Raw genomic sequence first — 121,609 nt, 5'->3', positions numbered from 1 at the left:
TTTTCTTCGTCACACGACTGAACTAAACTAAGGTTTTGCGTGTACATGTTATTTTCAGGTACCGTAAGGATATCAGAATCTGAGTCACTGATAGAATGATAGAAATTTCAATTTCATTTTGAGAGATGCTAAGGTTCACTTTAGGACCTTTTGGTATATTGAAACGAACGGCGGAGAATTTTCTCACTCGAGATTCGTTGCTTTTCGACTTTTTTGTTGTTCTGTTTCCAAAACCTTGCTGATACTAAAATTTGAAACAATAATATCAAATTTGGCATGCTTGTACATTTTATGTGCCGTATAAGGTCACAGTAAAAGAAATTCGACTTTCAATATAAATTATGATTTTTTTTTTTTAAAGACGAAACGTAATGTCAAATGATCACTGCTTGGATTAATTAAAGATACATTATGGGAGATATTTGTAGAGAGTTGGCCATTCTTGCTATAACAGTTCAAAAGTAGATGATGAAAGAAGAATATATTGAAAAATTCAGTCAAATTACTTTATTCTGAACATAGTTATCATCGTTGTAATATTTGCCTAGAAATGTTAGCGAAATGTGTCTTCACCTTCGCCGAACGTTTGATTGACAGGCGTTAACTCCACCTACATATCTCGATTATCAAGTAAAGTTTTCAATGGCACACGGAAACGCTTTACAGCGGCCTCGCTAAGTACACTCTATCATTTAGCCTCGATCTAACTGACGTATTTTCATCAGGTTACCCCTTATCTGATTTAATCAATTAGTGAAATCCTATTTAAATCCGAGCTGTAGCCGAGCCATCCGTGGGTCTACAGAGTTGATTTTGGTCTTGTTGTTTAAATAAAGATCTAATTTATAATTTCTATAACATCTGAAGCCTAAATTAAGACTTGCAATAATCAGATTTAGCTCTTGCATAATGCATGTTTAATAGGGTTAAATAATGACTTGCAAAAGGTTTCATGTATATCACTGACAATTATCAATCAACAACTCATTAATCCATGAAAATTGATTAGTAATTTTCAATGACAAGTTTCGGGTTTAACCTAGTTGATTAATTTATGATAATTATGCAACATTGGACGTCTGAGTCAAACAGCGAATGAGTTACGCTGCGCTGACTTGAAATACGCTAAGGTTGTTTACGTTTTGAAACTCGTTTGTACTTGATGAAAATAATATCATCGGTAGTCGGTAGTACTTCGGTCATATTTATAAACTAGAGATGTAACGCTTCACAACGATGTCAAGTATCACACAAGGGGATTACCTGATCGTCCCACAGCAAGTGACGAAAAATAACTTATTTGCTGAGAAAAAAGAACAATTTATAAATGCGATACTCTCACAAAACATCCAAATAAAGGTGTTTCAAAATGTTTTATTACTATTTTGATCTTTTAGGTTGATAGATAGCATATTTATAGATTCATTTTTGTGAAAATCTAAATTTCGACCCAAAGCAATATTTTCACTTATTTAGCCAGCACGGGTCACATGTAAACACTGGCTATAAGTACAGAAAAGTTTCCTCACTGTTCTTTTGTGTTCTTTATGTTTTCTTTGGCTTGAGAAAAACAAAATTAAAATGATCAGTAATTTTCATTTGACTAAAGATTTAGATAATTTATGCATGATGTTTTATTTTTTTTACAGTCAAGAAGGAATTTGACAAACTCAATTTTAAAACTGTTAATTAAGTCTGAATTTTTAAAAGTAAACATTTAATTGAATCAAACAATTACCTTTATCTAGGAGTATAAATAAAGGCGGTAAATGTTTTTATTAAATTTTGAGTGTCTTTTTTTCTGCTTAGAATTTCTTTTCATGCCACTTGTTCAGTCTCCACTTCAAGGAAATGTGTATCGTCATAAAATTACATAAAAGACATTTTTAGAAAAATAAATAAATATTGAATTAAAGTTATACCAACATGTATTATTTGTACTTACTCATTAGTTCTTAAAATATTTGAAGTAAATGGAGAAAATTGTTGTGCACTTTTTAGCAAAATTGCAGGATTTAGGTGTTCTTAGAGTATAAATTGCTAGATGATAGAATTGTTGTAGTCAATTAATATTTATATCATGTTAATCTACAGTTTTTGCTGTTTTAAAAATACCAGATAATGTCATTTTATGGTGAAAAACATTTTCAGATAAGACAATAGAAGGATTATGAAGGAGCTTCTACGCCCTTTATTTTAAGTCTTTGCCTATATTTACCAAAGATAACCCCATCAGTCATATTGTTGTCATCATTTTAAATACACATAATTTTTAAATTCCATTTTTTATTCTTAATTTATTCAAAATCATGAAGCAATGATTTCTTATCTATATATTAGTTTATATTACCTATTTTAAATATATACAGTGTACATTCCTGAATAAATTGTTATTGAAATATTATTTGCTGATTGTTTTTTACATTATTAATTTTATGTAGGGAGTGGAGTTGGGGTTTCTTGAGATATACCATGTAATACATAATTATTAATTTAAAGTTAGATGGCCTACAAAATGTTTTCCCTATATAATTATTTACATGAATGATACAAAAGAAACATTGGTTTGGTACCATATCTTTCTGGTTTCCTCCCACTGCTAAACATCCCTACGCGCAAGCGAGTTATTGAAATAAAAAATTAAAACCATGTTAGTCCCGAAATGACCTGGTTTGTGTCGAGTGGACGTTAAACCCCATCCCCCTCTCTCTCTCTCTCTCTCTCTCTCTCTCTGGTACCATATCTTGGCCTTGACATTCGTGGATAGAATTGCATTATCATTCAGAGCTTGACAGACATTTACCAGGAACTAAACATTGCAGTGAGAAATAATGTGAACTTTAAGAAGGCCATAATGTAAAAACAAATATTGGTCTCAAAATGGTCTAGGTTTGCTAAGACATTGCACTGAAGCTAACCTTGCAAACTGCACCAGTATAAAATTCATTGAAGATAACCAGAGTAACCCTGCGCTAAATCCATTAAAGATAATCAGAGTAACCCCTGCACCGAATCTATTAAAGATAACCAGAGTTGCCGGCATCGAATCCATTGACGATAACCAGAGTAACCCGGCACCAAATCATATGAGGATAACCCTGCACTACACCAAATACACTAACAAGAGAAATAACATCAAATCTAATACACTGAGATCTAATCAAAAACACAACAAGAGGTACGTAGTTCACCAAAACTTGTTAAACCCAGAGCGACAACATCAGATCCACCAAATCCAAGGCTGATCAATATATCACTCAGATACTAAAGGCATTCGATATATCATATGTAGTCAATTGTATTATTTTAATCGCACCATATTACAAACGTAATAATTAATATTTCGTACAGGAAACCATCTGGTCATAACCATGGTGAGTGACATAGACTCTATCATCAACTCACCAATGATAAATAACGGACCATGGTTTTAACAAGATGCTTGTCAATAAAGGATTTGTTTTTGTTTGGTTGTTTTATTTACTTACACATACCCTTTGTGACGTCACCTTTTAGAAAACGTGTCTTTAATTGTGACGTCAAGATATTGTTAATTAACGCCATATTTCACCCCAGGGAAATCAGAATCGACCAGGACTGGCATCTTAAACGCCAGAACTGATCAACCTGCAGTTAATAGACCAACACTAATTTATTATATCTACCGGTATTTATAATTAATGGATAAAAATAAATACTTTAAAATCAATATCGATGTGAAGTGCACTGGTTAGCGGGTATTTTAATAGAAACGTATTACGTGGTTTGTAATAAGGCTATAATTTTTAAAGAAGAGTTTTGAGATGACGCGAGGTGGTAACTGTATATTGGGTGTACAAATGCTTCTTCATTTGGATTAAATTGTGATTTCCCACAGAACTACGTATGGAAATCTAGCTGCAAACACACTAGTTGTATCGTGACAAATCTTTAAAGAGTTCGCTCAAAATTGTTACTGTATTTATTGTGCATTTTTATTTGGTGAAATTTTATCTGCTTAGAAAATTAAGTTTGTGCAAACCGGGACAAAAGATATCAGTTTTTGAGAGACCTTACAGAATGCCTACACAACGAGAACGTCTTCCTGCAAGATTAGGTAAGGGGTACTACTTAGTTAAAATCACGACACCTGTGCTATAATTTGTTTATATTGAAGCATGATCTATATATCCTGAACATTTTGTGGGTTTCTTTTATTTTATTTACTTATTTCACAGAAAATGAAGAACGAAGAAGCGGAGGCTTTCTTGGATGTTTTGGTCGCAGTAGGAAAAAGAAAAATAGTAAGTTATCTTATCGCATATTGTTTAATAATAATTGTTAGGGGTCTATATATTTATTATTAATCTTTTATCACATCTACTTAATATGGATGCAAATAAAGATATAATACTTCTCTTATTTTTATTTTTAGAAACAGTATTATTGGAGATTCAAGAAGAACTACATTCATTACGTGAACTCCGTCAAATACAGGCAGGTTAGTGTGGAAAGTGTTAATGCTTTTAGGCTAGAGCGCATTAAGGATTGGCGATGAACCGTTTGCTCTATCTGTGTTTTGTTGTACAACACTACTATATACATGTTGCCTATGAATGCATCCGCATCTTACCAAAATTTTGACATCGCATAAAAATGTTTTTATCGTTTTTTTCGAAATTCAGACGAAGTTTCAAGAATGCAACAAGAATTAGAAAGAATGAACAGATCAAAGGTAGAATTAATGGAAACCAATTTAGTTATGAGACAAAATCTAGGTGAAACTCAGCTGGAAAATAAAACATACGCCATAACAATTGAGGGTATGCAACATGAGGGACATCAATTAGAAGAAGATATAGAATCCTTAACAGGTAATAAAATGCTCTTCCCTTTGTTAAAACACGGTTTTAGCGCTTCACATTAATCAATCTGTTTTATAAAAAAAAAATGGCAAGTCAGGGTTATTTATATCATTTTTATACGCACTCCGTCGGTTCTTTAATAACGCACGACGTTGCTACTGGTGAGTGTATTAAGGGACTTGACAAGACTGCGTCTATACTAAAATAGTGTCTATATTGTAATTTTGAAAATTAGAAACACAAAAGGTACTCACTCTCCTAACGTTGATGTAAGCTGATATATTAGTTAATACTTATTGCCTTTGCACATTTAAACTTAAACTCGCAAGACAAAACAATCTAGACAAACTGATGTTCATAGTTTTTCATATCGGGTCTACAAAACTATATTCTGCAGCTGCTGATTACCAATAATATACAGATTAAAAGATTATGGTCTATCATTCAATTTAACTTTACATGGTCATCATATTTTTGGGGTTGATTGAGTGACCGAATTCACCTCGAAGAAATTTTGTCTGTCTAGTTTTCCGATTTAATCTATGTTACAGAAAATGGAATAATTATGCATTGATTAATTTTTGTTCTTGATCATTTGTATGAATTTTTACCTTAGAATCATTTGTATTTTACTTTAGAATCATTAATTTGTATTTGTATTTTACTTTAGAACCATTTGTATTTTACTTTAGAATCATTGAAATTATGTAAAGTGGACAATGGACAGTTGAGGAAGGATAGGGATGTGTTCAATGGTCAAATACAAAATTTACAGAAACAAATGTTATTAACGCAAGAAAACTTGGAACTAATGACAATATCTTTCCAGAAGTCACAGAGTAAGTAACCTTTTTATCTTATGTTTTAACTCAGAGATTTTACTTAAAATAATTCACCATTATACGCGGCTCAGTGAGTAAGGCGCTTGCTCACTTACCAGGTCCGGAGTTCGATCTCGGCCAACGCCGCCAGAACAACGTCTAGTCGTTCGAATGGGACGAACAGCCGAGGTACTGTGTACATATTGGTGTGCACGTCAAAGAATCCTTGACAGTTGGAATTCAAAATAAAAGTAGTACTGTTGTTAGGTGTATGCCCGACTTCATTAGCCCAGTGCAGACAAGTAGGAAGTTAAACTCAGTTTCATTTCATTTGACCCTGGTCGACCCTGTCACTGCTTTGTCATCAAGCTTTACACCAGAAGACCCACATTCTATAAATATAATTTCATTTTTCATCTTCGCAAACAGTTTGATTCTACTCACAACTCACGGATTTTCTTACCCAGAAACAAAGATCGACACTATAGCTTCTAAGATTCCATAATCGTAACAAAGTTTTGAACGTTTCAGATAAGGTAGAGGCTTTAGAAGAACTTAAACAAGAAAATGAAAGAATAATTCAGCATCTTTACGAATTAAAATCTTATCTAGCTAAAAACTGTGCCGAAAAGGACATGGAGATTAAAAATTTGAAAGCTTTATTTGAAAGAGACAGACGAGCTTTTCAAAGTAAGTATAACGTGCACGTACACGAATATCCCCATGAAATTAATTTAGATGTCCCAAATTTCTCACTTTTAAGTGTAAGGCTGCTTTAAAAGTCAATAATTTTATACATCCGTCAGAAATTCTTCACTTTTATGTGATCGCTTTTAGTCGTACGCCTGCTGGGGTCTTTATTTGTAAGACATTTAGTGCAATTCGACTCGTTTTAATTCACGATTCTTATTTCGTTCGTTCGTTTCTGGAGTTTAACGTCCACTTCCAACGTAGACAAGAATAGGTATGTTCTTAGTGTTTAACGTCCGCTTCTACCGAAAGGGATGTCGCAGACAAGTCTTATTTTTCATTTTCATTATCTTAGCGCACGCACACAGGGGTCTTGTCTGTGGGAGGAAACTGGACTACCCGGAGTAAACCCACGAGATTGAGAAGGCGCCCCTATCTCCAAGCAACATACGCCCACACCATGGATCGAAACCACAACCGCAAGCCAGAGGTGACCGGCCAGCTAGAGGTCGAAGCGCGGCACTTTAGAACACTAGGCCACCCCCACCCGCACCCACGATTCTTATGGACCGTTGCCGCTTTTAACTGTTGGTAACTTGTTCTGGGTCAGGCATCGTGTCCACCGCTAAGTAACTATTCTAGTAGTTGACCAAAGAGAAGGTCCAATTGTAAGTTTTCCAATTTTCCGACGCTTTAATTAAGACTTTTAGCTTACCAACTCTATTTTCCACAAGTTTGTCAATGTTTTGTTCTTGTTTCGCAGCACTTCGGGAAGTTCAACACTTTTGTTTGTTGACGCTCATTGATGTTGTCCAATATTTTCAGTTGTACGATTTACTACTTTTACTTACACACTTTTATGTTAGATCTGACTACATGTGTTTATATCGTATCTATAGGTGTCAGAGAATATCAACTAGAGAGATTGGGTAGATTAAAACATAAATATCATAATGCATTAGTAAGTACGATTATATAACTCCATGGACATAAGTCTTCGAGGCCCGAATTTGTGAAGGAGAAATAAATGGGGCCATGAAACTAACACGTACGACAGGGTGAACCACGAACAAAGGTGGATCTATTTGATGTTCGATGAAAAAGAAGGGTACCAAAACATTTTCTTTATCCGCTCGGCACCAAAATCGGCCATTCCTGGATACCCCCCGTCTCACCACACCACACGACCAACCCCGGGGAACATAAATGTAGCTATAGTCAGTTGACCATATCTGAAAGTATTGAAGCTTACTGGAAAATGTTTCATGTTGAGTCGCATTTTAAATTGACTTTGATGAGGTTCGATAATCTAAGTATACTTTGTGGTCCCTTTAGCTATCGATACGGTTTTTTTTGTGGGCGAAAAAAATACACGTAATCCTAATATTTATCTTTTAGATGTACCTATGGGAGATGTCACGGAAATGTGACTGTGATTGTAAAGAGGCGTGGGTTAATCCCGGTAACACATTTAAACCAATACATTACCCAGAGGATGTTCCACTGTCATTAGATTTTAATAGCTTTTTAAAAGGTATGTACATGCAGTCCAATCCCGGTGAGTCAATCTGAAAGGGTTTGACATAACATGGTTGAAAGCTTCGGGCATTCATATATTAAATACGTTTGGTGGGATAGTCCATGTTAAAGGTATCAATGAATATGTCCGTAACTAACTAAAATGCTTAAATATGTTCCCTAATTATTCAGGGGGGGGGGCATATTTTTAAAGAATTTCGACACCCCTTGGGGGAGATTTGGTACATGAATGCCCTGTGCTTTGTATTACAGATGTGATGTTTACTTAAATATATGTATATATGTTACTTTCCATCTATTGAATTATACTAATAGCTCGTGATTTTTCATTTGACATCACCTGTACTGTACTAAAGAATGCTGGATGTGGTCAGTATAATGAAAATATATTCATATTTTTTTCCCCTGTGTAGGTTGTAACGGTTTAACTACGGAACCTAATCTAACCATATTAAATACAACGGTAACATCATATGAACATGAATTATATAGATATAGAAAGATGAATGAAATGTTAGAAGATCAAATTAAAGAATATGAATCTGATTATACAACATCTTCTAGTTCACTGAAAGGTTAGTTTTAATAATATCTCCTGTCTGGTCAATATAGGCATCCTGGCCTTTCCCTTTGGCGATTCCATATCATCACATGTTGATAGACGCGAAACATACAAATTTATCTTGGAATCATTATGTAGGGAATATCAACTTCGCTTCTACACCCTGTACTGGAGGACATAAGTGGTCACCTAGCACGGCTGAAAATCGGATTTCCTCACTTGAGAGGTAATCAAGCTGGGACACGAGTTGCGGTGATTGTTTTGTGAACGGCTCGTGGCCAAACAGTGCCCCAGACTCTACCATACAGCCTCGCTATAAATGCTGTCGAGTTGGCAATTTGGGTCTTGTCTGCGATATCACTTCGGTGGAAGCGGACATTAAATAAAGCTATTTCACACACAATTTGGGCCAGTCGGTGCCTATCTGCTTACCACCCTGTGGTCCTAAAAATAGGTTATAATGCATCTCATTAGTAGTTGTGTCTGGTATCGTTGTAGTAATAGTTATAGATGCAGTATGTAGTCAATCTCACCTTATTAAAACTTCAATAGCATATCTTTCCTACTAGTTCTGTAGCACAGTCCGACATGATATTTATAGAAGTGTGTTATGTTTAGTTTCAGAAGAATCCAGTGAAGATATATCTAGTTTACAAAGTTCCTTACAGGATGATCTTTCAAGTTTACATATTTGTGCCAGTAGTTCCCAAGAATTAGAATCACTAGAAATAAGTGATCTGTATGATCTCAATGATAATAATACGATTAAGAAGGTTAAATTCCTTGAATAAAATTGTAGGAATAAACATAATTCGTGGTCTTCATATTGTCTTATCGTTTTATTAATATCATGGTGCATAAATGCTTTAAGTTCAATCAAAGAACAAAATCTGAACAATTTTAAACGGTTTGTCTGAAAACTTATCACTTCATAATTATAACATACCCGTGCCAGGGTGTCATCAGATACATTCTTTACCAACCTTTGGATTAATCTTGTTAGTGGATTCGCGCTCTGGATTACGATATTGTTCCGACAGAAATTTTCGTTCATTGGTGTCAGTTGGTACTGTCGTGCCCCTTACTTTGATGGAAAGTTGAAACTGTCCTACAAACGCTCTATTCATTTGGGTATTTTCTAAATGAATTCAAAACCAGATTGAAAAACTAAAGAATCTGCTGGATTTTTCAGGTTATTAAAATAGTGAGTAACGGTTCTCTAACAACTACAACCTCAATCCTTTGTAGACTGATAAGATAAGGAAATTAATATACTGAGACGCAATGAAAACAGATTAACTGATCTGACTGGAAATGCTGGCGAAACATAATGCATCTGAAATGGACACAAGAAAACCAATTTACCAAGGCCACACCACCATTAATTTACAGAGAAACACGTGCACAAGGGGTACTCTAAGGACACACGTCCAAGTAACATAGCAGCATGGAGGAGATAAGCCTCTGTATGGCTGCTTGTCGGGCACTTGTTGCAATGCAGCTTCTAATTGACGGAAAGATTGCAGTTGAGGACATTGGTACGCCCGCCCACATATTCTCGGTTGTTGGAAAATCATGAAAGAAGGCTGAACATTCGAGCACTGGAGCTTTATTTTGGTTAAAGAATTCCACATTAATTTACAGAGAAACATGTGCACAAGGGGTACTCTAAGGACACACGTCCAAGTAACATAGCAGCATGGAGGAGATAAGCCTCTGTATGGCTGCTTGTCGGGCACTTGTTGCAATGCAGCTTCTAATTGACGGAAAGATTGCAGTTGAGGACAGTGGTACGCCCGCCCACATATTCTCGGTTGTTGGAAAATCATGAAAGAAGGCTGAACATTCGAGCACTGGGGCTTTATTTTGGTTAAAGAATTCCACAATGGAATGTGTGCAGATCTTAATGGTGTTGATCCAGAATTGGTCATGCCGTCTGGCATGCAGTCGGACAGAGTGTAGTCTGTGAGGCATAGTATCAAATGAAATGAAATGGGCTTTAAGGCACAGTATCAGCCCTGATGAACCCACATGGACCCTTCACGGATGTAGCAGCACGGAAAGCGTGCGATTCTGCAGATTTTACTGGTCTTCTCGAGGTGCTATCACGCGTTGCCGTCCAGGTCTTGGCTGATCTCTAGTGGACCCTGTCTCAGGATGGTAGTGTGGTTGCATCCAAACCTGGCACTCGGTGTTAAGACGTCTACCACATAACCGCAGTTGTACTGACCCTAGCTTTTTAAAAGCCAATTTATCTGTAGTGCGTTTCCGCGATCGTGAAAACATTATTCTTGAGTGTTATCGTCGTAATCTGCTGTTTTTACGTTCAGAATCAAACGAGATTTACAATCATCTATTATAATGGTGTTGTGTTTTCTCTGTACCTCAGTATATAAATTATAATGATAATATAATATTTATTGAATGAATTGCTACCATGCTAAGTAAACAAAAAAACAACTTATGAGTGATATAATATATCGTCTATTCATACACAGCAGAGAAAGCAACATTTCTTTACAGTAACATACAATGATAATGGCCCTGTCACATGGAATTACATGTAGATCCCTTAATTATTGGACTCTTTTGAATTGCAGTGTCATTGGCCATAAAGATTGTCTGGCTCATGCTACAGTTTGTCTAAAGCTACTAACAAACAAGACATAGCTTTCTTGGATGATAACTCTCTACAGAAAACTGCAAGTTGTACATCCAGCTTTATTTGCACTGCATCACTATATACAAACAACTGAAACTATAACTGCATTTAACAGAAACCCTTGTATTGCTATAGCATAATTACATTGGCAATAAATACATCATATGTTCAAATAATAGGTCCATATAGATTATGCAGATTAAAGTGTCATTCATAGTAAGTTTCAAATCATGTACAATATTTAATGTTAATCTAGTAACTAATAAAGGTGTAGAAACATAAAATGCAGTGACTAAAATATTAAAATAAAAGATTCAATACGAAAATTAGGTATGGATTAACTGGCTGTGGTAATACAGTTACCGAGGGTAAATTTTAGAAAATTAACAGGATTAACTTAAAATCAAAGCCAGCATTTGGTTATCTTAGTCAGGTAAAGAGGCATTATGGGAGATAAAGAGTTGACTATTCTCACTATAATAGTTAGAATATAGATAACATAAATAGAATATGTTGAACATTTCAGTCAAATTGCTCCACTCTGAACCGAGATATTAGCTTTTGAATTTTAAGCCTAGCCTCGATCATCATTACTAAAGTCGGAACATAAAAAACATAGTCTTGATTATCCATTTTTGGATTTAATCATCAATGAGCGTTGAGCAGAAGATCGGATTCAAATCCAGAGAAAATCTGACACATAAGATTGCATTGAGAGCTGATTATGGTTTAGATAAGTTAATTAATATCTCATTAATAGTTTATATAACATTTAAGACCTAAAGAAAGACCTGCAATAGACAGATTTAACTCTTGCATAATGTATATTTAATATTTGATTAGGTTTTAGAGAAATGGTCTTAGATTAAATAGTGTGCATATTAAGATATAAATATGCCAAGAGTTGAAAACTTTAATTTTATCCAGGACTCCCATGTACATGCACATATTGGTCAGTATTTTAACTGGCTAGATAATCTACGTGTGAGTCAATTTGCATGCAATTCAATTGGGAATTTTACCTAATCACAACAAATTCTGTTACTTTTTATATAAATTTTTATGTGTAAAACACTGATAAATTCATTTGGGATAATGCTAAAGAATGTCATCTTTGAACAAACTGTCTTGCCAGTCAATGGCCAACAACAAAAGTGCAAGCATTAATTGGATACAATCCATAAGAGTGCATTCTTCCACATAAAGACAGAAAGTAGGTGTATCCAATATAGAAATAAAGCATTTGACTAGAGAATGTAGACAAAATATGGCAATGAAATGGCTAAATAATATAAAAAATTAATCCCAAAACAAGAAAACATATAACTAAATACATAAATATAAAGGTTTAATTTTTGTTATTGGATTTAATATATATATTATGGCACTTTGTGCATATATTTTCTCTCTTCTAATTGAGAATGGCATTTAACCAACCATTTTCATACATTTAACCATCCTTCTTGGAACATTTCATTCACCTTTATTCTACGCACATTGGAAAGAAAGAGAACTAATGTGGAAGACAATAGAAAAATCATGCTCTCGAAATCTATATAGTAACTGGCCAACTAATTGTACTTCTCTATTATGTAAGGCAGTCATACTGTCACTGAAAACTCAAACCCTTGCCTTTCTTTTTTGTACACAGAAACCTCTCATTAACTGGAGAGTGATACATGAAAATAAGCACAAAAAAAAAAAATTAATTTTACTATCAATGACCCAAATAGATAAGTTGAATGAGTTGGTGAATGGACTCAAAACAGACACAAAGAGAAATATTATACAAAGTTTGGGATGACCATTATTCTGAAGAAAAAAAAAGTTGATCACCCATAATTAAAACTATATTATAGTGAATGAAAAAATATATATATATATATTTCAGATTGGAAACTACACATAATCAAACATGGATTATTATCACAATTAAAGCTTCTAGGTTTTTATACACTAACATTTTCTATGGTATTTTTTTACGAAAAGAAACTTATTTTTAACCATTGTATTTAATTAAAGATATGTCCCCTCGAGCATAATAAGATCATACATTTGATCTGCTAAACTTATTATAATTTAAAATTCCGATATTTGTAATTTACCAGGAGAAATCAAATTAGACCCAAATTGCTGTATATAAGTTAAACAATTATAGACCCAAATTGCAAGATGTAAGTTATACAACTTTTTTTTTTAGTATATGTATCACAGAGCCCGATCCTGCTGTCTCACTGCCATATAATATCCAAAAGCAGCACCAGTCTAATACATAATTGCGCCTCGATAAATTTGTACAAATTGTCAAAAATGTTAATGTTAAAGACATTGTAACAAATAAATTTTTCCTAGTAATTTGAATATGTTTTTGATTCAATAATCATATTTTTAGACCCATGACTTTCAAGGAAATATATCTTCAAGCCTCTTAAAACTTAGGTAAATTTTATTTCTCGTAATCTTTGTAGGATATACCTAAAACACTGCACATATTTTATCAAATTTCATGGCAATAAGAATGAGAAATTAATACAATACTAAATGAAATACACCTATTTTAAAGGGACAACAAGCCAGAGTTTAAGATGATACACAATCAACAGTACAATAACCTTGAAACAATATACTGATCCAATTTATATTCAAACAGGAGTTTGAAATTTTAATTAATTTCGCACCATCTTTATGCCCCTGAGATCTTCTTAAATATATTGATTTGAATTCAGTAACAATATTTAACCTGTATTATTTGCTTGTAATTGTCTTAATTACTATCTAAATAGTTTAATTTCAAAACAGAATTTTTTTATTGATTTTCTGCCATGTTGTCCTTTTAATAAATAAATCTCATTTTTAAGAAATAAACTGAATCAAAATGTTTGTTTTTATTTGAATGAATTATGCAGTTATAACTAATATCTCATTGAATCCTAATGTAATATGACATGACAACTTCTGATGAACATAGAACTATTAAGACAAAATATTTACATCTCTTTCAGTAATTGTTTCCCTTGAAATTTGAAAAATAAATGAAGCTAAAACGACAAACTTTGATAAAGTCATCAGAAATATAATACCCAAAACAACAGATTTCTAAAATAAATACTAAATTAAATAGCTATTATCCATATGGACCTATTTCTTTAAAGACAATATCTCTATTTGTAGATAATCTACAGGTATTAGACATTTTGAATATTTTTCCTTATATCAGATCTATGTTAGACATCTACCAGACTTCTATAAGAATTTACTCTAATTACTGTTATGTACAGTACACCCTTATTCCACAGGACATGTTCTGTACATGATCAACAGATATAATCAGTTGATTATCAAATTTATCAATAGCTCTTCTATTGATGTCTATATCTAAATTTTTGTCCCAGTTAGCTGAGTGTGATGCATACGACAGAGAATGTTTACTCGTATATAAACACTAGATACCACTTCTCATCAAATCAGGAAGTTTGATTAGATCATTTCTGGAGTAGTATTTACAAGATAAATCCAGTTATGTTTTTATCACCTATTGGAGGACCATCAACAGAGGATCAACTGATGAATTACAGAACTCAGGCATGTAGAATTTAAGGGGTTCTGTAAACTGTACAAGTATATGGGTCGCGGATTCATTTACAATATTCTTTATTAAAGTCATTCACACATTTTTCCACAAAATATACACATACACTTCCATAAAACATGAACAAAGTGTATCTCCTTTTAGCACTTTTAAAATAACAGAGCTATGTATATAATAAACACTTACAGTGTCTTTATTGGGCTGTTGTACAACTCTTTAATTTAACTAAAATTGGAAATTTTCAATTGCATTTAATTGCCAAGAATCCAAACAAAGAAAGCTCTATTACTGTTTTTCTTTCTAACTTGATGCTAACATTTCATTTTTATTATAAATAGTTTGACTTCTACTAAGAAAGAGTGGTACCAACAGCCCTTAGCGTAAATATTTACCAACCTACTCTAGTGCTTCTAGGAAAATGAATATTCCAAAGAACCTCTAGCTGATTGTCGCTAATTCGCTTACACCATAAGGTCTCTAATTTAAAACTGAAGCTGTACTGTAAACCCTGTTCTCTAAATGGTACAGCCCAAATAACACCCAGGGGGCACTATGTGGGTAATACCAAGTGGTGTAACTCTGATTAAAAACTTGAAGCTCTTTCGTTACTATTTACAGTAAGAGAATATTAGATAGCATAAATAGAGGTAATGAATATCAAACATTAAATAAATGCAATACTTTGTTGGCATATCACCCTCATATAGAATTGATCGTATCACTATTTATAACACTGGTTTAAATTCCTCTCATCACAAGAATGGATTTGACGTGTTACTCCTAGGTGCCATCTGTTGTGCATTTGCTGTGTTCTGAAACAAATAATAAAACATGTGGATAATAATATCCAACATCCACACCAGGTGATCAAATACATGTACATGTTAATCATGTAGCCCTGGAACAATTCAAATTGAAGTGAAATTGAGTTTAACGTCCTGCTTTTCTGCTATATCTGGGTTAATGAAGATGGCCATGTATGCCATGCAGTGTGCTATGAGGGAAATTTTGTCAGGACAGTGGCGTTACGGCCTACTCTAAGTTTGAATTATAACTGTCAACGGCTTTTTTATGGGCATGCCCCTGTGTACAAAGGACCTAAGTTATTCGCCCCATCTGATTGACTAGATGCTGTTCCTTGCCTGACAGTCTGTCCTGTACCATTGACAAGGGGAAACCACCAAGAGAAAATTCCAAGGAACTTTCTTGACCAACAACGGGATACAACCCGGGATCAACAGGTTATCTGCTGGATATATTTGTCTATTGATATGATGTCGAGATAATCAGGTCTCATTCAAAGATAGAGAGAGAGAGAGAAATGGGGTTTAACGTCCACTCGAAACCACGCCAGTCGACTCAATGACAGACTTTATGATACAGCGCGCACACGCTAACCATTCAGCCATCCAACCCCCTCATTCAAAGATAACCAATCAGAATAATTGTATCAAACAGCTCTTAATTAGATATAAAGAGTAATGGTGGCGTCTGCAAATCACAAGGCAAAATACCTTGTATTTGTATATATTTGTGTTTTGACAAATTCAACAATAATTGCAGCTTTGTAGACTGGAATTAATCAAGGACATAAGAATTTGACATCGAGCTGAAGTGAGGATCAAACGTGATAATGTGGTTTTGGTTACACATCCAGCTAAAAAAAACTGTGCAGTTTTGATTAAAGAGGTGATATACTTATTTTAAATTGATATTTACCATAAATGGATTAACCGTTGGTTGTTGATTCCAACCTCCATCAAAAGCTTGCTGTTGTCCCAATCCATTTGGTTGTGCTAATCCAAATCCAGAGGTGGGCTGTGCCATATTAAAACCCCCGGTTTGTGGAAATCCTCCATTTTGCGAAGGAAACTGTCCAAAATTACCAGCTACAGCAGGCTGTGCTGGCTGTGATCCGAAAGCAAAGAAATCTCCTGCACTTGATTGTGGAATTTGTGCTGGCTGACCGAACATAGCCTGTCCTCCACTAGCAAATGGATTAATGACTGGAGCCGCTGTAGGAGCTTGACTGTTTGCTAAACCTCCCCCACTAAATGGATTAGCTGAAAAAACATGAATTACATAGAATAGTTGCAAACCCTCCAAAAAAAGAATTCTTTGGTATATTCTATATTTAGAAAGCAAATTCAGCTATCAACATCAGGTATGTATATCGGTACATGTTAAGTTTCAATTACATCAGTACAAACAAAGAGAATGCTCAATCCAGAAGCATCCATATTGACAAACTTGGCATTAAAGTTACAAATAAATGGTCTGTCTGTTCCTTACATTTGTGATGAGATATTTTCTATTTAGTTGGTGCAAGCTTTGTCAGTTGATATTCCTGCTTACCAGATTGTCATTGTTCAATAATCAATTGTGTTTACAATACATGTACTAATCATAGAAAGAAGTTTCAAATTGTCTTACCAGATCCAGTACTTGCAGGATTACCCCAATTTTGTGTTCCACCAAATGTGTCTGCTGCACCTAAACCACTGCTAGGTGTTGTAACTGTGTTTGTACTATTCCAACCAGCTGTTGTAGTAGATTCTGTGCTCACATCGGCGAAAAGGTCAGCAAATGCTGCATATTTATCTGATGGATTAGCAGTATTAGATGTTGTAGGAGGAGGAACTGCATTAGGTATAGAAGTAAAAGCACCTAACCCTGTAGGAGTATTAGCACTAGATCCTGTTCCTACAGGAGCAAATGAAGCTGTAGAAAAAACCCCAGATAAACAGAGTATAAGATAGGTTTACATTTGATTTCAAGACTGAAATGTGACTTATTGTTACCAGCCCTGTAAGTATACTCTTCAAAAAAAGTAGGGGATATTGAAATGCAAATACCTATGCAGGTTGTGATATGATAAATAGTCATGGACATTTGACATGCTTTGAGAGTATGTTCACAGATGAAGAACTTATCGCCCCAACAGAAGCACTGAGCTGCACATGCGACACGCAAAAGTGTCATACATGTGGGAGGGGTTCATTGTCAAATTTGACACTTCAAGGAAGGGTTGATGAAAACTGCTGCGTGCTGGTTTATCTATCCATGTTTGCTTTCCTATCGGTTCTTGCATAAGATTTACTGTTTAGCGTATCTTTTCTTTAGTGTTTTACGTTTAATTTGATTGGGAGACGTGTTCGTCGACGTCAACGTCAACACTGCAAGAATTGGCCGTGGCACTGCAAGAGGAGTGGGTCAGATTGCCCCAAATCATGATTGGACGGTTGATTAGGAGCAAGCTACGATGAATTGCTGAATGTCTGAGGATAGGTGGAGCAATTACTCATTATTAAGACATAAATCCAAAACGTCCATTTTTCTTTTGACGGTGTATCTCTTTGCGAGTGAAATGGGGCCGTCAGATAAACCGCCCATATGTTAATGTTCCTGTGTATGCAATTGGTCTGTTATTAACATACACTGGTTACCTCTAATAAAAACAGCAGTGCATTTCCGCAGTTTTGTATTGTGTCTGAATAGCCCCTACTTTTTTTGAAGAGTATAAATGCTTGACTGGATTTGAATCGGAATAATGTAACATTGTTCTACAAACTTTCCTGTTAGATGATAATTTAATAAGTAATTTAAACATCTCAAATTTCAACCCTTTTGACATTTGAGAAGTAAGAAAGAAAATAGATAATAGCCAATTATGTATCAAGTCCTCAAAATTTAAACATACAAATTCTAGAAAAAATTATAATACTTGTACAGTACTCTAATATGTTTACAAATATTCGAGATAAGTGCAATCCTCTAGAATTTACAGATATTCACTGATTCATGTATTTTTTTTTACACTGATTAGAGTATCCCTGATGGTTTTAACAAAATGCATGAAAACTACATACATTTATTACTGATCATTTTATCTCAACAATCTAGCCAACTATCTGGGGAACATACAAACAATATTATTTAGGTGGCCTAATATAAAATGATTTTAAAGCTTACAAGTATTATTTGAGACAGGTTGACTGGAAGATACCACCATTGGCTGGCTGTTAAAATTTGAAAAGTCAGCAAATCCACCTGTTAAAATAATTGGAATAATACACATTTTAAATCTAACAAAGAAAAAAAAAAATATTTTAGTACAATGTCAAAAAAGTGTGAGTATGAAATAAGCTTCAATTCAGCATAATTTAACTACTATACAGGATTGTGGGCAATGAATTCATATTCATTTCTTTTTCTTTCTTTATAATTTAAATTTTATATTATTTCTATTCACTATGGTAGGATTTCGATTCTGATGATTGTTGTGCCAAGTTGTGGGGCTTTTGCAAATCAATTGGTCTGTTTGGTCTACCTTTAAAAACTGAAAAAGGTCAGTTGTCTGAAAAGCTGTAATCTATAATCCATTCCTACATTATTTGTTATTTTTCAAGAAATGAAATTAAATGGGGTTTAACATACTACTGTTCTGCTCTGACAGGGCTAATGTCAATGGAGATGGGCATACACAATATGGTGTGCTATGTATGAGGGAAATTTTGCCTCTACGGCCTACTCTTACATCGAATTCCAACTGATCTTTCTTCTGTATGCCAATGTGTACACAGGGCCTGGGTTTTTCGTTCCATCCGAACGACTGTTTGTTGTCCCTTGCTAGGCCCTCTGTCCTGCACCACTGACAAGTGGGAACCAAGCCAGAAAATCCTGATGAACTTTCTCAGCCAATGTAGGGATTGAACACGGGACCTCTGGGTTAGTGACCCCACATCTTACTCACTGAGCCACCATGGCTCCCATTTCAAAGATAGGTTGCCAGGCAACGAAACATACGCCCACAGCAGCTAAATCGTCCGGGCAGTCAACAAGAGTTGTCACATATTTTTAATTTTCGGTAATGAAACATTTATAATACACTAAAATCTGATTATAAATTTAAAGTCAATTGGATATTAACTTTGGCTTCTTGAGCGTCCACAAGATTTTTCAAAGTGATCAAGGCCCATAACTATAGCAGTAATTATTGGAAATCGCTGAAAATCAAAAGGCTTCTTCGTCTCATGACCTTAAACACTGTGTATAAATTTAAAGTCAATCGGATATTAACTTTGACCTCTACAGCGTCCACAAGATTTTTCAAAGTGATTAAGGGCCATAACTCTGGCAGTAATTATCGGAAATTGCTAAAAATCAATAGGCTTCTTCGTCTCATGACCTTAAACACTGTGTATAAATTTAAAGTCAATCGGATATTAACTTTGGCCTTTAGAGCGTCCACAAGATTTTTCAAAATAATAGGTTTTTTTAATCATCGAAATTAAGAATATTATTACCTGTAGCTGGTACAGAAGCATTAGTAGCTGGTGCTGTACATCCAAACGGATCGGAACCTAATTCCCCTAATAAATCAAAACCAGATTTTTGTTGAGGTTTAGAAGTGGGCGTAACAGTAGGGTTAGAGGAAGATACACTAGCTGCAGTCGGTAATGGTATCTGACCTATTACCGGTGTAGAAGAATGGGGATGTTGTCGATTCATTTGTGGAGACTGAAAAAAAAAAATATTTATCAAACATGAATTAGCAATGAATTTGTCTTGTGGATTTTTATGTACAAGAAAGAATAATGGGGTTTACCTTCCACTCAACACTAACTAGGTTATTTCAATATTTTGCTTGTTTGTAGGGACGATTATAAGGAGGAATACAACAGAGTACTCAAATAAAGTCAATAGGGTTATTCAGGCAACACTACTCATTGTCATGTACAAGTGTGAGATCGAATCGCTGATTTGCATAGATAATAGACTTTATATTATACATATAAATTTCATTATAACACTGAGCTTGGGATAAACTTAATAACATCTCTATTCTACATGTACATATCATGAATGGTCCTACAATGCCACAATGCTTTTGGAAGCTCTGATAAAACCTGTGTTAGAGTAACAGTGAACAACACTTTATAGCTAAGACAGTAACATCTTAAATTACATTTAACAACATGGTAGATGAGAAGTATAAAGTTTTTTAACAACCTATTTGCTTTGCGACAAAAATATACAAATTATATACATTACATACACAGGTGAACACTTACAATAACACTTACAATATTATCTTGTAAAACTAACTTAGGTGTTTTATCACCTAACAGAGATCTCAAAGGTTTTGTCTGATTTTTTTTACTAATTGCAGCTTCATTTATACTTCTGGCTTCATCTTTCATTTCTTGTGTTGGTGCATTATACCATCGTTTATTTTCATATTTTTGTACCATAAAATCTCGTACTCTTTGTTCGTCTCTGGAGTCTGGTTCTGGCCACGATCGGCTGTCATATAGTGCTAAATAAACTTTCCGACAAAACTGAAATAAAAAAAAGTTGATTTTCAAAATTTGAAACAGTATGTTTAATGAATTGACAATTTCACTTTCAAAAAGAACAAATTAGATGATCTTTGTCAAAGTTTTCCAACAAACACTGTACCCACAGAAATGGCTACTTCTCAGAAATCCTGGTTGAAGACACAAAAATCACAATTGGCAGACATATATATTTCTACACAATTAAAAACCTTTTGTCCTAAGTTTAATAGAGTTATATATAGTATTAATATTCTTGATCTACATGCACATACACTGTAAGTCTTACATAGGCTTTGCAGTTTACAACTAGAATTGTGAAGTTTAATTCATGTCGCAAAGACAAGGCAGCAGATGACTCTGAACTAGAACCTATTCAAAGTTTCTATAGTGCTACACACCTTACCTTAGAGAAGACAAACTCAAAACTGTATGTTAGTTAATTACACACAGTTATAAATAATGTTTACTAATATTTATTATCTTATCTAAAATATGTACTATACATGACTATATGAGTCAATGAGTATTACAATATAGATAACCAATTAAAAGTGATCTAGTTTCATATGATAAATAATAGGATGTATCACCCTGTATCATTCACAATCACTTTGATCATTTACTAAAGTATGCAGTGGTTAATCCACGGCAAAATACATTAACACAACACGATTATTACTGTAGCTGGCGTATGCATCTGTTTCAAACTCATTCCTCATTTTCTCTTTCCATAAAAACTTCAATTAGAGAAAAACCAAATCTTATGTGACATTTTTGTTGAAAAAACAAATTTTCAAACTGTATCTCCAACCCTCAGATTTATGTACATTTGTAACAGGATTATGCTGTTGTTTATAAGCAAATGACTGTCATAACAGTTAATCATTACAACCATAAATAACTGTAACATTTAAGATCACTCGCAGCACTACTTATCCTGGTGATATGTTTTGTCATTTTTCTTTTGAATTTATAAGTAATAAATCAAAGATGTCTCACCTCGTTACCATGGGATTTTAAAGATTCTATTTCATCTGGAGAGAAACTTGCCATAGATATAGATTTCACTCTGTGAGGTGGGTTTAGTCCTCGTCTGAAAATAAAAGTTTATATACACATGACATCATGATCAAAATAAAGAAATGAATGGGATTATCTGATGTTTTATTTTGATTGGCATTTGAATTATTATTTCTAAAGATTAAGTGAAAGTTGTCTTAGTTTACTAATTTTAGTTTTATTTCTGGCTTACTGTGTTGATAGTTGAACACACTACTGGTTATAAGGGAACATCAACACTCACTTTACCTGTATGCGAAATATTCAACCAAAATACCTAATTGTCATTCCACAAAACAAACATAAAATCAAGTCCATTTTTGACACAGTTCAAAGCGGTTTAGACATCTTAGTTAAGTTAAAGACACGAGATGCTGAATAGACATTAACAGATTCTCTCTTGGTTTTTTTTTAAAGAAATTCCTGTACCTTGCACATGTAGGGTGGTTATCCACATACAAACACTGCTATGATGATACGTCAATTCATTCAACACAATATTTATTTAGAAAATATTTTTTAAAGATTTAACGAAAGGTGTGGGTCAGAGTGATCTAATGCATGAGCTGTAGATCATAAGGCCTGTAAGTTATATATGCAACTCATGAGTTCTATATGCATCAAGGGTTTGTACGTGAAAAGGAGTAGGGTTGTCTAATCGATTTTCTCTGGATTCCTCTTACTTCTAAAGAAACCTGCATGCCCCCCACCGAAATACCCAAATAAATAGATGACACATATTAATTAATCGCAGAGTTATTTTTTTTCAAAAGTGTCAAGCAATCAAACTGATTATCAACTATACACCAAGTTTCATCACTCTCTACGAGATAGAATCAAAGTTATCTTGCCCCAAAGCATCGACCAATCAGATTGCTTATCTCTCCTTACCGTAAGCAGACAATGTTTATCATTGAACTCCATCAAGGAATTCACCTAATGAACGCCTACACCAAGTTTGAACATTCTAGCTCAATTAGAAGGAGAGTTATTGTGTTCCAAAGTCTTGGCAATCAAATTGCTTATCGCTCTGCTATCGAACTTAGTCAAGGTATTGATGTAATGAAACTATACACCATGTTTCATCACTCTCACTTAATTTGAACTAAAGTTACATGTATCGTGTCCCAAGCATGAATCAATCAAATTGCTTATCTCTGCTTACCCTAAACAGAAAATACTCATCTTCGAACTCCATCAAGGCATTGACCTAATAAACACCTAAACCAAGTTTGAACATTCTAGTGCAATTAGAAGAAGAGTTATTGTGTCTCACAAAAGTGTGACGGACAGACAGATGGACCCATTTTAATAGTCCCCTGCTTTCTTCGAAAGGTGGGGGACAAAATATATCACATGTAGGTCCAGAAATGAACAGGTTAATATCGGACAGACGTTAACCCCATTTTTCTTTCTCTATGATAAGAAAATAAACGTTTAAGGAGGATAACTAAACGATAATATTATCAATAAAAGAACACAGTTTTTATATAATGGTACTGTCTCTCCTTGAGGAGTCAATAGCCAGAGCTACATGTACATTTACTGGTTCAAAGGTTAATAGAAGTAACAATATGCACAGACTTGTGACTTGTCGCCTGTTTATCTTTGATCCTGTCACAGTTTATGAATTAAATTTAGGTAATCAGACAATCACGATTGATAAAATTCAGTGCATTTAAAATATGTGAATTATTCATAAACAATGTCTAAATAATCCGATCAGTGAACTATACAATAAAGAGATAGTAGCAATCAATCAAAAAGAATGTTTATATTATCTTTACAATTGGGTTGTACTAAAGTTGGTTCCTTACAAAGACACATTTATTTCTCATGAAATTCTTTATATTAAACAAACTCTGGAAAACGTACATTGTGTCAAAACATTATGAAAAAGGTAACAATCTTCGATTACATGTTGCAGACTGAAATACTGCAAGGGATCGATTTATTTTAATATCTGTCAAAAACATTAATTGTTCTGAGGGTTTGGTTTACACATGAATGTTTTTACTTGGGCATCAGTTTCTATCCGGCATCGAACTCATCCATACCCCAATTGCAAGCAAAGTTTAGGTTCAATTAGAAAAATTTGATGGATAGCCAGCATTTTCTTTAATTTGGAAATTTTAAACTTATTACATAATATCAGGTTGAATATTTATTTTACAATACACACCATAATCAATACCAATATTTTATAACTATTAATTTGAACATTTTTGTCTACTGTCAATGTGCTAAATGCAAGTTATTTACATGTACATCTGGTCATATCGTCTGCTAATACAGGATTACGTATCATGATTACTAATTTAAGCTTAACATTCTATATTATGCAAATATCACGTCAGCAAATCCTGATGACCCTTTTCAGGCTTGATGATGGGACCCTCCAGGTTAGCGAGCCAACTTCTTACTCACTGAGCCACTGTGGCACCCTTTTGAAAGGAAAGATGGACTTTGTAGAGCTAGCCATATCACTGATAGAAATAACACTTATTTGATCAATGACATTATTCAAAGAGGTTTAGTGCCTTTAAAATGAACTGGTTGTCATGAAAAAAAATGGTTGTGGATAAGGCTGGGGTACTATAGGGAATCTGAGAATTATAATATTAGACAGAAATAATATCTGTGTAAAAATAAAACAATTCTGAAATTATCAACCAGATACATTTATTAATTACTTGCACACTTTGTCACTTGTGTGGGCTAAAACAATACCCAGTTGTTTCATTCAAAAGGTAATTGTTATATTTGTGCAAAGTTAAGATTTTCCTAGTATCAGGGATAATTTTCTTAAGTAAACATGCATTATGCAAGAGCTAAATCTGATTATTGCAAGTCTTAATTTAGGCTTCAGATGTTATAGAAATTATAAATTAGATCTTTATTTAAACAACAAGACCAAAATCAACTCTGTAGACCCACGGATGGCTCGGCTACAGCTCGGATTTAAATAGGATTTCACTAATTGATTAAATCAGATAAGGGGTAACCTGATGAAAATACGTCAGTTAGATCGAGGCTAAATGATAGAGTGTACTTAGCGAGGCCGCTGTAAAGCGTTTCCGTATGCCATTGAAAACTTTACTTGATAATCGTGATATGTAGGTGGAGTTAACGCCTGTCAATCAAACATTCGGCAACGGTGAAGACACATTTCGCTACCATTTCTAGGCAAATATTACAACGATGATAACTATGTTCAGAATAAAGTAATTTGACTGAATTTTTCAATATATTCTTCTTTCATCATCTACTTTTGAACTGTTATAATGTATTTTTAAGTAAAGCACACTGCCTTTAATTACTGGCAGTTAAAATGGGCTTCCACTTCAAAATGTTGATTGCTGGACAATTATGATAACGAATGGAAGGTTTGAAAATTAATTTAATACATGAATCCTGTTTTCATGGACTTTCACAGTGTGGTGTAAATAAAAGATTTTGAAAAAGAAATAAAATCTATCTACCCTTAGGCCTACAATTATTATTTCTTAATGAAATATTAATTTATTATTAAAGATACATTAGTTAAAGATACATTATGGGAGATTCGATAACGAGTTGGCAGTTCTCACTGTAAAGTTAAAAACTAGATAATGTAAAGGCAATTTGCTGAAAATTTCATTCAAATTGATCCACTATGAACCGTGAACTAAGCGACTGAAATTTCCGCCTAGCCTCGATCATCATTACTAAAGTCAGTACGATAAACAGCATAGTCTCATTTATCCATTTAATTGTTAATTCGTGAAGGAAAGTTATGCAGTAAATCGGCTCATAATCCACTAAAGATCTCAGGCTAGCAATGCAATCTAGAGTTGATTATGGTCTGGATAGGTTAATTAATAATATTAATGTCTAATTAATAATTTAGATAAAATTTCAGGCCTAAAGAAAGACCTGCAATAGACAGATTTAGCTCTTGCATAATGTATGTTTAAGATTAGATAAAGAGCTGACCATTCTTACTATAATACTTCGAAATAATGCAAAATGAAAATATTAAAATTTCATTTAAATTACTTTAATATTCTGACCCAAGTTATCACCGTTTGTAGTTTTGACAAGATGTGTGCATTGTAGTAACCAGAGCACTGATATATTCAAGACTTAGCCTCGCTTTCCCATTTTTAAATTAAATTTTTAAATGGCGAACCGTTCTAAATTCTAATCTAGTTAAATCTTTCATATTCGATGCCATCAAGAGTTGATTATGGTCTTGTTTTGTTAATAAATGTCTAATTAATAGTTTATATAACATTTCAGGCCTAAAGAAAGACCTGTAATAGGCAGATATAGCTTTTGCATAATGTATGTTTAATAATAGCCATGCAAAGTGCTCTTTTTTTTATCAAAATAAAGAATTGAGGTCGCTCATAATTGTAGTATAGCCATGTTTGAAAATGAGTTATCGATGGTTATGTAAGTTTTCTGACATGTAACTAACTCATGTATTCCGAGCACTCTTGGTTAATTTTTAAGAAAATCTATCCAGTAGGACTGATATGTTCCAGCTGGGTTAGTTGAATTTTAATGTAAGGGGTAAAACTCATATCAGCACTAATAAATATATTTATTGAGACATGTGACTAGTTTTCATTAGGTGTCATATTAGCACAGGAAGGTATCGAAACGAAACAGATGCATTTTTCTTCGTGTTACATTACATTTACAGTTTACAAATTTGCCATTTGACTTAGATTGACAATTAATTCAGACAGTGGTGAAACATGTTGGGGTTTCTTTTTTGCGAATAAAGCTTAATAGATAAAGCTTATGACCAGTATTTGGTATAAGTTATACCAAATACTGGCAGTATTAAAATAAACACACATTTTGATGAACTGTAAATTTTAGTAAATTCTTGTAGCTATGCAACTTTTCTTGCTTTGTGGAACCTAGACATTTCCCGTGATCATATTGTAGGCATCCTATAGTACATTTGTCCATGCAACTCTGACATCACCTGCAACAACTGACAACGAACAAGAGCCGGGTTAAGTTTCCGATGGATTGGATTATTAATTTACTATTAGAAACCACTCCGAAATTCGTCTTTTTAAGTGTAATTTAGCTTGTTAAAAACTTTTTGGTAAATAAAAACAGAAAGACTGAGTAATCACAGGATGAAAAAATAATTTCAATCAAATCTTGCAAACACCCATTAGTAAACATTGCTAATCGGCTTTAAAAAGTCATGTTTTTGACATGAGATTTCATTCTTGAACTTGATGACTTATCGTCGGACGATACGATGACGATGTCGTGTTACTTACAGAATTCCACTACACGAAGTACACACAAAGGATCCAATTGTCATATTTATATATGTCGGCCCACGTTGATGACAATCAAAACACTGTTTGTTGCTGGTCAGTGACACCATGTCCCGTAACATTTTGAGATGTTTTTCATCTTGCTTTTTCTTATTTGACGCCATTTTGAGAATAAATCGTCGAATAGTGTTTCACTTGATTAAACTAAATAATAACCTGTTCGCACAGATAAAGATGGCGCTGTGTATGTAGGCTACCGAGCGAAGATATGTCACCAGTCAATATTTTGTTTCTCGTCCACTCTCACTCGGAATATTCTTGCCAATTAATCAAAAATAAATTCTGTTTTGAACACCATGTGTCAAATATATGACGTTAATGGATATAATTATTAATGCCGAGAAATTAAACATCGGAATTATGACCGTGAGATCCACCGTTTATCAGTTATCATCGATGGTTATGGATTGATGAATGTTGCACACGCAAAGCAAGTCGGACAAATCTGCAGATCTTCATTTTGTGAGATTTTTTTGTTCAATTATTTGTAAAACAAATTACTTATTGTAGTTATAAGAATAATCCAGCTGTGAATTTGCACGCCTGTGCTTTCAGATCAGTTATTGAAAAAGTAATCATGTACTTAGAATAAGGAATAACTGACCAATTTCATGAAGAAATGTCAATTTTTGTCGCTTTGAAATTGTTCTTTGATTCTTTGATTTACTTTTTATTTATTTTCTGTAGAATTGACACGGTCACTAACTGAAAAGTGTGACAAATCCTCTGCTTGAAAGTAGAGAATTAATGTCAAGTGGATATTAATAGTTAGCACAAGAACTAATATCAATTTAATAGGCTATATCATGTAATTGAATTTTTCCTTATAATAAAAATGTCTGCTGTTGAAATCGGATACCAAAACTAAAACATATAAAAGGCAAAAAGGTGTGGTATGAAGAGGGTGTGGTCATTTAATTTCATTGATGGGTATTATGATCATAAATTTCTCTAAAATGTATTTAGAGTCCAAGAACAACAGAAATTTTTTTATTAGCACAATCAAAATGCATCTGTTGGCCCCATTTAATAATTTTCCTAAAGCAGTATCATATTGATACCATGTTAGATCATATTATGCCAAGATAAATTACAAGCGCAAGTGAGAGATATGTAGGCCCTTACATGTAGCTGATACCGATATTCCAATATTCTATTTCTTGAAATGTGGACAAATTTTACTGACTTCACTATTTGGTCATGAGGATGACTTCTTCATCACCCTTTCTCTGAACATTTATGTACGCATAGCTTTAAAGCCTTTGTCAAATCTAGAATTCTCTGTAGATGATATAAACAGGATATGGTCAAAAGAAGCCAGCAGCACCTAGAATCTTCACCAAAATCTTTTCATGGACGTTTTTTTTTAAATCAAATCGAAACCAAGCTGTGAGATTACTTATCACAGATAATTTTTTGATTTTTTATTCTTAATCAAATCTTACATAATCAATTCGAGTACATTTTAGCGTGGATTAAACCTTAAAAATTCGATATTGTCCGACAACTGCAAACTTGCCATCATCATTTTTAATCTTACTTGTTGTATGTACCTGAATTTATATTTGTTGTGTTTTATTTTTCAAGGCTTGAAGTATCTGTAAGCAGTTTTAATAACTGATTAATTTAATTATAAAATTACCATACAATCTTAAAGATTATTGTGGTAATTATTATATAAAGCTCAATATGACCATGGGCGATAAATCACTTTATGCTAAGCTCATAGTAGATGTTGTTATTGGTCCTATATTAGAAAAGGTGAGTGAACACTGTTTTTGTCTGTGTGTAAGTTTACATGTTAACAAAAATATGATAATACTACATGAAGGCCTGTATTTATATTAAGATTTGATTGTATTATAAATTATTAAAATAATTATTACTGGTAGTATTAGTACCAATATTAATCTCACTGCACACTGCCATGCCAAGTGTTATTACATATGTCTTATTGTCTTGTTTCATTTACTACAACTAAGGTCTACATATACATAAAATAAGTACCATACACTGTATGTAATCATATGGCATAGTTCTGAATAAGACAAATCTAATTAAAGAGAAATTACACATCTGTCAGTAAAACTGTATAATCTCATTCATGGAAGGCTTGTGTATACTAACTAAACCCTTTTTTAAGCTCTTGTATGTAAGGTATGTACATGTACATGTGATTGTGTTTACCACTTTAACAATATATTTCAGTTAGAGAAAAAAGATATATCAGCAGCAAATACTTTGAGATCAGCTTTTGCAAAGGTGAGACCATTCTTGAAACTACTTAATAACTCACACATTTAGTTGTCGTCTGAATTTAATCAGAATGTCATAATTGTATGAAACAAAGTTAAATTTTGACTGTAGATGATAAAATTGATCAAATTTTTTTATTAAAAAAAAACATAATTAGAATGGATATTGAATATTATATTCCAGGCTGAAGGATCACTACCAGGATTAACATATGATTTTTTATGTGATTTATTACGTAAAGCAGAGATAAGTGATAAAATTGATGTGTGTGAAACATTATTAAGACTAGGTGGTAGACTAGATACAGATGGTAAGATTTATTATAGCTCTATATATAATATATTCCAAAGTGAAGTGGTATCAGAGTATCAGGTGTTTCAGAAATATTAAGCATTTAGCATACCTGGACTCATGTCCAACACACTCCACTGTGAGCCCTGTATAAATTGAAGTTATCACAAAATCCATACAAAATATATAGTTGATATTGGTGAAACAAAGAAGCATAGAATTTTAACAATTTCTGATAATTGCTAGTACAGAATAGGTCAGTAATGTTACTCATTCCTTTTTTGGAAATATAAATCTTTATTTCCATTTATCTAATTCCAAGGATTTATTATAACCGGGTTGATTTGTATATATAAAACTTTATTCAAATTGTTGATCTTGATTTACAAGCATTGTATCACAAAGCTGTTTGAGTGCCAGGCAACTATTTTAGAGTCTGAAGGAAAAATATATGTTATAGATTTGGTAAGCAAATGGCTATTACATAAAAAGTTTGTATTGTAAGTATACAGTAGTCACTCTTCACATGTATTTTACAGACTTTCGCATTCCACGAGCTGAATCAAGATTCCAAGAATTAAACCATTGTTCTACAGAATTAAAACGTGTTCTTAGTAAAATACCAGATCAAATATATGACAGAAAACTATTTTTGGAAACAATCAAGTAAGTCTAATACCACTTAAGAAATATTTGTTGATTATTTTCCCCGACATATTGTTTATGACTATCATGATGCAGTTTTGAAATGTACTGATCCAAACACATTTTTAGCCATTCAATATTCATCCAATAATGTATAGTCACTTGTATTCTGTAGACAGTAGAATGATATTATTGTAATCTACTTGGTCTGTTGCCTCTTGTGGTACAAAAAGCAATTACATATATCCCTATAGCACTTGCAGGGTTTGGATAATGCAGGTTTCACTAAAGTTATAAATGTTTTGTGTTTACAGAGATATAGCCAATGCAATAAAGAAACTTTTAGATGCTGTGAATCAAGTCATAACAGAAATTCCAATTTCAGACAATGGAAGTGGAAGCAAACAGGTATATAAACTCTTTATGCCTATTGTATGAATGCAAATCTGAAATTTCATTTCACCTGACAAAATGTCTGGCACGGTTTAAGCTGTACTAATTACATTTCGACAGACATAAATATCAATTACAACAAAGAGAGGATAAATCTGTGCTTTTCAATGTGACAGCCAGCAGTTCCCTCTCATTAATGCTATGTAAAAAGTATTTTCTGCTGTGGTTGCCCCTTCTGAATGGTTTAGGACGGAGGGTCTGGTCAGGGACAATGTATAGTTGTTCAGATGGGATGGAAAACAGAGATCATGTATACATATTCGTGTGCATATAAAAATAACCCTTGGCGGTTGGAATTTGATCTAAATCTAAGAGTAAGTCCAAGCGCCACGGTCAGGGCAAAATGTCCCTCACAGCACTCTGTATGGCATATGCACGTCTTCATTAGCCCAGTCGGAGTAGAAAAGTAGGATGTTATACCCCATTTAATTTCATTTTTCAATTATTGTCCAAAGACTCGAAAATCCTGGAATTTTGTATGACCAAAGGGAGATGACCCTTGTTAATACACTATGGCAGGGCTCACACTGTCGGTCGCCAAAGTCGCAATTTGGGATAAAAATATGAAAGTGGTGGAAAAAAAATAGAAAGCCAGTGTGAGCCCTGCACTATGGATACAGACCACCATTGACTTTCATGTTAATTCTTTTCTCTTTGCATGGCTCTAACTTTTCTCAATTCAGTTAGTGATAGTATGTTTCCATACTAGTGGCAGTTATTGACGCAGATAAATTATTCTGTCTGAGCACGACACTAAAATTTGTGACCCAAAGGGAGATAACCCCAGTTAATACAATATGGATGGAAACCACCAAACAATTCCAATGGCATTAATATTAAGTACTGTCTCATTGTACAGCTCTAAATTATCTCAATTTGTGGTCTGCCTCCATACTAATTCTAGTTATCGATGTAGATAAGTTACTCTGTCTAAGCATAACAAGACAAAAATGAAAATCCTTTCTGGTACTTGAAAACTCTTGAATTCTTGCCATTTTTCTCCTGGAGTGAAAGGAACAGTCCAGATTTCACAAGGTATCCATTATTACAGGTTGGTTTAAGTAGGCATATTGAATACAAACATGTAAATAAATTGTCAATATACCTAAATTGCTGTGTCTTAAAAGATTCACTATTCAGCTCATAATAGCTACATGTTTATATATAGTGAGCTGTTCTGCTATGGTCTGAGATAAAAAAAATTTTTGGCCTGTTATTAAGCTTATAGACCCCAAACTCTGTTTCCATTTCATTGCAAATTTATTGAGAGCTTTGGATAGTTGCGCAATGACAAATCTTGGAAAGGCTCTTTCACACAGAATTAGCTTGTTATATTTACTAAATTATATCTGGGACACCATTTGCCACCTAAATTAACAATTTATCATTGCAGATATTAGAGGACAGAAAGAAAGAATTTGTAAGATATTCTAAAAGATTCAGTAATACACTGAAAGAATATTTCAGAGATACTAACCAGTAAGTAGTTTTTTGGAAAATTTGTACCCAATCGACAATCATCTAAATATAAAAGCTGCATTATGGTAGACAAAATATTTTTAAACTTCTTCTAAATCATCTAAATTTAAAAGCTGCATTATTGTAGACGAAATATTTTTTTAAATCGCTTCTAAATTGTCATTCTTTTCCTTCATAATCATAATTAGCATTGTCCAAAAATTAAGATTTCTATTTGCAGGAATCAGAATGTTTTCATGAGTGCCAACTACCTGGTCTTCCAGACAAATGTTATATTGAAAACAGTAAAACAGGAATGTTGTTAGGTCTAACTAACTATATGTATGTAAATTGCAAGTGGTTATATTAAATTCTTATGTTTTTACTTATATCATGGTTAATAGAAATAAAAATACTGCAATATGATATGGCATTGATACTTGGTCAAAACTTACATTAGAAGGGGAAAAATTATTGACATTTCAATTGAGAGTTTGACTGATAGGGCATTCTGTAGAATATGTAAAAATTTCATTGTATACTCTTCAAAAAAAGAAACGCATAGTGACATTTCATCTTCGGGATATCCTCAGTCTACCATCGCCTTGTTGCAACAGGAACCGCAATTCGTTGCTGAACCAAACTGTTCTCCAGCGTTGCTGTGGCCATACCCTGTGTGTCTAAACCCATTGATGTCAGGACATCTGGCTTATATTCTGGTTTTACGTAGGTGTTTATGGACTGTCTGGTCAGATCCTACGCCGTCAAGGAATTGCTGCTGCAGTAGAGGTCACTGTTGTGAACCGTTTCCGCAAATGACGTAACTGGATATGACGATCCAGTGCAGGTGGGATCACACTTGTTTGGCCTGAGCTTGGGCAGTCACATGATGAACTTCGCTGTTGGTACCTATCCCAAAGGCGAGAAATGGTACATTCAGCAGCCTGGCTACATCTTTTTGGGATTCACCTGCTTGTAACCGACTGATAGCATGGTTGCGTTGATCTGCGTTCAGATGTGGCATCACTTTGCTCGTTGAGTGTTTACATGTGCAACTGATTTTAAAACCGAGACAGCCAGGATTTTAAAGGCCTTAGATTTGGGTTTCATGCGAAAAGCTTGCGAAGTAGTTGAACTCGTGTTTTGGTGCAATCAAGTGAAAATAAATTTCGGCAAAAAGTATGACCTGTCACAAATAGTGACCGTACATTTAAAACCAATAATGAATTTCTTTTAACCATACATAATGACATTAAAAACAAATGATGAAAAATGGGCTGTATGTTTCTTTTTTTGAAGAGTATATGATATAATAATTTTGTGTATTACATGTTGAACTAGATAGTTTTGTTATTGAAGACTTATGAATGAAATCTTGAAACTCTGGATCACTGCTTTGGCTTATTATTTAGTACCGATAATAATTTCAATTTAATCTATAGTAAATTTGGAATATATTTCTGAAAAAGTAGACCAGTTGTCAATTTCTTACATTTTGATACCTGTTTTGTCGTTTTTACACTTGTACAGTCAAATATCAACGGAAAACGTGTTTACTGTTCGTGGAGAATGGTTTTAACCTTAACCTGTAATATTCGCATAAGCCAGACTTGAAACAGATCAGCCAACTTATAAGTAGTTACCGGTAGATCTTCATATAATGTGGACCAATATATGCTTAAAAATCAAAACAAAATTAGATGGAATCCAAACATTCTACTGAACCACTTGTAGTTTACATATATAATAGTTGTACAGAACATTATGGGATATATATTTAGACAAATTATAGAAATTACTTAAAATATCCTTCTATTTATCAGTTCTTTACTCTGATGTTTATGTTTTATATATTTTTGTTTAACATTGTTCTATGTTAAAAGCTGTATATTTCATTGTTAAATTAATCACAATTATATTTTCATAAAATTAGTTGAATACACATATCCATTTCTAATTTAATTAAATTTTTATAGAATTATTATATTATCCTTTGTATCAAAGTCAAATTGTCATCAACTTGTTAGAACCACAGACAATGTGAATTTATTTATACTCTTTCATTCCTAATCCTACCCCATCAATAGTTACACATTTTAATTTGATTCAGATCATCTTTCATTAGACACTTTCATGTTTTCAGTTTCTATATGAAGCTCCTCTTTATTCTGTAATTCTATGTATTCATTGTTACCTTGACTGACAATTTGTTCACAGATTGACTTTAATTTCATGATGGTTAATTCAAAGACTGGTATTCTCTATTGAACAGAATTAGGCATAAGTAATACAGTAGTATATCTTAAAAACCTTTAGCCCAGACAAATATACCTTTAAACTTGTAGTCTAGATTATCATACAATTATTAACTTTGTGAAAGAATATTATATCATTTATATAGAAGGTGAGCATTATAGTATTGTATATTGGGACACTGAGAGTAAGATGTGTTTCAAACTATAACTTTAACATTTACCAAGTTCCAAATTTATCAACAAATGTTTTTATTAGGCAATTAATCTGATTTCACCTTTTTGTGATTTTCAATATATGCAAATATGAGTAGAATTACATTCAGATATGAGTAGAATTACATTCAGATATGAGTAGAATTACATTCAGATATGAGTAAAACTATTTTACCTGGGGTGTCTTAGTATTCAAATCTTTTCTGTTGTTTTCATTGGTGCTTTGAACAAATCTATCCATCCTAATATATATTAATGCGGACATCTTTACGTGTTGCTTAGAATTGTAGATATTGGTCATATATTATATATATAACTTCATTTCCTCATGATATGTACATGTATAACTCATCTGGGAATTGGTCTTACAACATAAATACCGATATAAATATATCTCTGAAACCAAGGTTGGTCTCACAAATAGTTTAAATGTCAAATAGTAAGTTCACGTTCTGCTTTAGATGGTAATCATATATTATCTAGATTACTTATAGCTATGATGATTCATTATGAAATTTTAAACATGATTTAATTTTTTTTGCGTGACAATAATGTCAGAATTTCTAATTATTGTGAGGTTTACATTTACATTAATACCATGACACATTGTTTGGCAGTCTGGAATCCTCAGGACACATCATTGGCTAAGCTAGAATCCTCAGGACAAATTGCTAGGCAGTCTGGAATCTTCTTCCTTTTCTGTGGCATTTTACCCAGTGTTCAAGACAACATATTGAAGAATTGTGTGGGAGAAAGAAGTATGTTTGATGGAGTTGATCATTTTTGTTGATATTTTACAGTAGTGGAAAACAAACCTGATTGATCACAGGATATCCAGTTGATCTGAGTGTTCATGTTGACTGAAGATTGTAGTTAAATTTTAGCACACATTTAATCGTGCACAAATATATGCTCCTTTAAATATGATTGATTGATATCATTAATTAAGTTAAAAGTAGAAAATGTCAGCATCCACTCACAATTGCCATTAAATGTTATGTATATAACTTAAAATTATCACTTTTATGTGGAAGTCTTTACAATTTCAAAGAGAACATTTTGAGTTTGCTATATTGCATTAATCTACATTCATTTTTATACTCAAAATATGAAAAGGGTTTACATGTTATCATTAGTGGTGGTATATACATGTAAGATTTCTCTGAAAGCTGGTGGGTACTTCAATCAATTTGGGGCCCTGCACAAGCGCAATCAAAAATTTTTTTGTGTGGGGGGGGGGTGAGGGGGTGGGAAGATCCAAAATTATTGGTCAGTTATTTGACAGCCCAAAAATGGGGGCCACAAACCCTTAATACCTGCAAGACATTATAATGATTTAGACACAAAAAACTATTAGTTATACAATTACTAATATTACAATTAGGAAGTGCTAAATAATTAGACAAAATATTATCAATAACACTATTAATGTTCATTTTTTATTATATAAAGATTTAAATATATAATTTTATCACATGTTATATATCATCTGTTTCCTTAATTCCAATAAATAGAATACATGATAATGTTATGTGTACATATATCTAATTAACATATATAAATATACATATAATGATATATTATATTGTAATAAATATATAGAAAAGGGAGCATTGTCTTTTATTAGTTATACTTGAATTAAAATGCATGCTCAAATAAACTCATTCGTATTAGGTTGATGACAGTGGTAATGTGCACCTTACTTTTTTTTGTGTCCAATGTTTTGTATTATTTTTAGATGAAAAAAAGGCAGACTTTATTTGGAAGAGAAGGGGGGGGGAGGGAGGCATGGATGGCCGAATGGCTAGCGTGTGCTCGTTGTATCATAAGTCAACTGGTGTGGTTTCGATTCCCCGGTTCTATGTGATAAGGGGTAGGATCGCCCGTCAACCTCGTGGATTTTCTCTGGGTCCTCTGGTTTCCTCCCACAGCTAAAGACCCATATGCGCAAGCGAATTATTGAAATAAAATTGAACCATATATTCGTCTCAAAATGATCCTTCAACATCCCAATCAACACATCCAACATATGACACATGCATTCTTTTCTTACTACATATCTTAATACTAACAGCCTTGTGATCGTCTAGTATTTGTAATTGTCTTCGTTGCTTCCTTTTCACTTGTGTATTTCTTCTTCTTATCTAAGTAGTTAAGACATTTGTCTTACCAGGAATAACAATGCAACAGTTCAGTTCTACTTTTTTATACGCCCACATTGAAATGTGGTCATATATTGTCATCGCCCCTGTCCGTCCAGCCGGCGTCCACAATTGCTTGTAGATGCTCTAGAGGCTAAAGTTAATATTCGATTGACTTTAAATTTATACACAGTGTTTAAGGTCATGAGACGAAGAAACCTATTGATTTCTGACAATTACTGCCAGAGTTATGGCCTTTGATCACTTTGAAAAATCTAAAGTTAATATCTGATTGACTTTAAATTCATACACGGTGTTTAAGGTCTTAAGATGAAGAAGTCTATTGAGTTCTGATAATTACTGCCAGAGTTATGGCCTTTGATCACTTTGAAAAATCTAAAGTTAATATCTGATTGACTTTAAATTTATACACAGTGTTTAAGGTCATAAGATGAAGAATCCTATTGATTTCCGATAATTACTGCCAGAGTTATGGCCTTTGATCACTTTGAAAAATCTAAAGTTAATATCTGATTGACTTTAAATTTATACAGTGTTTAAGGTCATAAGATGAAGAAGCATATTGATTTCGGATAATTACTGCCAGAGTTATGGCCTTTGATATTAAATGTTTTGTATGCTAAATGTTAGAATAGGACAGAACTAGAAGCCAAATGGGATGTTATTCGTAATCAGATTTTAGTGTGTAGTAAATGTTTTCATTTGTGACAAAAGAATAAAATATGCCACAACCATTGTTCATTCCACGGTCGACCTAGCTGCTGTGGTCGTATTTTTCGTTGCCTGGCAATCTATCTTTATGTCAAGCTGGATACATGTGGTACAATGCATAATAGATACAATAAGGTCATTCTCCCAATCCCACCCCACCCCAGCGATTCTGCTGATAGAAATTGCTACATCATATGGCTATTCATGACCCTGAATATGTGCAATTACTGATGATTGGTTACTTAAGCCAAATCATGCAAGTGTTAAGTTGCAAGTACTTATAGCCAGTGGTTACAATATGCACTTTAACATCAATCTGATTAAAATTAAATCAGCTATCTTCACTCAAAGTCGCAAATATAGACCTGCCGTAAAACCGATTTTGTCAATTAACGTAAACACTCTTAATCCCCCCCCCCACAGATACCAGTGACGTCACAGTGACCAAATGCATATTAGGAATGTTTATTCCTTAATTATCTATATACAACCGGCGTGTGTATTCATTAACGCCTGACTGATTCCTTAATTAATCCCCTGATTAAATAAAACAATTGACTACGTAATAATTTATTTTATAATTTATTTTAATTTAATTTAAGATCCAATTTAGAATTTGTTTTATAATGTCCCGCCCTCGCTTCTCTTGTGCAGTCCAAACGATTCGAGATACATTTCCGTCAGAAGAGTATTGTGGTTCAAATTTCCCTGAGTAAAAGAGTACAGGAGTAAAAAGATTTGGTCATGCAAAATGTATCATAAAAGTCAAACATGATTGAAACGCGATTTGTAAATGACGATCCGTTATCAGAGTAGCCAACTGTGTCTCATTTTCCTGTAGCCATCGTACGGCGCCTTTCTTTCTGCATTTGGATTTGACTTCATTACTCTGAAGTAGACCGTAAAAATGAAATACGAAACAATATCTCAATATACGTTAGTATTAGCAGTAGAAATAAACTTTGTTGGTAACCATCTAACTATCTTTGTGTATTAATAATATTAATAAAGTGGCAAGTGTAGTGTCGTTAATATCTGTCATTAATCAATCGGACATGGGGTCATAAATTAATTTACACCTCGACGTGGGATTAGTTATGCTGATTAGTATCTTTTTAGCCGGCCAGATCAAACGAACGAACCAAGTTACGGGGGAACTTTGCTACAAACATTTCTCCACTAATCGTTGAATTGTACACCCGTTACACCCTTTTATTGTATAGAATAACCAAGTTTTACTCATCAGTGTTTATAATTATTTTTTATCCAATAATCAATTAGCTTTGTTCATCGATGTTTTTTGTAATAATGTAGCCACGTATTATTAGTTGATTGGCGTTTAGACGACATTTAATTGACTTGATATGAAATCTGAACATAAATTATTCGATAGATAACAGTTTGTGATAAGATTAGGTTATAATGTCTAACATCGTTTAACTTCTTTGTTAACAAGAGCATCGCTAACGCTGCAATATACGTCCACTTTCCTGCTTTGATTGATAAGATACTTTTTAAAATGAGGAGAATGAAATATGAAATGGCTGTAATATGACATGAGACAAAGAAGGCTAGGCGTTGGGCTTGTTTTGCCAAATTTACAGACAAAATACTAACAAAAAAGTGGGTGTGACACTGCCACAGGAGGTCGGGACAATCACCAAAATAAATAGTATAAGGAATAGATATGCAAAGTTCCAAGATGATCCATTCAGAATTCAGACGATAAATACAAAAAATGGGTGTGGGTCTGCCCCTGGGGGTTGGATATGGAACAATATAAATAGGTACCACCCTTTTATTGAAATTACATCAATAGTTGCCGTCCTTGGGGTATAAGGAATAAGTATTCCAAGTTCCAAGATTATCCATGTGGCCTTCAGGCGCTAAAGGCAAAAATTGGCGTGGCTCTGCCCCTGGGCGTCGGTGCATTCACCAAAATCAATAGTTGACACCCTTAGGCTACAAGGAATACATATGCCAAGGACAAAGTTGATCCATTCAGAACTCCGGCCTGTAAACGATAAACACAAAAATTGGGCGTGGCTCTGTCCCTGGGGGTCGGTATATGCAGTTGTCGTCCTTAGGCTATAAGGAATACATATCCCAAGTTCAAAGACAATCCTTTAGGAATCGTGGCCTGTAGGCAACTCACAGAGACACAAAGAACAAATGGGTGTGGCTCTGCCCTTGGGGGTTGGGCAATCACCAACAAACAATAGAGAGAATCCTTAGGGTATAAGGAATAGGTATGCAAAGTTTAAAAATAATTGCGGCCTGTAGATGACAAACAAATAAATACAAGAAATGGGCGTGGCTCTGTCCGAGGGTGTCGGGCATGCACCAAAAACAATAGGGATCATCCTTAGGGTATAAGGAATTCATACGAAATTTTTTCGTGTTGGACATGGACCAATATATATATAGGTACAACATGCTGGATCATTTCGAATTGGATCCAAATTTGTTAATAATGGCAACCAGTTACCTGTATATCATTTACAGACAAAAGTCAACAAAAAGTGGGCGAGGCACCGCCTAAAGGGCTGGGGGTGGGGTGGTGGAGGAGAGGGACGTGCACCAACATCAATAGTTGCCGTCCTTAGGGTATAAGGAATAAGTATACCAAGTTCCAAGATAATCCATTCCGAATTGTAGCCTTTGGGCGCTAAAGGCAAAAAATAGCCGTGACTCTGACCCTGGGGGCCTGGCATTTACCCAAATCAATAGTTGACGCCCTTAGGCTATAAGAAATATGCCAAATACCAAGCTGATCCATTCTGAATTGCGGCCTGTAAACGACAAACATGAAAATTGGGCGTGGCTCAGCCCCTGGGGTCGGACATGCAGTTGTCGCCCTTAGGCTATAAGGAATACATATCCAAATTTCAAAGACGATCCATTAAGTATCGTTGCCTGTAGCCAACACACAGAGACATAAAGAACCAGCGGCTGACAGGCAGGATACGCCCACATTTTGCAAGAGATGGATAGAGAACAAGCTAAAAACAAACGGGATTTTTTGTACAATCAGGGGCAATAATCCAGAAAGTTAATGGTCTGAAATGCGCAAATACCAAAAGGGACTGAGATCTTTGGGATATAAAGATATGTTTTAATTTTCATCAGAATCGGATAAAAATTGTGACCTCTAGAGGGCCGACAACCTTCGTATTGCATAGTTTTACACAATTCGCGAACAAAGAGCGGCCATTTTGTTGGGCAGTTTCATTTCGATTTTCCCGAAATTCGAATTCAACCTTCATTATGGTGGAATGGTGAAATATTTAAACGGTTTTTAAAATCGGAAAAAAATTGTGACCTCTAGAGAATCAGCAAGCTAAAAATGCCATTTTTCGAACAATCAGGGGCCATAATCAAGGACGTTAAGTTCGGGTATCCGCGATTATTCACACATTTTTTTTAAATCAGATAAAAATTGTGACCTCTAGAGGGACCTAAAGCTAAAAACTTGATTTTTCTTACAATCAGGGGCCATAATTCAGGAAGTTGCGTGAATATCGAAAGGAACCAAGATCTTTGGGTTATAAACTTACATTTCAAGTTTCATCAAAATCAAAAGAAAGTTGTGACCTCTAGATAGGGTCCACAACATTGATATACCATATTTTTACGCTATTTGACTACGAGGCGTGGCCATTTTGTCTGTCAGTTTTGGTTCGATTTTTACGATATTCCAACTCAACCATCCTTAGGGTGTAATGGTGAAATATCCAAACTTTCTTTTTAAATCGGATAAGAATTATGACCGCTACAGGGTCCAGAAGCTAAAAACGCGATTTTTTCGTACAATCGGGGGCCATAATTCAGGAAGTTACGATTCGATATGCACGAATATCAAAAGGAACCGAGATCTGTGGGTTATAAACTTACATTTCAAGTTTCATCAAGATCAGAACAAAATTGTGGCCTCTAGAGGGTCCACAACCTTGATATACCATATTTTTTTTACGCTATTTGAGAACGTAGGGCGGCCATATGTCTGTCAGTTTTGGGCCGATTTCACGAAAATCGAACTCAAAAATCCTTAGGTTATAACTTTGATATATAAAAACTTTTTTTTTTTTAAATCGGATAAGAATTACGACCGCTATAGGGTCCACAAGCTAAAAACGCGATTTTTCGTACAATCAGGGGTCATAATTCACATTTCAAGTCTCATCAAAATCAGAAGAAATTTGTGACCTATAGAGGGTTCACAACCTTGATATACCATATTTTTACGCTATTTGAGAACAAGGGCGGCCATTTTGTCTGTCAGTTTTGGGCCGATTTTCAAAAAAATCGAACTAAGCAATCCTTAGGGTATAACGGTGATAAAAACGTTTTTTTTTATTTTAAATCGGATAAGAATTACGACCGCTATAGGGTCCACAAGCTAAAAACGTGATTTTTCGTACAATCAAGGGCCATAATTCAGGGAGTTACGATCCGATATGCACGAATATCGAAAGGAACTGATATCTTTGGGTTATAAACGTAAATTTCAAGTTTCATCAAAATCAGAAGAACATTGTGACCTCTAGAGGTTCCACAACCTTGATATACCATATTTTTACGCTATTTGAGAACGAGGGGCGGCCATTTTGTCTGTCAGTTTTGGGCCGATTTTCACGAAAATCGAACTCAACCATCCCTAGGGTGTAACGGTGATATACTAAAACGGTTTTTTAAATCGGATAAAAATTATGACCTCTATAGGGTCCACAAGCTAAAAACCCGTTTTTTCGTACAATCAGGGGCCATAATTCAGAAAGTTATGGTCCAATATGCGCGAATATCGAAAGGAACCGAGATCTGTGGGTTATAAACATATATTTCAAGTTTAAACCAAATGGGATAAAAATTGTGACCTCTACAGTGTTCACAAGCTAAAAATCAAGGGCCATAATCCATGAAGTTACAGTCAGATACATGCCAATATCGAAAGGAACTGAGATCTTAGGGTGATAAACCTATATTTCAAGTTGCTCCACCAATCCTCAGACATTCAGCAATTCGTCGTGGCATGCTCCTAATCAACCGTCCAATCACGATTTGGGGTAATCTTACCCACTCCTCTTGCAGTGCCACGGCCACTTCTTGCAGGGTTGACGTTGACGTCGACGAAAACGTCTCCCGATCAAATTAAACGTAACACACTAAAGCAAAGATACACTAAACAGTAAATCGTATGCAAGAACCGATAGGAAAGCAAACATGGATAGATAAACCGGCACGCGGCAGTTTTCATCAACCCTTCCTTGAAGTGTCAAATTTGACAATGAACCCCTCCCACGTGTATGGCGCTATTGCGTGTCGCATGTGCAGCTCAGTGGTTCTGACTATCATATCATATCACAACCTGCATATGTATTTGCATTTCAATATCCCCTACTTTTTTTGAAGAGTATATTTTACAATTACATTGACAGTTTAATCACTCACCAAACGGCATCAGGAACTCTACGATGATCACATATTTGATATTCATGTCCATAATTTCCATGCATTTTTCGCGCCAAAATTTAACCTCAGTTATTACGCCCGTACTGTGCATGGAACCGTATTTTAAAGAATGTAATATATGTTTATTAAAGACGTTGAGGTAAAAAGCATAAATCAATCTTGATGCCGATTAGGTGTCAATAGATCTTAAGCATGTTATATAATTGTATACTTATATCGAAGAGCTTTAATAAAGGGTCCTTTATTGATTGTTTATCTGAAGGTAATAAAGTAAGATTTATCGAACGCCATTATTCAGTTTGTCGTTACCTGACATATACTATTCAAAAAAAGTAGGGGATATTTGATTTTGGGGGCATAATACTAAAATATGCAAATGACTACGAAAAAAGTCACTATAGAACCTAACAGAAGAAACATTTCCAGTTACATGTGACGCCCAAACGCACCAATAGCTACCGCATGGAATGCAGGTGATGCTTGGGATCAACATGGGGGTCCAACCCAAGATTTGCACGACTCTGACTTTGAATGTTACAGTCATTGTGGCATTGAATTCCAGGGTGGAAACATCAGTTTAATTGTTTTAGTGACCAGAAAACCAATTTTGATATGCGTCGGCTTACCCAAAATGAAAGGTTACGTGCCCTTGGCATGCTACAGATCGGCACAACACAGGCGGTTGTGGCGCGGACGATGAATGTTTCTCAGTCTGTCATAAGCAGGCTATGGTCCAGATACCGTGATACACAATCTGTACAGGACAGACCACGCTCAGGTCGACCAAGGGCGACAACTCAAGCCCAGGATCGATTTATCCGTACCTTGGCCTTGCGAAATCGTGTCATCACAGCAAATCAGATCAGCGCTCGTCTTCAAACAGACACTGGTGTGAGAGTGAGTGGCCAGACGATTCGGAATCGACTGCATAGGGGTCACCTTCGCGTCCGACGTCCTCGCGTGATCCCTTGTTTGAGAGATCATCACATTCAGGCAAGACGTCGTTGGTGTAGGGATCGTCAACACTGGGATAATCGACGCTGGAGCAATGTGATGTTTTCAGATGAGTCAAGGTTCACTGTTGATTTTTTGGACAGACGTAGGAGGGTGTGGCGTCGTCGAAACGAGCGCTTCCAAGACGTTAACGTCATCAGACATGATCGATTTGGGGGTGGTTCTGTTATGGTGTGGGGAGGCATCACTGTTGCTGGAAGAACGGCTTTACATATTGTTGCAGGGCGTGTTACAGGCCAGTACTACCGGGACAACATCTTGGCAGTCCATGTTGTGCCGTTCGCACGACGTCATGGCCGCCGTTTCATCTTCCAGGATGACAACGCAAGATGTCAAAGGGCCAGGATCGTTACAGGTTACCTCCAACAACAGAACATCACCGCATTACCTTGGCCAGCACTGAGTCCCGACCTCTCCCCCATCGAGCATGTCTGGGACATGCTTGGACAGAGGTTACGTCAACGTCAACAACGTCCTGCCAATGTCCAAGAACTTGCTGCTGCGTTGCAACAGAAATGGGACAATCTGGACCAAAATGACCTTAGACGTCTCATTAGGATCAATGCTTGTTTGGCAAACAGAGGAGGATTTACCCGTTACTGACTTGGTTGTGATGCTGTGGTAACTTTGCTGTTTGACCCCGGGTATCATTTTACTCTTATAATGGTCAGTCTGTGCCTTACTTAGTCTAACGATCATTTGGAATAAATCGATGAATGTGAACTTCATTTCATTTTGTCATTTGTTTCTTCGTCACTTTCATTAGGTGACTTTAATAACACTTAAAAATCAAATATCCCCTACTTTTTTTGAATAGTATATTAAACCAAGCAGAATCTAGGTCTGGCCAATCAGACTTCGTATCGAGAAATGGGCGTCTTTCGTAAATGATCTTCCACTAATCAAAAATGAGTTTAATCCTACACGTGGCATCTTAATAGTGCCGGGACTTTTGGGAGATATAAATAATCTAGCTTAGAATTCACCATTATCTTCACTTAATAAATTACTAAGAAACAACAATATTGGATCTCTCTTATATTCAGGATAAAAACAACCATCAGAAACCACTTTTACAATACTATATATAAGATAGTTGGACTGTTTTTGGGTGACCTCTCTCTTTTTGAATGCAAACTAGATAAACTTTGCAACATCTTGTAAATTGTCATGGATTTAGTTGATATGACCAGCGAAAAATTTGTTTTGAATTTGCTTTAAAATGTAGATTTGAATACCTGAAATTGCAGGAATATGCTTATTCCAATTGGCAGATATCGCACTTAAAATCAAGTTATTAAAGTCGGGATATATATGACCTTGACTTATCAAGCGCGGGAGAACCGGGCCACACATAGCAACCAATTGGAAACGCAGAAGACAAATCCGGAGACCAGACTAGTCAAACATACAAGAAAGGGACGGTGCAAGTGATTAATAATACACTAATCAAATGAATGGACCCGGGGATCGATCGTAAGCGTCCACTGCACTATACAGTTCAGCATGTCTTCCACGCCTATTTATAATATCATATGCACGTATACCAGTTCAATATTTGCTACATACATTGTACATGTAAATATTTAAAGGTACATTCCCACGAAAGTAGAGCAGTTATTTCCAATAAAAGTAAGACAAATTTTGATATACAATCAGCAGATCTAGAAGCTGAGAACAGGGGGTGGGAGGAGGCGGTTCCAAATGTAGCGCGTCACCCACGATCCCACCCCACAATGAATGTCAACAAAATACTGGCTATAACACTTCGCGTCCCGGTAGAACATAGGTGGTATTGCCTATATAGTTGTTCGCCGATCGTTATCTCGTAGGAAAGCAGTTTTATTCAGGTTGACATAAAGTTCATGTCATATTATGATTGTTATTGAATTTTCTTATTAAATTTTTGTGAACCTTTGGCGCAGTGGCTATAACACTGGGCAACCTGAAGGGTGGGGGGGGGGGCAGGGGCAGATCCAAGGGGGAGGGGGGTCTCAGCTACATAATTTCTTTTGTAAATCAACACTTTTTATGAGAAAAATTTCTCGGTCGTGTGCTTTATCCTTTATCGTCAGATGTGGGACAGGATGGGCACTCAAAGCACGAGATAATGATATAGACATTATGTGATATCACAATTAATGCTTTCAATCCATGAAATTGAATCACAATGTCATTGTATCAATTCATAATTCAAACGAGGTGTTAAATTTCTCTGTTTAAAAAGCTCAATGTGTATGTATATACGCCAAAATGACGATAGAGACCATGTGGGAGGGGAAGATGCATTGTCTCAGGAACCTGGTAAACCCCCTCCTGCAAAAATTCCTGGATCCGCCCCTGGGGTCGGGGGGTTCTCCCTTGAGAAATCTGGCATTTGTGGTCATTGCTGGGGGGAGCAAATTCTTGTGAACGAGAGGACCAGAAATGGGAGTCAATGGGACAGAATCTGGAGATTCTGCCTGTCAAGTTCGCCTGTTTTGTAAGAGTTGACAGAACATTTGTACAGTCTGTCGTCCACACGACCCGCACACTAGTGGTACAACTACCTGGGCGATTCACTGTAAACGCGAATATGATGTGATGAGACAGTATAGGACACAGGAGTGGAAGAATGATGACATCATGGAATCGAGCCTGTATACAATGTATAATAGAGAAACTCAATCATGCTAGAAGAGTACGCGATTCCCTGGGGAAAAAAATAAAAAAAGGGGTGCGCACAGAGCAAAAATGTAAGGGTATCACTACTGGCATCCAGCTGGCTTCTTGTGTTCTAAAGTGACGTATACTTAGGGAGCACTTGATGGAATGGCAGAGACTTAAACGTGACACAGGCTGTGATTTAACGTGGGGATTGGCAGATGACAATGGACAGTGAGTAACGACAAATACAAGCCATTATGGACCCTCCCCCATCAAGTCAATGACAAACAAGGATGCCAACAATAGATTACTACGGCTTGGGGTAGTTTCTTGCTATAAAATGTTTTGAGAGGGACCTGGTGTAAACTTTTGATAATTAAATTAGATTAGATATGTTTTCAGTCTAAATATATCATCAAATCACACAGTTTATAAGGTGAAAGGCATCTTTAAATCTTCATTATCATTGAGTCACGCCTGCATTGAATTAATTGAATGACATTCGTCTGTTTGTATAAAGGATTAAGCGTAACATGATATTTTATTCACTTTAACAGTCTAGAATGTCACGAGAAATAACCTGAGTGAGTTAATAACGGAACTTGTAATCACCTTCCACACCCGACCCTCACATATAGATACATTATAATCCTCACAATACCTTAACTATTAGAAGTGTTGCATAATGGTGTTTTGGCAAGTGTCATGAAAGAAATGAAAATGGTGCCTCTCTGTACTAACGATACTAAACTGTGAAATAAAATTCGAAATGCGACAAAACTTACATGTATACTGTAATTAAAATATCGCTTTGCTACATCATCACATGAAAGGACCAAAATATCAAAATATTATATGTATTTACCATTATTTATTACAAACATGTATTTAATTAATTTATCACGTAGATATATCTTGAAAGCAATCATTCACCATACCCCCCCCCCCCCCGTCTCAAGGGGGAACCACGCCGGAAAATCTGGATGAACTTTCTCTGCCAATGCAGGGATCCATAACCCGACCTCCAGGCTAGCGAGCCAGCTTCTTACCTACTTAGCCACGTGATTCCCATACATCGAGAGAGAGAGAAAGAAAGAGAGAGAGAGAGAGAGATGGTGTTTAACGTCCACGCGACACAAGCTAAGTCATTTCGGGACTAACATATGGCTCAATTTTATTTCAATAATTCGCTTGCGCGTAGGGTCTTTAGCAGTGGGAGGAACCTGGAGGACTCGGAGAAAACCCATGAGGTTGTTGGACAGGCAAACATACTCCATGGCACGTACAACCGGGAAATCGAAACCACACCAGTTGACGTGCTAACCATTCGGCCATCCAACCCCCCAAACAACATCGAACGTGATATGGTTTACAAATACTATTTCAAATATAAGCTAAACAGCATTTGCTAATTTTTATTTAAAGCAAGTGCAGGATTTGGAGAATTTTATTTGATTTTTTTGTTACAATTGAGCAAATTAATATTTATATTGTACGGTCTATATTAACACAGGGTACAATTTTATGGATACACAATTACTGAGTTTAATACTTAAAGCGAGGTTTCGACAGGATACACTCGTCTTTATCAAGCCCTTCTCTCTCTCTCTCTCTCTCTCTCTCTGCTGTTCCACCTTTCTTCTGGGGCCAGGCGATTATTCAGTCAAAGGGTGATGTGGGACTCAAGCTATGCACCCCCCCCCCTCACAAGTTCCAAATATAGTTATGACCAGCGATTTGATTATAAAACAAGGGCAATCAGAATCCATTACCAATATACATCCATACAGAAGATCAATAACTGTAACATAGAACTATAATCCATATACATGTCCGACAATGTTGAAAATCAATAAGAGTAACACAGGACACTAATAACAAATGTACATAATAATTATATAGTCATAATGATTATCTACAACACAATGGTAAAGGGGTGGATAATAGCTATTTATGATAGAGCAGCCGGGTTAATCAAACTGTTAGGAACAGTTATAGATCTAAAATGATTTAGTGTTATAAGGGCGTTACTGGTGCATTATTGCTTTTCTAATTGTTCCAGATGCATTCTAGGAAGGGGAAGTGGGACTTTGAAAAACTTATTGTGAATGGTGCTTTCTAGAGTTTATCCTCAGTACCAAACTTCCCCTGACGGCTTTGCTTACCAATGCATCCCAATCGACGTACATTCAAGACTAAAATCGTCCCAAAACTACGTGAGAATTGATCAGTGTAAACGTAACATTGATTTGATCTCTAGTTTTGCGCATCATTGTCCAGCGTTTAAAAATAAAACGCGAAAGTGTGAGTAAAGTTACTTCGATATCCACACGCTTGCCTGGCCTTTCTCACATTAATAAATCGACCGCGAGACTTGACTAAGAAATGGAAGAAGGATGAAAAACTGTCATAATTCGTCATTCTATTATATAGAGACACTGACAACTCAATACGTTAACTTTTTTTCTCTCCGTGGCTCACAGCTGTAATAAAAAAGGAGATGAAATGAGGTTTCACGTCCCACTGTTCTGGACCAGTGAGTGAGGCACTGGCTCGCTAACCAGGATATTGTGGGTCCAATCCCGATGTTGACCGATAAAGTTCTTCTGGATTTTCCCTCTTGTCAGTTGCGAAGGACGGGGGCTTGACAAGGAATAGCGTCTTGTAATTTGGATGGTAGCAAAAATCGAGGTCCTGTACGCGTTAGAACCCCCGACCGTTGGAATTCATTATCCCGGTTGATGCAGAAAAGTAGGATGTTAAACCCATTTCATTTCTTTGTTCAATCACGTTCTTGCACGTAATTTGAGTTTTCTTTCTGATAAAGCAAATAATAAGCACATCCTTTCATTTCACTAAAAGTAAATACAGTTCTCAGATAACGGACCATACATAACACATAGATTATAAAGTCGGTGTAGCAATATACTACACCTAATCTTTAACGCATATTCAATGCACATGCAAGACTACCGATCGGACCCCCGCCCCACCACCACCCTCACACCCTCACACACCGGGCACACACTCAAAGAAAATATTAATTTTAACTGATTTGAATATTTAAATTTAATTATTAAAGCAGGGCTTTGGAATCTAAAAAATCCTGCGAGCCTTAATGCTTAGAATGCAATTGTTTTTCGTCTATATGCTGGTATCGTCGTGGGACGAAGCTGAATTGTGTAGAAATAATTAAGACACGGTAATCTGGGGCTATGTACAGTATCTGGGCGCAGGTGACCAATTATCGGGTTTCTGACTATAATAGCATTATGCAACTATATAATAATACCATATCTGTATTACAATACTGTAATTATATAAGAATATGATATCTTAACACTTTATTTTCCAACTGTTATGGAAATTACCAGAACATATATATTTTTAAGTTTTTAAGGACCTGTAAGTAAACTATAGGCCTACACCTGGCTCGGCCGAAACTGTTTTCAGTTTTAATTAATTCGAGGGCCTGTGGTTTTTGACAAGTATATTTGACGAAGCCTGGAAGAAAACTGCCACTGCTAACTACTATAATTTAAGAAAAAAAACACTTCTTTTATGTGAAAACAAGAAAAAATATAGATAATTGGCATATACTCTATAAATGGTTTTGGCGGGAATAATTCTCGACATTCTGTCGGCGAATCCTTCCTAATTAACAGCTATTAACCGGTATTTAAAGTTCAGATGCCGTATCAATTTAATTGACTTTTTTACGATTAGTGTGGCCTATTGATCTTATTTAACTTACATTTAGACACAGATAGCTAATTTACACGCATGGTAAACGTCAGTAATCCTCTCGCATAGACCCCTTTGTTTTTCTTTCGTTCCACGTGTTTATGTGTATCGTAGCAACGAATAGCGTGCTACACCGCCGTTCAAGCCAAAGCCCGACTCCCCCTTTGATTTAGTTTTCTGCTGTGTTGGAGTATTGTAACATGAATATAGATATGTACTACAAAAGAAAGCCTTGAGTCGGCGACAACTTAAAAAAGACTGTGTAGGCGCCTATATAAAGATTTATTATCGGTTCAATAGGTTTGCCATTATTGTTCTCAGGGCATTTTCTCCGAAATATAACCATGTCAATGCCATTATAATTTGTGGAACGTGTGCTGGACTAGAACACCAATTGACCAAGGAAGGAAGAGCAGACGGTATTTCAAATACTGAAAAATGGATGATACCTTGTGTATAGGAGATATTGTGTGTTTATATTCAGAAGAAATTAACGGATTTGTTTTATCCTTTCAAACAAGGTAGGTATAGATCATAGGTCACGTCATGAAAGCCATTGTTTGTTGACCAAATCAGTTCACGCACTCTTCTACTTATAAAAAACTAATCATAGTATCTGTGTAATAATCACATTTATATTCCAGTCTGTCTTGGTTTATGTTTTACGAAATTGTAGAGAATACGTACTTGACAAATTTAAAATTTTTGCCAGGAATTTACAATAAATTTTCATATTACATCTTTAAGAATCAATTTTAGCTTTATAGTTGTTTTTATTAGCAAATAACAGAAATTTTTAATTCAATTCCTTCTAACATTAGCACATTTTTTCTTCCTAGGTCAGATTATAGGACAATATATTAATTTTATTATATTCTCTTTTTAAATAAATTAATGGATAATAAATGGTACTAGTTTAGTGAGATTGCACCACAATTTATTTTATTTAATAGTGGAAATATACGAAGACAAATCTTTATATTATATAATAAGCTTATCACAAGAAAAAGGTCGTCAGATTTGGGTATATAACTTTTTAAACAATTTTCAAGAAATATTGATTTTTTTTTGAAGTGCCTTAAAACACATTACAACAAAAAATTGTAATGGAACAGCACCTACCGATTGAATTCAAAAAACTAAACTGACACAAAATAAGTTATAATCAAACCCTAAACATCAGAATATAAACAGTAAAAGATGCATGTGTTCTATTTATGGTAATAAAATAGAAAAGAATGTAACATGATTCGAGTTATATTTTAAGCTAGAAACTCATAATTTCGGTAAACCTGACATTAATCAATGCAATATAAGTATATCACTGGTCATTGCTTTATATTTAAAAATATCATTCTTGATTAGGCCTGAAAATCCTTTTTTTTAGTACACATGTTATGCTAGTGACCTAACACAATTTTAACATTGTCACTTAACTGAAGGAAATATTTGCTTAAAAAACAAAGTAATGTAAATTTACATGTAGACATCAGTATCTTAAACCATCCCTAGTATTTGTTTGAAAGACATCCTGTTTAAGTATGTGTAGGTGTAACATTAATTAACAGTAAACCCGTTCAGGGTATGCAGTTTGAATTATCTAAAAAATAAGGCATATACGTGTAAATATAAGAATAGGATCCAGATGAATGGGTTTTTTTTTTGAGCAGTAGTAGGACAATAACAAAATATCAACATTTTCATATATTTTTGTTAATGATATATTATTTAAGAATTAGATAAAGAATACTGTAGTTGAAAAAAATAAAATAATGAATGTATTGAAAATTTCAGTCAAATTACTTTATTTTGTGCAAAGTACTTGAAAACTGAGACTAAGTCTAGATTATCTATTTTACCCCTAAACTCTTGAATGTATTGAAAATTTCAGTCAAATTACTTTATTTTGTGCAAAGTACTTGAAAACTGAGACTAAGTCTAGATTATCTATTTTACCCCTAAACTCTTGAATGGCTGCAGTGTTCTAATCTATTTAAAATCGGAGCCATCTGATGGCCCAGAGAGTTGATTATGGGCTTCTTATAATGTTTAAATAATAATTTATTTAAAATACTCATGCTTGTACATGAAGTTGTGAATAAACTATTATTATCTATCTATACTAATATTTGTGACTGTCGGTTGTTTGTCTGTTTGTCTGTCTCTTCGGGGTTGGCGGCTACACTAGGTCTGCCCCGAGTCTGAAATTTGGGGTATAGGCGTAGCTCGGACCGGGGAGTAACATAGGCTAGGTGGCGTTAGTCTGCCACTTCCGGTTTCGGGGTTATGACCCCCAAGCGAAGCCGGGCATTCTTCTAGTTATTATATAAAATTTGAATCCAGAAAAAGGCAACCTGCAATAAGCAGATTTAGCTCTTACATAATGCATTGTTAAAGATACATTATGGGAGATTCGATAACAAGTTGGCATTTCTCACTATAATAGTTAAAAAACTAGATAATGTAAACGAAATTTGCTGAAAATTTCATTCAAATTGATCCACTATGAACCGAGAACTAAGTGATTGAAATTTCCGCCTAGCCTTGATCATCATTACTAAAATTAGTATGATAAACAGCATAGTCTCGATTATCCATTTAATCGCTAAATCGTGAAGGAAAGTTATGCAGTAAATCGGCTCATAATCCACTAATAATTGCAGGCTAACAATGCCATCGAGAGTTGATTATGGTCTGGATAGGTTAATTAATGTCTAATTAATAATTTAGATAACATTTCAGGCCTAAAGAAAGACCTGCAATAGACAGATTTAGCTCTTGCATAATGCATTCTTAAATGTATTGTCTTCCCAGTTTAATTAAATGTTACAAGGTCGCCTCTATATGCATCCTATTGTACTGTCTCTACTGCTTTTTTTATTTGTCCTTGTTCTGTGGTTCAGTTTTAAATACACAACATGCTTTAATTCTTCCTTTTATTAAAGACAAGTTGTGCATTGATTTTAGTAAAGATTTTTCAAAGTTGTGCATTGATTTTTGTAAAGATGTTTAAAATTATTTTTATTTACAAAGAACAAATGTCTAGAACTGGAGGTTTGTGCAGTATATTATTGATTATTCTTTAGAATCTATATATTATTTAAAGACCCATTAGCCCTGGGAATGTAAATAGAAAAATAAATACAGTTATTATCACAAATTCAAAATTTCATTAAATTCGAATGAGTTATTTTTGAAATAGCATTTCTGATGTCCAGCAGAGGGATATACATCTCTCTGATGAGTGGCTTATTTTAGTTTGAGTAACGCTGAGCCTTATGCTAAATTTTAAACTTGATCAAATTTTATTGCCTGAAACACCCATGGGGAGCAGCATACCCTACAATTGAATATATCACATTATTAAAACAAACATATATATATATATACAACTGGTAAAATGTGATATATCATATCAGATTGTATAGCTAAGGGGATAATGAACCAAAGAGCTACAGATATGTAAATCGGGGTTCTCGATTCAGCCATATTTGCCAGTCTTGAATGACTGACAGTAAAATTGACCAGTGGGACAAATTACTTATCATTCATTCACATGCGTAGAATTATGACTTCAATGAAATTAGCCTTAAAATACAGTAGATACAGTCAAATGGTTAGATTATTATGTGTAAAACACAGAAAAATATCTGTGAAAAAAGTTTGGTAGTGCTTAAATTTGTCATGTACTTTGAAAAAATATTTTGCTAATCTGAAGAAAACATAATATGTTAATAACTAACAGACTGACAAATTTTTAAAGATACATTCCCGGGTACAAACTGGGTGATTTGATATATTTGGACTAAAAACATATTCAAACTAATTAATTCATCATAATTTTGCTTCAAATCTTTCTCAAAACATTGCAATTGTCGGGGAATACCCGGCTATAAAAAATCGATCAGAAGAGGTCATGTTTGTGTCACGTGACACAACGGGTGGGAAGTCGGAGGAGAATACATTGCATACACAAGACGATGTTGCCTTTATCGCTGACTATTTATTACAAATATCGAAGGCTAATTAAATTTTCGGATTATCCACTGCCCCCGTCTTTTTCCGTGATTTTTATCTCAGAAAGTGTTGTACGTCTAACTCTTCACAAAGTTTATCAACATGTACATCAAACGCTCAATCACTGCACGCAACCTTCAATGTCACGCATGCAGACACTCCTTATCGTCGTGCTGTCGATTAGGGAAACCTGTACATTTTTGTCCTGTATGTGCTCCATTAGTGTTTTTCAGGGAATCCAGTATTTTTCTAGTAAGATTGGATATTTCTACTTTCCATATATACCAAAATTGACATACTTTTATTGGAAATAACCACCCGATAAATACTTTTCTGGGAACGTAGCTTTAAAGCTCTTGTAATAAGCAAGGAATTCAAATTGAAATTATTTTTTTTCACTGTTTTATTACATATAAAAACAAAATTGATCTTGATTTGTATCAGGTTTGAAAAATGAGAGGTTTGTTAATGCATGCTTATATTACTGATTTATGCACAAATAGAGATTTCTTTGTTAAAGTATTTATGTAAATAGAGACGTATTTGATTATTAATTTTTGCTGGTTGATTATATATAATCCCTAGTGTATATCTTTTAGGTGAATATTAATTAATCGCAATAGATCAATATTGTATTCATGTTCTTTATGTTGTAGTTCCGTCCATTCTGAGATAGCGGTAGCGCGAGGACAGGACCGAGTTCGACCTCAAATACCTGACCAACAAGGTAAATTACTTATATATAGTAGTAGAAAATGATATTGTATTACTGGTAGTAATCAATAAAAGATATACTCGACCCACAGCAACAACATGATTCTCATATTTCAGTACTACATATTGATTTTTCAAATCATCCTTACAAACAACAAATCATCTTCACCAGGTATTACATTATGGACGTGTTGCAGATGACTAAAAGAAGTTGACATTTGCTATGATGAAATGATTTTTAACTAAATTTGAAAATGGGATTTGGAAAAAGAAAATTAATATCGATCTCCCCCTCCATTTTCTTTAGTCATCATCATTCTTTTATACTACTGGGTTTCTCTTTTCCAGTATCCAATTTCTCTTTCTAGTGATTTTCTTGTTGAAAACTATTTTTGAGCCACAGTGGCTCAATGAGTAAGTAGCTAGCTCACAAAAAGGAGGATCCATGTTGAATGCCAATGTTGATTTTCCATGGTGGTTTCCCCTTGCCGGTAGTGCAGCACCAAGTCCTTGGCAAGAAGAAAAAGTGTGTAATCATTCGGACAGGACAGAAAACAGAGGTCCTGTGTACTTTTTGGAATTCAAAATAAATGTAGCCTGTAGTGCTGCTGTACAGTCAAAATTTCCTTCATATAGCATACTGCATCCTACCAAGTTGTGCAGGACAGAGGGCCTGACAAGGACAGCTGTCTAGTCATTTGGATGGGATGCAAAACTGAGGTTCAGTGTATACATTGGCATGCACTTAAAAGATCCCTTGGTAGTTGGAATTTGATATAAGAGTAGGCGATAGTGCCGCTGCCCGAGTAAAATTTTCCACATAGCACACTGTATGGTGTATGCCCGTCTTTATAAGCTCATTCGAAGCAGAACAGTAGGAATGTAAACCCCATTGCATTTCATTTCATTTCTTATAGATGTATACTTAATTTAAATAACATTTTGCATGACTTCTGGCTCAACTACTAATGAATTTAATACTTTAATTTCAGTGATAGCATTTGAAATATGTGTAGCCAACAGATATAAACTTAACAAGAAATATTTAAAATCGGTAACACAGTCCAATGATGATCCTGATAATATTGCGCTGAAAAATAATGTTTCTCAAAATAAGGTAAAGCATAAAATTATAATGATAAACCCAATGTTAAGGGTGATGGATAAATCTCTGTGAACTTTGTGCTCAAACTTGGTTTTCATCAGATATCTGTAGTTTGTTTTTACCATTTGTCTTCATAATATACCCTTATACCTTTGGAGACATTTTTTAATTTTTAGTGAATTTGCTTATTGAGTAATGGTATCAAATTGACCCTGTGTCCTCACATGACACTTGATGATTCTTTATCAGTCATTCCCAGAACTTCATTGGTTTAGATCCTTGATTTACAATTATCGAGTTCCTTTTGACCAGAGGGGCACTGAAAAGCTGAGGATTTTATATGGCTTCTACTCTTCTACACCAGCCAGGGATAAAATTAATGAGATATACCTGTTCTCAATTTTAAATTTTTTGGGTAAATAGCATTCAACCATTGTTATCTTATATCCCTTCAGGCTTTTGTTGTTATGATGTATATCTGAGGGGGGCCTGTAATGCAATACATATAGTAAATGTGATAGATGTATCTTAAAAGTTATTTTAAATAGAAATTCTTGTTATTTAATCCCCTCAACCCAATTTAATTTGAAGCAAATAAAAAAAATGTTTGTACCGGTATTCCTCTTTTGTCTTGTCAGTTTCCTGAGGTGACATGAATCGGGGTAATGTCAACATAGTGAGAATATTTGGGAGTGACATAAATTAGTAGACTGATTTCATGAATCCTTTTTATTCTATTTTCCATGTTATATTATCTTAATGAATCATTGATTACCATATTGATTACAGTTGATTAACTAACTTATGATTTTAGTTGTGGATATTGATTAACAGGGGGCTTGGGTGGCCAATTGGTCTAACACATGCACTTTAGATCATTAAATCTGTCATTTCCTAGCATGTACAGAAGGTGTAGGGTCGCCTGTCCAACCTTGTGAGTTTACTCTAGTTTCCTCCCACTGCTCAAGAACTCTACATGCAAGCAAATTGTTAAAATCAAATTGAACCATAGGCATATATTTTATTCCCCAAATGACCTGGTTTGTGCCCTGGATCTTAAACTCTCTCTCTCTCTCTCTCTCTCTCTCTCTAAATTAACTTTTATAGATTTGTATTGTAGTTTGTGGAACTCAATATGAGCTGTTAGTGTATGTGAAAGAAGTCCACCCGGACTTAGGCACACTTGTTCACCCCAATAGAAACCACTCCTAGCAAAACGTCTTGTGTCCTCAGTTGAGTATCTTAATCATAACAGCTAGGTGCCTAAAATCACAGGACTAAAACTATGGCGGTATATTAGATTCAAAATTCTAAACTTCTAACTTCTGTTCATGTATTTTTTAACTTCTATTTATGTAATTTCTAACTTCTATTCATGTAACTTTTAAATTAAGACAATGTATAATCCAACTTCTTTATTTGTTCAGTGTAAATTTTAATTCTATTTCATCTTATTTCTATTATTTAGACGAAAAACGTCTTCTTCATTGATGCTTTACACGTTTAGCATCAACATCAACGAATTTATAATTTTTACATTCTACCTAGCAACCATCATTATGAAGTCGTTTGGTGTCGCCACTGCGTGCTCATTTGGTGATTGCGCACCTGGTCAGGACCATTATGTTGATATAAACGACTCGTCCTTCGTTGGGTTGAAGGTTGGACAGAGTGCTGAAATTTGATGAGAGAGAGAGAGAGAGAGAGAGAGAGAGAGAGAGAGAGGCTTGATAAAGACGAGTGTATCCTGTCAAAACCTCGCTTTAAGTATTAAACTCAGTAATTGTGTATCCATAAAATTGTACCCTGTGTTAATATAGACCGTACAATATAAATATTAATTTGCTCAATTGTAACAAAAAAATCAAATAAAATTCTCCAAATCCTGCACTTGCTTTAAATAAAAATTAGCAAATGCTGTTTAGCTTATATTTGAAATAGTATTTGTAAACCATATCACGTTCGATGTTGTTTGGGGGGTTGGATGGCCGAATGGTTAGCACGTCAACTGGTGTGGTTTCGATTTCCCGGTTGTACGTGCCAAGGAGTATGTTCGCCTGTCCAACAACCTCATGGGTTTTCTCCGAGTCCTCCAGGTTCCTCCCACTGCTAAAGACCCTACGCGCAAGCGAATTATTGAAATAAAATTGAGCCATATGTTAGTCCCGAAATGACTTAGCTTGTGTCACGTGGACGTTAAACACCATCTCTCTCTCTCTCTCTCTTTCTTTCTCTCTCTCTCGATGTATGGGAATCACGTGGCTAAGTAGGTAAGAAGCTGGCTCGCTAGCCTGGAGGTCGGGTTATGGATCCCTGCATTGGCAGAGAAAGTTCATCCAGATTTTCCGGCGTGGTTCCCCCTTGTCAGTGATGCAGGACGGAGGGCCGGACAAGGACAGCTGTCTAGTTCTTCGGATGACACGAAAAACCGAGGTCCCATGTATACATTGGAATGCACATAAAAGATCCCTTGGCAGTTGGAATTCGATATAAGATAGGCGATAGTGCCGTTGCCCGGGCAAAATTTCCCTAATAGCACGCTGTATGGCGTATGCCCGTCTTCATTAGCCCAGCATAGGAGCAGAACAGTAGGACGTTAAACCCCATTTCATTTCTCTCTATGTATTCAATTTTAACACTCTGCCAAACCATTCAACCTGACGAAGAGCGAGTCGTTTGTATCAACAGAATGGTCCCGATCAGGTGTTCAATCGCCAAATTGAGCACACAGTGGCGACACCAAATGACATCATAATAAGATGCAACAGAATTAAAATTTACATTGAACAAATAAAGAAGTTGGATTATACATTGACTTAATATAGAAATTACATGAATGGAAGTTAGAAATTACATGAATGGAAGTTAGAAATTACATGAATGGAAGTAAGAAATTAGACGATAGCATGTTAGAATTTTGAATCTAATAAACCGCCATATAAAATACCCCCATTCAACAGATATAGTACATATTATCAATTTCTTTCCTAAAACATGATAATATCCGTTTTCTTATAAATAAGTTGTATGTTGGTTTCAAAATTTCTTATACAGGCAAACCTGTTCATAATATATTGTATTTTGTCTGAAATAGAAATCGTCACTTTAAAAATATACATATATATATATATATATATATATATATATGTGTGTGTAGGCATAATTATATATCTACTATACAAAAGGTATATATATATTACAAACTAAATCCTGGTTACAATGGTATATTATCAAGGTCAAAAATAGTTTATATAAGAAATAAAGCAACACTTGGCTACGCATGGACAATTAATAGTCTACTTAAATAACATTTGTCATAAGTAATATAAATAACTGTATTAAATGATCCTAACATTACACCTGCATCTTTATCTGCATCTTATTTACCGATAAACTTGTTGCTAACAGAAGTCATTTATATTTATCTTAAAGGAATACTCTCATTTTAGTGAACATTCATTTTTTTTTCTGTTAATGGTTAATGCGTGCACGTTGGAACAGAAGGTCTGTCATTGAGTCAAACGGCGTTTTTTCATTTCCCCGCTTGTTTATGACAAGAAGTAGAGTCACCTGTCCAACCTTGTTGGTTTTCTCTGGATCCTCCGGGTTTCCTCCTACTGCTAAAGATCCGTATGTGCAAGTGAATTAATGAAATAAAATTGAACCATATGTTAGTCCCAAAATGACCTAGTTTGTTTCAAGTGGAGGTTAAACCCCATATCTCTCTCTCTCTCTCTCTCTCTCTCTCTCTCTCTCACTTCTGCCTCAAAATCATGACTATTCACCAAAACCTAGCTGAAAATTGAAATTCAAACACTTTTTTTCAATTCAAGAGCAATAAGTGAACACAATATGCCGTTCAGTGGGTGGGGGAAAGGAAGAAAGATAACTACTATCCATCATGAGGTCAAGGGAAGCAATTACTAGTCTTAATCTAAACAGAAAAATTTAGGTTATCCTGTTTATGTATAGATTTGTTATTGTATTAAAACCAAAAGAGTGTCATTATGGTTGAATCTGACCAAAACTGTTGTCAAATGAGATAAAGATAATGCACATTGGTACCAGGATCAAGGTTTCAGCTTTTAGACTATCTGTATATATATATAATCACACATAGGTGCCACTGGTATAAACCAGTAGACGTGGTACAAGGGTTAATCAGCGAACTGGATGTATGAGATGTGTTGTTGACGTTTGGGAAAGTAGGACGAGGGGAAATGTGTAGGGAGTGAAGTGCTGTAAAGGGATAGTTAGATGTATTATGAATGGTTAGAGTTGCTGTGGTGTTACGGTGAAATACTATGCCGCCACCGTAACACCACAGCTTTATGATTTGTTAGACAGGGGTGATGTAATGGGTGTCAACAACTGGGTATGCTGGTACCGTCGCAACGTAGCCGTGAAATATATATTGTGGGGGGGAAGGGCGGAAACGGAAAAATATACAATGTTGACAGTATGTGCCAGGCATGAGGCTGCGCAGACCGAGCGGCAGCTCGATAGGGAGTGTGTGGGAGGGTCACCCTCATAAAAATTTTTTTTTTAAATTTCAGTTTTCTGTAAGCAGTAAAAACACTATTTTGGCATTGTTTGCGGGGTTAAACCTAAAAATCACATTAATACACCTATTGCACGATATTGTGAAACTAGCTGACGAAGACAGCTCGGGCGGCGATTGTTCGACTCGGGGCTGCTCTGTCAGTATCTAACAAACGCATTTAGTTGGCGTACAACTTTTAAAAACCGAATGTCAGTATGGTATTTCTCACATAATTGGTTATCGCAAAACCAGAGTAAACTGAAAGCGAGTAATCTCGACTCAAACCTATAGTCTATAGCCTACTTACTACACTCGTCACTAGGCTTCCTATATTATTGTTTGTGGACGGTTTACTACTCAGTGATAAGCCTGCGCCGCAAAAAGAGGTCTCGCCTTTTATTATTAGTATAATGACTTCCTCATGTGCGGCAGGTTAGTTTGCTTCTAAAAACACTGTTTTCCGTTCCAAAAAATACAAAAGTAATTTTCTACCAGATGACCATGGTTCTTTTCACCGAGACTCGATAATTTCTCTCGGTGTAAGGATATAGCTATGGATAAGTTCATACAAGGTTGTACTTCACAGACTGTTTACCTCCGAACTACCTCCGCACGAAATCCCCGATTAGGGTACTTGTTAAAAGAAAAAGAAATAGTACCTGTGCGCATGCCAGTATAAAAAAACTAAGAGTTCGCGCATAAAAATGCCCGAACGTACCAGGCGCCAGGTCATCAAGGGTTGCCTGTCAAACAATCTTCTTTATTTTTAAAGTCCATAATGTGAACTCAAAGGGATTTTTTTTTTTGATGACTTTCCTTGAACTATTGATGTTGTGTACTATAATTATGATTTGTATTGATTCTTTGATTTTCTATTCAAATACGTCTATTTTGGTCTTGAGTGATTATTCATGTTTTATTACCTTTTTTTTCCATGTAAGTTTGAAGAGTAGAGCAAAAGTGATGCTATATAGTTTTAACTATATATGATAAAATATTGTTTTTTTTTGTATGAATATAATCTTTATTAAGGTTAATGACCTAGAACGACTTTCAAGAAACTGCTGTAACTGTTATAATTTTAATGATTATCAAAATTGGCATCAGTGAAACATCCAATTAATTTATCAGAAGTACACACATATAGTATTCATCATTAAATTCTACATACGAAGCCCCACCAGTACTATATTGCATGAATGTGCAGTGTTCTTAATGAGTTAGAAATAAGAATGGGACAGACTGTTTTAATGTTGAAATTAACAAATTCACTCAAAAGATTCATTTGAACTTTGAATCCCGCTTTTCTAAAATCATGTATCCACTACTGAATAATAGTGATATTTGATTTTCCTGTGGACGTATATTGCCGTCGCCCCAAATTTGCCGTCCGCCATGCCAGCTGTCCACTATTTGTTTGTGGTCACTCTACAGGTCACAATTCTTTTCCGATTTTGACGAAACTTGAAATATTGGGTTATGTTCAGAAGATTTTGGCTCCTTTCGATATTGGCATGTATCCCATTGAAACTTCATCGATTCATCGATTATGGCCCCTGATTGTATGAAAAATCATGTTTTTAGCTTGTGGACACTCTAAGAGGTCATAATTTTTATCTGATGTAATATGTAATAACAAGGTTATGGACCCTCTCGAGGTCAGTATATCATCTAATGTACTGGTATTTGATGTTTGTAGATAACTGCAGATCTAGAAAGTGAAGATAATGCATTAGAACAGAAAAGACAACAGGGTAGAAAAGTTTTATATGGCCAAGTTATACAGGTAAAATATTGTCTTTTGTATTGTCTCTTGAGTTCAGTCACTTTTATTATACTCTATGCTTCTTACTTAGTTTTTTTGAAAAATGTGGTGTCAAATTAAACTTGAAAGGATATAAATTTTCTATATCAAATGTTGTTTTTTTGCTCTTGGAAGATTCACTAATTCAGTATTATTGCTTAAATTTGTCTGCTTCATTGCTTTACCATTTTTGTGTATGGTAATATAGTCAGTTTGTACCATGTTTTTACTGTAAAGTTAGTGTATTTTATCGGTCTTAATAATAAAGGCTGTTGTATATTCCAAATGTATAATTCTAGTATGCAGATACCAAAAATATTAGTAAACCAAACAGTAAAATTTACAAAGTGATCTGTAGATATAAAATAGTAGAATAGGATTAATACATTGACTGTGCTAGCTGACTTTATTGTATTATACTCAATATTTGAACTGATCACATTGAGCACATTTTTTCAACCAAAGCTTTTGATCCAACTTACTTTTACAATAAAGTCAGCTAACACAGTCAAGGTATGAGATAAAATTAATGGTGTAGCACCTAACATTGTAAAGATGCAATATGCTGCTAATTATTAAGGATCTACAGGTAACAATAATCTGTGTCAGTTGCAAGATATATACAAAACACCTACCAGCTAGCTATCTGTGGCTTTTAATTACTATTTTCTAGCTATTCCACAAACAGTCTGTTCCTGGTTTTCCTTTGGTAGCTAACATTCTTGATAATGCTCTGTGCAGTACAAATATACTATTCAAAAAAAGTAGGGGATATTTGATTTTTAAGTGTTATTAAAGTCACCTAATGAAACTGACGAAGAAACAAATGACAAAATGAAATGAAGTTCACATTCATCGATTTATTCCAAATGATCGTTAGACTAAGTAAGGCACAGACTGACCATTATAAGGGTAAAATGATACCCGGGGTCAAACAGCAAAGTTACCACAGCATCACAACCAAGTCAGTAACGGATAAATCCTCCTCTGTTTGCCAAACAAGCATTGATCCGACGTGGCATACTCCTAATGAGACGTCTAAGGTCATTGTGGTCCAGATTGTCCCATTCCTGTTGCAACGCAGCAGCAAGTTCTTGGACATTGGCAGGACGTTGTTGACGTTGACGTAACCTCTGTCCAAGCATGTCCCAGACATGCTCGATGGGGGAGAGGTCGGGACTCAGTGCTGGCCAAGGTAATGTGGTGATGTTCTGTTGTTGGAGGTAACCTGTAACGATCCTGGCCCTGTGACATCTTGCGTTGTCATCCTGGAAGATGAAACGGCGGCCATGACGTCGTGCGAACGGCACAACATGGACTGCCAAGATGTTGTCCCGGTAGTACTGGCCTGTAACACGCCCTGCAACAACATGTAAAGCCGTTCTTCCAGCAACAGTGATGCCTCCCCACACCATAACAGAACCACCCCCCAATCGATCATGTCTGATGACGTTAACGTCTTGGAAGCGCTCGTTTCGACGACGCCACACCCTCCTACGTCTGTCCCAAAAATCAACAGTGAACCTTGACTCATCTGAAAACATCACATTGCTCCAGCGTCGATTATCCCAGTGTTGACGATCCCTACACCAACGACGTCTTGCCTGAATGTGATGATCTCTCAAACAAGGGATCACGCGAGGACGTCGGGCGCGAAGGTGACCCCTATGCAGTCGATTCCGAATCGTCTGGCCACTCACTCTCACACCAGTGTCTGTTTGAAGACGAGCGCTGATCTGATTTGCTGTGATGACACGATTTCTCAAGGCCAAGGTACGGATAAATCGATCCTGGGCTTGAGTTGTCGCCCTTGGTCGACCTGAGCGTGGTCTGTCCTGTACAGATTGTGTATCACGGTATCTGGACCATAGCCTGCTTATGACAGACTGAGAAACATTCATCGTCCGCGCCACAACCGCCTGTGTTGTGCCGATCTGTAGCATGCCAAGGGCACGTAACCTTTCATTTTGGGTAAGCCGACGCATATCAAAATTTGTTTTCTGGTCACTAAAACAATTAAACTGATGTTTCCACCCTGGAATTCAATGCCACAATGACTGTAACATTCAAAGTCAGAGTCGTGCAAATCTTGGGTTGGACCCCCATGATGATCCCAAGCATCACCTGCATTCCATGCGGTAGCTATTGGTGCGTTTGGGCGTCACATGTAACTGGAAATGTTTCTTCTGTTAGGTTCTATAGTGACTTTTTTCGTAGTCATTTGCATATTTTAGTATTATGCCCCCAAAATCAAATATCCCCTACTTTTTTTGAATAGTATATATATCGATGTAGCTCCTATTATAGTGTAGAAATATTAAAATTGATCATATTTTCCCCTCATTTCAGTTACGTCATCTATTTAGTGATAAATATGTCCATGTATCAACAACAAAAACATCCAATACAGAATCTAATAATATGGCAGTAAGTTAATTCTTCCATTCCCTTTAGAAAACAACACTATAATCCAATTATCAGATGTTTTTCATTCATTCTATTACTTATTTTATATTTTACTGGATTCAGTTTTACTTAATATCTGACAAGTTTTAAGATTATATCCGTAAACAGCCAAAAAAAACAACTGTCCAATGATCTATTTATAAACTTAATGAAGGTCTTGTGCATAGCAGCAGTACTGAAATGAATATATTCAGTGTAGAAAATCCAGAACCATAAAGATACAATTTAATTAGATGCCCAGAGACCTGTTGATTATATTGTGCCGCTGGTATCAAGTAAACTGTTTTGGATTGTGGAAGAGTCACATGATAGTGATAGGTATCATGCATGATGCTGTGTATGCTGAACATTTCCAGAACATCTCTTTTCTTATGAGATTTTACTCACTTGCTGAATTTGTCAATTGTATTTTGTATTTTACCTATGGATATGCTCAATCTGGTTAAAACACAGATCCTATTTCGTTTCGTTTTTATAGTTCAGAATTTCGTTTTACTTGTCTTTACTACACTAGGATCTGGAAGAGTTGTTATCATTGACGTGTTCGGGCTGATGTGAGGGATTAGCCAATGAAATGGTCTGTTAGGGCGAGCTTTTGGCCTTTTGGTGCACGGAACTGTAGGTAAACCACTAGAAACGTCAACGCTGATTGATTAATTAATGTCTGATGTCATAGGGTCAAAAGCCGCTCGTTTGGCCCCTGACTTGAACTCCCACTATAACTTGTCAGATCAACGCTAATTGATTAATTAATGTCTGACGTTATAGGGTCAAAAGCCGCTCGTTTGACCCCTGACGTGAACTCCCACTATAACTGGTCAGATCTTCATGCAGTGTAGGCCATTGAAAGTATAAAAAAACGAAACAAAATATAGATCTATTTTAATCAGATTTGGGATATGCTTGATCATCTAGTCCCAAGATTTTTGTTGTCTTTTTTTTTTATCATACAAATTTACTTTTTATCCAATTGAAAGGTGGAATTACGATCAGAAAATGCCAAACACTGTCAGTTTCGTATCATGCCCAGATATAAAGTTAAATCAGAAGGTGATGTGGTAAGTTATTTCTGTTTTAATAAGCTAATCCCTAACCACAATACATAGTATAAACATGGTACACATGATGCCTCCTTTAACAGGATTTTCCTTTGGGTATCTAGAATAGTTTCTTATAAAAATATAAGTACAGTAGAATCTGTATTAAGCAGCCACCCAAGGGAATTTTCACAACTGACCGCTTAACGGGAGTGGCCTCTTAATAAAATCTCATTGCTTTTTGTGCCGACATAAATTAAATATTACTCTTGGATGCATTGGAAGCGGTAAATTTGGCCGTCGCTGAATCTTGCGCCGAACGAAAATTCTTTACTCAAATCTCGGACATAACTTAACGGGAGTGGCCTCTTAATAAAATCTCGTTGCTTTTTGTGCCGACATAAATTAAATATTACGCTTGGATGCATTGGAAGCGGTAAATTTGGCCGTCGCTGAATCTTGCGCCGGACGAAAATTCTTTACTCAAATCTCGGACATGACTTCTGTAAACTTGTCATTTTGTACCAACCTTCGATACTACTGTCTACCATTGTGATGCATTCGATAATATTTATCCATTTTTGTGAAGAAAATCGATGAATTCATTTTATTTTATCAAAAAAGCACATGAACAAAAAAAATCGCTAATTTTATCTCCTATTTAAAGGGGGTGTAACTCTGTATGTAATATTATAGGAGGCGCTAAGAGAGATACTAGATGATCGTGACAAAACTCGGTACTTTTCTTTTATTCAATCAGTATCAAATAATGTGTCGTTACGCGTGAAAACAATGATCAGGTTAGTCGTTTAATAAAACAAAAGATTAATTAACAGATAATCCTGGGTTGATTGTTATGTTTACATTTCTTTTTACCTGATCAGTGGGGGTCCAGTTAATTAACTACTACTCACGGGATTAGCGGGGGTGTTACAAAGAACGACAAGATGGTATCATTCAACAATGGCCGTTGAATGGGCGATGTTTTGTTGAATTTATTAGTAAAATAGTGACCGCTGGCCGCGTTAGAGGAGTGACCGTTGAATAAAGAGATGAAACAACAGAATTTCTACGGGGGGAATTTATCGTGACCGCTTACAAGGAGATGTCGCTTAATAGGAGTGGCTGCTCATACAGATTCTACTGTAATAGTATTATTTGAAATATTTGATAGTTTGGGTAACTATATCAGTCAAGGAAAGATGAAAATAAATAATTGCTAGTTGTAAAGATCCCTTCATTACAATTTGATTTAGAACAGTGATTCTCAACCAGTGTATCAATCTGAAATAAACAATGTGATAAATGTGACGTGAGATATCTTTTGTTAGAAGTGCCTAGGTTGGTTTTCTTTAGTGTCTATGTTATGGTAGAATAACTGATACAAAAGTAGAAATCTTTTGAGACAGGTGAAATTAAGAGATGTAAACGTGCCAAATCTCATACGGCTGATGTCGCGAAAAAGATTCTATTTTGATGGCGTTTTCTCAGATTTATGATCATATTTTGAATGGGGTTTATGTTTTTAAATAAAATGTGGATGTATTATGCCGTCGCCCCTGTCAGTCTGTCCGTCCGTCCAGAATTTGTTTGTGGACACTCTACAGATCACAATTTTTATCCTATTTTGAGGAAACGTAAAATATAGGTTTATCTCCCAAAGATCTTGGTTCCTTTCGATATTGGCATGTATCGGACCATAACTTCCTGGATTATGGTCCCTGATTGTACGAAAAATCACATTTTTGGCTTGTGGACACTCTATTATATGGTTGGGTTGGGTCACAATTTTCATCTGATTTTGATGAAACTTTAAATGCATGCTTATAACCCAAATAGTGTAAAAGTATGTAATACCAAGGTTGTGGACCTTCTTGAAGTCAGTTTTTATCTGATTTTGATGAAGCGTAAAAGATCTTGGTTGCATTCGATTTTCGTCCATATCAGACCGTAACTTCCTGGATTGGAAATAAAAATCACTTTATTTTTAGCTTGTTCTCTGTCCATCTCTTGCCAAATGTTGGCGTATCTTTGCCTGGCAACTGCAGGTTGTTATTATTATTATCATAATATTGTTTGTCTGTATAATTATGTTCCAATAGGACAACTAACGACATTGTAAGCTAGAGGAGACATAAATTTAGGTGTAGCACCTCACAGTATATGAGATTGCACTGCCTTTGTAACAGTCTCAGATATTGTCTGAACATGTATTGGGGGTGTTGGATGGCCGAATGGTTAGCATGTGTGCGCTGTATCATAAGACCTGTCATTGAATCAACTGGCGTGGTTTGTACGTGACAAGGAGTAGGCTCGCCTGTCCAACCTCGTTGGTTTTCTCCGGGTCCTCCGGTTTCCTCCCACTGCTAAAGACCCCTACGTGCAAGCGAATTACTGAAATAAAGATTAAACCATATGTAAGTCCTGAATAGACCTAGTTTGTGTTGAGTGGACGTTAAACCCCATTTCTCTCTCTGAACATGTATTGTCAGCTTGTAATGTCACCTTTTGGTCTATAGATGCATAGTAAGTACCAATTGCTGCTGTAAAGATCGATAAATATCTAGTCATTGGAAATGATGGTATTTTCAATATATTTATTTATGATGTTTTGTCAGCCAGGAAAAAAAAGAACATTTGTAATGTACTAAAACTCATGAAACTCTTATAAGGAACTGAATCAAAGACTTGCCATGAATTATTAAATTTCAAAGTGAACAAGTGTATTATATTTCTGTTGCTCTGCAACGGAAGTAAACATTATGCAGCTTTATATTATTGTTGTCTTATTCTGTTTTCTTTCTGCTATGCTTCATTTAAAGCTATTGTATGATGTATATATTATATTTTTTGATGTAAATATATATTAGATTGTTTGATGATACAAAAAAAGTCTTAAAATAGAAACTGATTGAACAGTTGATAATGGCAACAAATAATAACAAGAGCATCGCTAACACTGCAATATCAATAGTTGCCATCCTTAGGGTATAAGGAATAAGCATACCAAGTTCCAAGATAATACATTCAGAATTGTGGCCTTTAGGTGCTAAAGGCGAAAATTGGGCTTGGATCTGCTCCTGGGGTCGGGGCATTCAACAAAATCAATAGTTGACAACCTTAGGCTTTAAGGAATACATATGCCAAGGGTCGGGACATGCAGTTGTCGTCCTTAGGCTATATGGAATACATATCCCAAGTTTAAAAACAATGCATTAAGAATCGTGGCCTGTAGGCAACACACAGAGACACAAAGGACAAATGGGTGTGGTTCTGCACATGGGGGTTGGGCAATCACCAAAAAAACAATAGGGGTCATCCTTAGGGTATAAGGAATAGGTATGCAAAGTTTCAAAAGGATCTGTTAAGAATTGCGGCCTGTAGGCAAAACACAAGACACACAAACATTGGACGTGGCTCTGTCCCAGGGGGTTGGGCATGCACCAAAAATAATAGAGGTCAGCCTTAGGGTGTAAGGAATAAGTATAAAAAAAGTTTTCAAGACGGTCAATTAAGCATTGCGGGCTGTAAGTGACACACAGACACATAAAAAGAAAATGGGTGTGGCTCTGCCCCTGGGGGTTGGGCATTCACCATAAACAATAGGGATGTTCCTTAAGATAGAAAATATAAGTATGTAAAGTTTCAAGGTGATACATTAAGAAATGCAGTCTGTAGATGACAAACAAATGAATACAAAAAAATGTGCGTGGCTCTGCCACTATGGGGGTCAGGCATGCATCAGAAACAGTAGGGATCATCCTTAGGGTATAAGAAATTCATATGAAAATTGTTCAAGGCCATCGATTAAGAATTGTGGCCTGTAGGCGACACACAAACACACAAAAAGAAAATGGGTGTGGCTCTTCCCCGGGGGGTTGGGCATGCACCCCAAATGATAGGGATGTAGGCGACACATAGACACACAAACACACAAAAAGAAAATGGGTGTGACTCTTCCCCGGGGGGTTGGGCATGCACCCCAAATGATAGGGATGTTCCTTAGGGTACAAAGAATAAGTATGCAAAAATTATATGTTAAGAAATGAAGCCTGTAGACAATAAACAAACATGGGGCCGGGAATGCCCCAAAAACAATGGGGATCATCTTTAGGATATAAGGAATAAGTAAGTAAAGTTTCAAGATGATCACTTAAGAATTGTGGCGACACACAGACACCCACCCACACCCACACCCACAAACACACACACAGGGGTGACGGCAAAATACAACCACATTACGAATGTGGACATATAAATATGAAATGACATATTATACAAGAATCACACAAGTTGGATATGTCATTTTTTTTTTTTTTTAAATATAATATCAATTTAAATTCTTGCTACATATATCAAGCTTTTATTCAACATCACCAAAATTCAGTGGATCATTATCATTGGATTGATTCTAAAAAGAAAAGAAAAAGAAAAGATGAAGCATGAAATATATGTCATCAGCTCCAGCTAAATGAAACAAATTACGCCTTTGCAAAAACTCAAATTTGTATTCAAACCCTTTAAATTAGTTATGTTATATATATATGTGCAGATTTCCTAGCTGAGATAATTAGCTTTGAAGTTCGTATAAATGATAATATTAATATGTATTTTGTTGAACCATCAACGAAACGTTGCTTTAAATAAAATAGTAATTGTGTTCCATATTATGTTTTTGTATTATGTATTTTGTAGTTCATAAATTGTTTTATGATAATAATGAGTATATTTTTTTTCTATGATTTGTAGGTACAAGTTGATGATCAAATAGTGTTAGAAAGTTTTAAATCATCTGGACAATATCTACATGTTAGTCGATCACCATTACCCAAAACATCAGTCTACAGTCATTGGTAAATTATTACACACCTTGCTCTTTAGAAACACAGTTGGGGCTACTGCCTGACATTAAGCAAGGAATTTGCAGATCTTTAGCTTATATTAAAACTTTTGTCTCTTATAGTTTTCGAGTTTTGATTATGTTAATTTATTATTCAGACCTTAGCAAATAAAGGTAAGGTATTAAATGAGGTCCATTCATATATCCTTGTGTCCTGGTTTTGTTTCTAGAGCATATATTAATCATTTTTGAAACTTTGTTCATAGATAAACTATTATTGTGCTTGTTCCCGCTGCAAATTACAAATTTCTTTGATTTAATTATTGGGGTGATGATGATGAGTCTTTTGCTTCATCTTACAGTTGTGAGTTAAATTTATCAGTTGTACAGTCTGGTTTTACTATCTATAGAAAACATAAACCTGGTCAAGATGATGATAAAAAAATCAAGGTAAGAATAATACAATAATGCAGAAGGTATAGTACAATTAATACAAACTCTTATACAAGATATACATTTAAGATTAAAATGGAGAAGACAAGAAAAACAAATCATTCTTTCTTGATGGCAACGAGAGAACACTGTATGGTATATGCCCGTCTTCATTAGCCCAGTCGGAGCAGAACAGTAGGACGTTAAACCCCATTTCATGTCTGTTGATCTTTCTGAATTTTAGGTTAGTGATATGTTACGATTTTATCATAAAGAAATGGAGGCCTATTTAGTAGCAGAAGGATTATTTGATGATGAAATAGTAGAAGATGGTAAGTCTGATATAACACATATCTGGATAATACAGCAATGATTTGATCAAAATATTAAAAAAAACCCCAAAAACCCTTTGCCATTAAACTTATTAGTTATGATTAAATGGAAATAAAGAATTCATACATCACCTTGAAAAATTTAAATTTATTGTTTTAGAACATTATTTCCACCAGTTAAGGGTAAAGGAAAAGGAAAATTGTCATGTTACAAAAGCACATATTCATGAGAATTGAGCCTCATTCCAACAAGTTTTTTGTGATTATTTACAGTTTTTAATTGATGACCTTGTGACACTTGATAGATAAATATTGTCGTATAACCTTATCACATAATATGATATTGGTTAAAAAAAAAGGACATCGGGCTAATCTATTATTTTCAATTCCAGTTCATTTGCGAGTTCGGACAGTTGACCAAAATAATCCGAAGACATTATTTCCTAGTAGTTCAGCTGTAACATACTGGCAGATTGAACTTCAAGAAGGACCCATTGCAGGTAATTTTTATTTCTGTAAAAGTTGAAGTTTCTTTAGTTATTTTTTTTTAACCAAAGAAATGTATTTGCCTTAAAGTAATATTTGATTATATTTTTCAAGAATAATTGACAGTAAGATCATGTAAAACTGAAATGAAATGAAATGGGGTTTAACGTCCTACTGTTCTGCTCCTATACTGGGCTAATGAAGACGGGCATACGCCATACAGTGTGCTATGAGGGAAATTTTGCCCGGGCAGCGGCACTATTGCCTACTCTTATATTGAATTCCAACTGCCAGGGGATCTTTTACGTGCATTCCAATATATACACGGGACCTCGGTATTTTGTATCATCCAAAGGACTAGACAGCTGTCCTTGTCAGGCCCTCCATTCTGCACCACTGACAAGGGGAAACCACGTCGGAAAATCCTGATGAACTTTCTCGGCCAATGCAGGGGATCGAACACCCGACCTCCAGGCTAGCGAGCCAGCGTCTTAACCACCTAGCCACCTTGGCTCCATCATGTAAAACACTAATGGTGATAGATAAAATAAACATTGATATATATGTTTTACAGTATGTATTTTGTTTAAAAATATTTTAGGTGGTGTATTAAAATGGGAACAACAGTGTAAAATAATACATATGTGTACACGTAAATATCTTATGGTAGATACACATGGTAAAGTTACATTAACAGTCAATCATTTAAATCCTAGAACAGTATTTAGATTACACGCTGTTATCAGGGTATGTACACAGAAATATTTTTAGGATAATGCAGGGCTGACTATTTGGCTCCTTAGAAATTGTCATCTGAAAAAATAGTTTACAGATACTATCGTTTCTTTCATTCATATAATCAGTTTTGAACAGAGGACCACTGCAAAATTCCTTCCTGTTTTTCTTTAAGAACCGTATTTGCAAAATAACAGTCAAATATGGTAGCCAGACAATTTCAGTGCCAGTCAGACATAGGCTGAAAGAAAATTCCCAAATAAAAGCCTTGGTCTTGCATTATAGGTTTTGGTACACTGGCTATACTATATTGTAAGGATAATGATTATAAGCAGTTTATATGATATATATGCTATGATTTAGGATAATGTGTAAGGATCTAGTTATTATATATTTTAGAATAGTGCTAATATACATTATAAGTTATGATATAATGGTTATGCAGTATTTTAAAATAGTGATGATTAGTGACAATTTTTCTAGGATATCGATGATAAATTGTTTGATATAATATCTATATATTTTAGTATTGTGATGATATATTATTTATATATATTAGGATAGTGATGATATACCATTTGAAAGTTATTGTCGTATAGAACATGTTGTATCAGGTTTTTGGCTTCATGCAGATGCAGGTAACTGTCTTTTATTTTTAGATTTATTGTGAACTGATGAACCATATTCACATGGCTGTGTTTGGGGAGATAATTATATTCTTTTATAAGCATATCTATGCTGTATCCATCTTTTTGCTATTGTCATATGTAATGTACATTTCTGAATAAGATATTGCTTTAAAACATTTTTGGGGGGTTGGATGGCCGAATGGTTAGCATGTGCATGCTGTATCATAGGGCCTGTCATTGATTCAACTGGCGTGGTTTCGAATTCCCGGTTGTACGTGACAAGGAGTAGGGTCGCTTGTCCAGCCTCGTGGGTTTTCTCCGGGTCCTCCGGTTTCCTCCCACTGCTACAGACCCCTACTCGCAAGCGAATTATTGAAATAAAATTAAACCATATGTTAGTCCCGAAATGACCTAGTTTGTGTCGAGTGGACGTTAAATCCCATTTCTCTCTCTTTAAAACATTTTTGCATACTTATCATTCTAGGGTATTTGATAATGAAACATAATGAGTCATTCGGATTTATGAAAATTCAGCATAAGGTTCCACATATGCATGTAGATTTTAAGCCAGTTTGTATTCACTTACTGTTGTTACAAAATTGGTGATTGCATTGCACTCATATCTAAATTGAATTCGAAAGCTTTGTCAGATATAACAATTAAAGTTCATCTAATCAAGACAATAACAAATGTAATGTAATTCCTATATATTGTATGTTATAAATATTTTTCTTTTGATTTATTTTTCAGCTGATCACAAATCATCAAATCAACCATCCATTGAAGATGAGAAATCTGATTCAATGTCAGGATTAAAATACAGCACAGCACAAGTTAAGCAGGTAGGCTAATGTATTGATTTACTACCAGGGAGTCATGGTGGCTCTTTGAGGATTCTCGCTGGCTCTCACTGACCAGGAGGTCCCGGGTTCTACCCTGGTGTTAGACATGAAAATTCCTAGTGATTTTCTAGCCTAGTGGCCAGGAAAAGCATCTAGTCATTTGTATGGGACAAAAAAGCATCTAGTCATCTGTATGGGATGAAAAACCAAGGTCCTATATACCGCATTGGCAGTATGTTGATACTTTTACTGTTGAAATTGAAATAAGAGTAGGCTATGGCTTCTGTCTAGTTAAAAAGTATGGGAAAAAAAGCATCTAGTCATCTGTATGGGATGAAAAACCAAGGTCCTATATACTGCATTGGCAGTATATTGATACTTTTACTGTTTAAGATTAGATTGATGAATTTTCCGAAAAAGGATTAAGTCAGTCAATCATGGCAGATAAAGTAGTTAATCAAGGTAGGTGTATAGATGGTATAACATGATAATTCACTTAATTACATATAATCAATCCAGCCTATTATCAACGATAATCAGGTGGAGTGGTAGTTATACACTCAGTACACTATATTAATTTTGGAATTTTAGAAATTATTCACCATATCTTGATGTCCGATTGGGCATATTCCTGGTTGGACAATTTCGGACGTTTGGAAAATAGAGTCTGGAATATACAGGCGAAATCCCTTCACTGGTTAAATCCCATTTCATTTCATGCTACCAGACCATTGTATATAAAATATATATTGATTGTACCAATAAATCATTCATTTTGTATATCTTGACATAAAGCCAAAATAATACTTCCAATTGGAATAGTTTTAAAGAGTCACATTTATATTTAGTAGTTTGGTGGATGGGACACATCTGTGTTGAGGTGGTGCTCGGGCAATGTTAGGATATAAATGAGAACAATTTCGCCTGTCAAATGGGATCAGTAAAACACTGGACTAAAATAAAATAATACCCACAATTTATTTTTCAAGAATAGTTAGAAAATTTGATGATAAAGAGATTATCATATTCCTAATCATAATAATGCATATCTAATCACCAAATCTATACATTGCTTGCATTTTAATCGGAGATCGTGTCCCTTTGCATTTTTGAATCGTAGCATGTATAAATTGCATGTTGGTTACAGAAATTATTTTAGGAATATTAATCCTTTATTTTAAATATATAACCACATCTTGTCCTGTTTCAAATATTTGCATGCTTCACTTAGAGAAAGGATAGAAAAAAACAGAAAGTAAGCAATATCATTGATATATGTTGATTATTAGATGCCGTCTTTAATTTTGTTTTATTTTCAGCTTTAATTATTAGGGTTGTGATTTTTGGTATTGATTATCATTAAGAAAACCTATCTATTGACCTTGTTTTTTTTACATCAATTGCATTGTTTAGTCTTTTATATTTTTTATGGTTATGCCGTGCACGTACTATTTACATTTGCTTTCCAAGCTCAATTATTCTTGTAAATACAACAACAAAAGAATTTATCTTGAAGTTATTTTATCAGTAATCGATAATAAAAACATAGTAAATTGTTGTAAACATTGATTTTTATACCTTGACCTATAAATCATAAATTCTCAAAGTATGTTTGTTAATATTTTTTTTGTTTTCTACACATCTGTATATTTTTCAAATTATATATGCGGTTGCAAAAGCTGTCTGATTAGATAATTAGATTCAAATGCACACAGCTTTGTAATGTGAAAATATGTCAATCTCGTAAATGTTAAAACTGCACAATAGCCTTAATTTAACTTTTCAGTATTATATCACTTGTATTTTATAATGATGAATATTTTTACTTCATCTCACTTTTTATTTATTAGTTATTGTAGATTAGCTGTAATTTTAAAGTAAATTATTTAATTTTATATCCGAAAATTTTGATATCACAATATTTGAAAAATGATATTGCAATATGGAGGAGATATGTTGTGATATTTTCATAAAACTATTTGACTGATTGGTTACCGGCAAATAATTTGTGCAATATTTTTTCAAAAAGAACAACACTGGCATTTTTTTAAAGTGTCCAGATCATTTTAGCACAATGTACAACGAGCTTTTGAATAAATAAATCTGATCACCAACAAATCACAGACAAATGCCATTATTTATTTTATTGAGAGTTGAGGCATTCTAGCAGTAGAGGTTATAATGAATCCCACAATATTTCATATTTTTGGTTTGGCATAAATATTAACCAGCGCTATGACACAACTTTCGTGCATTAAAATTCAACTGATAAGAATTGTTTCACCATGTAACATGTAGGTTTGTTACAAAATTTTCCGGTTTCCTCCCTCTGCTGAAAACCCCTATGTGCAAGTGAATTATTGAAATAAAATTGAAGCATGTCGTTAGTCACAAAATGACCTAGTTTATGTCGAGTGGACGTTAAACCCCATTTCTCTCTCTCTCTTGTTACAAAATTTGATCAATCCAAATACTATTTATTGAACAAAAGTAAAGTTGTCTTCCAAAAACTGTGCGGTACCTACTAATGGTAGCACTTACAATATTGCCAAAAGAATGGCCATACTTAATAAATTGTTTTGATAAATAGAAGAAAATATTAGGAACTACAAATGTCCAGAACTGGATGTTGCATGCTTAATAAAATTATTTGTAATTATTTATAGATTGTAGCTATTAAAGAAAAACAGTATGATGATGCTTTTACTGTGCAATCTGTAGATGGTAGTTTATGTAATATATTTAACTATATGGCTGGTATGGTGCCCTGTATACAGAAACTTGTTAATGATGTAAGTTACCCATTACAAAAACTGTAAAACAAATATTTGTCAAGAACAATATTTATCCCTATATTTGGAGAAAAGTGTAAAACAAATTTTTACGCTTGTAAGATTAAACCTACTACCTGCAAATGAAAATTTGTTTGAACAAAAAAGCAGCTCATCCCCCCTATGTTGTTTGTGTAACCTTCTAGATGAGGATATTGTACATATTTTATATGTTTGTGAGCAGTTCAAAGATTTGAGAGCTCATATATTCCCCGAAATTACTTGCGCATCCGAAGTAACATGCACAACTTCTCAAGTTTATGTCACTGTTTTAATGTCAAGGATATTATCTATTGTAAAGTATATCAATAAGGCCATGTATAAAATAGCTGATCAGGTTTAATTAATCAAAGCACTATGAATGTATTTTCAATTAGTTCTGAATTGTACATCCTTGAAAAATTGTCCTCAAATTTGTTCATCTACCACCACCTTTTACCATCATCAAAACGATTATTGCATATTTGTATCTTTGGGTCTGCGACCTTCAATACTGAATAAACTATATATATATATATATATATAACAATCTTGGATTTGTTCCTGAAGAACCTATAGGATTTTCTAGTTTGCCAGGGTTGGTGCCTTGGTTCTGACAAGGAAAGTGATGCTGCTGGGTAAAATGCTCAGTGTGTCAGCATAGAAATAAAAATTACAATATGTTAGTGTTAAAATTACTTTAAAAAAAATTGTCGCCAAGATTTGAAAATCCTATTCCAGTACCTAGCTTGTCTCAGTATTCAGTAGCCTTGAAACATTCATTGGGATGATGGAAATTTTCCTTTGAATTAATTTTAGAAATTTAGATGTTCAAAAAATATTTTTTCAGAAAAAAGATGGGTTGGTACTAAATGCTAAATCAACACATGAAGTAACTATGGTAAAACATTTTTTTTTCATTTCAAGATTATTTTTCTTTGATAAGCAGATTTTTGTCAATATTCTAGCTTAATCAAGACATTTATAAAAATAGATCTACTCGGCCACCTCAGGAAATTTTGTGAAGATTGTATAAGGATTGTGTTGAACAAAACATTTATTCCATTAAATTTTAAGTATTATGAAGTTAATATTATTTAATACAAAATGGAAAAAGCCTTAGGCCTAATTCTGTGGGTTATGAAATTGTTTTTGAGTGTTTATTTATTTTTTTTTTGGCAATTTTCAATTGTTTTTATTCTTGCACAATTAAACAAGTTCTATGATTGACAATTTTTAGAACTGGAAAGTCATTATTTGACTTTTCTAAACCTTAAATTATAACAATAATTGTTTGAATATTTCAGGCTTTACACGAAATGAGAGAATTTATGATAGTGAATAGTGAACCATCTAAAAACAGACAAAAACTCATGAGGAATTTACGGGTATGTATGGTATCACCTTCTCACTCTCATCCATTCCATGACCATGATCAGATTGTTTTGATCATTAAATATAAAGAGGCCTGGTTTGATTTGTTGTTTGGGGAGTTTTCTAATGGAAGCATGTTGTTATTGATGTTCTCATTAAGATATAGTCAGAACTATGAACAAGAGTTGTTGATTTGGATCAGGATCAACTCTCCTCTAAGATGATTTCTTTACATGTGTTATAATTGAGATGTGTATTCTGAATATTTTAAGACCGGTTCTTTTTTTAGATTGTTGACTTGTTGGTTCATTTGTTACGTATTCCATGTAGAGGAGCTCCTGATCAAATGTAAGTAAAGACAACTTGACATAGGATTTTAAACTGAACTTTGACTGAATTTAAGAGGTACGTTGCCGATCTCTGGTTTATCATTGATGAAATCGTGTTGAAAAGGTTTGTGTGACAAAGAGTAGGGTCACAGTTTGTTTCATTTTAAGTGAAACCTGTATAACCGTGGGCACGGTACAGTGCAGTGACGACTGCAGGAAATAACTTTAGAACTTAAATGAATCTGCAAAACAAAATTTACTGGTGTAAAAAAATAATCAACAGATATTTTTTTTTTCAGGCATCTGACAAAGATATTTGTAGAAGCGTATGCAGTTTTATATACATATCTAATGGGAGATAGTCGAAAGAATGAATTGTATATAGCTAAATACATTGACTTTTTCTTAACTCAGTTTGAATATAAAGAGGTGAATATAAATGCTTGTAAAGATATTCAAGTATTGAATAGATATATTGGATTATAATTTATACTGAAGGATTTATGCATTACAAACTTAATGCATATTGAAATAAATGTAACCTTTTGTAGTATGACTTACATGGATCATTTGTACAATGAAAATAGCAGATTATTGCGTAATTGTTATGTTATTAAATATGATAATTTGGTGGGTGGGTGGGGTGTGTGTGAACGAATAGTTAAAGCATGTGCGTTGGATCAGAAAGTCTGTCATTGAGTCAAGTGGCATGGTTACGATTACCCGCTCGTAAGTGACCATGTGGGTTTTCTCAGGGTCCTCTGGTTTCCCTCCACTGCTAAAGACCCCTATGTACAATAAAATTGAACCATATGCAAGTCCCAAAATGACCTAGTTTATATCTAGTGGTGGTTACCCCCCCCCCCTCTCTCTCTCTCTCCCTCTCGCTATCCTTAATTTATGAATCCAAAAAGACTGGATTAATAACTATTGCAGGATATTTGTTATTAAATGAGATAAATGCATACATGTATTTAATAAAAGTAATGAGTAGTTAATAAAATTATGCTTTGAATTTAATTAATGAATATGAATCGGAATGATCACATATTTGTATTGAAATAAATAATTGCAACAGATTCTATTTAACACACAGGTTTCCTTCATTTATGATTGTGTGGTAGTACAAGACTTTTGTGTGTAAAAGTTATCAGAAATATGTCTTATCTTGATCTGGAATTGAAGACAACCTAACTTTTAAATTATTATGAATTAATTACAGGGTAAAATTGGTTTAAATGCAGCTCACATGGTCATGGAATTAATCCGTGATAATCGAAAGATAGTAGATCGAATATCTCATCAACATATTGATAAATTTGTTGAACGTCTACGCAACGACAAGGTTAGTTATTATTTGTTACTTTTTCTTCAATTTGATATGGGGTGTGTATGGCCGAATGGTTTAATGCGTTGCCTCTGCTTTCCACCCACAGCTAAAGACGTTTATGAGATTGAACCATATGTTTGTCCCAAAATAACTTAGTTTGTGTCGCGTGGAGATTAAACCCATTTTAGGCCTATGTTATGTTATATTTTTAGAAATATCATTATTTAAATTTGTTATTGATTGTATGAAAAATTGCTTTTTAAGCTTGTGGTCCCTCTAGAGGTAACAAATTTTATCTGATTTAAAAAATGAGCCAATACAAGCGAGGTCTGGGAAGGCTTGGGGGTCCCTATTTTTTCAGTATTTCGGTAATTAGTTTTTATTTTGGTAATTAGTATTGGTTTTTTTTTATACGCCCATATTTTCATGTGGATGTATTATGCCGTCGCCCCTGTTTGTCCGTCCGTCCATTCACAATTTGTTTGTGGACACTCTACAGTTTACAATTTTTATCCGATTTTTACCAAACTTGAATATCTCCCAAAGATCTCGGTTCCTTTCGATATTGTCATGTATTGGACCATAACTTCATGGATTATGGCCCCTAATTGTACGAAAAACCACGTTTTTAGCTTTGTGGACCTCTAGAGGTCACAATTTTCATCTGATTTTGATGAAGCTTGAAATGCATGTTTATAACCCAAAGATCTTGGTTCCTTTGGATACTTGCGCATATTGGATCGTAACTTCCTGAATTATGGCCCTTGATTGTATGAAAAATTGCGTTTTAAGCTTGTGGTCCCTCTAGAGGTAATAAATTTTATCTGATTTAAAAAAACGTTCAAGTATATCAACGCTACGCCCTAATCATGGGTAGATTCGAATTTCATGAAAATCGGACCAAAACTGCTGGACAAAATGGCTGCCCCTTGTACGCAAATAGTATAAAAATATGGTATATCAAGGTTGTGAACCCTCTAGAGGTCACAATTTTCATCCGATTTTGATGAAACTTGGAATGCATGATTATATCCCAAAGATCTTTTTCCTTTCGATATTCGCGCATATCGGATCATAACTTCCTGAATTATTGCCCCTGATTGTACGAAAAATTGCGTTTTTTAGCTTGTGGTCCATGTAGAGGTCACAATTTTTATCAGATTTAAAAAACTTTTTAATATATCATCGTTACACCCTAGTGATGGTTGAGTTCAAATTTCATGAAAATCGGACCAAAATTCCCGCCCCCCCCCCCCGTACCAAAGATCTTGGTTCATTTCGATATTCACGCATATTGGATCGTAACTGCCTGAATTATGGTCCTTGTGTTTTGAGCTTGTGGTCTCTGTAGAGGTCACAATTTTAATCTGATTTAAATAAAAATGTGTGAATATATCACAGTTATTCACTAACGATGGTTGAGTTCGAATTTCGTGAAAAACGGACAAAAACAGATGGACATAATGGCTGCCCCTTGTACGTAAATAGTGTAAACATATGGTATATCAAGGTTGTGAAACCCTCTAGAGGCTACAGTTTTTTCCGATTTGTATGAAACTTTAAATATATGTTTCTGTCATAAAGATCTTGGTTATCCAAATGTAACTTCCTGGATTATGGCCCCTGATTGTTAAAAAAATCGCATTTTTAGCTTGCAGATTCTCTAGAGGTCACAATTTTTTCCGATTTTAAAAAACATTTAGATATATCACCATTCCATCATAATGAAGGTTGAATTCGAATTTCAGGAAAATCGAAATGAAACTGCCTGACAAAATGGCCGCTCTTTGTATGCAAATTGTGTATAAGTATGTAATAAAAGACTATGGACCCTCTAGAGGTTTTGATGAAACTTGAAACATATCTTTATATTCCAAAAATCTTAGTATCTGTTGATATTTGCACATTTCAGACTATACCTTTCTGGATTATGGCCCCTGATTGTACAAAAAATCCTTTTTGGTTTTAGCTTATTCTCTATCCATCTCTTGCAAAATGTGGGCGTGTCCTGCCTGGCAGCCGCTGGTTCAATATTTAGTGATTTTTCAGTATTTAGGGTTTTTCAGATTTTTTTCGGTATTTAGGGTTTTTCAGATTTTTTCGGTAAATAGTATAAAAAAAATTTTCAATTATTTTTCAATACTTTTCAGAATTTTTGGGGTATTCGGATATTTTCAAAATTTTTGTTATATAGTACCGTCAATAATTTTTTTATTTACAATTATTATAGTTTATAATAGAGTGTTATTTTTTCCAGAATTATGGCTGTTTAGATTTATTGACTATAATAAATATAATGTTATATTTTCAGAACTATCGTTATTTAGATTTATTGAGTGTATTATGTGTTTGTGATGGTGTATCTATAGCTGATAATCAGAAATATATCACGGAGGCATGGCTTATGAGGGGCAATAAGGTTAGTACTAAAAACATGAATAATTTTAGCTGCATGCGATCATCCTGTTTTATTATGGTTTTTTTTATGCTCACAAATCAGATGAGTGCACAAAACTGCATATTCCTGAAGCAATGGTTATTGGATCATTAACCATTGCCGCATTTAGATAATAATCATTGACAGTTTTCATTTGTACTTGCAGACAAATCAAAATAGTCGATATGTTTTTACTTCATAATTCTTTTGAACCCATGGGGTTAAGTACCATCCAGAAGAGCATAGGTTAAGATTTTTAGAATAGTTTAGTTCATTTCAGAGAAAAATTGCAAGTTTAAATCTTAAAGAGACTTTTCCATGGTGTCATTAGTGTTTAGCTTAAGTTGATGTGGAAACTCAACCCAGGGGAAGGTAGTTAATTCAGAAACAACATAGTAGGCATTGCAGTGGTTAATGAGCAGGTAGTGCATCAGGAATATAACAAAGCCGATTGCAATATATTGTGATAGTTTACTTTTGCACTATCCAAAATCTAAAAACATTATCTTTAATTGTGTACAACAATATTTAATTATTCTTTTCTGTCTGCATGTCTTTTTTTCTTACGAGTTCTTTGCATGCCCTCAAAACATATCTTTATAATATAGAAATGCCATCAGTAATATTGTTGCTTTGTAAAAAGATGCAATCTGGCATGTGGTTATTATTTCAGAGTTTAGATCATGTTAATGTAACTGCTGTAGGTCATGTGGTAGGTACAGTTCTATCTAATTAAAACACAGATCCTATTTCGTTTCGTTTTTTATAGTTCAAAATTTTGTTTTACTTGGCTTCCCTACACCAGGATCTGGAAGAGTCGTAAAATAACCCCAGTTATGGGTGATGTGAAGGATTAGCCAATCAAAAATTGTCTGTTGAGTCGAATTCTTATCTTCTTGTGAACGGAACTGTCGGTACACATTCACAGCAATAGATAATAAAACAAAGAAAAGTTCTATTTACGAATAGCCTCTTGGAACATTGATGCTGATTGGTTTACCGAATGACTGACATCATAGTCTCAAAAGTCGCTCACTTGACACCGGATGCTACCTCCCACTACAGCCGGTCAGATCTTAATGTAGTGAAGGCTATTGAAAGTATAATAACTGAAATGAAATATAGATCTGTATTTTATTTAGATTGAATACAAGTCATAGAGGTCCAGATTCTCAGGGCCCCACAAAATTACCTTTGTCATAACCTTAAGCAGAAGTCTCAAGCCTTTTCGCAAATCTTAAACAAAGATACTCCATTTCATTTCATTTAAAAGGATTCGATCTTTTCATTAGATTGTAACCTTGCAGAAGTTGACTTTAAGCAAATAAAAAGAGGGTTTCCTTTATGTCCTTATTGTTGATTTTCATAAGAAATACTCTTTTATTTCAATATAATATTCTATTATTTATATCTAGGGAATACTGTAGATCTCTAGTAGGAAATAAGATTATGTATTGAGATGAGACTTGACAAATGATGACTTAAGGTGTGGCAAATATGATGAATTTTGATAACCTCTAGTGTACCTGTGGCTTGTCATTCTGCACGACTTGAATTAATATTTTTTACATATTAGATATTATGACTGGTGTATAGTGAATTAATATATTATGTATGATATATTTTAATTCTACATATCCTGTGTTCTCAAACAAATATGCAGAAGACAGAATCAAACTAAATGTTTCTAAAAACAAAATACTGTGACATGATTCACTGAAATAAGCACTTACAGTTATATGTATGATTTATTTTTAAAATATATAAATACTATTTATATGATTCCCTTCCTGTTCTTGGTGAAAGAATGATTGCATACCCTGAGAACACATGATACTGTAGCTTTTCAATTGGATGCGACCAACTTTTGCTTTTAGATAGTGATACTAACTGTATCCTTATACTGTGTGATATTCTGAAAATTTGTCGAATATGATAATCTCTTTCTGGATATTGGTTGCGTTGCCTTTTTTATATGCCCACATTGAAGGCTTACCTTTTTTCAGAACATTCGATACCACATATCTACTTATGTCTGTGTAGTTACCCCCTAACAGGTAGTTTCTGAAATCTAAGTCAAACTATTACTCCAGTATGCTAAATCAGTGGGTGTCATGCATGACACAGAATATGCTTACTCTTTCTATACCATGTGATACTACTTCTGATTATTTGGGAATTTTGCATTGCTAAATAGTTCTAGTGTACCTTTATTAGTATTTTGTAATTTTAACCGATGTATTCCTGCTTTCCACTATATATATATGTTTAATTATTTTAGGAAGTTTCTATAAATAAGAGTTGGATCCTTATTCTTTTAAATTACAGCCTTATAAGCTTATATAGTGTATTATGATATCTGACATGTGATGTCATGGACTTGATACTATAGAGTTTAATTGTAGACATTCCGGTATATATATACAAAATATGAACTTAAACTACTACATGTATGAAATATTCATTCAAAAACAAAAGAGTTTATTATGGGATCAAAATGGTTTTGTTTTTATTATACCGTGAAATGCCTTACAACGATAAACTACATGTTGTGAAACGTAATTTGGTATTTAAAAAAATGGAACTGGAACTGGAAGGCTTATTTTATATCTTTTACAGAACTGTGTTTATTTGACTGATCTGGGACAAAAGATTGGAAAGAAAGAAGGAGTAGTATATGTCTCGACAAATGGTGGACGATTGTGGAAAGAACTTCAGGAGTTTGCCAAGGTATATGTTTACATCTTGATATTTGATTTCAGATATTGAAACTAGTGAATGGTGACAGTCGAGTTAATGTGAGCATGAATAAGCAAATATCTCCACCAATCACCATTGTTTGAACTTCAAAACAAAATGTCTGTTCACCGATATTCATTATGTTACGATTTCATTCACAAATCATAATATCGTACAATTAACTCAAGACAAAACAGATGTAAAATTTTAATTTTTTGTTTTTATTTCTTCAGAATTCTCAGGGAGAAACAAATGAAGAATATCTATTTTTAGAACATCAACTAGAATTATTTAGAATGCTATGTCATGTAAGTTCATCGAAAGAATTTAGTTATTAACTTTAAATATTTAAACTGTATCTAACTATTTCAAATTGTTGTGAAAATCTATCAAGTATGTGAAAATAAGAAAACTTTTATTTGAAAAGTAAATGTTGAATTCAAATTAAATTAATATGAATAATATAAATCTATTTTATATATCTTGGGATTACAGGGTCAGAATGAGTTTTCTGTAAAAGTTATAACAACCGAGTTAGATTATTTAACATGGGATGAAGCTTTTAGTTGTTTATCAGATACAAATCTACCTGATAGATTACGAGCTCAATATTGTGATCTAATTATAAGTAAGTATCACTTTTATTTAAACCTTTAATAGGCATACAGTTAAAGAAAACTGTGCAACAGGACAAGCAATTTACACTTTGACAGCAGAATTGTGTTCATGTTTCCAGAGAAAATATCGAATTTAAAAGGGAGAAATTAAAAAAAAAAATTCAATATGAAAAGTATTAAAATTGTGTCCTTTTACTAGAGGTGCTATCAAAATGAAATGAAATTGGGTTTTTACGTCCTACTGTTCTGCTCTGAACTGGGCTAATGAAGACTGGCATACGTCATACAGTGTGCTATGAGGGAAATTTTGCCCGGACAGAGGCACTATGGCCTACACTTATATCAAATTCCAACTGTCATTGGATCTTTTACATGCACGCCAATGTGTACACGGGACCTTGGTTTAACATCCCATCCGAACGACTAGACAGGCCCTCCGTCCTGTATCACTGACAAGGGGAACCACGCCTGAACATCTGGATGAACTTTCTCAGCCAATGCAGGGATCAAACACCAGTGTCTACCCACTAAGCCACCGTGCCCCCCCCCCCTCCAGGTGCTGTCAAGGAATTGTCAAGGAAATTGTTTAACATCAAGACTTCTCTTTTTATTTAGCATTTTGTAGCATTATAGCATTCTGAATGGATGATTGTTATTGATACTCAAAGCCCATTTGTAAGATGGTACCCATAAGAATATATTATTTATTTCAGCTTTATTTGTTGATATTGGTAGTAATATATCCGTCGTAGATCGTGTTTGTTTATCATATAATTATGATAAAATATCAAATGATGAAGTAAGTACATGTACTAATGTCAGGCGAAGATAGTATGTTTTACTTGAATTTGATAGATTTGTTTTGAAGTAACTCCTGCTTGTGTTTTCTGTAGTATTAATCAATTTAAAGCAAAGATCATAGGATGTTTATTTCTGAAGAATTTGTTTGAACTATGTATTTTCATTAATATTTTGATAATTACTACTTAAATATATTAGAAGCTCCCATTTTAATTTTCACAAACTGTATGTTACCAAAATGAAATTTGTCTTGACATCTCCTCTAAAGTATGGGCTAGAAAAATTCCACTGTTTCTTAAAGATTAATTTGACTTAGACAACAGTTGAATTTCTTGTTATGAAAATACAGAGTTTGGAATTTTTTTCTTTGAAATATAAAGAACTACTCTTTTATTTTCAGGCAAGAATAGATCAATCTGATTCACCTACATATAGATACTTCCCGCAACTACGAGATTGGATTGCTAACTTCCTTGGTACAAATGGTGATATGACTGCATCTGAGATTGGAAACAATATGCTAGTTCAACAGGTTGGTATGATTTATAGGTTTTTTTTTAAATATGATATCCATAGTTTTAAAAAAGAATATTATGTATACTGCTCTAATGTTAATATCTGTATGACCCTAATCAAATTTATGAACTTCGACTGTTTTGATTAATTTGGTTAGATCACTTTTTATATGTTAAGCATGGTTACCACTTATAAGTAACAGTTATGGTACAGATAAGAAGGTATATCTAATTATCGTAATGGTATGAAAAACATTATTACATTGCAGTGTAATAATAATTTCCCTGGAAGTTGAAATTTGGAAAATAACGGGTCAGAGTTAAAGAAATGAAATGAAATGAAATGGGGTTTAACGTCCAATATGTACACAGGACCTCAGTTTTTTGTCCCATCTGAATGACTAGACAGCTGTCCTTGTCAGGCCCTCTGTCCTGCATCAATGACAAGGGGAAACCACGCCGAAAATCTGGATGAACTTTCTCAGCCAATGCAGGATCGAACACCCGACCTCCGGGCTAGCGAGCCAGCGTCTTACCGACTTAGCCACGTGATCCCCCAGAGTTAAAGAAACCCCATTCTCTAACTGTTTGATGTTAAGACGAAATGTGTATTATTTTAGTTTAGTATGGTATTATTATTACAGGTATTAAGATTGGTGTATTATTTGGTTATGTATGGGTTTTACAACCAAACTGATGATATTCGTAAACTACTGTCACCATTAATAAGTTTATTAGATGGTAGAAATGACAAACCATATCCTAATATTAAAGGTAACATTACTTTTTTAATTATATAATATATTGCACTTAAATGTTTTTAATCCAACTGTAATAAAGTAAGTCAAAACTTTTTAACTTGATGGAACTGAAATGAACTAACTACTTAGGGTGGTAATCATTTTCATGAATGAAACATTTTGTTTTAGCAACTGCAATAGTTTTTAATCTGAAATGCCTGATATTCAAGTTACCACATTGCTTATAGCTCTTATTAGCAGTGTTGAACACTTTTATAATGCTTAGCCTTTTTGAGGGGTGGAATAGTGAAACTTTTCAAGAAAGATTTTTTATGTGCAGTTATTCTGTTTTTTCCCCCTCAATAATATGGATAATATTAATATATAAACAGGTCAAGAAGTAAAGGAAGTATTAAAATATTTTCATGAGGTTACTAGATATCAGAAGAGTCCTGAAACTAAAGCTATAGTTGATGCTAAATTACAGTAAGTTTACACTTTATTCCTGAATTGTTTTTTTTTTTCAAATTACCACTCCCATTGATGAGAATTTGGCTTAGTAGCACCTGGATTTTGGTCTTTAAGACCCAGTGAGTAAGATGTGGCCGAGAAGTTGTATATAAGGAGGACGAAAAACCCCATTTCATTTTCATTTCCTTTTAGTAAATGCAAAATGTATGTAAAAAAAGTACAAAAATTGTGCAGGTATGATGTTGACAATTCCATGATTTTTTATTCTTTCATTACCCCAAAGTTTGATATAATTGTTACTGCATGTGTAGGTTAGATTATCTTTGTTTTTTTATAAGCAGTAATTATAAGGGCATAGAATTCTATGTTAGCATTTACTGGATACATTTGAATTCGTTTTATTTTCAGAGCCCTAGATGTTTTGAATCTATTTTTCAACTTCATCTTTAATCTTAGAATGGAGGTATAACATATTTTTGGATTGATATGCTTTTCTGTAATGATTTTTATACGCCCACATTTTCATGTGGACGTATTATGCCGTCGCCCCTGTCCGTCCGGACGTCTGGACGTCTGTCTGTCTGTCTGTCCGTCCGTCCGTCCACAATTTGTTTGTGGACACTCTACAGGTCACAATTCTTATCCGATTTTAACGAACCTTGAAATATAGGTGTATCTCCAAAAGATCTCGGCTGCTTTCGATATTGGCATGTATCGGATCGAAACTTCATGGATTATGGCCCCTGTTTGTACGAAAAATCATGTTTTTGGCTTGTGGACCCTATAGAGGTCACAATTTTTATCCGATTTTGTTGAATCTTGAAATGTAACTTTATAACCCAAAGATCATAATTTTTATCCGATTTAAAAAAACGTATTATTATATCACCGTTACCATAAGGACGACTGAGTTCGAATTTCGTGAAAATCGGCCTAAAATTGACAGACAAAATAGCCGCCGTTCGTTCTCAAATAGCGTAAAAATATGGTATATCAAGGTTGTGGACCCTATAGAGGTCACAATTTTTATCCGATTTTGTTGAAACCTGAAATGTAAGTTTATAACTCAAAGATCTCGGTTCCTTTCGATATTTGCGCATATCGGGCCGTAACTTCCTGAATTATGGCCCCTGATTGTATGAAAAATCGTGTTTTTAGCTTGTGGACCCTATAGAGGTCATAATTTTTATCCGATTTAAAAAAATGTATAATTATATCACTGTTACACCCTAAGGACGACTGAGTTCGAATTTCGTGAAAATCGACCCAAAACTGACAGACAAAATAGCCGCCGTTCGTTCTCAAATAGCGTAAAAATATGGTATATCAAGGTTGTGGACCCTATAGAGGTCACAATTTTTATCCGATTTGGTTGAAACTTGAAATGTAAGTTTATAACCCAAAGATCTCAGTTCCTTTCAACATTCGCGCATATCGGACCATAACTTCCTGAATTATGCCCCCTGATTGTACGAAAAATCGCGTTTTTAGCTTGTGGACCCTATAGAGGTCATAATTTTTATCTGATTTTAAAAAACGTAGTATTATATCACCGTTAAACCCTAAGAATGGCTGAGTTCGAATTTCATGAAAATCGGCCCAAAACTGACAGACAAAATGGCTGCCGTTCGTTCTCAAATAGCGTAAAAATATGGTATATCAAGGTTGTGGACCCTATAGAGGTCACTATTTTTATCCGATTTTGTTGAAACTTGAAATGTAAGTTTATAACCTAAAGATCTCAGTTCCTTTCGATATTCGCGCATATCGGACCGTAACTTCCTGAATTATGGCCCCTGATTGTACGAAAAATCACGTTTTTAGCTTGTGGACCCTATAGAGGTCATAATTTTTATCCGATTTAAAAAAACGTATTATTATATCACTGTTACACCCTAAGGACGGCTTAGTTCAAATTTCGTGAAAATCGGCCCAAAACTGACAGACAAAATGGCCGCCCCTCGTTCTCAAATAGCTTAAAAATATGGTATTTCAAGGTTGTGGACCCTATAGAGGTCACAATTTTTATCCGATTTTGTTGAAACTTGAAATGTAAGTTTATAACCCAAAGATTTCGGTTCCTTTCGATATTTGCGCATATCGAATTGTAGTTTCCTGAATTATGGCCCTTGATTGTAGGAAAAATCACTTTCTTTTTAGCTTGTTCTCTATCCATCTCTCGAAAATGTGGGCGTATTCTGCTTGGCAGCCGCTGGTTTCTTCTACCATAAACTTGATGTTATCCATCCATAGTACATTGTAGCCACAGGATATTTCCTTTCTTTTTGAAAGAAAAATATTATCATTAATTTATAACTAGGCTTGAATTTAAACAAAGAAGAAGAAATCATCAATAATCACACAGTCTCCAAGTATTTTTTTTAAGTTTCAGTTTTTCCTTGAACCCCTCAGTATTTTGTTCTTAGTTTAAACAATCGTAAACAAACTCACTAATACTTCTGGTTGCATGCCCCTGTTATTGTAGCATTCTTTGTTTTACTTTAGTATTCCAGTAAATGTACTATTGTGCATGGCAACCTATCGAATTAGATGTTTTTCTATAAGACATTGCTTTACTGATAAAAGATTACCTGTTTTTTTCCGACATTTTATGGCTTGAATAACAACTGTGTTGAGGCACCAGGAATTGTTTAAACTACGAAACTTTTTTGAAATTTTATTAATAATTGTATTATTTATATAGATGATATTAATGTTTTTGTGTTATTTATTTGTCAGAAATTAATGGTATTATTTAAAAATACCCATGATCAAGCCAGTAAACCAAACATGTCACCACCAGAACTTGGCCTTCTTTTATTTGAGACATTCGACATTGAAAACAATTATTCGTAAGTTAACCAATATTTTCCATCTGTGTGACAGTATGTATCTGAATTACATATTTTTCTTTATAAATTTACATAATACAGTACCTGGTTTCACTAAACATGAAAGAGTTGTAAAAATCTACAAACAGAACTTATCTTAAATTTGAATGGTTGTAGTAAGCAATGCAGCTGATGAACAACTGAACAAACAGTGTGTGATAATCCCAAATATCATTGTTTTTATTGTGTTGTTTAACTTTATTTTAGGGTTTCAAAATCAGCCTCAAGAGTCTTAAACAATATTTTTGATGAAACAGAATTTTTCCGAAATTATGAAGTCACCCAAATTCTTTTAGTGAGTATATGAAATACATGTACGACATTGTATAACATAATCTTTTAAACTGTACCTGATACTCAGTATGTTGGACAGAGACGCGCGATTCCTGAGCGAAATGCACAAACCATGCCAAGATCGACTTCCTAAGTTTCTTTTGATCGCCACGTGCCGATCCACAAAGGCAACTTTCTGGACCTGTTATGAATAATTAGCAAGCATGTTTTGTCTTTTTACCGGATTATCAAAATTACCGTTACATATGTGCTAATTACTTAGATTATGAACCAATGGCCGATTCTCACTTAGGTATGACTGTTATTGTAGCCGACAAACAAGTTGATTGACTACTCAATCAACAAGTAATAATCAACCCGTTGTAATTTAGCTGAAAGTGGATTGATTTATGATCCTATAGTGGCCGGTTCATTGTTTTACCAATCGGCTTGATTGAACTTCAAGTGGCTAAAGCCGACAAGAAAACAGCCGATTAAGATCCCTGCCACAGACCTATCCTATGTTAGCCATTTATATCTGAATTGGGCATTGTACTTATCTATTATATATGTTTGTAAAATGGACAGTCCTCATGATAATTGATGAGGATGCCACACATTTACTCTGTGGTAAGTCAGTTTTTTTTTTACTTAATGAATATGCTGGACCTGAGGTTCTTCTACCATTATCAATAAGAAAACATTGATTTTGCCTGCCTTGATTGAAATATTTAGGCAGTAAATTGTACTGAATTAAAAATGATTATAATGTATCTTTTCAGGATTTATCTCATTATGATTATGATGGAATGATATGTAAATCTATGCATCTTTTAAATAGATTTTATTCTTTTCATCATAAACTCTTCAGTCAGGCTATACAAGCTCAGGTATGTATAAACTTGCCAACAATTTTTAAACATTATTAAAAAAAAAAACTCCAACCTTGGATTTAATCAAGTTAAAGACACAAGTATTGAAGAGAAAAAAATTTTTGGACTGATTGAATCTTTTCTGGACTAATATTTTCTTAAGAGATTTAATTTTACACTATTGTAGTTTGAAAAGTTATATGAATCTTGATTAGATTACATGAACATTTTAAATTTAAAAAATAAACACTACCAGGCAGATTTTTACAGTTTGAAAATCTTAAGAACCGAATCGAATAGATTCTTCATCTGGAAAATAAAATCTTGATTTTGATTTGCTACAGTCAAACTAAACTAATTGTATGTTCGATGATGTACTTGTAGATGTTACATTATATTAAATTTTTCAGGTTCTGATCACTGATGCATCTGTTGACATAATGAAGAGATTGAGTGTTATTTTACCAACACTCCGTCGTCTGGCAACAGCTAAACTAAATGATGAACAAACAAAAGAACTAGATAAAATCTTAGAGGAGCTCATAAAGTAAGATTTATCTTCAATATAGGTTTTAAATAACAAAATACTTTTATAATAAATAAATATGGGAGGTATTGAAGGATCGTTTCTATTAATCCTTGTTATATGTGTGTTCAATTTAGTAAGATTCATATAGCTCTACTGATGTTGTCTGTTCAACATGCAGAATTATTGTTAATGTGGAAAATTATATTGATTATTGATGCTGTAATTAAACAACATCACAGGTCAGAATTATTAGTTACAATGCACTTGCTTACAGGCAATCATCAGAAGCTCATAAGCCCCCTTATACTCCTACCCCCTCTTATACTCCTGAAAACTTATATTTGCCAACCTCTAAAACAATCAGATCAGAAATGATAGCACCATTTAGTTTATAAGATTTGCAATTTAGACTCTTGAGAGTCATTGTAACTTAGTTGTTTTTTTTAACTTTGGCCAAACTTTGGCTTTTCTTTTCTTATGCATGCCTCCGAAAAATTAATTTTACCAAAGACTTTACTTTATTCAGAAACTTCTGTTGTAACTTTGGAAACAAAAATTGAATCACATAGAACTTGCCCCAGATAGCACATCAGATCAACCCAGCTCAATACTTTATTTGCACCTAAATCAAAGAGGATTCGAGCCTTTAAGAAATTAGGCAATGTATAATTGTTTCTCCTGTTTTTTTTAATTTCAGGATGTGTCAATTAAAAGGAGAGGACAATGAAAGTCACCAGATGAATCAGAAAATTCTTTATAACCATGGAGTTCTAGAAGATGCTTTAACCATATTATCACAAGCCATAGATATTAAATTATTGGATCAGTATGGTGGCTTAAAGAAGATATTCCAGAAGACGTTTATATTATTACAATCTATGACGTTAAATAATAAAGTTGTACAGAGAAGATTGTTTGATAGATTAGAGATGTTGTTATATAAAGAAGGTGCACCAGCAGAATTAGCTGATCTATTGACTGAGGTAAATTAATATTTGTAAAATACAACCCTTGGTTAAGACTCATGACATGTAAGAGCCTAGTTGTTTTTGGCTCTGATGTGGTCCCTGTTTAAAAACATTGGGAAGCAAAGCATTGAACAAAGTTTGAACATTTCCTTTTTATTAGGAAATAATGGAACTGTGGTAGACAATTTGTCGATCCATGCCTTGAAAGATTTAGTTGGCATCATATGTGGTCACTCTGAAGAACATATCCCATGTCCCAGAATAAGTTGAACACACCATATGATTTTAGTAATGGCTCCTACATCTCCACTATAATATATTAATTCTTGTATTTAACAGATATTTACAGGCAATTCAAATACGTGTATGAAAATTCAAAGTCACCATGTACAGAAAATTGTCAGTTTAATATCCAAACATAAATCAGCAGTTCCACAGTTTCTCAATTTATTGAACGCTGTGGTTAAAGTTGAGGAATTAGATCTACCATTGAAGAGAAATCAGGGTTTCGTGATGACATATTTCATGCAGTATAGATCAGAGATTGCTTACATCATTGATCAAGATGAAAAAGATAGGTAAATAATATTTTTATGTTAAATTTTTATTAATGACTGGGAAAGATGTCTGTACTTTGCAAAAACAAAAGAACCTGTAGTCAGAAAAACAATAAGGTATATAAAATTTAACTATATTATAATTTCTTCCCGCCAACTGGGCTCTATATATAATTTTTGTTGTTATTTTCTAGAGAACAAGTGTTGGTATCCAAAAATTCAAAAGAACTTGACTACATGATAGCAATGGTTGATTTATTGGCCACATGTGCAGAAGTGAGTTAATATAATTTTGTCATACTTGTGAGCTAAATAATTTATATATTTTATGAAAATCACTATTCTGAGTACTATCTGAAAAATTATTGGTCAATATTTAAAATATTTCTATATATTTTTATTAGGAGTAGAAATATTTTTGCCTCATTTTAATTCCAGGGAGAGAATCGTTTTATAGAATCGATTTGTCAGACAATATTTAAGATATCTGATCTGATTGGTGTATTAAACAACAAGCTGGTTTGTGATAATTTAAAGAAACCATTTTTGCGTTTCTTACTATGGGTTTATATGAATACAGCTAGTGGTATGATAGAGAGTGGTGCAGGGGATCTCCCCCATGATGCGTAAGTTATTGATTATTTTCACATTGATTATTCTGTTTATATTTTGATTACATCTATTTCCATTTATTCTTTAATTTGAAAGTAAATTAGCACAACAGTAATTGACATAACAGTAATTGGATATTAAGGAAACAAACATAATTGTTGATAGTAACATCATATCACAACAATATCTAAAGAAAAATAAGTTTCGGATAATTTAAGTTCCAAGTTTGTTTGGATAGATATGGTTGCATGGTTGATCCTCTTGAGCTTTATTTATACTTAGAAATGAATTATCCCTTAATCTTTGACTGATTTGGCTGAAAAAATAAAGATGTCAGAAAGTAATGTGAACTTTAGAAGACCATAACTATGTTAGGATTACTTGATTTTACTCAATATTTGACTAATAGACTTTGGTCTGATAAAGCTGATTTAATCTAAAATATTTAATTAAAGAGCACTTTATTAATTGCTACATGCATCAATTTCTGTTATCAATAGAAGTTAAAAAGCATCCATCAGTAGATAAGTATTAAATTTTATTTCAGTAAAATGTGGGAATTCTTGAATTCTATAACACAGAAATTAAAGGAAGTCAAATTATTTGTGGAGAACAATAAAGAAAAAACAAAACAGTTGTTAAAAGGGCCACCAACGAAGAGGTTTGTGGAATGCTCAATTCTTCAATTTTGCTAATTTATTTTTTGTTGCCTGGCATCAATACAAAATGACAAATTTTATTCAGAAATATTTATTAATTTAAGCTTTTATTTCTCTGATGAATATGGAAAATATTTTTAATACAATCACTTGTATGCTGTGTGAAGCTTTATTTTGATGAGTGCATTTTCATTTATCACTGTTACGACATATTTCACATTAGTAGACTTTCCACAGAGAACAAAAATGGAGCCAGGGAAAGCTGTGTTAGGGCATTTTCAGTGGAAACAGCACTATTATTATATATGTCATATTAAATGCAATGACTATTTTTTTATGTTTTTTTTTATATTCTTTTCAATAAGCTCTTGCACACTACAAAGAAACTAATAAACCTCTTTGGTTCAGGTCAAATTAAAGTACTTGTATTTAATTTGTTTATACATTGATTTATGATACCATAGTGGCCGGTTCATTGTTTTACCAATCGGCCTGATAATTAATTCTTTGTAAATCGGCCAAAAGTAGATTGATTTGTGATAATTTAGTGCCCAGTTCATTGCTTTACCAATCGGCTAGATTAAAGATCAATCGGCTAAAGCTGACAAAAAACAGCCGATTAAGATCCATGCATTTGTCTGTGTTTTTTTTAGATACTTTTAATACCATATTTGGCTTTTAACTCTTGACACAAAATCAGTTATAAGATCTCAACATTGGTTTTTTTCTGATGTTACACAGTATCACCATTATTTTTTTTTTTAAATATTGACTTTTACAAGAATGACATCTCTTCTAGTCTAGATCATACCAGCTCAAATTGTCTTTTCTCCGACTATATTACTGTAACAAATATTGGCCTGACCTTTGACACTGTACAGACAGCACAATTTTATTCAGATTAATTAAAGTTTAAGACAGTTAGACTGGGCGATCAAGACTATATCTGTTCTGAATGAATGAAACCTGACCCAATCTTTAGTTTCTTCACAGGAATATGGTAATGACATTTTTGCATGATTTTTGAATCTCCTATTGTCTATTTAATTTCTATTGTGTTTTTCTGTTTATTCTATATTTGAACAGCACCCATGAAAGCACAGAAGGCAGGTTAGTTGCACTTTTATCATCTTTTAGACATTTTCACCCATTTTCAATTTCTCCTCCTGTTCTTACTCAGAGAACTTTTAAGGAAATATTTCAACTTTTTCACATATTTACAACCTCCTCTCTTAATCCACATGATTACGATTTCAATCATGTTTCTTGAGACATTTTTATATTATTCTACTGTATAGATGTAAATGCCCACTTGCGGATCCAATAATATTTGCAGGAGGGAGTTTGCCAGGTTCCTGTTTAGGAAATTTGACATTTTACAATGCATGATGCCATCACCGTCTCCAAAATATGTAGGCATACATACACACTGAGCTTTGAAAGAGAGAAATCAAACACCCTGTTTGACGTCAATTTTTATTATGAATTAATAGGATCACATTGTGATTGAATTTCATTGATGCAAAGCATTAATTGTGATATCACATATGTCTATATCTGGTTTGGCCCCTGATACCCTATGCCCCATAATCTAAAATAACGTTTTGAGAAACCGTCCTGTCCTGATCAGTATTTTTATTTGCTTCCTGACATATTCTCTTGTTTTTCCTAAGTTTTGGGATTTTGTTTTTATGAAGAATAATGTCATTGTAGTATTTTTATTTATTTTAGTGATCAAGGTAAAATTGAAACAGAGAGAATGAGAGGAACAATACACTATATATTTTTATTTATTTTAGTGATCAAGGTAAAATTGAAACAGAGAGAATGAGAGGAACAATACACTATATATTTGATGGTGTTATGCCATTTTTACAGGTAAATATATATTTGTTTGATCTAAATGATATTGCCCAGAATTAGATGTGTATTATACTTGGATACAATTTTCAGTTTTGATTGTTATATCATTTTACACATCGCATATGATTTCTTGCTCCTTGAGTTTGTCTAGACATGATCAGTGGGAGCTGGTAATCAAAAGGGTGCAGTGCTTTCTTTAGGTATTGTGTCACCTCAAGCAGCTTTACCAGGAGCTATAAATTTAGCAAACTGGAAGATGAATATCGCAAAAGAATCATGCTTGGTGTTCTGATAGATGACGACGAGCAGACAATAATCCACCAACAAACTTTAATTGACAATGACTTTTTTTATTGGCATCTTACTGGAACTATTAAATCAGAAGAAGCGAAATAAAGTTCCAAAGATAGAATATTATGCAAATCATACAGTCCCTCAACAAAAATTGTATTATGGGATTCCTCCCGAAGTAACTGGCACCTTGGGGCAAGTTACCTTCAGCATGGAGTGAGTTAGTCATTTAAATGACGTCATCACTAACAAGAATGCACAGGTGGAAGCTTGAGTAAACGCGGCGCTAGTAATCAAACATCCTCAAGGCAGATTGCATAGATATCTGACTTTTTATTCTCAGCAGACCTTTATCTAACTGATCTCCCTCTACCGATATACACAAATTTATTGTCATAATGGATAATAAATATGTTATTTTATTTTTCTTAAAGATATTTTGTCGAAGTTACTACCAACCAGATTCAATGTTTCCTAATGAAAGTAAAGAGTTGTCAGCCCTTGCTGTAGCATTTGAGGTAAATTAGATACTTATCAGAAGAGAAAGTGATCGATTGTCAGTATAGAATACAGAAATGTTCTGAATTAATGAAATTGGTATCACGTTCAGGGAACTTGTTTTACCTGATCAAGATGGCATCTTATTGAGGTGGCACAATTTGGGGGTTGATTATTATACTATTTGTTCTGTTTTTCAGGCATTCCTTGATCTGATTGCTCCATTAATTAGTGATGAACGACAGATGAAGAATCTAATAGGTGCAATGAGAGCTTTAATAACAGCATCAAATGCTATATCTAAAAATGTAAGAATATTATATTTTCACATTGTTTTTTTTTGTTTCTTCAATGTTATTTGTTTAATATTTTTGCTGATGTGTTTATAACTGTTTTTAATTGACTTTGTAGAAAATGGAAGATTTCTTTGAGAAATATGGTGGAAATAATAATCATGATATTCAAAGTGATGCCAGAAAGGTGAGTAACAATTTGAAGAAAGTATGATGTGAATTGTACCTATATTGCATCATGCTGTGGAAAAACAAACAGGCACTAATTCTCATGTCAGTTTCAGCGGCACAGGAACATCCAAGGGGCAGGGGGCAAGGTGTATGCGTTTGTTGGGGGTTGGGGGGAGGCAAGTGAGTGGCAGGATCAGGGTCTGTTGTCCTCTTTAACGAACACTGCTTTGTGTTCGATTCTATGGAATTCTCATTTGAAGACCAACATTCTTTATGTAAAGATGAACTCATTGTAATATTTAAAAAGAAACATGAATATGTTAATACGGCCCAAAACATTCTTGTCGATGTAGGGTTGGGAGATAATGAAAAAAAAAAATATTGGGATGTGATAATAACTTGTCAAATATCACGATAAACGATATTATCGAGATAATTTATACATGTGTCTTAAGAAGTCAAATTTTGATTACTTGGGCAGAAAATCGTCGATTGATGTCAAATTATTGTTGCTAACGTCGGTAGATGCTATGATGGAGATTAACCCTAGACCAGTTGATACTTATAATTAATAATGCTATTTTTACTGATGAATGTGATTCTATCAATAGAATGTCATACAAGTTAGATGAAGTAAAATATTAATAACAGTAATATGTTAACATAACTGGCAGGGTTCTAAAATCTACTTTTTGATATTTTGCATGACCTCTCGCATTGCCATTTCAACATTGTTCTGTGGACTACAGCATTACTTGTCTTGCGAAGGTGATGATATAGCATATATATTATCATCAATATTGGGACACGATAATTATTATATCGCTATGATTTTCTGGTTTATAATATTTTTATATAAATCTGATATGAAAAGATTGACGATGATTTTATCACGATAAATGTAAATGTTGATTTTCTTTTTATTTCAGAAATATGATGAATATTATGCTGCAGAAGAAGAGATTAATGTTAATTTGAATATATTTGTTGTGAATATGGAGTTATCTTATGGTGGTTTGAATACTGTAGAATACCAAATAGGCTACCCAAGTGATAAAGGTATGTCATTATCCAATAGTTCTAGTAGTATAGGTAATAGATATTATTTTCATTAATGTATTAGTTGAAACAAAGACAAATCAGATATGATGTCATTTATCCAATAATCCTAGTAGCATACATAGGTAATAGATATTATATGTTTCAATAAGGTATTAGTTGAAACAAAAACAAGCCAGATATGATGTTAAAACATTACCTATTGATCCATGTTGATGTCATTTTTTAATCAGAAATATTAAATATGTGAAGCCTAGAGTTACCTCCCTGCATCAGGATCACAACACACAAATTGTCCACACTATGTATAATTGTACAATATCCTATGTTTTGGTCCAGGGTTTAAACTTTGGTTGATTTACAAATGGTCTTGAATTGAATTTTTCCTTCCGGAATAGTGAGCCGCGGTGGCTCAGTGGGTAAGACTTTGACTCACTAACCTGGAGGTCTTGTGTTCGATCCCTGCATATTGGCCGAGAAAGTTCATCAGCGCGGTTTTCTCCTTGTCAATGGTGCAGGACCGAGGGCCTGGCAAGGGACAGAATATAGTCATTTGTATGGGACAAAACACAAAGTCCCATGTACACATTGGATTGTACATTAAGTTCCCTTGGCAGTTGGAATTTAATATAAGAGCAGGTTGTAGTGCAGCTGTCTGGGCACAATTTCCCTCATAGCACACTGTATGGCATATGCCTGTCTTCATTAGCGCAGTCGGAGCAGAGCAGTAGGAAGTTACATCCCATTTCATTTCATTTCCTTCCAGAATATGCTGAGCAGGGTGGGGATGAAGATTTACCATTAGGTCTGGAATTTCAAAATCACCTGAAATGTTTCATTAACCCAAATACCAGGAATCCTGCACTGAGATATAAGCTAGCTGAGAAATTGGTGATGCAACTCAAGTAAGTAGTGAAATATAATATCCAATGAATGTATTTTCATTAATACAAGAAATCAAAAACTTTATAAGAGAACTGCTGTTATAGAGTGGGTCAGGTACTGAACTCTTGAGTACGATAGTTTGTTAGTGCGGCACATAAAACAGAAGTTCAATCTTTGTCATTTTTATTTGCTCTCAAAAAAGAGATATGGGATTTGTATATTTTTATAACTTATAACTGTAGGGAAATGGGAGAACTTAGGGAAAACCCATGGGGTTGCTTCTTATACCAAAATGATATGAAACTGAACCATAATTTGCAGTGCATGCTTTAACCACTTGGCCCACCAAAAGAACAAGAGTAGTATACTGTTTATGATTTGTATCTAAATATTTTCAGAATATCCAGTAATTTAAACAACTTAACCGAGAAACAAAGATTAGATCAAACAGAGTTGGATATCAAATGTCTAAAATTACTCCGTGGTTTAATACATAATGAAATAATCAAACTACCAGTAGATTGGGAAGTAAATATGAAAGCAAACAGCAGGTAAGACATTTGGGGTGTTTTAAGTTACTGAACATGCTCTGTCTACTCTAGTAGTTTGGTGTATGTTAGTGTATGGTAATTTGCAGGAATTCTTAGGTTAACCCTAGTTTGGGAAACAAATTTGGCCAAGAATTAAATCTTGTTCTGTTAATGATTCACAGTCCATTTATTGGTATCAGTAGTCTGCCCTGGCAATATGACAAGCAAAAAAATGGTTTGAAATTTCAGCAAAAATGTATATTAATATATTCTTATCTTTGAAATATCCTTGAAGTTAATCTCAGAATTGGTTAGGAATATGGAAGGGAAAATATTAAACAATATTTATTTACCAGTTTATGGTAAAAACAGTGTGCTGCTCTGCTCTGGCAAAATTATCTCTTTCATTGTACAAATTTAATTTGTACAAATTTGTATAATTATTTCTAAATATTGATATATTGTAGACAACTAGAAGTAATAGAATCTGTCCAGATAGCCATTAATTCATATGGTGTTGTTGATAGTGTCAGTACACATCTGTCTAGTTCAGTTGATGACATAGTACGAGAATTATTAGCTTTTATGTGTGCGTTATTATTTGGTGGAAATGAAGCAGTTCAGGTAAGTCAAGCCAAATGGTACAATTTTGAATTGAGAACCTTGACTACTGGTTTTTTTTTTCTTTTGAAATGATATTTTCTTTTGTTTTTGGTTAATGTCAGATTAATCAGAAAATTAAACTATTCTAGATCAATCAGTCTGCTATATTACTTTATTGTTTTACAGACAAAATGTTTTATATTTGTTGTATTCATGTTATTATAAGCAGTAATTGTAATAAAAACACCTTACTTTTAATGGAGGCCAATTTATCAAGCCAGGCATTTTTGATGCTACTTAGTTCGGATGAAATAATATGAGCAACATGACAAGCTTATGTTCATTGATAAATGGGCTACATAATATATAATCTTTTAGTGCATTTAACGATATTATAAAATGTCAAATTTATTTTATACATTACAGAATAGTCTGTTTGAGTATTTTACTGGAACAAGAGAAGAGACATTCTTTTTTGCTATAAAAAATAGAATGCAACTATCAGCCTTAGCAACCAGAGAAAAGTATGTATTTCTATTTTACATGTAAAATACCCAGAGTCTGTCTGTCACACTTTAAATTGATGTTTATTAGGATGATGGAAGTTAACGACAAGCATTTTCTGCTTAGGCTAAGCAGAGATGACACATTGGTTGTTGATGCTTTGGACACGATACCTTTGAATTCTTATTGATCACATATATAGCTTGTCCCATTATTAAGAACACAGGGGGGGGGGGGTCACGGTAGGTAAGACACTGGCTTGCTAGTCTAGGGGTCGGGTGTTCGATCCCTGTATTGCCCGAGAAAGTTCATCCAGATTTTCCGGCATGGTTACCCCGTCAGTGATACAGGACAGAGGGCCTGACAAGGACAGCTGTCTAATTGTCTGGATGGGACGAAAACCTGAGGTCCCATGTACATATTAACGTGCACTTAAAAGATTCCTTGACAGTAGTGCCGCTGTCTCGGCAAAATTTCCCTCATAGCACACTGTGTGACGTATGTCCGTCTTCATTAGCCCAGTTCGGAGCAGAACAGTAGAACGTTAAACCCCATTTCATTTCATTTTTGTTGCTTTAAGAAATATGTTTTATTTCATTAATTACAGACGTCTCCTAAATGCTCAACATCAAGCTAAGGTTGATGAAATGATCGCTCAAACTAAAGCTTTACAGAAAGCCATGAAAGAAGGTGCGGTTCCAGCGGTAAGTAAAAGTGTTGAAAAATTAGTTTATATCCCCCCCCTCCCAAAGCTGTCAGGGCAAGATTTCATACACTTTTTCCCAGTTGGAGCAGAACAGTAGGACATTAAACCCCACTTCATTTCAGTTTGTATACTCCTGTTCAATCCATAGATGAGATTTACCTCCCTTGGGTATCTCCCATATAATCTTAGGTTTGAACATGAAGTACAGATGATAGTAAAGTGAGAAAGAGAGAGATGGGGTTTGAACATCCACTCGACACTAACTAGGTCATTTCAGGACTAACATACAGTTCAGTTTTATTTCAATCAATCTCTTACGTGTAAGGGTCTTTAGCAGTGGGAAGAAACCGGACGACCCAGAGAAAACCTACGAGGTTGAACAGGCCAGTAAATTAAGGAATAAAAATCTAATCTGTGCAATGATTATCCTACTTTCTTTTGTATTAAATACACATTTTTCAGAATATATGAATTCATTCACACAACCTTCTGTGTACTTTTTTTTATTATTAATCTAATTAAATGAATATTGTATGTTTTATATCTATTAAATTTTTATTTTTGCACCTTTTTCTCTCTTAGGATGCATTTTTAGCTAGTCATCTTGGTTCTATGTTATCTATGGCCAAATCTCGCTCTAGTTTAAAGGGCTCATCCTTATTTAAGGTAGGAAATCTCTCTTTAATTAACTTGTACACTTTACATGATTGTCTGAGAGTATTATTTTTTCTCTGAATTAAAGGAGGTGGTCTGCCTGTTTCTATATTAAAAAAAAACAATAGATAATGATGGTTTCTAAAAGTTATAGGCTTCCCGGTTCAAATACTGTGTAGATTGGTCCTATTTGTTTGTCAGCAGTTTCAACCCTGACAATTGTTTGGTTTGTTTTGCCAGTGACGTCATAAACAAAATCTTTGGTTCACTGTATCAGTAGAGATATCAAATACTTAGAAAGTTTATCCAAATAGTTATTATTGTAAACTATTTTTTTGTTTTGTACAGAACTTTAATTTTCTTACTTTTATTTTATTTTCTGTGGTACTAATTTGCTCTTATTTTAAGCACTCATTAATATCCTTTATTTAATTAAGAATTTGGAAAAAAGTAAATTTTTGATTTCTCTTTAACAGAAAACTAACAAGCTTGGAATTCCAGAGCCCAGGTATGGTAAAGGTCGTTCCCCAAGAGGAAGTCAGTTATTAATTGCACCACCTAATTTGATGAAGAATGGAAGTGCTGTATTTTCTGATTCTGGGAAAAAAGACATAGTGCCCTTTTCCAAGAAAAAGTCTTCTGTGGCTCCAGCCAATGAAGAAGAAGTGGACATTAAGATTGATGTAAGTGCTTTTTTTACTATCAAATATCAGCTTGAAGCTAAATAATAAGACAGTCTGATCTGAAATCTAGTTTAATTCTGCTTGTAACTGTAGTAAACAAAAATAATGACATTAAAAAGCTGTTATGATGCACAGGTATACTCAACCATTGACTAAAATTGCTTTGATGTTTTCAGTGTTTTATGTAGTTATAGGACCTTTATGTTTTCAGTGTTTTTTTTCTTTTTTGATGTTCAAGATGCCTTATGTTAGAGACATATTGTTTATCATTGTAGCAATGGTACTTGACAATTGAGACTATTTACACAGTATATCTTGTCAATACTTCGAAACACACATAACATCGCTCGGAATAAAGTAATTTGACTGAAATTTTCAATAGTGTTGTTTTTGTTTTTTGATGTTCAAGATGCATTAAGTTAGACATTCGTAGCAATGGTACTTGACAATTGAGACTATTTAGAATAAAGTACTTTGACTGAAATGTTCAATATATTTATTCTTCATTATCTATTTTCATGAACTACTATGAGCTCTTTATCTAAATCTTACATGTAATTGTAGTCATTTACACCCTACTGTAATGAAATGTTTATAATATTTCATGAAAATTTTAAACGTGTATAAGTATGTGATTATTTTCCATAGCAATTAGATGAAGAAGAGTTAGCTGAGTTAACGAGCTATGCTGTACAGATGACAGATGATTTAGATTTTAAAGATGATGGTTATTTGGAATTAGTATTACGAGTTTTAGGTTTAATGTGTGATAATCAACATAACGGTATTCAGGTAATATAAATACTATATATATTCTCATCCTTATTGGTGTTGGCTTTGTGCTCCAGTCCCTATTTGGTTTTAAATGACAATATTGATGCCAGTCATTATCACATAATATGTGATAGCACTGACTAAACACATTCCAAGTATTATTTTATCACAGAGATCATTGCTACGATAGATTCGTAATCAATGCTTCAACAATCGAAGTGATAAATGCAAAAGGAAAACACAAGTTATCCCTCTATATAACTGACTGAAGTGACGAGTGATAACAGATACATGGGCGAATTTTTGCTCACTAATAATTTCTTTGAAGACCAAAAGTTGTTATATGAGATTGTAAGGGTATATCTGACAATTCAAAAAAGTAATTGAATGTCATTAGATAAGAGAACATGAGAAAATAGAAACAATCCGTACATTCACGTGTGTTTATTCATTCTATACTTATAAAAACATGGTAATGCACAGACTTTTTCTATTTTTCTTTCATGTTCTCGTATCTAGTGACAGTCAATTAGTTTTTATGATTTGTCAATTATCCTTTCACAGTCTCACACAACAACTTTTGGTCCTCAAAGGAATTATTAGTGAGCAGAAATTCGTCCATGTATCTGTTATCACTCATCACTTCAGTCAGTTATATGGAGGGATAACTTGTGTCTTCTTTCCTTTTGCGTTCGTCACTTCCGATTGTTGTAGCAATTGATTGTAAGAATGATCTCTGTGATAAAGTAATATTTGGAACGTGTTTAACCAGTTCTATCACATATGTGATAATGACTGGCACCAATATTGTCCTTTAAATCATAATGTACATTACACAGAGTATTGTTGGCTGCTTAACGTCAGACAACCCTCCCCCACACTCACCTACTACTATAGTGCTCTATGTGCATGCAAATTGTTAAAGTGAATAGATATACCATGTTTTAGTGAGTAACCAAGTTATTTTGGGTGTAATTTTAAACACCATTTCTCTATTATCTTCAATGAGTCAATCTCCAATAATAATACAAGTCTGGGTTAACACTTCCAGCTTATAATTACTATACATGTTTTCCCACTGTCTTTGAGCTTGATGCAGCTTCAGTAAATAAGACTTGGAATTCCTCTGCATTGACAAACATTAATGATTACTCAAGATATTATAAAAAGTTTATATATTATGATATATTAATAATATTGTCTGTCCAGATCTAGGCCTACTTCTTTGATGTTGAAATTACATTTTGATTAATGTAAGTATATTTTTACAGAATAGATTTGATACTTATTTAATTGGGTTTTTTTTTCAGAATTATCTACGAGAACAGCCTGATAATATTAAATCTGTGAACCTTGTTGCAGAAACGACCAAGTTTCTCAGTATTCTGTATTCAAGTATTAACAATAATACTATTTCACTCATTATAGAATTATTTGATACATTGGTTGAATATACTTCTGTAAGTAGGACTTTTACTTTAAATATTATACATGATGCTATTAACATGTTTAACTGTGTTTTTCTTACAGGATTTTATTTGGCATATTGATATTTATTCTTGAGATTTACCACAAATGTAACATGCTATTTAAACCTTCAACACAAGGCACAAAATATTTTGAGAAAGGTGTATTAATGCAGGTACATCCCTGGATAGACCGAAACTGTCTGAAACTACTGTTTCTTAGACCACCTCAAACCACTCAAGATATTTGGTTAGCTTTCCGTATTATAGGACCATTTATTAATTTGTGTGGGCGCAACAGCTGTGCACTTGACAGGGCTGTTTGTTTGTAGTGAGAGCTAGTGTCATGTAATGGCTTATAATTAAACATGGAACATACCAACTGGCATAGCCGGGTTATGTGTTTGAACTAAAATATTTGTGTTATTAAGTTAAATGTCACTGCTCTTGTACTGTGTATAAATGTTCATGTATTTTTCAGGGTAATTTCGATAATCAGACTGTTGTATTTGATAATAAGATCTGTGATTATATCAATCATATTCTAAGATCAGAAATTTACAAAGGTTGTAAATTGGAACAGGTTGGTATATGTATTCTTATTTGAATAACTTTATGTGATAAAATAAGAAAGTTTGCAATAGGTAGATATAAAGCAGGTATCAGTTTCCTGAACAGATTTTATAATGTCTTTGAATTAATTTAATATTTAGGCTACATTTGAATATTTTTTATTGAAGCCAAGAGTTGTTACATAATATAAAATGTTAATTTCTTACTGTTTCAGATTTATACGCTAAAAAAGTCAATAGCTACGTTAATACGATCTTTAACAGAAGAAACTCCACCAGTTAATGTCGAAGATGAAACTACATTATTACAAGTAAGATTATGCTACTTCAGGTGGTGTTAAAACCCAGAGCACATTTATCAGTAGTATTACACACAACAATCTTACATTTATATCATAATACAGAAATTTTCTCGGGATAAGTCTGTCTCTTTCATACTGTAACACTCAAATTCTGTACTTAAAATCAATATTTTTAGCCACTGGCAAATTTCAAATTGGTGAGAAAATGAAGATTTTGATATAAAGGTGTAGATTTCTCTGTATAGATATTTATTAACCCAGTATTATCCCTTTTGTGTCCTGTAGATGTCATATTTAGAGTGTATTTATTGAAAATTTGACCAATTGGTTTCCTGGGATTGGACATGAAAAAAAAAAAACGTGTTTATCTTTTTACTAAGCAGTGATTGGTCGGTACACTTCTGATCAATTGCCTAACCTATCTTTACAAAAATCAGTCCCAGGTAACCAAGGATTGTTATTATATAGACTTTAGTTATATTGTAATACATATAGACTTATTGTTCTTAGCCTGTTCACTTCTTAAATATTCTCCCTCTTTATTTCATGTTTTTCATAGATTTCTGTGTAATTTAGTTTCATTTATTTTAGAAACAACTTCAAGATCAAACGTGTTCGGTAATAACTTGTTATCAGTATCTGTTGTATAATATGTTGTATTAACCACGTTATTACTTGCTTCAGACATTTTTATATACATTCATATACAGCAAATCTTAAAGTGAATTTGATGATTTTGATATTTTAATGTTAGACATGAAAAACAAGTAATCCTTTTGGCTAGAAAAGAATATCTTAGTTTTGAATATATATTTAAATGTTAATAAATATGTCTGGTATTTGTATTCTATGGTGTTGGTTGAACATATATTAATGGTTGCTGTGTGCCACCATCCTTTTGCAACAATCTGATTAAAATACAGATCTATATTTGGTTTCATTTTTTTACACTTTCGATGGCCTTCATCTGACCAGTTGTACTGGGAGGTCACGTCCAGGGTCATACGAGCGACTTGGACGTTTCTAGGAGGTTTACCCACAATTCCGTGCTGAGCACAGCAAGAACTGGCCGTAACAGACCGTTTCATGGCTACTTCCTCATATCAACTAGAACGCCTGTTATATAACAACTCTTCCAGATCCTAGTGTTGTGAAGACAAGTTGAACAAAATTTTGAACTATAAAAAACGAAACGAAATAGGATCTATGTTTTAATTAGATTGCTTTTGCAATAAATTTTCAGATATCAGGTTATACATATAATTAATTATTGTTTTTAAGTTGGTGTCATTGGTAAATGTAATAGTTTAATTTAAATACATACTTAAATTGTTAAAAATTCTTAATTACTACTATGTCGAGGAGACACAGTAGCTCAGTGACTGTGGTGCTTGCTTGTGAAACATGAGATCTGTGGTTCGATCCTGCTGATGGCTGCGAAAGCTACCCAGAATTTTCCAGCAGCAGTTTTCCCTGGTCAGTGGAGGAGCATCTAGTTGTTCCAATGACAAAAAAAAGGTTCTGTGACATCTTGATGTTTGCATAAAAGAATCCTTGTCAGTAGAAATTCAATTCCTGTCCAGGCAAAATGTCTCCAATAGTATATGCTTGTCTTCGTTACCCAAGTGGGGTAGAAAATTAGGGCTTAAAGCCTATTTCATTCATTTAATCATAAATCATACCCTGTCTATAAACCATATATATACTGCTTGCTTATCTATTGGCTTGTAGCAAAATAGTAAGTAATGTACATATATTCAAATAATAATAGTGATGGATTATATAATGAGAAATGAAACGTATAGTTTCCTTAAATTTAAATATATGTTAACCATTATTTATTATTAATTATTCATAGTAGATTTACATGTTTAACAATTAACACTAATTATATTAAAACATTATGCACAATATATTTGGCACCCAAACTCCTGAAACATTATTGATGTTATTTGGAAACCTTGATAATATTCACCAAATTGTCACTAGCTATAACAACATTAACAAAACAATCAAGATTTTAGACGTCATGATCATATTTCTTGTCCAGAGGAGAGATTTATAGGTTGTCTTTATTAGATTTAAGCGTAATGAAATTGTTTTAATGTCAACTTAAAACTTTACTATCAAACAACAAATAAATGGTACGGTATGTGATATGCTTGTCTGTCATTTCGTCTTCTACTTCTTCTTGCTGTACAGAGGCTACTTCTTAAACAGGATACTGTGAAGTTAAAATATATTAAATTTGGTGTCTGATTATTTCAGGAAGTGTATGAATATTTAGATAAAGCATCTTTAATTAATGCCATGATAACAACCTACAAAGATTTACAGGTGAGTTAATTATATTTGTGATGCACAATAACATGTAAATATATAAAGCTGTAACTTTTTGTGTTCCATTTAATTGACTACTTCGGATCTTCATCGTTTCGGATTCACTAACAGGAAGTCCTGAATTCAAGGACTGAGGTTGGCCAAGAAGGATCCTTTAGAATTTCCAATGTGGTTTCCCCTTGTCAGTGATGCAAGATGGAGGGCTTTCCAAGGAACACCAACATATAAGCTTACGTTGGCTAGTTGCAATGTGTGAAGTAGGCAGAAGTGCTTCTGTCCGGGCAAAACTTCCCTCTCATATATAACATTTCATTTTCTTCTACATACATATTTTGTGTATATTTTAATTTTAGTCGACTAATAAAGAATGTCAAGATAATGAAGGGTTGTTAACATCGGTGGGTTTCATGTATCATCATTTATTATGTCGTAGAATTGATCTTCATGGTGGTGCTGAGCTGGAAGGTGAGAAATTTACTTTCTACATTTTGCTGTTGAAACCCCAAAACATTGTAAAAGTTCTTGATCTTAATTACCTGGTTGTCGAATTTTAAAAAAAAATTGGTTATTACCTGGTTGTCGAATATATATAAATTGTATATTTTTTGTAGAACATTTAAAGACTGATGATGCTAAGACAGCATGGACATATTTTTCTAACAGTTCTCTATCAATAGAGATTATAAAGGATGATATATTACAAAAAATTTACTTTATGGTTAAAGATAAGGTAAGTTGAGGTTGCTTTGAAATTTGAAATGAAATGAAGCATGGTTTAACTTTCTATTTTTCTGCTCCATCCAGGCTAATAAAGAGAGGCATACTCAGTTTACTATAAGGGAAATACACAGACAGCTGTACAGGGTTCTTTTATGTGCATGCCAATGTGTGCAGAGGAACTCTGTTTTTTTGTCCCATCCTAAACAAACTAGACTCTTAGTCTTGCAAGTCTTTGTGGAGATTTTATAAATACTGCCAATTAAAGATTAGACTTGTTTTTAGGATGGGGTTGGGTGGTAAAGTGGTCTATTGTGTGTGCTTTAGACCATATTAAGATACCAATAAGTGGTGTGGTTTTGATTCTTACCTAGTATGTGACAAGGGGTAGGGTTGCCTGTCAAAAATTATGTGTTTTCTCTGGATGCTCTTGTTTCCAACCACTGATAAAGATCTCTTCGAGCAAGCAAGTATTGAAATAAAGTTGTACCATATGTTGGTCCCCAAATTATCTAGTTTGTGTCAGGTGGACATTAAACCTCACTTCTCTCTGTCAATCTATTCATCTGGTTTATTTGATATTTTGTGATTATCTTACAGAATGTTCTTCGTGAAGAAATCAAAGACAAGTTCAAATATGAAGTTGATCGTACCAGTCCCAGCAATAAATTACGAGATTTTATGGAATGGTCAAGTGATATTATTGATGATATTCGATACCAAAGAAAAATTAATTCCATTCCGTTAGCTAGATTCATTGTTAAAATATGGTAAGCACACAATCAGTAGATGATAACAATTATAACAAACTTCAAATACCTGAACATGATTTGAGCAATAGGAGGAATCCTTTGCAAACTACAATGTTCTAAAAGATGAATTTCTAATAGGAATATCAGTCCAAAAATGGTTCAATTCCGTTCACTATTTATAAAGATAATGATGAAGTGAAATTCCCTTATGTATATGTATCCACTCTAGGAGGTTATGTAGCATTGATACATTGATATTAATTTCTTAATTAAATGTTGAACGATCAATCCGAGTACATATTAGAGCAGATTAAGCCATGAGAAATTTTATATGTTCGGAAATATTGCAAACCACCCAACATTCTTTAAAATAACCAGATTCAATTAACTGAATAAAGCCCACTTAGTATAGGTTCAGAAATTATATCATTATGAATAAAGTAATACTGTTTGTATATACATTATGTTCAGGAATTATATGAATAAAGTAATACTGTTTGTATGTACGTATGTTCAGGAATTATACAAATAAAATAATACTGTTTGTATGTATAGAAACAAGAATTATATGAATAAAGTAATGTTGTTTATATTTATAAAAACAAGAATTATATGAATAAAGTAATACTGTTTGTATGTGTTTTTGTGTACATGTATTACATCTGTATTTGTATTTCAGGCCTTATTTAAATGTGATAGCATTATTATTATCGGTTATAATAGCTGTGATGATATTGATAACATGGAAGGCTTCTGGCATTGTGTCTGAGTAAGTCTATTTTACCTGTTAATTTGTTATTTGTGAAATAAGTAATAACTTCATAGTACAATTTTAAGTCTTGCCTCATTTTACCTTGTGGTGCAGGGCCCCCAATGGAGTCTAAGTGCCACTCACATTCTTTCTGTTCATCTCTTGTGGACAGTTCATTTGAAATCTTATTTCTCTGCAATTTGCAAACAGAGCTGGGTGAAACTTAAAGCATACACATTTTGATATCCTGCATTCAGGTGCTGAGCCAACTTCCATTTTGACCATTCATCTTTCAAATGCTGTTTCTTAGCCCTTTATAACCAGAAGCGGATGTTCATAACCACAATTTGATGATGCTCGTTGGACACCTTGCTGAGAGTTGAACTTATTAAAATAAAACTAGGATTTTAATTATGTAATGTTATCATTTAGAAAGAAATGGGTTTTAATTTCAGTGCTGTACCTGATACAAGTGATTACCCATTTACAACAGAGGCCACTTATATTCTGGGTGGCATGCATAACCTAGTTTCACTTCTCATGTTTATAAGTTATCTATTATCAAATCATCCGATATTACCACATTGGACAGATTTTACAGCCATGTTCAAGTAAGTAGCTATTGCATATAATGGTCCTATTCAAATGAACAAGTCAATTTTAAAAAAGAGAGAGAAATGGGGTTTAACGTCAATTCAACACAAACTAGGTCATTTGGGGACTAACACATGGTTCAATTTTATTTCTATTATTCGCTTGCACCTATGTGTCTTTAGCAGTGGGAGGAAACCGAGGAATCGAAACCACGCTACTTGACTCAATAATAGACTTTGTGATTGCATGTGTTAAACCACTAAGACCACCCAATCCCTTATATATCTAGTTTTTAGGTACTGGTAACCTTTTGGATTTTACTGATAAAAATGAAGTCAATTTCCTTAATTTGGAAAGTTTTGTGCTTTTCCATCAACCGGAGACAATTTGGCATTAATTGTGCTGTTAGATTTGTAGGCAAACTGTTTACTTGGAGATGCGGGCATTAAGCCTATTTTAAGTAATATATTTATAAATGAAATAATTATAACCCTGATATACAAAGTGTACTAGACTATGAATATAATTGAATTGCCAAAGTAGGACATTTAAAGTGTGTATGTTTATTAATTAATTACATGTTGTTTCTGTAGAAGGAAGAAAGAAGGGGATGTAGATAAGAAGAAATCTGAATCACATCTTCATGTTAAACTGCTTAGTTTTACAACATTTTACTATCTTGTAAGTTGCTTATATTACAATTATTTTATCGAAATCAGTTTTATACTGCTCTGTTCTGACTGGTTTGATCAAAAACTTAAATCAACATGTCTTATTGTTTTGTTTTCATCTCTTTAAAGGGCTGAATTCCTACTTTTTACAAATCGTACCTGGACCATAGACAACACTGATTTCAAAATGCTCATTTGTCTTCATTGGAGACTCTTAAATATTGTATATCAGGAGCCCATATTTTCACGGTAATGGACGAAGTTAATTTCTAATTTGTGTTTTTAAAGTGAAAGATTATGGATAATATTGAGTTACACTTCACTACATTTAACTTGTAAGATTGTTCAAAATATTAATTTGTATTTTTTTCCAGGCATTTTTAATATTTTCTGTGGCAGGAACTGTTTTCCATGGTTATTTCTTTTCGTTCCATCTTCTACACATGGCGAAGTTAAATCAACTGTTGATTCGAGTTACTCAAGCTGTTACTAGGAATGGTATGTATCAATTCAAGCATGTGAAGAAAGTAATTAAGACAATTGTTCTTAAATTGGCAGAGCCTTAGTGTTTTTTTTCGGAGCGTGTCGACCCCATGAAGAACAAGATGTTTAGTGCTTGGGGTCCAGTTCTAACACTAAAAAAAGTTCTATTTGGGATTTTCATAATCGTTATGAATGATATATCTGGGCGGTCATTCATTCAGATTTAACAAGTCTGTGAAAAGCTGTTGAAATTTTCTTGTCAGGTCCTATTGCCAAGGGTGGTATAAGCTGGGAATTGTTTGGATAAATTATATTAATTTAGTACTGCATCTGAGGAGTTGGAATTTATGAACATGTGGCGTGCAGAAATTCTTCTTCATTAGAATCCACTTTTATTAAACTGAAATACTGTTGCTTTGTTGATGTATTTGTCAAAGAAATAACATTAGAATAATAGATCACATGTTATTCTCAAAATAACCAACCTTAGTAAATCTTTCATTTTTCAATATTTATTTTTACAGGATTGTCTTTGATATTGGTTGGTTTAATGGGTCTGGCTATCATATATATACATGCCCTGGCTGCCTTTGCTTTTTTCCGTGACATGTTAGACAGTAATGAAGGAAGACAATGTGATACTATGTTTCAATGTTTTATTACTGTTATACATCATGGTCTCTCAGATGGAATGTATAATGTAAGTATTTAGAATTCTTGAAACTGGTGAAATATAAAAAAAACTTATTGCAGTGGAATCAAGGTTTACCTATAGTAATTTGTCAGTATGTCTGCTTTATTAACCTTCATTTGTGTAGCCAAATATGTACCTAATTACTTATCTCTCAATTAAATTGTTGAACTCAAGAAATCCCCTGCATTTTCGATGCAGTTATTAAAGAGTAATTGCATATATGAGGTGAATATTTTTGATGGATTTGTTTGTTTGTTTGTAGAAGTGCATGTCATACACATAAGAATGTTTGGCAGAGATGATTAAAATGTTGGTATATAATAATATTTATAAATAATAATTTTTTTATCTAGCATACAAAAACATTAAAATCTTTCTATTTCAGACATTTGAACAGATGCTTACTGGTAAATCATTTGCGGTTTCTGCAGGTGTAGCTGCCTATGATGTCATCTTCTTCATAATTGTTACAACCATTGGTCTGAACATTATCTTTGGTATCATTGTCGACACCTTCTCTGAATTGAGAGATTCAAAGGTAAGGATGATTGTACTGTATAATATATGTTGATACATGAGGACAATCATGTAATTAAGTTTTACCACGTGTTCATGAAAGTGTAAGCATAACCTGCCTCTTGTGTGACACCTGCCACAGCCTTTAAATATGATAAATCTGAAACATTAGGTGCGGCAGATATATTAGTAACATCAGCAGATTTGAATATTAAGTGATCGGAAATAGAAACAGTTTTATGAGGATGCATATAGATAGACAGTTAAACTATATACACATCATATCATAAACAAGCTATCTGTCATTAATTGTCATGTTCAGATGTTATAATGTAATGTCTTGATGAATTAAACAGCAAAATTAAATTATTTCTATTTTTTTATTTCCAGTGGCAAATTGATAATGATATGAAGTCTAATTGTTTCATATGTAGTAGAGAAAATTATGATTTTGAAAGACAAGGAAATGTAAGTTTTTTTAAATTATGGTATGGTATAGAATGATATTCAATCAATGGAACTGCCTAAATAGACAGTCAATTTTTCAACTAGATGTATTATCAGTTTACTGTCTATAAGAATTGGTTGATTAGTCACTGGCTGGCTAGCATGGAGATTCCGGATTTGATCCTGGGTTTGATCCCGATGTTGGTCGAGAAAGTTTCACATGATTTTCCAGGCTATGGTTTCCCCCATGTCAATAGTGCATGAAGGATGGTCTGACAAGGGACAGTGTCAAGTTGTTGGGATAGGAGGTCCTGTTTTCATGTTTTGGTGCATGTAAAAGAACCCGACAGTTGAAATCTGAAATAGGAGTAGGTCTTATAGTACCACTGTCGGGACAAAATTTCCCTCATAATACAGTTCATGGCATATGTCCGTCTTTAATAGCCCAGATGGAGCCGAAAAGTAGGACATTAATCCTCATTTCATTTCTATGTGAAATTCATAGCTAATAAATCTAGCAAAAAGATTTAGTGGGGTCAAGAAATAACAACCGATCCCTAAGTCAAGCTGGCATACAATAATTATAAGCTGGCTGACAATACGTTGGGTTGCAAGTTCGTGATACCCTGACATTTTTGTCCAGTGCTTGTCCCATGGAGGTTTTTTCTAGTAAGATTGGGTATCTATACTTTACATATATACCAAATTTACCATACTTTTATTGGTTATAGCCACCCGATAAATACTTTTGTGGAAATGCATTTTTAATTTAATTTTATTTTTTTCAGGGGTTTGAACACCATGTAAAAAAAGAACACAATCAATGGGCTTATTTATTCTTTTTTATTCATTTGGAAGAAACTCGACCCAATGATTATTCTGCATTAGAACTCTATGTGAACAATCTGGTTAGTAATTCATTCATAATTATTTTGTAAATCTAATAATTTCTCATTTTAACTACATGGATTGAATGTAAGGGCTGGGGATATGCTTACTTTTCTTGTATTTTGATTGTATATGGTCTTAAACTCTATATTTAACCTTAAATTCTGCCATTTTGTGGCATGGATTGACTTGAACCATTGAGAAAATTTTCCCTTTGTATTTCATTAGCCCGGTCAGAGCAGAACAGTAGGACGTTAAACCCCATTTCATTTCATTTCATATTACAGCGAGTAAGAGAGAGCTTTGAATTTTTCCCAATGAATCGAGCGTTGAGTTTACAACATGAAGAAGATAGCAGTGCCAAAAAATTGGAAACGCTGATGAGTCAAGTGGATTATTTAGTGAATAAAATGAAAGCTACGGTAAGAAAATAGTAAACGTCTAGTTCAACATTTACGCCCTGTTGGAATCCTATCACATACAGATAGAGCTATGTTCCTGTTTGAGAACTGTTAAACATGCACAAAATACAAAACTAATAGTATAGAAATACTACACTTACAATATCATGTCATGGAGAATTGCAAAGCACAGGAACATAAATAAAATTTAATGTAAAGATAGATATAAAAAGGTTAGGAAATATGGGCCTGTACACATACACTTTCCCTACTGTTTCTACGGCCTGTCATTGAGTCAACTAGCGTGGTTTCGAATCCCCGGTTGTACGTGACAAGGAGTAGGGTCGCCTGTCCAACCTCGTGGGTTTTCTCCGGTCCCAGGGGCGTAAATGTGGGTGGGTGTGAGGGGGTGGTACACCCCCCCAGGAAAAAAAATAGTCGGTCGCAAAATCAGTGCAGTCTGTCGCAAAATAAGAGCAGTCGGTATCAAAATAAGTGCTCACTGCACACATCACGCTACTCACGCAAAACTTCAGTATAAAATAACCTTGTCAACTTATCATGTTTGAAAAAATGTTGTGTTTCACTCTTATTCTGTTGTGAGTATGTAGGTCCAAGAAGAAAATTTCCCCCAGGGAGAAAAATAGTCGGTCTCAAAATAAGTGCAGTCACTGCAGTCGGTCTCAAAATTATGCGTCGCCGTCTTAATGAATTAATGAGGTAAACAAATAATGCCAGAATAGATCCCAAATACTAGTCAGTCGCAAGATCAGTGCAGTCGGTCGTAAGATATGAGCAGTCGGTATCAGAATAAGTGCTCACTGCACACGTCACTCTACTCACGCAAAACTTTAGTATAAAATAACCTTGTCGACTTATCATGTTTGAAAAAAATGTTTTTCACCCCATGGCATAAAAAATAGTCGGTCTCAAAAAAAGTGCTCACCGCAGTCGGTCCCAGACTAAATGAATTAATGGGGTGTTTTCTGACCATCAGAATTCTGCAAAATCTCTCCCTAAAGTCCAGGGCATTTCAGAGACCAAGTAAGCGCCCCATTGAGGTAAAGTGCCCTCAGACCCAGTCCTCAAAATTAAAAGCTCAGTTAGATATCGGCGCTCAATTCCATTATGCCATCATTCTTCAACTCCTTCTCTGTCTTATACTATCTCATCACTGTCATATTCACAGTTACAGTGAATCACCCAGTTAGTAGTACCACTAGTGAGTGAGTCGTGGGTCAAAAGATCGTAGAATTGTTAATTCTACTCTCACAAAACAGGCGACATTGACAAATAGGCCTCAAGATTCTGTCCCATTTCTTATCCTCTCGTTAATGAGAATTTGCCATGACATTGACTAAAATTGTCAGGCCCAGTCCCGAAAATTAAAAGCTCGGTTACACATCTGAAATTTTTTTGCACCTGCGGCGCTCGATTCCATTATAACATCATTCTTCCACTCCTCTGTTGTCTTATACTGTCTCAGCACTATCATATTCAGGGTTATACTGAACTGCCTAGTTATGTTAGTAGTACCACTGGCACTGGTGTGTGGGTCGTGGGGCATCAGACTATACAAAAGTTCTGTCAACTCTTGCAAAACAGGCGGAATTGACAGGGGCGGATCTCGAGATTTTGTCTAATTGACTCACATTTCTGGTCCTCTCGTCCACAAGAATTTCTCCCAGCAATGACCTCAAATGCCAAGATATTGACTCAATTTTTCAAAATTTTCTAAGGTTGCTCAGTGTTATAGGCACAATCATGACATAAACTTTATGTCAACTTAAATAAAACTGCTTTCCAGAGAGACAACGATCGGCAAACAACTATACCGGGACGCTTAATGTTATAGCCAGTATTTTGTTGACATTCATTGTGGCTGGGGTGGCGCCCTAGATTTCCCCCCCCCTCCTACCCCTATCTAGATCCGCTACTGCACATGGCCCCTACAAAACTCACACCTGTGGTGCTCGGCTCCTGACTGCGTCATTCGTACTAGGGGTATGGGCAACAGTCGGTCGCATTTTGGCTAAACACCCCCCCAAACAAAATCGTTATGTACGCCCCTGTCCGGTCCTCCGGTTTCCTCCCACTGCTAAAGACCCCTAAGCGCAAGCGAATTATTGAAATAAAATTAAACCATATGTTAGTCCCGAAATGACCTAGTTTGTGTCGAGTGAACGTTAAACCCTATTTCTCTCTCTCTCTCTCTCCCTACTGTTTACACCCCTACTGTTCAGAATTCCTGTACTAGTACATGCTATTTTGGTATCCTCTGATAGCTTTATTGACACTCAGCTATCCTTTACTATGTGCACACACCCACTTTCCAGAATTCCTTTAACTATACATGCAATTACGGTATTCCTTGATAGCTTTATAGCAATGCATGTATTTTCCTAAGAATAGTATTTTAGTAATAATATATTTAATTGATAAAACTAATTTTTATTGTCTAAAGACAGTTTACAATTTTTTGGCAATAAAAACCTGACAAGCTTTTCTTTTTCAACAGGAGGCAGAAAAAGAAAGAGATAAAGAAAAACAGCGACAAAAGGAATGGGAAAAAAAGCATATTAAATGTGAATAAATTGTGCTGAAATGTTTGTGATGACTTTTTGAGTTGTGGAGAGACATTGAAAACAATCTCTTTAAAAATCTGTGATATGAAATGACTCTACAAGAAATTATTGTAGATATTATATGATGACTTTTAAAAAAACTTTGTATCAAAGAGTATAACTATTGTTATTTGTTCACATAATTTATTTTTTGTTACAAATATTTATCTGTTGTTTTTTTTTTAATATTTATTTTTACAGTTGTAAATATTTTCGTGTCATTTCATACATTTTGTAATATTCCTTGAGTTCCATCTATTATGTGATGTGCATTTTTGTGAATATGAAATTGCTTTTGATTTAGATTTTTATATGGTATTTTTATAGCCTATTGTATTTTTATAGAGATTATTTCATAAATCATTATAACATGTAACTAAATCTAAAGTGACTTTAACACAAAATATGAAGTTAATTCCCTAATTTCTTTTACATAATAATATGTTGATTTAGTGCATTGTTAAAGAAATGGAACATGCTTTTGAAGTAATAAAGAAGTTTCTTTGACTCAGAAAATCTGAATACACTAATACTATTCCATTCAAAGAGGTTTTAAATAAGACTTTTGATTCTTTTTATTATAAAATTTTTAAATGTCCATCCTTAATTTTGCCTGTAAAATAATACCGATAATTGCCTTTGTGATAGTTTTAATAAGAAATTCTGTACATATATTATATCTTGCCTGAATTATAATATGATATTTTTTTAAATATAAAATTTTAACAAAGGGTACTTAAAGATCCATTGAAAACCTAAGGTCATGTTTTGATACTACTGACAGTGTAAAAGTATAATACATTTAGCTTTTGTTTTTGTAGTACAATTTTTATTCTTTAGAAATGTTTGCTTTGATGAAGATTTAAATGGTAATCTTGATTTATAAAAATGCCAATAATAAAAAAAATATGGCAATACTGTTTTTTTTAAGACATAGATATTACTTTATTGTGAAGAGAAATTAATCATTCAGAAACTAGGAATATCACTAATGCTGGCCATTTTGTCATTTGAAAATATAAACATTATTATTTATCCAATACGTAGGCTTAGAAGTCTTTGGTTGGTTTCGAACACCAGTGTCAGTTGATGAGAGCTTTTGAATTTTCAGATTTGGTTCTACTAACAAAGCTTGCCAAAACTGGCACCAGTTAGGTTAAGGAAAGTGTGTCTGGATAATGCAAAAAGCACATAGAAGGTTCCTTTTCAGTTGGATCAATATTAAGACGAGTATGAGGCCCTGGCAAAACTCGATCTCACATTGCAAGGTAGCCATAGAACAAAATTAGCTTACTTTAGTCTCAAAGTGACCTAATTAAAGTGTATTGGTTTCATATCTACATGAAATATATTTTTTGATTTAATAAAACATTTTAAAAGCTATTTTGAGAACTTAATTATTTGAACACCTGTATTCTTAAACTGCCATGTACAAATATTTTCATAAAATGATTTTACAAAGAGTAAACCACTGCCAGAGTGACTTTTGCCACTTCGTACTCAAAAAAAATAATACTCCCCTTTTAAATCCTTTTAAAAAAGGTGGCCTCTATCGCGTTAGCAAGGTTTTGGGAAAAGGGGAGGGAACCCCAGAAC

At 34.1% G+C, this 121,609-nt stretch overlaps 5 protein-coding genes across 7 annotated transcripts; 4 read left to right on the top strand and 1 right to left on the bottom strand.

Annotated features, from left to right (window-relative positions):
* The first annotated feature begins 5,224 nt into the window (after positions 1-5,224).
* Positions 5,225-9,276, top strand: LOC126829626 (uncharacterized). Its single transcript, XM_050559607.2, has 7 exons — positions 5,225-5,279; positions 5,537-5,683; positions 6,197-6,355; positions 7,255-7,316; positions 7,754-7,889; positions 8,308-8,469; positions 9,075-9,276. The coding sequence occupies exons 2-7, from the start codon at positions 5,626-5,628 to the stop codon at positions 9,245-9,247; spliced, it is 750 nt and encodes a 249-aa protein (XP_050415564.2). The 5' UTR covers positions 5,225-5,279; positions 5,537-5,625; the 3' UTR covers positions 9,248-9,276.
* Positions 9,277-10,859: 1,583 nt separating this feature from the next.
* LOC126829596 (arf-GAP domain and FG repeat-containing protein 1) lies at positions 10,860-27,573 on the bottom strand. Of its 2 annotated transcripts, none has more exons than XM_050559548.2 (8): positions 27,399-27,573; positions 22,048-22,141; positions 20,794-21,048; positions 20,014-20,227; positions 18,680-18,757; positions 17,141-17,428; positions 16,427-16,770; positions 10,860-15,519 (listed from the first exon to the last, which is right to left on the bottom strand). In XM_050559548.2, exons 1-8 carry the CDS (start codon positions 27,560-27,562, stop codon positions 15,460-15,462), a joined length of 1,497 nt encoding a protein of 498 aa, XP_050415505.1. In that variant the 5' UTR covers positions 27,563-27,573; the 3' UTR covers positions 10,860-15,459. The 2 variants fall into 2 exon arrangements, with proteins under 2 accessions (XP_050415505.1, XP_050415511.1); XM_050559554.2 differs by lacking the exon at positions 27,399-27,573 and adding an exon at positions 22,301-22,355.
* A 1,397-nt stretch (positions 27,574-28,970) lies between these two features.
* LOC126829652 (programmed cell death protein 10) lies at positions 28,971-36,632 on the top strand. Its single transcript, XM_056102381.1, has 7 exons — positions 28,971-29,219; positions 29,667-29,720; positions 29,898-30,024; positions 30,545-30,671; positions 30,965-31,058; positions 32,497-32,582; positions 32,803-36,632. The coding sequence occupies exons 1-7, from the start codon at positions 29,148-29,150 to the stop codon at positions 32,885-32,887; spliced, it is 645 nt and encodes a 214-aa protein (XP_055958356.1). The 5' UTR covers positions 28,971-29,147; the 3' UTR covers positions 32,888-36,632.
* A 14,424-nt stretch (positions 36,633-51,056) lies between these two features.
* Positions 51,057-98,112, top strand: LOC126810080 (inositol 1,4,5-trisphosphate receptor type 1). The gene is made up of 40 exons (XM_050535042.2): positions 51,057-51,296; positions 55,449-55,519; positions 56,499-56,623; positions 62,854-62,940; positions 65,308-65,385; positions 66,402-66,482; positions 71,211-71,314; positions 71,664-71,751; positions 71,978-72,065; positions 72,458-72,565; positions 73,153-73,298; positions 73,846-73,924; positions 74,666-74,757; positions 77,424-77,549; positions 78,418-78,468; positions 78,875-78,955; positions 79,231-79,289; positions 79,570-79,699; positions 80,493-80,615; positions 82,912-83,019; positions 83,711-83,749; positions 85,657-85,767; positions 86,010-86,084; positions 86,272-86,404; positions 87,107-87,192; positions 87,595-87,726; positions 88,354-88,483; positions 88,842-88,935; positions 89,329-89,383; positions 91,660-91,772; positions 92,019-92,106; positions 92,867-92,974; positions 93,367-93,503; positions 94,183-94,468; positions 94,793-95,031; positions 95,205-95,286; positions 95,449-95,636; positions 96,170-96,283; positions 97,368-97,391; positions 98,013-98,112. Exons 1-40 carry the CDS (start codon positions 51,214-51,216, stop codon positions 98,110-98,112), a joined length of 4,242 nt encoding a protein of 1,413 aa, XP_050390999.2. The 5' UTR covers positions 51,057-51,213.
* Positions 98,113-98,913: 801 nt separating this feature from the next.
* LOC126814894 (inositol 1,4,5-trisphosphate receptor type 2) lies at positions 98,914-121,396 on the top strand. 2 transcript variants are annotated; one of them, XM_050540346.2, is made up of 30 exons: positions 98,914-98,953; positions 99,134-99,194; positions 99,345-99,413; positions 100,327-100,456; positions 101,223-101,361; positions 101,740-101,892; positions 102,339-102,495; positions 102,901-102,998; positions 103,586-103,682; positions 104,267-104,350; positions 104,815-105,021; positions 105,670-105,813; positions 107,106-107,255; positions 107,743-107,844; positions 108,049-108,144; positions 108,727-108,753; positions 110,404-110,472; positions 110,829-110,940; positions 111,087-111,205; positions 111,793-111,962; positions 112,624-112,713; positions 113,151-113,306; positions 113,883-113,970; positions 114,335-114,458; positions 114,968-115,143; positions 115,523-115,675; positions 116,044-116,121; positions 116,889-117,008; positions 117,276-117,410; positions 119,908-121,396. In XM_050540346.2, exons 3-30 carry the CDS (start codon positions 99,348-99,350, stop codon positions 119,980-119,982), a joined length of 3,315 nt encoding a protein of 1,104 aa, XP_050396303.2. In that variant the 5' UTR covers positions 98,914-98,953; positions 99,134-99,194; positions 99,345-99,347; the 3' UTR covers positions 119,983-121,396. The 2 variants fall into 2 exon arrangements, with proteins under 2 accessions (XP_050396303.2, XP_050396307.2); XM_050540350.2 differs by lacking the exons at positions 98,914-98,953; positions 99,134-99,194; positions 99,345-99,413; ... (8 more) ...; positions 105,670-105,813; positions 107,106-107,255 and having other exon boundaries at positions 107,724-107,844.
* The last annotated feature ends 213 nt before the right edge of the window (positions 121,397-121,609 follow it).

Source organism: Patella vulgata, chromosome 1 (genome assembly GCF_932274485.2).
Source record: "Patella vulgata chromosome 1, xgPatVulg1.2, whole genome shotgun sequence".
In the NCBI taxonomy this organism is placed as follows: domain Eukaryota; kingdom Metazoa; phylum Mollusca; class Gastropoda; family Patellidae; genus Patella; species Patella vulgata.
Note: the sequence above shows the minus strand (reverse complement) of the source record. Positions and strands in the feature narration are given on the sequence as shown.

Bases quoted from the DNA above. Each gene is read 5' to 3' on its own strand.
- LOC126829626 (XM_050559607.2), top strand. From the start codon at position 5,626: ATGTTATTAACGCAAGAAAACTTGGAACTAATGACAATATCTTTCCAG. The intron at 7,890-8,307 runs GTATGTACATGC...TCCCCTGTGTAG, and splicing joins TTTTAATAGCTTTTTAAAAG to GTTGTAACGGTTTAACTACG. The intron at 8,470-9,074 runs GTTAGTTTTAAT...TGTTATGTTTAG, and splicing joins ATCTTCTAGTTCACTGAAAG to TTTCAGAAGAATCCAGTGAA.
- LOC126829596 (XM_050559548.2), bottom strand. From the start codon at position 27,562: ATGGCGTCAAATAAGAAAAAGCAAGATGAAAAACATCTCAAAATGTTA. The intron at 22,142-27,398 runs GTAAGTAACACG...TTTTATTTTCAG, and splicing joins ACTTCGTGTAGTGGAATTCT to ACGAGGACTAAACCCACCTC. The intron at 21,049-22,047 runs GTGAGACATCTT...TTTTTATTTCAG, and splicing joins TAAAATCCCATGGTAACGAG to TTTTGTCGGAAAGTTTATTT.
- LOC126829652 (XM_056102381.1), top strand. From the start codon at position 29,148: ATGACCATGGGCGATAAATCACTTTATGCTAAGCTCATAGTAGATGTT. The intron at 29,220-29,666 runs GTGAGTGAACAC...AATATATTTCAG, and splicing joins TTGGTCCTATATTAGAAAAG to TTAGAGAAAAAAGATATATC. The intron at 32,583-32,802 runs GTAAGTAGTTTT...TTCTATTTGCAG, and splicing joins TATTTCAGAGATACTAACCA to GAATCAGAATGTTTTCATGA.
- LOC126810080 (XM_050535042.2), top strand. From the start codon at position 51,214: ATGGATGATACCTTGTGTATAGGAGATATTGTGTGTTTATATTCAGAA. The intron at 72,066-72,457 runs GTAAGTCTGATA...TTTCAATTCCAG, and splicing joins TGATGAAATAGTAGAAGATG to TTCATTTGCGAGTTCGGACA. The intron at 86,405-87,106 runs GTAAGTATCACT...TATTTATTTCAG, and splicing joins ATATTGTGATCTAATTATAA to CTTTATTTGTTGATATTGGT.
- LOC126814894 (XM_050540346.2), top strand. From the start codon at position 99,348: ATGGAAGATTTCTTTGAGAAATATGGTGGAAATAATAATCATGATATT. The intron at 110,473-110,828 runs GTGAGTTAATTA...TTTTAATTTTAG, and splicing joins CAACCTACAAAGATTTACAG to TCGACTAATAAAGAATGTCA. The intron at 111,963-112,623 runs GTAAGCACACAA...TTTGTATTTCAG, and splicing joins AGATTCATTGTTAAAATATG to GCCTTATTTAAATGTGATAG.